Source organism: Dipteris shenzhenensis, chromosome 4, assembly GCF_047967505.1.
Source record: "Dipteris shenzhenensis isolate YYH24624 ecotype China chromosome 4, Dip_SZ_1.0, whole genome shotgun sequence".
Lineage (NCBI taxonomy): Eukaryota > Viridiplantae > Streptophyta > Polypodiopsida > Gleicheniales > Dipteridaceae > Dipteris > Dipteris shenzhenensis.
The window spans coordinates 29,949,523-30,088,509 of NC_141599.1; the positions used below are offsets into that span (position 1 = coordinate 29,949,523).

The 138,987-nt window shown below is 43.0% G+C and overlaps 2 protein-coding genes across 4 annotated transcripts; both read left to right on the forward strand.

Annotated features, from left to right (window-relative positions):
• Positions 1-4,062: 4,062 nt before the first annotated feature.
• LOC147902703 (methionine aminopeptidase 2B-like) lies at positions 4,063-39,295 on the forward strand. The gene is made up of 12 exons (XM_087373706.1): positions 4,063-4,224; positions 4,670-4,829; positions 24,569-24,602; positions 24,715-24,822; positions 27,892-27,991; positions 28,225-28,370; positions 28,473-28,564; positions 28,687-28,781; positions 28,962-29,058; positions 29,197-29,340; positions 29,435-29,652; positions 38,759-39,295. Exons 1-12 carry the CDS (start codon positions 4,102-4,104, stop codon positions 38,867-38,869), a joined length of 1,428 nt encoding a protein of 475 aa, XP_087229832.1. The 5' UTR covers positions 4,063-4,101; the 3' UTR covers positions 38,870-39,295.
• A 16,440-nt stretch (positions 39,296-55,735) lies between these two features.
• Positions 55,736-108,328, forward strand: LOC147902704 (protein TIC 56, chloroplastic-like). Of its 3 annotated transcripts, none has more exons than XM_087374248.1 (6): positions 55,736-56,330; positions 74,778-74,975; positions 101,605-101,893; positions 106,062-106,224; positions 106,346-106,455; positions 108,229-108,328. In XM_087374248.1, the coding sequence occupies exons 1-5, from the start codon at positions 55,763-55,765 to the stop codon at positions 106,448-106,450; spliced, it is 1,323 nt and encodes a 440-aa protein (XP_087230374.1). In that variant the 5' UTR covers positions 55,736-55,762; the 3' UTR covers positions 106,451-106,455; positions 108,229-108,328. The 3 variants fall into 3 exon arrangements, with proteins under 3 accessions (XP_087230374.1, XP_087230372.1, XP_087230373.1); XM_087374246.1 differs by lacking the exon at positions 108,229-108,328 and adding an exon at positions 106,982-107,212; XM_087374247.1 differs by lacking the exon at positions 108,229-108,328 and adding an exon at positions 106,846-106,974.
• The last annotated feature ends 30,659 nt before the right edge of the window (positions 108,329-138,987 follow it).

Here is a 138,987-nt window from a genome sequence, read left to right on the forward strand (position 1 = left end):
ACTTAGAAGATTCACCCTTGGAATATTGGGACATTTCATGCGATAATGACCCTTCTAGTGGCACTCGTAGCACACAACATTGGCACGTTCTCTTGGAGGGCGATTGGATTGATTTTTGATGCTCGCTGAAGATAATTCAGGGCCTTGGCTAGGTCATTAACCCCGAGTTCTTTAGCAGGAGGGGCTAGGGGAGTAGGAAGGAGGGGGTCTCGTGGGCGAGGCTGGGGAAATCTTCTAGGTGGAGGTTGAGGATATACTCCTTGTTGAGGGTAAGCATCTAAGGGAGGACCATACATTTGAGGTGGAGGCGGTGGATACATCCCTGATGAGGGGTGGGGGTATGCCCCTGAGTTAGACCCCCTAGGTTGTTGTAAGAATTGAGGGGGTTGCGAAGGGATAATCGTCTTCTTTGAAGTGGGGTCAGACTGAACTTTATCAAACTTTTGAGCAATCTCATGTGCTAGCACCATAGTTTCTGGATTCTCCCATTTAAGCTTAAGGTGAAATTCGTCACTTGCTCCTGCTACAATGTAGCCTGGCACATGGTGAGTCATTCCAACTCGAAATCCAGCATTGTCCTCCTATGTGGCAATTAAACGGTCCAGAAGCACGGCCGCTTGATCCACATATCGACGCGCCATCTCACCTTCTGATTGCTTCAAGTTTGCCACCTGTAGGTACACATTCTCCGGCTCCTCTTCTTTGCCGAAATACTCAATCATTGCTGCTGTTAACCTTGGCCAGCTTTGGCAAACGTCGTCGGCCTGCTTCTCATACCACACTTGAGCCAAACCCTCTAGAAATGTGGGAAGAACCAACAGCCATCTATCTTTAGTAAGAAAGTTGAGAGAAACACAACGGCGCTTGAAAGGCCACAAGATACTCATTTGGATTTTCTTCAACCCATCCACAGAACATGGGAATGTCAGCCATGCTTGGAAAATGGAAAAGAGAGAGACGAAATGAGGCTTATCTATGGACAAACAATGAAAAGAGGTAGCTTGAACTGAAAATCAAGTGAAGATACATCCACAAAGCACACATAGGCAGGGTAGGGTGTGACTGGTGTATTGTGAAATACTATACGGGAAGAATCTTAAGCACAGAATAGCTCATAGACAATCTTAAAAGGACCAACCCTCATGATATCGCATCCATCTTTACAAGCGAGGGTTAGAGACATGGCACTGCATGAGGTTGTTCATTAAGGCAAACAAGAATGCCATGACAAATGTCAACAGTTGGAGAGCTTACACATCACCTTCAGCTTCTTCCAGTTCTTATAATCGCCATGCTATTTTTTCAAGGGGTGTGCAGTCTGGCATTCTTCTTTCGAGCAATGTCCTTGAGGACCTTTCTGATGATCTTCCGAAGTCGGTAAACTCGTATCAAGTATGCCCAACACTTAGTTTCATGATGACCACAACCTTTGCATTCCTTACAAATGATCAACCTCCTTCGTGGTTTGTGGCTTTGTTGGGGTGGTGCTTCCACTCGTGTCATGCGTGATTGAAGTACAAGCTTCACGTGCCAAGAAATCAGCAACTATATTTTGAGCTCGAGGGATATGCTGAATTTTTACCTCTTCAAATTGTTGGCACAATTCCAATGCTTGTTAATGTCATGGAACCAAGCCTTCGCTCTACACCTTCCACCTTCCACTCAGAGTGAAGATAATCTCCGCCCAAATGGAAGCGAGAGTGTCAGCCTCCGTGCATAAATGGCCCCCAAGGACAAAAGAACCTGCACCTCAAGTTGCTTGATGTGATGCTCTTGTGCATTTTGTAGCCCAAAAATGAGTGCCAAGTACTCAACTTGGTTGCAAGTTCTCGCAGGTGCAGACTTGCTATAACAATACACCTCACCCCCCGGTGAAGTGAGCTTCACACCCACACCAATAGCCTTGGTCGATGGTTTGTATGCTCCGTCAAATTGAAGTAGCCAAGATGTCATCACATCAAGACCAAAATCCGAACATCCCAAGTTTCTCGGTAATCCAAGATAGGTAGAAGGAGAGGGTGGGGAGAATTCAACACTTGAGCAAGACGTTTAGCACTAAATAAACTTGCAATCCTTTGTTAATAGTTTATCTTTAGACAAAAAAGAATTACAACTTGAAGCTCAAAAATGAGGCACAAAGGGTTGATTAGGTACAAAGGGATTCCTTGGTCGAAACATTACTAACCATAGCCAAGCCCTAGAAACCTTTGTAGCGAGATTGAGAAGAGATCATTCAAGACGAGCTTATCCACTGGAATTAATAAGCAGATGTGCCAAATCTCCCCCCAAGCTTGGGGAACATCCCACCCTTCAAAGAATGTCACTCTTTTAATTACCTCCAATGCAGCAAGTAGCTCGATCACCGCACAATGAGTAGAAGTGAAATCAAAGTCCTTCGAGTATATCACCAGTTCTTCATCTTGAATCAACCACGGTGTATCATTCCACCCATCGTCTCCTTGAACAATGCACTGGACAATCAGCTGTTGAAGGTCGACATGAAGATCAAGAAAGAGATCTCGCCAATTGGTAGCCGTAATGAGTAGAGGACCAAGCACCAAATCCTTGAACTCGTCGAGAAGTGACATAAATATCCACCCTCCTCGTGTGGCATGTGTCCAAGGGGTGAACTTGAAAAAGTTTTGAATCTGCGATCTAGTAGGAGATGTGAATAGAGCACATGAAATGAAATACTTTTGCTTTTTACAACAAGAGGAAACTCCCCATGGTTAGAGAGTTACAGTTCCCGAGATTTCAATATATAAGCGAAATCATTACATTTTCATCTCTTCCTATTTGCTGGCCCATTGATAAGTCTTTCTTTTGTGAATGGGGAGGTCTTGGCTTCAATTTCCACTCCTTAATAAAAGGAGAATAGAAGAGAAAGAGAAAGAGAGAGAAGAGGAAGATAGAGATAGAGGAGAGAGGCGCGATGTAAGGATCTGTTACAGTTTTGCAGAAGCTTAGAAAATCTATCGTGACCAGAAGACGCGATCTGTCCGCGGCCAGAAGATGTGCGACACGTGCAGGAATGCACCAATCGCGACAAAGAGATGTGTGGGTGTACCCAGGAGACGTGCGAATGCGCGCACAAGACCCCAGAGGAAGCGCAGATGTTACAGTTTTGCAAATGCGACCGGTTCGACTAGAAGATTCGCCAACCAGAAGATGCATCGGAACTACAGGGAGACTAGAGGTGCAGAAGTAGGGATGCGCAGATGCGCAAAAACTGCGACCAGAAGCAGATTGGAGGTGCAGAAGCTGGCACAAGGAATCCTGCCACCTCATCCTATATTCCCCATTATTTAACTTGCATCCTTGGACTATCTATACCCCCCCCACATGGGCCTATCCTACATGAAGGGAATAATCCAATATAATATCCATCTCCACCTATTTTATATTACTTCTCTCGTGGACTTTAGGCCATATCTCACTAAATGCAGGCATGGGACCGCCTAGGTGGAGGGGTGGTACATGGAGGAACCAACATTTTATAATATTACTACCATGGATTATGTACCTCACACCTTATGGGTCCTCTTACGTGGAAGGGTGGCACATGGTCATGCCCTGCCACGTCAACCCTGGGCCCTATGCACACCATATTTTGTTATACTATTGCCACACATACAAACACACACACATATTTATGCCTTTTTCCTTGGACAAATTTATCCATAATAGTACATATACATATACATATATATACATATATATGTATATATATATATAAATATATATATATGTATATATGTATATACATAATTTCTAGGAAGGGGAGGGAGAGGAAGAAGGGAGAGAGAGGAAGAGGAGGGAGAGGGGAGAGGAGAGGGAGCAAGGAGGAGCGTGGGAGAGGCTGGAGAGGAGTGAGGAGAGGCTGAGCGGAATGAAGCTTAATCGCGAGCGACGAGAGGCTGATTGAAATAATTTGAGCCCTTTGAGCTGAGGTTAATCGCTAGAAGCAGCGAAGCGATTAATTGTCACCTTGAGACCCGGGTCTCTTCTTACCAGGCTAAGTTTCCTAAGTAAACCCTCAGCCTATAAAAGGCATAGGTTCCCATCCCCATTGCATAGATTCATCCATCGTTTGCATTTGAGATGGCGGGGGCAGAAGATAAGCACGCTTCCCACGGCACTTCTCTGGAGGATTCTTTGCAGGAGATCAGCTTCGACGAGGTCAAATTGCAGGAACCTGCTCACGAGAATGGCTCCAATATTCCTGTAAACTCTCCTTGTTTTCATTACTTCCTTACCTTGCTAAGCTCAACCGTGTTCCTTCCCCTTTTGCCTCTCTCTATTCGTCTCATTTTACCCCGTGTTCACCAAAACCCATCGGCTGTATGGATGCTGCTAATTGCTTCAGCTCGTACTTCTATCTGATGATATAGAATCTAAGCCAAGGTTTAGGCTTTCTCTCCAAATCAGATATTTGAAGAGACAGAATATCCCGTCCCTATATCGAATTTCACGATCGCCTTTCGGGAAAACGAGCGTAAAAAACCCGTCCTTTCTGTTGTATAGGCGAAAACGATCGACCGTCACGCTCTGGCTTGATGCTATGCCAATTACTTTGAGGTCAAGCAACTCAATTAGTATACAGCAGAACGATGTCAAGTTTTAAATGGATTCTTCGCAGCAACTTACTAGCTGGACTCTTGATTTGTAGGAAACAGCAGAGACGAAAAAGAAAAAGAAGAAGAAGAAGAAAGTCGTTAACAGCGAAGAAGGGGGTCAAGTAAAATCCACACCAAATGGAGTGTTTGAAAGTAGTGCCCTGATTGAAGATGAAGAGGAGGATGTACAGGAGGATACAGATGCTTTAACAGGTGTGCTGTGGAGGGAATCCATTGTATGGCAAACAATATTGTTTTTGCACCATCTTTTCTTGCTTTGTAGTGGAAATCACTTTCGGTGGAATGAGATTTTGCTACTCCTTAGTTGCGATTTTTTTAACGTCACTCAAAGGTAAATTTTTTTGTTATTCAGAAATTCGCATTTCTAGATGGGGTATTGCCATCTTTTTTGGACCTGCTTTTGTAGCTTGATGGTTGCTCTGTTTTGGGGTTTCCATGTAGGATATAAGGTTCATCGTGATATTGCTCATTGCCATGATGCGTGGAGGGCTTTCATGCAAGCAAACACATGCTTATGGCTAAAATGTTAGCATGATTTTCTCATTCCCAAGGTTGATTGTGATACAAATTTTAGGTCCCGCCCTGCCGTTGGGTAATCAAGTTAGAGTCCTCTAGCTTTATTACCCTTACACATAATGGTGAAGCTAGCAAGCTCTATCTCTTGCCATAGGTTTATTGTTTCATAATATGAGGTAGACCAGTCACTACTGTGACAGCTAGTCGGCTAAAGGTTAGGTCCTCCACTAGGCTTTACTCCCTGCCCAATAGATCCCCAACCCTAAGAAACAAGCGTCTCTTGGATGCCTAGTGCTTTTAGCAAAGTGCTTCCCACAATGGCTTGCTTTGCTTAGATTAGCCTTGCCTTTTTAGGTCAACTCTATCCATAGAATCTAAGGTAGCTCCAGTCTGAACCTTAGATCAATTTAAACCCCTGATTATACTTTGCCCTAATCAATGCAGAGCTTGGTTTATATGACTTTAATCCTAGATGTCATGGTTAAGCCTTGGTTTGTGCGATCAGGGTCCCCCCCCCCCCCCCCTTTGTGTGTGTGCGTGCGTCACAGGGACGTGAATTTCTAATTTTTACGAATTTATTGTTGGAATGGTCACCTACCCATCTGTAAGCCCCCATATGAGGAGAGCATGGGGGGGGTGAACCTAGGCAGAAAAGATAAGGGAGGGGGCTGCCACATGGGCAGCACCTCACAGGGAAAGGACAGCCATAAGGGGCTGCCACATGGGCGGCAAATGAGCTGTCATGTGGGCAGCACAGCAGCCTGTCAGAGGGCTTCAAGGGCTGTTTGTACGGCGTGGAACAGGCCTTGAAAGAGGCACACAGGTGCTGCTGACGTCAGCAAGGGTACGGAACAGGGTACAAGGGTGTGCAGACTGGGACAGGTGGTGCAACTGTACGGAGCAGGGTACGATGCTGTGCGGGGCTGGACGAGGCCTGTTGGAGCAGCAAAGGAGGCTGCCATGAGGCAGGGACCTGTCTTTATATAGGATGGGCCCTTGCCTTGGTTGGAGGGCCAAGGCCCTAGAAGAGTGGGCCCAAGAAGCCCCGGTTTGTGAGCCCTAGTAGGGCTGGACCAGCCTCAGACTGGTCGGCTAGTCTGGTCGGCCAGGTTGGGGCAGGCTGGTCAGTTTTTGCCAGCCCCCTTGGGGGCCTATAAAAGGTGAGGCATTTGGCCTCATAGCACATCACTTGGAGCAGCAGTTGGGGAGCAGACAGCAGCAGCAGCAAGCCTATCCTTGGACCTACACACAGGAGGAGGAGGAGGCTGACATAGGGCTGCAGACTAAGCTCAAGGTGCTGCCCACCTGTTCAAAGAGCTATATTTATTTGGTCAAAGTATTGACTTAGGTCAAAGATACTTAACCCTGGTTAAGTAAGCCTAACCTCGATTCGGAAGACTTGGTTATGACCAAGATGGTTAACCATGGTTTACCAAAGAACCAAAGCGCTAACTTCGGTCAACAAGACTTGGCTTACGAGGGTTAACTTTGGTTAACCAAGATGCGCCAACCTCTGTTGGAGAGACTTGGCCATAACTAAGGCGCTTCGACTGATGGTCAAGCCCTTACGACCAAGAGGATTGACCTCGGTCAACCAAAGAATTTGTTCTATGTTATGTGCACATGTTTGTTTGGTGGGGACGCCTGCAGTGACTAGAATTAGTCTACAGATTATTATTTGCATGCAAAGTGCTAATCATTAAAAGGTGCCATGGTTGTGCGCTTTAGTTAATGATTGCAGGTACCAAGCGGGATTGAAAACCCAAGCGCTATGGAGCTCTAAGCGCAGCCAAAAGGTGTCTATGTGACCAAGGGCTACGAAGACCCTAGAGCTTTGCCCTTTGTGGCACGTAACTAGTTTTTAGTTAGTTATTTTGACAAGTGGCATGTTGCCAAATGAATGAGCCTTGAGCTCTTGTAAATTATGCACGATTTGGAATTTTTGTAAGACAGCTCTACACTGAACTTTGTACTCAGATTCTCTCTTCATGAATAAAGACCTTCAGGGGGGTCCAGCCCGACAATTTGTCCTAGGCCCCAATGTGTTTGCAAAGAGAGAGAGGGGGAGCGTTTCAGAGAGAATGTTTACAGTAAATGTCTACAAGAGAGAGAGCACGTTCATCAACGTTTTGCAATATATGTGGAGCCCTCCCTAATCACCTAGTTTACCTCATGATGGGTGAGGGGGACCGATGGGACCTCCAAGCTGTATTGGAAAGGCAAGAATCTGTCCATGTGGAGTCGAAGGTGTCACGATCTGTGACGTATTCCTTTCTCTATTTCTAGACTTATGGATGGTTTGATGAATGGACACTTGTGGAAGGGTATGCCCTTTCGACGGGACACTTCCTATGAGGCACAACCCTTGCCCTTTCGACGGGACACTTCTTATGAGGCACAACCCTTCACAAGAGACATCCTATTGAAGAGACATTTCTATTGTAATGTACCCTCTCATCAAGGGTCACACCCTTCACAAGGGGTACACACCTCTTCATGCACATACCCTTTGGAGTACACACCTTTTCATGTGTGACTCTTCACTCTCTATATAAGAGAGGCCCAATTGTATGGATGACAGTACATCCACCCTACAGACATTCAAGCAATACAATTATTCCTTGTTCTCCGCTGTCTCTGTCTCCTCTCTGTTCCTTAGCACATTTCTAAATATAGTAAATCTAGGATTTCTTACAGTGGTATCAGAGCAAAATTCGCTCCTGCCTGTAGGAAATGCCCCCCACCTTCTAGCACCTATATGATACATCTTTTTCCGCTAGAAGGATATCCGTGCACATTGTACATGGAAGAGATGGAGAAGATGAGCGTAAAAATTTTTCGCGCCAACCCTGCCTAAAGTCATCTATGGCCTCTCCATCTTCCACACATCACAAGTTGATGTGAATGGACACGACAAAAATCGTGTCTTTTCAGGTGCTTGGGCTGTCCCAAAACCAAGGGACGCACCTTTTCCACCATCGGACACACCTTTTGATGAAGAGTCTTGACTCCTCACGCAAGGGACACACCCCATCGTGGACAAAAGGACACACCTATTCATGTAGGGACATCCCTTTTAAAAATAGGGACACACCCCTTCATGAAATGGTGCACCTATTCCAAGGGTCACACCCCTTCGAATAGGCACACCTTTTAGGCACCAAGCACCTATAAAAGGGTACCTAGAGGGGTTAAAAAGGAAAAAAAAAAACCCAGCCCTTACCCTTAGGTTTACCCTCGCTACCCTAGGGTTAATTAAACCCCCCAATTAATTTTTGGGCAACTACCCAACCTTAGGCAGCCCCCAACAAAAAGAGGCGAACCTCTTTGATGTTCCGTACGAATCTCCACGCAGCAGCAGCCGCCTCAGCCCTCGCCATATCGCAGCCTACCTGCGCAGCCCCTAGCCTCGCCATTTCGCTCAGCCTACCTGCGCAGCCCCTAGCTATTTCGCTGCCCTGCCTGGCCTCGCCATCTCGCTGCCAGCCCGCGTAGATCTGCTGCACGACTTGGCCTCGCCATCTCGCTGCCAGCCCACGCTGCTGCCGCCTTCACGCGCCATCACGCTGCCAGCCGTGCCTCTTCTGCTGCCAGCCCTCGCCTTTTTCGCTGCCAGGTTCCTTGCCTTTGCAGCCCCGCTGGTATTGCAGCCCTGCTCCTTTCCAGTCTGCAACGTGAGCACAACACCAGCCAGCCCTTTGGTCGAAAAACAACCGGCAAATAGATTTTCGCCATGACAGCAGCAGCATGGTGCGCCAGCCTCTATTGCGATCCAGAATCGGGTACCTGCAGCCTGTTGCGCCATTGATAGCCTGCTCTCCTTGCCAGGTGGAGTCTTTCCATTCTGCTTTTAAGGATTCTCTGTCATTCTCACATTACAGCAAATGAAAGAATCTCCCTTAAAGCATGGAAACCCCTGGTAATTGACCCGGCATTTCAAGGACACCTCAAGCATCATCTACCACACAATATCGTGTGCAGATTGCACAACCAGCCCATTTCGGAGCTTTCGCATCGTGGGTCTTCTGTGTCACGTGCCCTCTTAGTGATTTGGACCACATCCTATATCTTCTGCGTGAGGCACCTCAGTTACATTACTTCCTCAGCACAGTACAGGTTGTGTTCCACGAGACACGAAGATACCCAAAACCCGATATTCCTCAAGAGTTTGTTGTCCATCTGTGGAGAGAATTTTACCCCTCACCTTCGGCATCTCCAGGTTACTCTCCACCTCCTTCAGCTCCCAGATATCCTCCTCTACAGGTTGTACCTTCTCCAAGACAGTATTTACACTCCGAAGGCACTCCTTCTCCTGGATATCCTCCACTTCCGACAGCAGCTCCTTATCCCTTCTCAGATCCGTGGACTCTGCAACCTACTCCTGTCCTCTCATGAGCTGTAACACCACTTTCGGCATCACCAGTGTTACCTCAGACAGGACCTCCTTTACCAGATTTCCACGGGTGGTTCCATCTTGCCTCGCCTACCCCCTCCAACATGAGCAACCTCAGGGAGCAGCCCGAATCTTCTTCCAGGAATGGTACAAACTAGAGCGCAAGTTCGCGCTTTTCTCACAGGGATCTCCGATATGTCGCAACGCTCGCGTGAAGCCTCTCCAGAGATCAAAGACTCAAGTCCAAAAAAGACCCCTGAAGTCAACGTACAAGGTGAATCACTATTGCAACTTCAAATTTCCCAGCTTCAGGACAGCATCTCCGACTTGGTCTAGAAAGTTCAACAACTTCAAGATTCTTGCAGTGCCACACATATAGAGGATGACGTGACGCAACCAGACGACTATGCGGATTCATTCCCACCAGAGGTAGAAAACACTGAACTGCGTGCCCTCTACCGTTTACTTCAAGCTTCCAAAACTAAAAGACTTGACATCAAACTCCCGGAAGCCTACATTGGTCAACGCAATCGCCGAACAGTTGACCAATGGCTCGCAAAAATGCGCATGTATTTTGATACTGTTGACCTCACTGAAGGCAAAAGGATCGCCTTGGCAGCCTCCCTCCTCAAGGATACAACTTTTCTATGGTGGCAAAGACGCTTAAAGGACGGCAAAAGTGTGTTAACATGGGAACGTTTTGAACACGTGCTCCGTAAGCAGTTCATACCTGCCAATCCTAGGAAGGGCGCTCTTGCAAGCTCGGACCCCGCCAGGCTCTTGGTTGGTGGGGGTGTGGACAATTGAGGAGCAAGAAAAACGATCCTTGGCCCATGGAATTAATTGCACTGAAGTGTCCTTTATAATTTTAATCAGTTTGAGGCCATGTCAGTCACCATAAATGTTAGAAATGACCCAACAGAGGATACGCACAGCAGAAGACTGATAGTAATGCCCAAGAGCTCACACAGTGTGCGTGTGGGGTGTGGAGTCACAAACTTCTTAACTTACGTGCATAGATGTGCAAGCCAGTAAATAGACAATGCTCATAATCAAATATAGAAGCAACTCTTTATATTTCCATCCATCCACAAAGTAGGATAGGTTACAATACCAAAAGGTTCTACTACTAAATGACAAGCACTTCTAGATCTCTGAGTGGAGCATGATAATCATGATCAATAGATGGTCAACTTGAACTTTGACTTTGGAGTATTTACAGCTTGGTGACGTCCCCTCGGCTTCTATTCAATAAACCTCAATTGAAAAGCTTCCTTGTAAATATCCAAAAGTTGTGGATGATTAGACAACATGTCTTCACCCTGAAAGGGCCTAGCCTTCTTGAACTTCAAATCACCCAACCTCCTTCCTTGAGATCTAACCGTCTCCTATGTTTATCTGAAGCTCTTTTATGCTTTTCTTGAGACACCTCAGTTACATTAGGCTTATCAGAATAGATTGGTCATTTTGGGATCTTGATCTCTGACAATGGACTTAGGCATACCATGGTGCTTAAAGATCTATGCCATGAAAAGCTTAGCCATATGATCTGCCTTCATAGTTTTGTGAATCGGAATGAAATGAGCTTGCTTGCTGAATCTATCAATGATAGTCCAAGTCGTGACTTTGATCTTGGCAAATAAAAATGAAGTCCATTGCAATACTTTCCCACGGTGCTTGAGGCACGGGAAGAGGCATAAATAGACCAAGTGCCTTCCGTCTTATCATATTTCACTTTCTGACAGGTAAGGCATTCTATAACAAACTGATGTATATCTTTCCGCATCGCTGGCCAAAAGAAATACCTCTCTAGTGCTTGAGTTGTTGCTGTAATTCCTCTATGCCCAGCACAAGGAGGTGCATGGCATTCCTCCAAAATCCTCATCTATTGGGTGATGCATAGGCAGTCATCTTTCATTAGATACCCATTTTCAGGGAATAGTGATTGGTGGACTGCCCTTCTTGCACTTGCTGAAAAATCTCACAAAAATCTACATCATTAGCATATTGCTCCCTCATGTCTTCTAGATCCTGATGATAAGCAATAGTCACATTGTTGACCTGGGGTCTTTGAGACAAGGCATCTGCCACTTTGTTCCGAACTCCCGGAGTATGGACAATCTGAAAATGATACATTGACAGCTTGTTTACCCATTTCATGTGCTTCTTGGAGAGCTTTGTCTGAGTCAAAAAGTATCTCAGAGTTTGGTGATCTATTTTAATTTTAAAGTCAGCTCCCAAAAGATAATGCTTCTATGGATGAGTGGGATGAATTACAGGCAGCAACTCTTTCTCATAGATTCCGAGATCTCTTTCTATATCTTGAAGTGTCCTGCTCTCATAGGCCACTGCATGACCATTCTGATGCAATGCAGCCCCAACACATTCCCCACAAGCATCACAATCCACATCAAATGGTTGATACAAATCTGGAACTATCAAAATTGGCTTTGTGGTCAGCTTCTCTTTCAGTGGAATGCTTTCTTCTGTGGAATTTCCCATCTGAAAGCTGCATTTTTCTTAGTAAGGGTATGCTTGTTTGTTTGAGTATGCTTGTGCTTTCTAAGTTAGAAATGTATTTTTGCCTCTTTGTGAGAGAGAGAGAGAGAGAGAGGATATTCCAGTTTTTTGGAAGATTTTGTTTCTTGACTTGCTTGTTTATTTTTGCTTAGTCACCTGCTTCCTTTCTTCTTTATTTCTTGTTTTCTTTCTCTTTTGTTTATTTGACATATTTTAGTAAGCACTGGGTTTGCCCAAGAGACTCCGCGGGTCTTTAGAAACCCAGTATAGCTGCTTATGCTTGGGCACTAATGACGACATAAGTGTTGCTTTGCTTGCTAAGTATGTCTTCCTTTTGTTTACCTTCTCTTTCATTTTCTCTTTTATTTTCTGTCTAGATTTTTTATCTTTAGAACAACAGAAAATCTAAATTTGTACGATTGGACTTATTGTAGTCTTATAAAGGTATATTTTTCATAGTAGGGTCGTGAAGTGGAGTGGCTATATCCGCAAAATGCTTGATAAATCTTTTGTAGTAAGAACACAGGCCTAGGAAACTTTAAACTTCATGCACAGTCTTCAGCTTTGGCCATTCTTGAATATCTTGGATCTTTGTCGGATCCATTCGTATCCCATCTTTGGATATTATATGCCTGAAGTAATAGATCTTTCCCAGGAAAATTAACTCTTCTTGCTATTTGCATAGAACTAGTGATTTCAGAGCTCTTGGAAAACTATAGCAAGATGTTCCTCGTGCTCTTCTTTGGACTTAAAAAAGACAATAATGTCATCGAAGAAGGTATCCATGAGCTATCTGTAGGGTCGGAAGATACAATTCATCATTCTATTGAAAGTAGCCTTCTCCTTTAGTGCTAGCCTTCGTCATGGCTGAGTTTGCCCTTCACCTCCGGAGTGCCGACAAAAACTCAGTACGAAGACTTTGTATAAATGGATGCTCATGTATGTGTGGGTGTGTGGATTTGTATGTATGAGAGCATACTTTTATACTATGGTCTACACCCATTGTTGGGTGCTGATGACGTCAGTGGGGATGTCATAGTAGCTAGTCCCTGCTATGCGTGATGGAGTTTATGGTTTTCAATCTTATGAGTGACTATCATGAGATTGAAACTGCACTATGTTGTGTTTTTAGAGGATGAGTTTGGAAATTCATCTAGGTATATACATGAGTCAATCCAAAAGGCATCACTAGATACTCATACAACCCAAAAGTAGTGCGGAACGCTGACTTATGCGCGTCCTGAGGCTGTATCCTCACTTGGTGATAACCACTCTTTAAGTCTACCCCGTTGAAAAGTAAAGCCGCATTTAATTGATCCAGCACATCATCAATGTGCGGAATAGGGAATCTGTTCTTGATGGTCATTTTGTTTAGTGTGCGGTAATCGACGCACATATGGAATGAACCATTTTTCTTCTGTACAAGCAGTATAGGGAGCAAAAAGGAGAAGAATTGGGCTGAATCAGCCCCTTGGACAGCAAGTCCTGCACTTGGGCCATAATTTATTCTCGCTGAGTGGCACTAACTCTGTAGGGGGGTCTATTAGGTGGCTCACTACCAGGAATGAGTTCTATGCCATGATCTTCAGGTCTCTCAGGGGGTAACTCCCCTGGTAAAGCATCAGAAAACAATCTTTAAAGTTTTCAAGAAACTGAAATTTATTTCGATCTGCCTCACTTATTTCAGCATGCATTTCAACATCTCTCTCTTTTACAAAAACCATGCAAGCTGAAACTGCAGACTTTATTGCTTTTCCAACATATGCGAGTGGATTCACATCTTGGAAAGTGATTCTACTCATTTTCACATCTTTCATGGTTTTCTTATGCTTCTTAGGAAGAGAATCTTCTCTTCTTCTCTTTTTGCCCATCTCCTTCTGGTTTGGTCCAGACTCTAGAGGGAGGCTTTTCTAGCCCTTCCTCAAAGAGAGGTTGTACCATCCTGCGAAACAAAGGGTGGCTTCTTGCCCCTGCTAGCTGAGTAATCAGCTCTCTGGAGTCTGTAAGCATTCTCTTTATCTGTCTGCATACCCTCTGTCTGCGATACCTGATCAGACTCTACCCTCCCCTAATGGGATGATTGGGCATGCTGCTGTGAAGCCATCACTACAACTTGTCTGAGACTTGCAAACTCACACACACAGTGTATTCAACTGATGCGCTCAGCCTTTGCTTTCAAGGAGAAAAATACCTCAACAAGAGGTGTATTGCATTCACAACTTGTGTCGGTAATAGGTTATCAATTTAATGCATAAACCAAAAAGCATAAACCCCTTTTTCTGGTTGCTGCAGAAAGCACTCAGAATGCATCTGTTTCTCCTTTTCTGAGTACAAAGGCATGCATCTCTTTTTCTTTTGCAAATCTCTGATTTCTGATGTTTTTTGCTTAGGAAAATGACTGGCAGATAAGTGAAAAATGATGGTAAAAATTGCCTCTGCAACTGTCTTTTTTTAAGTAACTGGATGAGTAGCCGACTGGTTACACTAACCAGCCTGGCTTTCTCTGGTCTGGTTAGGTGAACATGCCAATTGGTATGTAATTGAACCAAACTAACATCTGGTTAACTGAACCAGTCTGGTCTTGTTAGCTACAGCTCACTAGTTAAACCAACCAGACTGGTTGGCATAACTGTATTCTTAACCAGAGTTGTTTGGTTAACTAGTCTGGTTAGTTGGTCTGATTAACTACCAAGTCAGCATGCACGCGTGTCTGCCACGTCAGCGCCACATCAGTTGCCATGTGTCAAGGCTACGTCATCACACACGTGGACACCATGTCATCAATACAAACACCTGCCACATCAGCACGTGTGCTTGCCTGTGTGCCATGTGTCAAGACCATGTCATCTGCCCTGCTGACTGCCAGGTGTTAGTGCGCCACATCATCTTTGTAGTTTGCATGCCTTTTGCCACAAATCTGTAGGCTCATGGAAGCAAAAGGATGCACAAGAGTGGAGCAAGAACTGGAAGCCATCACATCAACTAGTAGAATGAAAATGAGAGTACAAAGTACTATAAAAGAGAAGCGTAGGACCTAGTGTCCTAGTGGTACCACTAGTACTAGGTGTCATAAGACACTAAAAGTACTAGGTGACCTAAGTGCCAATAACTAAAGCTACATGGCACATACCAGGGCCCAGAGGGCATCAATACGATTGGGAGAAGATGGCCTACAAACCCCCCTCCATGGTATGGGCTGAAGTATTCTAGAAACGTCTCAGAATACCTGGTATTTTCTAGTCATTGTGGCACATGTTCATCCAAAAGGATATAGCCACCTATTAATGTACAAGGTATGTCAGATCATGTAACAAAGGGAACCAAGTGTAAAGCTTGTCGACAGACTTAACTTGGGACGAGGAAGTGCCTTTGTAAACATATCTGCTATGTGGTCCTCTGTGGGAAGGCAGGACAACTCTATGTCTCCTGCTGACAACCGCTTTTCCCCCTAGTGTTATGCACAACTGTCCAAAAACACGCTCCTAGGCGTGTCCGAACAAGTGTATCTAATGGGTGTGACACTTTGCACACATGTCAATATTACCTACATTGAGGCATGTGAAAATTATCATGTCCATCGCATATTCTTTGCATGGTCGATCACATATTGAACACCGTTTTTCTCAGAGTGTGATAGTGAACTTCAATGTGCTTGGTACGCGCATGAAACACTGGATTACGCGCAATGGCCAAAGCACTCTATAGTGGAGGATGTCTGGCAAATACCAAGATTTGTAAGTAACTATCGAAGCCAGACACACTCTACTATAGCGATGAAGGCTGCCCTGTACTCAGCCTCACAGTTGGAACTGTTAGTTGCTTCTTGCTGAGCCAAGAGATACATGAACTGCCAAGCAAAAAATAGTTGCTGGTATGTGACACTCTGGTGTCGGAACAACTTGGCCAGTCGCTACCCGTGTAAGCATGCATGGTAAGTGAAAGGGACAGTAAGTGTGCATGAATTTTAGCATACCATGCCCGGGGTGCCTGCTTCAAACAGGCATACCTTGTTTTTAGAGCCAACAACCTCAAAGCCAGGAGGTTTTGTGTCACATAAACTTCTTCTTGCAGATCCCCATGAAGAAAGGTAGTCTTGATGTCAAGCTGGTGCACTTGCCAATGGTGATGGGCTGCAATGGCAATGACACATCTAATAGTAGTATTCCTGGAGGTGGGAGCAAAGGTCTCCTCAAAGTCAATGCCTTGTTGTTGGGCATACCCTTTTGCAACAAGACGGGCCTTGTGTCGATCTATGCTGCCATCAGATTTCCTTTTTAATTTGTAGACCCACCGGGTACCAATGGCATGCTTGCCGGGAGGGAGATCTACTAATTCCCATGTGTCATTTTTGGCAATAGATTGTAGCTCAGCTCTCATTGCATCCATCCACTCTTTGCTGTCAAAAGCATCTTTATGGCACAAAGGCTCTTCATTGCAAGCTGTAGCAAGGAGTGCAAACTCAAGAAAATGACCATGCATCTGTCTATTCCCTGATCTTGTCCGGGCAGCAAGAGGTTGATCTTGTTTGGTGTCCCTCAATGTGTCAAGAAGCCATCTGGGAACTTGCCTTTGCTGTCTATTGACAACTCTTTCTTCAATCACTGCATCATGAATAGTGGGATCATTTTGTGCTGGAAGAGGAACCTGCAAATCAGCATGGGGTGCTGGCTGATCATTGCTTGTTGGAGGGCTTGTAGGAGGCTCATGTTGCTGGTCAAAGTCCCCCTCTGAGGGAAGCAGAGGTAACCAAGAGTCAAAGGCATCAAACATGTCAACTTTTGGCTTAGCTTTGCAGTCCACAAGAGAAGAAGCCGAATGTTCAACAAAGATTACATCTCTATTGACAATAATCTTCCCAGTATTTGGTTGGCATAACCGATACCCTCTGCTCTCCTAGCTGTAACCAATAAATATGCATTTGATTGCCGTTTCATCAGGCTTATGTCTCAGTTGAGATGGTACATGAACATATGCAAGAGACCCAAAAACTCTCATGTGTGAAAGTGAAGGCTTCCTGCCTCTCCATGCTTTAGAAGTTGTAACAGTCCTCAATGCCCTTGTAGGTGATCTATTTAGCACATAGTTGGCACACATCACTGAATCAAGCCAAAATTTATTGGGCAAGGACTCGGCCTTAAGCATGCATCTGGCCATCTCCATAGTGGACATGTTCTTCCTTTCAGGAACAGGATTATGTTGAGGAGTGTAAGGAGTAGTACATGAGTGAACAATGCCCCGTGAAGACAAAAATGCATCAAACTCCTTTGACATATACTCCCCCCCCCCCATCTATGTTGAGGGTGACAAGCTTGCATCCTGATTCATTCTCAACCATATTCAGCCACCTCTGAAAGCATGAGAACACTTCAGATTTGTCTTTTTAAGCATATACCCAGCAATATCTTGTGAAGTCATCAATTAGAGTCATGAAATATTTGTACCCTCGAATGGCATTTGTCTTGATTGGACCTTAGACATCACTGTGCACTAGCTGCTATTTCCTTTGTGAGAATTTTTTTTCAATTCTTTTGAAAAGGAAACCGATGCATCTTACCCAAAAGACAACCCTCACACACATGTTTGGAAACTATGTGAGTTTGAGGTACATCATTTGCCATGCCCTGTGAATGTAACTTGGCAAGAGCTCTATAATTGAGATGACCCATTCTCTCATGCCAAAGATGAGTTTCATCAAGTTGTGAATTTGAAATAGCAAATGCTTCAATAGAAAGTGCGGTTGAGTGATGATCAAGGTGATAAAGCCCCTTTTGTAAAGTGCCAGTGAGAACTATGGCATTGTCATCACGAAGATCATATACTAGGCATCTGTATCCATAAAAAATCACTCTGAAACTTGAAGTAGCAATTGCTGAAATTGAAATCAAGTTGACTTCAATTCCAGGCACAAAAAGAACATTTGTCAAAGTGATAGGATGGCTTGAAATGGATGTGAGCTGCACATTTTACAGCATAGGAAGCATTATTAGCACATGTGACAGTCCCCCCTTGAGGTGCATTAGCTAAGGAATGAAACAACCGTCTGCAAGAAGTGAAGCACCACTATCAAAATATTAAGACTGAGCATCATTAGCAATAAAGAATGCATCAACTTTGGAGCGATCAAAGGATCAATGGACAGCCCATGCCCAATTATCATGGAGAGCATGTGCATGTGAGGCACTTGTGGGATTCAATTGCATGTGAGGCATTGACTGTCAATCCTGCTTTCTTTTTCTCTCATTTCTCCGAAGCAATGCGCTTCCTGCATTCTGAAATTTCATGCCCTGGCTTGCGACAATAGTTGCATCTTTTCTTCTTTGACTTATTTGCTGTGTTTTGAGATGCATTGGAGGAATCGCCACCGTTAGGCGCATATTTAGGCTTGTCCATAGGCTTGGAAGCTTTACCTTTTCTTGTTTGCTGTGAAGCAAATGCATGATTAGGAATAGTAGCTTGCCTATTAGCACGACTTTGCTCTTCCTGCAAAAGCAAAGTGACTAACTGATCAAAGGAGTAGTGGTTTGGATTACCCATGGGTACTAGTCGAAGGGTTGTAGCAAACCTTTGATATGTATTTGGCAGCCCATTCAATGTGGTACTGACAAGCTGAGAATTTGGCACCACCTCATCAATATTGGCAAGTTGTTCCATGAGGTTCTTGACCTTTGTTAAGTATGCATCAATAGAGTCACCTTCATTCATGCTGACTTCGTGCAATTGCCTTCTTAAATATTCAACACGTGCCTCATTGCGAATCTGATAAAGCGAAGCCAATTTGTCCCAAGCATCCTTTGCTGTCCTGCATGACCAGATGTGTGGAATAATGATTCTCTTGCATGATAAAGTAATACAGGAATGTGCATTTGCATCTCTTGCATCCCATCTTGTTTGTTCCTGAGTTGGAGGAGCAGCAACAGGGGTGCTAGAGGATAAAGCATCAAGAGGAGTACCCTTTGCAGAGGGACCAGCAGTAGGGGCAGCCACTGTAGCATTGGTTGGCCTCAGATCAACCTCAGAAACAATGTTCCAGAAATGCCTTGCAACAAGAATATGTTTCATGAGATAAGACCACATTGGATAGTTGGTGCCATCCAACTTATTATCTTCACGAAGAATGCCAAATAAATCATGATTGCTGCTAGCCATTGCAAATGGGACAAATTTAAAAGCACTGACAAAGTGACCCAAAAGATAGCCTCAAGGCTTGCAACTGCAAAAAATAGGACTTCCTGTCCAAATCTGAAAAAGCCCCAAAATAAGCTGTAATTTGCAAATGTGATCAAATGGCTTGCAATTTCTTGCCAAATTCACTGCAAATTTGAAAGTATTGTGCAATTTGCCTGCAATAGACCCAAAAGCCCCAATTTGTAGAGCAAAACTGAGCCAAAAATGGTGCAAATTCAGGAAAGCCCCAAATTGTCTGCAAATCTGCAATCTACCTGCAAAATCATAGCCCGAATGCAAAAGCCCCAAATGTCATCAAAAAGTTGCAGATCTGCTGCAATGTTTGCTCTGGATGGTACGGAATGTATGGAATGGTACGGTCGGTACGGAACTGTGCGGGTGCCGAAGTATGGAACTATACGGAAATTGACAATGTGCGAAAATATACGGAACTGTACAGAATTCCGTACAAGTGTACGGATATAGATTCTGACACGCTGTATGGACGGCCGAATGGAATCGTACAAAACAATTTAATTATTTTTTTTGGAGGGTGGATAGTTGACGCGCTGTACGGGAATTTGTACGATTGTGCGGAATCGTACGGACAGCAAGCCTCGGGGTCATGTCGGAGCTGTGCGGGACGTCCGGTAGCTGAGTTTGACGATGGAGCTGAAGTGCGGGAGTTGGAGCTGGAAGCAAGAAGCTAGGAGTAGGGAGCAGGTCCGGAAAGGAAGTGCTCTGATACCACTGTAGGCTCATGGAAGCAAAAGGATGCACAAGAGTGGAGCAAGAAGTGGAAGCTGTCACATCAACTAGTAGAATGAAAATGAGAGTATAAAGTACTATAAAAGAGAACCCTAGGACCTAGTGTCCTAATGGTACACTAGTACTAGGTGTCATAAGACACTAAAAGTACTAGGTGACCTAAGCGTCAATAACTAAAGCTACATGGCACATACCAGGGCCCAGAGGGCATCAATACGACCGGGAGAAGATGGCCTACAGAATCGACCATGTCAGCTGGTTGTCGACCCAAATGTTGGTAGACAAACCAAGGTCTGACTAGCGTCGGTAACCAAGTCGGTCATCCCAAACTCATCACGTGCAGCATCGACGGGATCCTGTGCTTGGCTAGCGTCGTGAGATGGCCTTGTCGTGCCCACACCCATGCATTGTTCTGTGCATTCCCTTGAGCATTCCAACCCATGACCTACGCAAGGTTTTATGCCATGATTAGCTCACGGGTGAGGCGTTGCTTTATAAAAGTTGTGCGTCACGTTTAACTAGTGCTTGCGTGAAGGCGTCACTCCGTTTCACGTTGCGTGGTGGCATCATTTCTTTTCCCCACAACTAACAACAACGCTCCATCCGTGTCAGGAAAGAAGAGCGTGCAAAGACCAAGGCCTCCGGGACTGTCAATCGTATGACCCCGCTTCTACTTTCTTTGTCGAGTCTTGCCCAGGGTTGACGTTCACGGAGCCGTTTTCACAAGACCTTGCTCAAATTTGCTAGCTTCATAACCCTGCTAGCCTCTACTACTGGTGCATCTTGCAGACGCCCAAATCGAAACATCGACAGGTGTAATGATCTTTTGATCACTCAGAGATTTCACGTCCTCAAGCCTTCTTGGATTGTCACAGTTTGAGGAAGTTATGAAGCCATGCTCTGATACCAACGCAAAACACTGATGAATGTGCTCTCTCTCTTGTAGACATTTACTGCAAACATTCTCTCTAAAACTCTCTCCCACTCTCTCTCTCTCAGTAAACACACTAGGGCCCAGGACAAAGTGTCGGGCTGCCCCCCCCCCCCGCGAAGGTTATTCATGAAGAGAGAATCTGAGTACAAAGTTTAGTGTAGAGCTGTCTTACAAAAATTCCAAATTGTGCATAATTTACAAGAGCTCAAAGCTCATTTATTTGGAAACATGCCACTTGTCAAAATAACTAACTAAAACTAGTTACATGCCAAAAAGGGCAACGCTCTAGGGTCTTCGTAGCCTCGCTAGCTTCATAAGGCTCAGCTTCCACATATAGGACTTTGGAGTATTTACAACTTGGTGACATATAGGACTTGGTTAGTGCCTCGCTAGCTTTCGGTAAGGCTCAACTTCCACATAGGTTTTTGCTTTCAGATCTTAGAGGAGAGTTTCGTGATTTCCTTGGGCTTTATCTGGATCCATCTACCACATCCTTGAGGGTCTCGATTGGGAAGTTTTAGGGCATCCTCACACCGACTATGTATTGAGTCAAGATGTGTAGGGCATTTCCCGTGAGGGATGGATTTGCATATTGTGCGACATGCAATAGATTGAGTCAGAGGAGCACTTTGCCTTTAGATGCCATGTGTATTATGAGATAGAAGGATGACACCACTATCTATTCAGGGACATATTTCAACCACTCTCAGTTTTCCTGGTCCACCTCGAGCAAAGACACATGTCGACTTTCCTACGAGGCCCAACGATGCAAAGATCGCCTGCTCAGCCCAGACCTAGAGAGTAGGACATGATAGACCCATAGTGTGTTGACACACATATGGGCGTTTGAGTTATCCTCGGATCTAACCCTAGATACAGTCCAAATACAATCAGCAAAACACAATAGAAATCAGCAAGCAGCTCAACTCCTAGCCCCCACTGAGCACGCGAGCTAGAGATCAACCTCCCACAACCCTATGCCCATAACACCAGAACCCGTTCTCAAGGAACCATCGGCATAGCATCTCATGATCTGCCATGTAGTCTAGGCTCAAGATCCAAACTAGACCATCCAATAGTGAGTGCACACTAAATGCCAACACAATAGCCTTGGCCATTCTTATATAGAAGAGCACTCCCAATTTATGGAAAGTGTCGTGGTTAATTGGCACTTTGCTAATGTTCAAGTCATGTAGTCCACGTTCGCATGCTTCCCTTGATCCCACGGCCCCCTAACCTTGCTGGAATAAGTCCACTAATCCGATGATTAGTGTCTGGGTACATAACATTCTTCCCCTCTTTTAAGCATTTACTCTTCAACAAAATTGGGAAAGTTCTTATGCAAACTAGCAATCGACTCCCAAATTGATACCTCCTTAGGCCCATCCTTCCACTTAACTTTGAACTCTCGAATTAACCTAAGTTTCCTTTACTAAAATCGGTAACTTTTTCAAGTTTATGTTTAACATAGGTAAAAACAAGACCTGTCTCTAGCTCCTAGCACCTCTTTCTACATGAAAAACCAATCAAACTTTTACACGTGGAGGCAATTCTAATTTATATGCAATCTCATTAATCTTTTTCAAGATTAAGAAGGGTCGACAAGACCTAGGAGATAGCTTTTCTACCAACCCCATCCGTAGCATCATTGAATCCTTTGGTACTTGCAAATATACTTGGATTCCCTCAAAAAACTCTCCAGCAAACATAGTCTATTAGCATAAAAGAGTGCTCTATCCCTAGCACTACTTGCACATCCTACAAGAAATCCTTAGCTACATCTTGCTGAATACCCTTCAATCCAATCGTTACACCCGGGTTGATATTTGTACATAAGCATAAACAGGCTGAACCCAGTTGCAATATGCTCAGGACTATTATAGGCAAATTCCACCACTGGGATGTACTTTTGCCAATCAGATAGCCTATATGCTCGAAGCATATCTTCTAAGACCTCATTCACCGTTTGTTTATGTTTGCCCATCATGCTCAAGGTGATCAGCAAAACTCACACTAAAAGTGGTTCCTTATTTCTTAAACACTTCCTACTAAAAATACCAAGAGAACGTCGAATTTGGCACTGACATGTCACAACGCAACCCATACAACCTAATCAATTGCTCAATAAGCTGATCAGTCAGCTTAGTAGCCTTTATAGTTGTCTTTGTGGGTAAAACTCTAGCTATATTTGTCAATCTATCTACCACAACCTAAATAGCATCACGCCCTTGCTGGGTTCGCAATGAAATCCATGGACTCTCCTATGTACTTCCAGGGATGTCAAGAGGTGCAACTGCCTCTAGTCCTAAGGGGTTCTGACTTATTTACTTGACACTGTTGGCATTTAATTACAGTCAATAATATTGGACTTCAACTTAGGCCAATAAAACATGTGTTTTACTAAGTCATAGGTTCATTGAATTCGGGAGGTTGGAGCGTCAATATAATTTTTTTCACCTAGCCTCTGCATCATTAGGAACACAAACCTTTCCATTTCGAAATGGCAAGCCATTCTGAATATAGAACTAACCATCCGCCTCCGGAACAAATGGCATGATCCCTAAGTCTTTGTCTATTTATGTGGAGCTCCTTGTCTGAATTCGCTGCGCCAATACCAACTGAAAAGGACTATTGTCCTACATAGCCCTCTAAGGGAACTGTTATCAATCAAGTCATCCGCTCTAATAAGGGGATATCGATTCTTGATTGTAACTTTATTCAACTCGTTATAGTTCACACACACTCTTCAACTTCCGTCCTTGTGCTTCAATAACACTAGAGCATCCCATGGAGAGGGAGACGTGGGGAGTGGTGTGGGAGTGAGGGGAAACCTGCTCTAATACCAAATGTTGGAATGGGAGCGAGCAAATGCAAGAGAATGTAGCTGAAGCAAGCTGGGATGAAATTGAAGCAACACAAAATGAAGTAGTCATAGAGACAAACCCTAGGATGGACCCCAACTCAGGTCAAAAGATATGTGGTAACTAACTCACCCACAAACTCAACCTCTAACTGAGGTGAGGGATAAAAAAGATAACATTGGCCATTGCATTAGGAAATATAAATATTTCTAACATTGTCAGCAGTTTCCCATGCATGTGGATGAATAAAATCTGAGTGTTTCTTCTCTAACTTCTACTTCATTTCTGTGCGTGCGTGCGTGTGTGCATGTGTCACTGTGAGAGAGATAAGCGGGAGGTTCAGTATTGAAGGAGCATTAGGAGGGAAGTTGCCCTGTTTCCTTTGCGAAGGAAATTAGTAGCAATTTAAAAAAAAGTAATTTTCCTGAGTTAGACATTCCATCAGTAGAGAGAAGGGAGGGCGGGTAGTAGTGGATGAAAAGCCCATGGTAAGGGAGAAGGGAGACCTGGAAAAGGCCACGGGTAGACCGGAGGGTTTGGACAGGAGAAATGGGCCATCCCTTGGCCAAGAAGGGGTTGTGTGGAGATAAGGAAGGAACAAAATGCACAGGAAAGTAAAAAAATCTTGAACAGAGAAAAAGAGGGCATAAAAACATTGCCAACTTCTGTTTTTAATTTGGATTCATTTTCACAGAACATGTTATGTTGTAGAACTGCATGAAACAGCAGTTTTTAAGGGTATTAAATGCTTTTTGTACTGTGTATATGCATGCAGATGCAAAGAAGAAGAAAAAGAAGAGCAAGAGCAAGTAAGTACTCATCTCTTTCTGTCTGATTCAGTGTCTACTGTCTTTATGGATTGATCTTGTATGCCATGGACATGTCAGATGAATAAGATGGTATTTGTATTGAACAACGCAGGAAAAAGAAGGAACCTTTGGAGCAGACAGAGCCACCATCTATACCTGTAAAAGATTTGTTCCCGTCAGGGGATTTTCCTGAAGGAGAAATTCAAGAATACAAAGATAAGTACGTAATATCTTTTCCTTCCTCATGCTGCAGTGAGTGCTAATATATCTGTTACGTGTGTGATGCACGGTAACATCTAGTGTGGTATTGGGTTTATTATATACCATGGGGAGCACCTCTTACATGTAGCATCTCTCACCATTAATTGACTCAGCAAAGTAAAGCTGCTCTATGACAGGGCACTGCTTTGCATCTTATTACTGGTAAGGGTTGGCAAACTGCAGTGTGCGACCCAGCTGCCGAAAAAGGAAAAGAAAAAAGAAAAAGAAAATGGAAATTTTGAAAAAAATGAAGTAAAATTATAGTATGGGAGAAACATGCATTGAGTTTTGTAGCACACTATGGATTTAGTTGAAATTCAACCAACAAACTTACCATGATAGGGTGTTATTATATCTTTTGCCAGAAGCCATGTCATTTGTGAGTCCAATGATCTTCTTTCTTACTAAGAGTGCGATTTTTTATAGTTTATTTAAGGTTTTTTGACATGTGATCAGAGTTTGCTATTGTACCATGCGCAATCATGAAGAAGATAAATGTTTGAAATGGGGTCTTTGGTCTATTCCTTCTAGAATTGATGGGGTATAATTCTAACATTGCTTCTGTAAAGCTGAGATCCCACAAGGTTGGGTGTGCTTCCAACACATTTATTACATGCATGTAGAATGTGGTAAGAGGTTATACAAACTTCATCCGTGAAAGGCTCCTCGAGTCTCCTGCCCGACTCCCGCGAGACTACTGTTGGAACATGGTCCCAAACTAACTCACGGGCCACAAGGCAAGCTAGAGTCAGCCTCTCCGCCTGAAAGAGCTGGCTGTAGAAATCCATCATCAGCTCTAAAATCTCCTACGGATCACTGTGCAGGGCATGCGGATCCCATAATCGTTGTAGCTGTGTGCTTGTTGATCGAGGTTTAGTGGTCTGAAAATTTTACTTCGTCATCATATCCCCCTATTGAACCTAGCGGACCCGGGTGAAGTGGTAGGAAAACTCAGCCCGTCGAACCTCCGTGTCCTGGAGCTTAAGGTGCGCACCGTCATATCTATCACTAAGCCACTAGGATCCTGGGTCCTATTCCCTGAGCCTCTATATGGAGGTGAGGTCTCGTCGCAGTGCATGCTCACGCTCTTGAAGAGCCCTCCTTCGTCTCAGGGCGTGAGATTGCAACTCCTCACTACTCCTTTGAATCGCATCTGCCACCCATGAAGCCAAGCGCTTAGAGGAGATTGACTCTGGTTGCTGCCAAATCTCTGCAATACCCAGCTTAATCTCATCCTCTTGCAATAGGTCCTCTGAAATGCGGACCCCCTTTTGGGAAGACCACGGTGAGGTATAATATTACTGGAGAGTGGTCTGACATCGTGGTGCTTGCTAGAATCCCTGTAGAGCCACCTCTGTGGAGTGCCCAATCCGCAACATAGAAGCAATCCATCATGTCGTCTCCGGTCGAATGAGAAGAGAAGGCTGCTAGGGATCTTGCTGAACTCTGGCTCTCTCCTTGGGTCTCTACCAGTGATCATGAAGATGAACTTCTTCCATGTGCTCCGTTGTGCTCTGCTGGCATCTCAGAAAAGGATGCACCCCCTGCTTGTTCTCCCCAACCTCTAGGTTGTTGAAGTCTTCTCCAACGATCTAGGAGTTAACATCTGGAAGACATCCTGTCAGCCTCCTTCAAAAGGCCGGACGGTGCTGTCTGCACGTTGGGGCATACACATTCAGGATCCCAATCCTAGACTCTCCTTCCATCCAAACTACCCACCCTGGGATAAGCTCACCCTAATCGTAGACTTTGCTTGGGAAACCGAGATGCAGACCTCTCCGCTCCGTCCTACAGTAGGAGACACACCTCCGGGCCTCTCCCCAGAAGAAGGTGATGGCGCCGTCGGATGTCGGTGCTAAGAACATGTGCTCCTGTATCAAAAGGAAGTCCACTGCTCGCCCTACCACTGCCCTGTGCAACTCTTGCCAAAGGATTAGGTACTGCGATTGACTACGTGCACGGTTGTGGAGCCGGTACACATTCCAACTCACTATGGTCCAACTCATGAGGACGAGGAAGTAGGAAACAAGGCTCTCCTGTAAGTGGGTGCGTGTTCCAAAAAAATTGCCTTTGGTGACTTTGATGGGGGTTTGGAGAGCGAGTAGTCCCACTGGGGTCCACTTCTCCAATTGTGTGGAGGCGAACTGGAATCACCAAATTGGATGCATCTGGGAGCCCACTACACTGATCGAACCCCCCCTTTTTGGGGCTGCAAGATCATGAGCGTCACCTCCAGTGGCAGAGTGTAAGAGTCTGGGATCTCTAGGTAGTTCTAGGGCCCCAATCTCCAAAAGTCCCTCGAGAGAAGGCGCCCAGGCTGGAGTTTGGGAGCTACTGACCGGGAGGACAAGTCCCTTACCTCTGAATCCTACCCAGAAGGGGAGGGCTAAGAAGGGAGAGGGATAGGGCACTAAGACGAGGAAGAGGAGGGGGACGCGGTCGTGCCCTTGCCTACTGGCAGGGGAGTCCAGGCAGGTCCGATAGGGGGGTAGGAGGGGGGAAGGCTGAAGAAGTTGCTATGGAGGGGGAGGGCTCGACGGAGGGAGGCAAGGGGAGGGGGCTGGGTGATGTTGATGACCATAGCAGTAGTGGCGAGGGGGGAAGGAGGGGGTGGTTATGGAGAGGGGAGGGGATGAATAGGGGTAGTCACAGGCCCTCCCTGCTGATCAGGCGCACTAGATCCCCTTCTCCTCAACCGCTGCCGGGGTGATCTTTTTTCTTACTAAGAGTGTGATTTTTAATAGTTTATTTAAGGTTTTTTGACATGTGATAAGAGTTTGCTATTGTATCATGCGTAGTCATTAAGAAGACAAATGTTTGTAATAGGGTCTTTGGTCTATTCTTTCTAGAGTTGATGTAGTATAATTCTAAAATTGCTTCTGTAAAGCTTAGATCCCACAAGGTTGGGTGTGCTTTTCACAAGTTTATTACATGTATGTGGAATGTGATAAGAGGTTATACCATTCAGAGAATGAGTCTAGTTGAGACTGCTGTGAAAACTTCCCTGATTTTGTTGCAATCTGCACAGCAATGTATGGAGAACAACGTCAGAGGAGAAAAGAGAGCAAGAAAGATTAGAAAAGCCCATGTACAATGCTGTACGGCAGGGTGCAGAAGTGCATAGACAGGTACAATCTTCATCCTTTGAGATACTTATGAGTTGCTTGCTCATACATAAGATGGAGGAACAACGCCATGATGCCTCCTTTGTGCAAAGAGACAGATCATGCAAAAGGGCTTATTTGTAATGGAAACAGAAGACTATACAGATGTGTTGTTCAAGGAACAATTGTGTCTCTTTGTTGCAAGTAGGCTGACTAAAGGAGTAATCAATGTCTAATCGTTGTGTTATTGCTTCAAGGTGAGGAAATTCATGCGAAAGTATGCAAAACCAGGAGTGCTTATGATCGACTTATGTGAAACGCTTGAGAATATGGTGCGCAAGCTTATTGCTGAAAATGGTTTACGGGCAGGCATTGCCTTCCCTACAGGCTGCTCCCTGAATTGGTAATTCAATAATCATGCTTCAGAACATAGAATATGTAGCTAGAATTTTACCCATATTTGAGAGAGGATTGCTGAAGATTGCCGTCTGTGTTATATTGTCAGGGTAGCTGCACACTGGACACCCAATGGTGGTGACAAAACTGTGCTTCAATACGATGATGTTATGAAATTGGATTTTGGAACCCAGGTTGAAGGTATCAGGACAGCTTTGACTGCCTTGTGACAAGTTTCCATTTGTTTTCTAAATTGCAGGTTTTTTTTGTCTCCCTCGATGGTTTGTTTAGAGTTGCTAATGGTGATGAATTGTTTTGGTCAGGTCGCATAATTGATTGTGCTTTCACTGTAGCTTTCAATCCTATGTTTGATCCTCTCTTGGAAGCTTCTAGAGAAGCCACAAATACAGGCATTCGAGTATAGATCTACCCTTGCCTGTCTCTTGAAGTTGTTTGCTTGAAGCCCATTTTTAGCAGCAATAGCTTCAAGCAGGTCTTGAGATGTTATAGAAGCATAAAAGCTGCTCAGATCTGCAAAAGGGACAATGTCACAAGGAAAATCCCTCTTTATAATTGTTGACATGATTTGTGATTCCAGGAAGCAGGTATAGATGTCAGGCTTGGGGATATCGGTGCAGCTATTCAGGAGGTGATGGAGTCATATGAAGTGGAGATAAATGGCAAAACATATCAAGGTGTGTGAGGTAGTAGGGTTTTGTGGTTAATAGTTTCCTTCCTGAGCTGCCAACAATTTAATGTTGCTGTCTGGAAACTCTCTGGTATAGGGTATCCATAAGATGTTTTCTTACAGTCTGTGTATGGAGACTTTGCAGTTAAAAGTGTAAGAAATTTAAATGGACATAGTATTGGGCCATATCAAATCCACGCGGGCAAATCTGTGCCTATTGTTAAAGGTGGTGAACAAACAAAGATGGAGGAGGGAGAGTTCTTTGCCATTGAAACTTTCGCATCCACTGGTTTGTTTCACTCTTTTAACTCAAAAGCTGGGAATCCTTCAACTCTTTTATCATTTGGATTCTGAACTTTACGTGTGGTTTGTTATGTGAGCAGGAAAAGGCTATGTTAGGGAAGACCTGGAGTGCAGCCATTACATGAAAAACTTTGATGTTGGCCATGTACCCTTGAGATTGCCACGGGCTAAGCAGCTTCTAGGAACTATAGACAAGCACTTCTCAACTTTGGCCTTTTGCCGTCGCTACTTAGATCGCCTTGGAGAAACCAAATACTTGATGGCTTTGAAGAATCTATGTGATGCTGGCATTGTTCAGGTCTGTTTTTGCAATTCACGTCATTCTCTGCTACATAGATAATGTTGTACCGTTTGATGCTATACTGTTAGTGTTTGGAGCTACAAACAATGATGTGTTCCTGTTGTATTAGCTGACGTGCAAATTTCACCTTGTAAAGTATTCGTCCATGTGTGGCCTGCTGATATTGCAATAATTTCTTTATATCCTAAGCGTGCATTGCTATCTTTTCTAAGCATTTTATGCATAGAAATGCTTGTTTGAGAGATTAAAATACAATATTGTAGTCTTGACAAGTAGCTGTGGCCTCAATGAAGAGAATGCAGACTACCGTTTGATTAGCCATCTAGGCTTTGTCAGGGCAGAGTCTGCTCTTCACCTCCGGAGTGCTGATAAAAATTCAGGATTAAGACTTTTATAAATGGATGGTCAAGTGCACATGGGTGTGTGGACACTGGATATGTATGTGTGAGAGCCTTTGTTTTATACTATGGTCTACACCCACCATTGGGCATCAATGATATTGGTGGGGATGTCATAGCACGTCGATGCAAACATCATCAAGGGCAAATAAAACCGTATGTAGGCAACCAAGATTGATTGGACTAGCGAAAATGGACATGTGAAGGCCAGGTAGCCAACTTCTATTATTCCAGTTTCTTTTTCAGCTGGTTGAGCACCGAGTCCATATGCTGGCAGCGAGTAACTGTCCAACACAAAGGGTAACTAGTAACCCAAATGACGCACAAGTTGAGAAGGCAAGACAATTTTCCCAGGCTAGGAGCTTAGAATTTTGAAAATTCACTTGCAAGCCAGCTGCCAAACCATATAAAAATAAAGCACCCATGAGGCATGAAAGATCCCTCTATTTTCTGGGGAGTGAAGAAGGAATCATTAGCATAAGCTGGGGCGATCAGCGATCTTCTTCCTTGCATCTGTAACCCATGCAATGCACTTATAGCTACCAAGTGATCCATGTATTGAAGCATCGGATGAGTAGCTATTGCATATGACAGCTCACTAAGAGGGCAGCCTTGATTTACTGAACAAAGATAGAGTTGTAAAATCACCAGCTAGAATGCCAACAGCTTTACTATCTTGATAGAGCCAGTAAATAATATGCTGCAGTTTCCCCCCAAATCCCAGTGATTGCATGGTCTATGAGATGAAATCCCATTATACAGTATCAAAACCTCTAGCAATATCCATCTGCAATATTAGAACATCCTACTTAGTGTACTTCGCATTTTCAATCCCCACATAAGCATTGGCAATATTATCTGTAATATGTCTACGGGGAATGAACCCATACTTTTTAGGGTGTAAACCCGCATGCAAGAAACCTTTGATACAGCTCACTATATCATCTTAGCAAGTAGCTTGTAGGTGACAGGCATGATTCACACAAATGCTTTTTAGGGAATAATTTAATCAATCCTTTTTTCCAACTAGTTGGCATATGTTGACCATCCTAATGCGGAGATTTCCATTTGCCACATGATTTGATGGCATCTTTAGTTCTTTATCCTTGAAAGGAGCTTCAATTTCCATAGCCTAGGAGACAGAATTGAACTAACATATTGAAGAAGTTCCTGTCATGTGGACATTATGTCATGTGTACGTGAAACAACATGCCTACACTGCTCAACATAATGGCTAACACAGGCCTGAGCCAGCTATGCCCGTGAATTGGTCTAGCTGCTATCCACATTTTTAACTCGGCAAATATTGTCACTTTGCCTCTTATAGTGGAAACCTTTTTTAAAATTGGAGGAGCGCCCTTATTAGTAAGAGCCCTCTGCCTGGCCCTGGGTTACCACTTATCAACCTTAAAAATTGTGTAGCTTGACATAGGCAAGTAGAATCAGCATCATATAATTCCTGCAAGTGACTGATTTGAGTCAAGTCCTGACAAGTGCTTTTAGTGTAGTTCTTGCCATACTCACGGATTACGTATTGGTAACAAAGGCAGTCCATGCATATTTAACATCAATGTGACAAGGCTAGTATGTGCGAATGACCAGAAGTAATATCTCCTGGATGCGGAGCTTTATCGAAATCCCTCTAAGGATACCGCTACATAGCTTGCGAGATTAATGCTCTATAGTACAAAGATTGCGGGGCATAAATAGAGGCAAACTCAATTCTCTCTCGTTGCAGAAGACATTGCATGACAATCCATCAAACTTCTCAGTCATTGAAGGCCATAACAGGCTGAAGAACATGTTTTACAAGAACTACCATGCCAGACAACGAGTTGTCATCTGCATGGCAAATATCATATCTTGCAGAGTGTGCCCTGTTCGGCCTGCATAACCATGCTGATTATGCTCATGTAAGGCCAATATATCGGGCTGCTAACCCTTGTACATTGTAAGTCACATTTTATTTGTGTAGACATATTTATAGATATGTTACACACACTTGCATGTCAACCTCATGATCCAAGACATCCCAATGTGACACCACATCTTGTTGACCAAGTAATAACATGGCAACTTCATCGTTTGGGAAAAGGGTACGACTCGCAGTCACTGCAGCCCCTGTAATGCCAAGGCCAGAATTCTCAGCCAGGGTAGTCCACTAGAGGATGCACTAGTCGATGCACGACGTGGAAGGGCCTTCTAACTGAGACCATTTTTCTCGCAGTTTACCAACCTTTTTCCCTTAGCTTTTGCTTGAGCTGCAGAAGGCATAGATCCATTATCATTACTAGCAGGAGTAATCTTGGCCTTTCCTTTGTCCAATGTCCAGGACAACAATAGCTGGTGTCGTCTTTTTGCATTGAGGCAAGCATTGCTTTCAAAGGCATCTCGTGCAAAGCTAGGGGACATTATGAGGCCATATGCCCATATTTCTGGCATTCAGAATAAACACCAGCAAAAAGACCCCATTTAAGCTTATAAAAGCATTGCCAATGGTAACGTTATTCACAGTAACGGAATAAGATTACAGCGTGGGGACATTCGTGTAGGATCCCGTAGGATAGAATAGATGCATCTTGCAAGAGGTGTGAGAGCACAATGAAAGCCATATGGTAGATCTCTATATTGATTGTGAGAGAGAAGACTCTCTTTTATAGAAAGGGGGAGAAGGTAATACCTTCCCTACATAGTGGCTATCAGTCCCTACATCAGTGGGAATCAATCCCTACATCAGTGCGATTCTCTTTGTCTTACATCATCACTTAGGTCACACACTAGACACATCATAGCACTTGATGTGCCTTTACAACACACACAAATACACATGTGACTCCCCTAGATGCACACATGCACCATAGAGCAAGCCCTTGATCATACTTACCCCAACAAACCCCCCTCAAGGGATTGCCTCTTGCAGTGTCAAGGATTCATCTAGTCTCATAGTTTCTCATGCCATCTTATGGTGGTCAAGGATTAATCTATGGCTAGGATCTCATGCTAGCAAGGGTTCCCAAGGGTGTGAGTTTCACAGAAATGGGATAGTCAAAACACATATCACATGGTCTACATCATATGGTGACCAGAGGTGATTTACATAACATATTCTTTTTGGAGTACTACTCCAGGCAGAGAACCTCAAAATTTTGACCAAGTGATGATAAACAAAAAGACAAAGTGCCTAAAAAGCATAGTCTTCATCATGTGGAAACTCATCAAATGAAAGTAGATTGGCAGTTTTTGACTTTGTAGCTTCTTCCTTTTTGGCTCTACAATACTTTTCATGGTGATTGTTTTTGCCACAATGTTTGCATGGATTGATCTTGAAGCAATCTTTTGAGAGGTGATTAGTCTTCCCACAATGTTTGCAAGGTAAAAACTTGCCCTTCTGAATTTTTATGGCATAGGCTGTGTCATTGCCTCTCTGGTAGGTTGTGTCATTGCCTCTCCGGAGGTCCATGTGCCTTTCTTCTTCTTGAAGAGTAGTAATAAGACCTTCAAGATTAGGATTAGGAAGATTTTTCAAAGTGGTAACAACATGGTTATAATCTTCAGGCATACTTTTGAGCAACACTGCCATTGCATCATCTGTAGTAAGTTGAGTCATGAGACTCCGCATAAGATTGACATGGGCAGCCAGAGGAGTGCGACTAACCATCTTCAATTCAAAGAAAGCAATCTTAAGTGACAATTTTGAGATGTGAGAGCTAGCACAAAAAATAATGTCAAGCTTCTGCCAAGCTTCTGAAGGAGACTTTAAGTCAGAGATGTGATGAATATAATCATCTCCTAAGGCAAGAGCAATGATGCCATAGGCTTTCTCCTCTCTAGCAGGATCTCTTGCCGGGCGTGTCGAAGCTGAGGATTCTTCATCATTAGAGGCTGTTGAAGAAGAAGTTGACGCCGGTTTGACAAGCCCCCAGAGGTTTTCCCTCATCAATGCAAACTTAACCTTCATCTGCCATGTGTGAAAGCCTTTACCATTGAACTTATCCATATTCAAGATGGTAGCCATGAGAGGGTCTAACCCAAAATGGGCAGTGTCTACTCTCTTACAAGGCTAGAAAGAGTTGAAGAGCTTCAAAATACAAGCATTTAGAATAGCAAAGGCTTGCAACCAAATTCCATACTACAAAACATAATGGAAATGATGTTTTCACTTGCATGCTTCATAGAGGTGGGTAAATGAAAGCATTCCAAGCAAATCCAGGTGTAGCAACTTGAAGCAAAGCTGTAGCCATAGTTGTACTGAAGCTATTCATCACTTTAAAACATCAGAAATGCTAAAGTAGCATCTAATGTAGCATCAAACTCACAACATTATCAAAACTGTCCAAAACAGAGACCTGAACTTGGAGGGTGCAATTCTCACAGCTCATAGCTCTATTCAAGGGGATTTTTATGCAGGAAGAAGGGCCTTATACCAGAGAAGGGCTACCAGCAGCAAGGAGAGGCGCAATGTTGCGTCAGGTCGCCATAGCCAGTAGCTTGAAAGTCGACTGGTTTTTCGTCATTTTCTCCTCCATCTGTTATCCAAATGAGCTCAGATTTCAGCAACAGCTTGCCCTCAGTGTCGTCCAGCACGGGCTCATAGGAATTTGCAGATAGGTAGGTACAGAGGCGGAATTGTGCGAATGTTCGTCGAGGAGTGTGAGTGTTGGCATTTCACTTACAGTCGAAATTTCAGCAAATGCTTGCAGCTGGAAGTTCGCCCATACAAGAGAAGTTTGCAGCTCAAAGGGTTTGGGCAATGGTCGTTTGTAGGCAGAGAACAGAGCTCTCAAAGATTTGGGGAAGGAGGAAAATGGAGAAGATGAAGAAACTTGTAGTTTATGCTTGAGATAGCATCTAATGCTAGGCTAGGCTAGGCTAGGCTAGATCTAGAACCTAAAGCTCTGATACCATTTGTAGGATCCTGTAGGATAGAATAGATGCATCTTGCAAGAGGTGTGAGAGCACAATGAAAGCAATATGGTAGATCTCTATATTGATTGTGAAAGAGAAGACTCTCTTTTATAGAAAGGGGGAGAAGGTAATACCTTCCCTACATAGTGGCTATCAGTCCCTACATCAGTGGGAATCAATCCCTACATCAGTGGGATTCTCTTTGTCTTACATCATCACCTAGGTCACACACTAGACACATCATAGCACTTGATGTGCCTTTACAACACACATAAACACACATGTGGCTCCCCTAGATGCACACATGCACCATAGAGCAAGCCCTTGATCATACTTACCCCAACAATTCGTGTCCCACAAGATGCAAAATCTGTTAGAATTCCCATTTTATAGTGGTGGACACACACCATCTTGTCCAACAATGCTGCAATCTTTGGCAAAAGTTTCTCCAAACATTGGGGAAATGCACAACTTCTACCCACACGTCCCTAAAGTGCACATAAAAGGCCAAGGCATCCCCATCTGTATCGTATAGTTTTGCTTTATGTGTCTGCATAAAATATGCCTAGTGGGACCCCAAGGAGTAGGAATGGACCGATGCAGTAAACCATAAGAAGAGCCTCCCATTTTGCCACTACACTATTAGGCAGCTTGACTGCCACCAGCTGGGCTGGAATTGTTTGGCCTGTTGTGACCAACCATGGTCCAACAAGACATGGCTCGCACATTCATGTGTCCATAATATCCAACAGATCACTCAAGTCTTGGGTAAAACCCAACAAATATAGTGGCATATAGCTTCTCCTTTTTATTGACGAAAACTTATTTCAGCCAACAATAATTGACAAGGATATTTAATATTTACTTCTGGTTCCTTGGTTAAAATCCACTTTTCTTTCTACCCCTCCTAGCTAGCATTGGGGGACGAGCATTTTCCGAGCGAAATCTTTTGAGCGTCCGAGCGAAGGAAAAAAAAAGCTTCCAACTATGCAAAAATATGACAAAAATGGATCAGAAGAAAACATAGTTTCACTTAGAAATATGAAAAGTATTATAGGAATGCCTATTTTATACACGAATATTTATGTGAATCTTTGGGAATGGTGAGAACATAATGGGATGGCTTTTGAAGAAACCCACATGTAGAGTAGACTTCTCTATGAAAATTACCTTACGATCCTTCTTACAACTTTTTACTTAATAGGGGGTGACATTGAAAAACCTCTCTCACCTATCTTCATGAAAGGGTTTCTCCAAAGAAAACTCATTGAAGCAAGCCATCAAGGTAGTTTCGCCAGCGAAACCCCTTTGAACAAGGTCAGCACTTTTAAAAGTGACATAACTTTCACATCCAATGTCCAAATATAGTCATTCAGCCACTCAAATTGATCGGAAAACCCCATTTGAGCACATCTATGGGGTTATATTTTGGAAAAACTATATTAAATATTACATGTATTTTATGAGAGTGATATATAAGCCCAAGTTAATACTTATTTACAGTAATTTAAACTTCTGTAGAAACATGTCCATAAATATATTGTTATTAATACTATAAAAACACTTGAAAGATATTGCCATATGATATAAATGTGTTTAATAAGTAATTATTTATGTATAATATTATTATGTTAAGAGTGATTATGAGGGACATTTCTTAAATGAATTATTTTTCAATACTTTTTAAGGTAATAACAAGGGTACAAAGGGATGTCTATGAATAAGAAGATTTATGTTATGTAAAAATGAATGAGTGACTAGTTTGTATATTTTTATGATAAAGGGATCTAGTTCTAATGAAAATAAAAGTGTAAAAACCATGTTTCCTAAAGAAATACTATTTTTAAAATCTCTTGAAAAACACGCTCGTATAAACTTGCTCATAGGTTTTTGCTCGTAAAATTGACGCATCCCTAGCATTGGTTCCCATGCTGGATAGCCATGAAGGACAACCGGTTGGACCAAAGTTGTAATCCCTCAAGCCCCATGCCATAAATCGATTTTTTTGCATTTGGTTTGTCGAGCAAAAAAATATTTTGCCCCTAGACCCAGGTTTCAATGCATAGGTTAAATAAGCTTTTAAATTCTCAGGTTTAACTGGAAAACCTTTTCTTGGTGATGAGGGAGGAAGTGTTGATTTGAATCCTGCATTTGAGTGAGTGAGTGAGTGAGTGTGTGTGTGTGATTCATGACGATGGAACCATCCTTTCTTTTCCTTTGGCTGCTGCAAAATTTGGTCTTGGAATGCATTACCATTTCATGTGGCAAACTATTACTGGTATGCTCAAGCTTTTTCAACCTGTTCCGCCATTAAAGCTTGAGGACTGTCTTTAGGATTGAACTCTTTCTTCACAAGGGTCATCTTGCTGTCCTTTGAGGCTGTCACATATTACTGTCTCTTCTTTATATAAAGTACTTCTGCCTCCGCCATGGGTTTCTCAAAAAGCCAATCAGCTTTGGCAAATGAATCGTCCTGCAAATGGTGGTGGAAAAGATTGAGACAGATTTGGAATTTGAAAAATCCCCCCCGACAACAGGTTTTTTTGTGGTGAGTTCTATTGGGGGTTCTTCCATCTGGGCAACTTTTGGCACGTAGAACTATTCCTCCAGCTGTTTGCCATAGGTGTTTGGCTCCGCGGGAGTCTGTGCCTCATCTTCTTTGGCATTGTCCCCATACTTGTGATTTCTTCAGCTTCCTTGGGCAGCGTTGGAGAACTATGCTACCTTTGGGAAGTTCTTCTGGCTTTTTGGGATTCATCCACCCCTACAGGAGTGTGATTTGTTTTCACTTGGGTTCGTTACTGGGCACTATGGACTCTATAGAGCCATGTGGCACATTCTAAGCCGTTAGATCAGCTGGCCTATCATTAGCTACTTTCAATATACTTAGCAGCTGGCCAAGCAATCTAGTTAGTGATCCTACATTTTCCACTTCCTCTTTTTTTAGGCGCTCTTTGCAGCAATCTCTCTTTGATTGTCTGCAAACTGATTATATAGAACATGTGTATACTTGTCATATAGTGAGATTTTCTGTTGACGTAATTTGGCATACCTCCCTTTTTGGGATAGCCAACTAGTAATATAAAGCATCAAAATTTTCACCAAAAAAAAAAGAGAGTGTGTGTGTGTGTGTGTGTGTGTGTTTGTGTGTGTGAGAGAGAGAGAGAGAGAGGGAGAGAGGGAGAGATGTACGTCTGCAAAAGGCCTCATGGGCCTATGAGACAAAGTACACACCCCCAAAAAATGACTTACTACATCTGGATAACCAGAGATTCGGTGATGCTCATAAAGCAGCTCATCCCCGCATTATTAAGCTTACTAAATTCTAGTATTATCATGCAGTGGCCTCAATGACATCAGTTTAGGACCGAGTCCATCCCTATAAACAACCCATTTGCTTTCTTTACGTGCTTCCTTCACTTTGGTGAGTTCAATATGTCTTTGTTTAAGCTGAGTCAGAGTGAGACCTTCAGATACCCAAATTCTTGTACCCCTTAAACTTGTGTGTCTGTTTGAGAGAGAGAGAGAGAGAAAGAGAGAGAGTTCTGCATGACAAGTTTATTTACTCATGGGTTTATATCAGCTAGAGTGCTCGTCTGCAGTGCAAGACCCCTGTGATCCCAGCGGGTGGTTCAAAAGAGTGAAGAGATATTTCAGATGTAGCCTTTGTATATAGCAAGCATGAATCCTCACATATTCATATTTTTGTAGTGTATGGCATGGGCGAGAGAGAGAGAGAGAGAGAGAGAGAGAGAGAGAGAGAGAGAGAGAGATTAACATATACTTAATGGATTGTGCAGCCATATCCTCCATTATGCGATGTGAAGGGAAGCTATGTTGCTCAGTTTGAGCACACTATTTATCTTCGACCAACCTGTAAGGAAGTTTTATCACGTGGGGATGACTTTTGATTACATTCGAAATCCAATTTTTAAGAAGGGAAATATTGAAGAATCTGCTCGGCTTGTTGAGTCAACACCTTCAATGTAGAATGATGACCTTGTCATGGCCGCTGTGTGAGATGCAATCTCGGGGATTATCTGCCACTATGGTGAAGCAAGTATGCACAAGCTATTTTTCACGACTCAGTCTCACGAGTAAAACTGGGTACTTGATCTGTGTTTAACAGAAAGCCTTTGCAGTCTTAGCATTCTGGACTTTAACCGAAGTAAATGTAACATCGAGATTGATGGTTCCTTATTTGTTCTGGACTCCAATGTTTCATAAAGACTGGGCTCTTGAGTGATGCTGCAGTGTATTTAGTGGCCTTTTACAGGTCACACAACAGAGTCTAGATAAGCATGTTATTGTAATTTGTGTCCCTTCTATTTCTTTTGTGGGAGAAGTGGGTTTGGGTGGGGACGAGCACAAGCCTGGAGATGAATATCTTATTCAAGTATCTACATTCAGGCCCAGTTTTGTCATAAAAAGAATAATTAAAAGAAGAGACTTGTGTTAGTCAAAATTTGCCCAAGATTACGAATAGGATTGGTTTGAGTGGTATGCACAAGCCTGAAGATGAATGTCTCAGGTTCACAATTCACATTTTGACAGGTTGATGTTTGCCATTTGACATGACTTACTAATGCTGTGACTTCTGTGACTCTTGCAAATCAAGATATACATCTCAGACCCTGTGGGGGTCGATGCTTTGATCAAGAGTTGAATTTGAAGTCATAAATTGTCAAGTCCATTTTGGTCAATGTGAAATTCTCTCTTTTAAAATAAATCAATTGTCCATGGCAGTGGTCTCATGTCGCGTGCCTCTGTGACTGTACATAACTCCATTTCTTATATTCTGAATGGTTATGGGAGCGGGGACTCTTCAGCTGACCATGTATCAGAGTAGTGCTATGCTTGAGAACTCTGCAGGGGATGATGAAGAGTTGAATTTGAAGTCATAAATTGTCCGGAGTCCATTTTGGTCAATGCGAAATTCTCTCTTTTAAAATATGTTAATTGTCCATGGCAGCAGTCTCATGTCATGGGCCTCTGTGACTGTACATAACTACTCCATTTCTTCTATTCTGAATGGTTATGGGAGGGAGGACTCTTGAGCCGACCATGTATCAGAGTAGTGCTATGCTTGAGAACTCTGCAGGGGTCGATGCTTAGATCAAGAGTTGAATTTGAAGTCATAAATTGTTGAGTCCATTTTGGTCAATGCAAAATTGTCTCTTTCAAAATAATTTAATTGTCCATGGCAGCGTCTCATGTCATGTGCCTTTTTGACTGTACAAAACTCCATTTCTTCTATTCTGAATGGTTATGGGAGAGAGAGAAAGAAGAAATTTTATTAGTGTCTTCGGAAGACCGATGGGTCTATGAGACTGAAAGAAAACCCGATACAAATCACAGTAAGGGTGGAGCTACTGAAACGAGCATCATCACCCATGCTGAATCCTAAGTCTAATCATACATAATCAAATACATTTGGATGTAACAATGAAAAGAAAAGGACTGGAGCAGAGCAGAATCCTCCATATGTCATGTCCCCTTGGTTGGTGCATAGTCGGTGATGGGATGTTGGTGCCCGGCAAGGGGTGTTGTGCATCTCAGTCTCCTGGACGAGGCTCGACGCAAGACCAGAGCCACCGTGACTCCCGTGGGACGTATCTTGGGTCTAAACAATGACAGGAAGTCCCTCAGAGTGATTTGTGTCCCCTCGATGTCTCGTGTGTCGTGGTGCGATCGTTGGGTCGGGGTGTCTGTCACGTCGGCGGCTAGAGATTGGATGATCAATGTCACTTGATGGGAAGAACTATGTGATCCTGCTCTGGGAGGTGTCTGATGATGTGGCCAAGGCCCGTCGCCTGAGTAAGTACTCTATGTTGGATTTCCTCGTGAATGAAGGCTGCGAGGCATCTCTGATCTGGGTAGGCGAGGAATCTGGAAAGGAGTCCGGAGCCGTCTCTGAAGAGGCAGTGGTAGCGACCTCGGATCTTGTAGTACACTGGGCACCTGAAAATAAAATGCTCCTCCGACTCAATCTCCTGATAGTCGCACAATATGCATAAGCGATGCTCCCTAGGAATCCTCTCTGCTCTGTCGTTCTCTATGCGAAGGCGGCGTGATGATACTCGAAACTGTCCGATGGAGATCCGTAGTGAGTGAGGCATATGAAGCTCAGTGTACCCCGGTGGTGTGATGAATCCCTCCTCCAAAGTGCGAAGACAGTAATCTCTGTAGAAACTCAGCTTCATTGGAAGCTCCCTCGGCTCCAACCAAGTCCTAAAGGTGTGTAGTTGCATGAGATTCTCTCGAATGACCTGGTTGGTATGTGGCCCAATCGGGATGGTGGGTGGGAGTACTGGAGAGGCATCTAAACTGTACTGAAAATGAGGTATCTTATCGATGTGGAACCCTAGTCTCACTAACCATTTGTGAGTCAGTGCATACCAGCATCACTCATCTCCCTCTACTGTCAACCTCATGGAGGAATCGAGAGCCAACCATGGCAACCTCTGTCTCCATGATGTGCAGTCCCCATATGATCTAACCCGGTGTAGATATGTGAGGGTCTAAAAGGCTGTATCTAGCTGGAGTGGAGAGGCACCAAACTCGGCTTGAATGATATGATGTGGTATAGACAGTTTCCCCCGGATCATCCGTAAGAGCATGAGGATCTGCAAGCGCTCCACCTGTGTCCACTCTATCTCTAATATGTCAGGCCCCCAACAAGGACTGTCATACATACCGGCTGGTCGAACCAAGGAGTTGAAGAGAAGAGCCTTGGTCCGAGGGTCCTGGAAGTGGGAGTGAAAGCATTGTCTATCTAGCCGAGCTAGTGAGGCGTATCCCCTGCTCAGTCTGGCTTGCATTGCTGATCTCATCGTGAAGATGGGGCCAAAGAAGATGACCCCCAAGTAAGTGTATGAGGATACGATCTCAACTGGTGACCCACCCAAAGTAAAAGTAAACTATTTTCGTTGCATGTTTGCTCGAGAGGTGTTAAAGATCATGACCTTGGTCTTGCCAAGGTTGACCTCCAAATCATGGGGTAAACAAAAAGCCTGCAGTGCATCCAGGTGTCGTTGGAGCCCCTCAGGTGTGGACGGCAAGAGTGCCATGTCATCTGCATAAAGAAGAATCTTGATGATGATCCCAGCAAGTGAGCAACCGGTCCCTCCAAATGTCCCCACGAAAGTCTCAAGCTCATCGATGTAGAGGCTAAACAGGGTCGGTGATAAGGGACAACCGTGTTTGATCCCTATGGTACTCAGGATCTCATCTGTCCAACGTGCGCATGTACGAACTCGGCCTGAGACTCTCTCATATAGTGCCATGACTGCCCAGATGATCTCTTGATCAAATCCTAGTGTTTGTAGGCGTGTGATAAGACGAGCTCAAGGTACTGTGTCAAAGGCTTTGCGGAAATCCACAAAGCAACAGTATACCCTCTTCTTTCGTGATCTGGCCTCCTCAATGACACTCCTGAGTATATGTGATCCACAGTCCCATGGTCTCGCCTAAAATCGGCCTGACCCTCTGCTCTGAGCCCTCTCATCTCTGCGAACAGGGGCTGACCGATGCATCCAATACAGCTGCATAGATCTTGGACATCACATGTCCAATCATGATAGTCCTGTAGTTACTCGGGTCCATGGGATCCCCTACCTTGTGGATGGGGGTGATGGTGTTGCATGTCCAAGTGCGGGGGAAGCCAAGGCAAACATCGTCATTGAATAGCTTTGCTAGGATCGGCGGGGCTAACGTGTCGATCCCATATGCGATAAACTCAGTGCATAGCCCCTCGTGATCCTTAGCTCGGCCATTGTGCAGTTTCAATGTTGCGTCCTTGACTCCCCCTCTGGTGAACAACATGCAAGTGGTGGGACGAGGTGTGTGTATGAGGTCTACAGTGGGCTGGTGTGGGACATCATATAGATGGTGTGCATATGTGTGCCAGACTCTCGTGTCGGTGAGGGGTGATGGGGACCTACGCTCAAGGAATCTCCGCCAAAAATCCTTAGAGTTGCTACTGTACAAGATGTGCAGTAGCTCCTCCTCATTTTGACGAAGAAAAGCCTACTTCTTCCGACGTACGAGACGTCGGTACTTGCGTACCGTGTCTGGTGTGTTCAGGAGGTGACATCTGGTTTCAAGTCGGAGCTGTCGGCGATAAGTCTTGCACTCCGCATCATACCAATTGTTGCAGGGTACAGAACCAAGAGGTGGTGGTCTAGTGGACCGTGTGGTGTGGGAAAAGATTTGGAGGGCAGCCTCGTGGAGTGTGCGACTAATCAGGGCAGCACGGTCCTCTATGAGTGGTATGTGATCGATGTAGGTTAGGAGTCTGTTTAGGCGTCTAGAGTAGGCCAATGACAGGCTATGATCAAAGTGTATGTCGTGGTAGGTGTTGTGCTTCCTATGTGGTGTGTGTGGTGTGGCTAAGCATGGGTTGGCGATAGTGAAGAATAGGTATGTGTGATCAGCTCCTGGAGGGAGTGGTGCTACGGTGAAGTTGGTGATACATGAAGTGAAGGTAGGGGATCCCATGATGTAATCTACTACACTAGTGCCCCTCCGTGTGGGAAGCAAGTAAAACCACCTGAGGAGGGCCATAGGTCGAGCCCGTTGTAGATGATGAGATCATGCATCCTGCCTAAATCAAGGAGCGCGTGTCCATATGGTGTAACAGGCCCGTGTCGATCTGATGAGGTCCTAGTCATACCTGCTCCCCATATGGTGTAACAGGCTCGTGTCGGTCCCATGAGGTCCTAGTCATACCTGCTCCGTCTAGGTCCATGTCTGGAAGCATGATACAGTTGTCTCGGGAGTCTAGGAGTGGTGCCTGTCGCGTACTCGTCCTGGCATTGAAGTCCCCAACAAGGAGAACTTCACCGTGGGCTGAAAGGTCTGGGATATCCTGATGTAAGGGTGCATATGGAGATGTTTCACCCTCTTCTCGTGCCACTCTTACGAAGTGGGATGTGTCTGGTGGGAAGTAGCATATTGCTATGAAAAGGTCACGGGTGTCTGTACGTCGGATTCGGATCCACATGAATCGGGAGTGTGCATCCTTCCTCTCAATGGAGATGGCTCCAACGAGGGAAGACCTGTACAATACTGCGACCTCGCCTGATCCTCGGACTCCTCCTATATCCTTCGTCTCATCCCTGAAGGCTGACTCCCATGTGTAGCCACTGACTATCAATAGTGGACGCTCTGGGCTCTGGTGTGTCTCCATGTAAAAGACTATGTCTCGTCCTGTATAAGACTCCGAGAAGTTTCCTGGGTCTAACCATAAGGTGCCATTACAGTTCCAAATGGTGCAGTCTAGGGTCTCGAAAACCTGAGTCTCATAGGCCCCGTCCCCCTAGGGGGTACGGGTGGGAGCCCGACGGGTGCCAGTCAACAACCTACCATCTCGGACCACGGCCCATTTCCCCTCCTTGCGGGCAACATCCCGTTGCTGTAGAAGAACTCGTCGCTCTTCAATCTCTAGTGGTGTCAAGTCCTCGTCCATGGACAGGGTAGGATGCTCTCGTAGAGAGGCTCGGCGTCGGAGTGTCGCTAGACGAGCATGTGAATCTCTGAAGCGAATGACTAGGGGCTACTCTTGGTTGGGATCTCTCCCAACACGCCCTGCTCCCTCTATGCCATGGTCGAGGACCCCCATGGTGGTGGTCACAAAGGTACTCGGATACATGGTAGAGAACTCTTCAGCTGACCATGTATCCGAGTAATGCTATGCTTTTCTGTTATTAGATAATCTTTAAGCCTGATCTGTTAAGTATATCATTTACCTGGCTCTGTTCTCTTTTGTACCACGAGTGTTTAAATTTGTTCAAGCAATAAACTACTTTTCACCTTGCTTTTGCATGATGTAAGTATGCAAATGCATGTGGATTAGTTTATGGTTCTACATTCTGGAAATTTTGCATAAAATGTGGCTAGGTGCAAATTTTTGGAATTTTGTCAAGGAAATTTGTGGCAGATGGATTAATGTTTTTAGAGGCAACAACTTTTGTGCTCACATAAGATCAATTACAAATTTTGTATTTAATATTGTGTTGGTATGAAATGCAGACGTGTTAGTTGAAGGGTTACAAAGTCTCACAATTTCGATCATATTTGTTTTAGACAACATTTGCAATGAGTAATAACAGAGTATGCCTTCAAATTGTCATTTGAGAGGTTGGTAGCTGGATCATGAAAAGGTGTAGCATCTTAACAATCATTATATGTAATTAAGCGTTGTTGCATTGTTGTTAAGTGGGGGGTAAATATATGTTGGCATACAAATGATTGAGCAACCAAAACTTTGATTGAACCTATTGGTGTAGTTACGATCATCAACATAAAGTACCAGAAAGAGAACTTCTATACTTACACATGAAAAATGAAAACTGAGGGATGTTAGACTGCTTGACCATACAAGGACTTTTGCAATTGCATGTAGCGAACAGAAGGTATCCAATTGTGACTGGAAGGTGAGATCTCCCCCTTGTGCAAATTGCAATGGTAGCAGTAGCTGCAGCAGCAAAGGGTAGAAGGGAATTGCAAGCTTTGCACAAATAGTTAGTAGCAGCAAAGAGACTTGCAAGATTAAAAGAGAATTGCAAGCTTCACGCAAGAATGAACTAGAAACAAGCAAATGTCCCTTGTAAGCTAGAAATGCTAAAGAAAGCTATGAAAAGCAATAAACATCTTTTTGGCATTTATTGTTATATTTAATTATAATTTAAACAATTATGTAACCTAAATCAAATAAGATTAACCTCTACAAGAACGCTTATGATCCTCCTTGTCACCTACTTCTCCCTATTGCCTCTACCACATGTGCTATGCCCATGTTGCCCTTTTTGCTTATAGCCTTCTCTTACTATCCTTTTTGCTTTCGCCTTCTCTAGTTTTGCTCTTATTGGCCTTTTTGCTATTATCCCTTTGCCTTTCCGCTCTCTCACATAGACTCTTCGCTCACACTCAACACTCAGCCCACCCATTTTAATTTTTCACATGCACACACTCAGCCTACCCATTCCACTTCTACGCGCACTTGCCCACTCTTTTACATTCATAGTCACACTCTCTATTCACACTCACATTGAGCCTACCCATTTTACTTCTTTGCTCACACTCACAATCTTTCACATTAAAATTGTCATTCAGTCACACACACACTTTGATCACACTTTTTATTTTAAAAAATATTTTTTGCTCACACTTACACACTCATTCTACTCGCTCTACTTTTGCCACTCTCTCTCTCTCTCTCTCTCTCTCTCTCTCTCTTTATAAAACACACACACCCATGCACTTTTTATAGGGGGCTGAAATCCATTTGGTTTTACATTACAAAAAGCAATCCCCAAGGAGGGGCGTGTTGCTACAACATCAAAAGATCTCATTGTATGACAAATAAGCAGGATGGTCTTTAGCATGTAGATCGAAAAAGACGATTGCCGCAAAAATGTTTGGAGGAAGGGATACTTGGCATGGTGTGGGTCACCAAAGACTCTATGGTTTCTATCCTTACATAGAGTCCATAGTCCATAGTGCCCAATAATGTACCCAAGTAAAGAAAATATCATACCCCTGCTAGATAGGATGAATCCCAATCAACCAAAAAAGATTGTTAAAACAAGCACCAAAGAAGGGTGCTTGATCACCTTGCATGACTGGAGATATCTTGCTTAGCAAACATCATCAAGGGTAGATAAAACTATATATAAGCAACCAAGATTAATTGGACGATTTGAAAACGAACATGTAATGGCTAGGTAGCCAACTTCCAATAATCCTATTTTGTTTTGAGCTTATGATCACCCATACCATTGTCCACCCTAGAGGGCAACCATGATGACGCACCAACTGCATAGGTAAAATATGATTCCAATCTTTCATGTGCAATTGAAGAATCTTTGAAGATATAAAGATAAGCACCCATAAGGCATGAAAGATTCCTCTTAGTATTTTGAGTGAAGAAGGAATCATCAACATAAGCTTGCAAGCAATGACCTTCTTCCGTGTATCGATAACCCATGTAAAGCACATGCAGCTGCTGAAAGATCCATGTATTGAAGCATCAAATGAGTAGTTATGGTATATAGCAAAGCACTAAGAGGGCATACTGAACAAGAAAGAGACCATTCATGAGTAAGATCACTGGATAGAATGCTTGCGGCTTTACTATCTTGGTATAGCAGATAATGCCTAAACCTCCCATACCTTGCCACATCTTCATGGCAGTGTGTAATGATCCCCGCCCACCATGGAGGGAAAAATAGCAACTTGGGCAGTCAGGGGCTTGGTGTGTAAAGGCCCTTAGTAGGGGTATGCACATTAGAGGATGCACCGGTCCATGTACAAGGTGGTAGGGCCCTCCTGGCTAATACAATTGTCTTCGACGTTTGCCAACCTTCATTTGAAAATTTGTCCTTAGCTTTTGCTTGAGATGTAGAAGGCACTCTAAAGTCCCACGGGGATCCTTGTTGTTCCACACTAGGGAGGCATAGCTTTTGGAGGCATCTTGTGTAAAACCAAAGGACATTGTGATGCCATGTGCCCAAATTTTCTACATTCAAAGCAAGCACCTACAAAAAGACTCCATTTGAGTTTATATTGCGCCATTATTCACAAAAATGGAAGAGGATGCCAGCATAGGCACATATGTGTCCCACAGTATGCAAAATCTATTAGAACTTCCATTTTTCCTAGGTTGGCAAACCACCTTATCGAAAGATGTTGCAATTTTTTTAAATAGCTTTGAGCACTGAGGAAAACCCACAACCTCTATCCACACCCAACCAATTATGGATAGTCTTGGTGGGAGACCAAGGCAATACATGAACCATGTGTTGCCTGTATTAAAGAGGATAATGTTCCAAAAGCATTTTCTTATGTTGTTCATCAGCCACCACGATAACATTCTCTTGGCCACATAATGCACTTTTGCACAAAATAACCGCAAAGTGTCTGTATCAGCAGTGAGTTTCCCACATTTTCTACAACAAGCATCTGGCCTATGAAAAAGATAATACAACATTTTAAGTCCCTAACCAGATTAACAATTTCATCAAGCTCAACAAAGATGCCCACCATTGTGGATACGCTCCTTCCAATGTTTCCTGGTATCTTTGAGGCCCTCATGAACCTCGAAGACTAACTGTGCTTCATTAGAGGCATGAACAGGGTCATCTTGACCCATTACATGTTTGTGCTATTTATGTTGAGATTCTCTTTTTATGTATAAATTTTGCCTAACTCATTGGCAGCCACCATCAAGACACCTAAAATACATATAAACACATATCTAAATATAAATAAAAAGAAATAACTATATATATAATGTTCCAAAAGCATTTTCTTATGTTGTTCATTAGCCACCATGATAAGTCTCTGCACTTTTTGCACAAAACAATCGTGAAATGTCTATGTTAGCGAGTTTCCCACATTTGCTACAGCACGCATCTCGCCTCGGAATTTAAAAAATACAATTTTAATTCCTAAACTAGATCAATAATTTCATCAAGCTCAATAGAGATGCCCACCATTGGGATAGGCTCCTTCCAATGTTTCCTAGCATCTTTAAAGCCCTCATGCATAACCTCGAAGACTAACTGTGCAAGTACAAATGTGTCAAGTCCATTAGGTAATCCAAGCTCCGAGGTCAGAGTCCACTTACCCGCCACCATCCATGCAAAATAATGTGTTAGAACATCATAGTTTTGTAAGGATGCCTGTAAACCCTAGTTTGTTATCGCTTATACCACTGAACAAGACACCTATCAAGATTCTCAAATGATTACAAAAGATGGGGCATCCGAATACAATTAACAAGGGGGGATCCCACATCCATACAAGAGATAGTTAGGTTCTTTTCTTTAAAAAAGATACAAGGGGGTTTATTCCACACCCTTAAAAATGAAAGAATTGAAATAATTGTACAATGGGGGGTAGTCTGCACCCATAATGAATAGAACCCTGGGGGGTATTCCACACCTATGATTAGCAATTTCGGTAGAAGGTGGAAAATCTCTTTGTTATCCCCATCTAAAGAGACGGAAGAAACATTATGTCCACTTGTAGTCCACAAGCAATTAAGTGTTTAAGAATTAAAAAAGGCAATTAAGTACATAGATTAGAGTTTTCAAAAAAACATTAATTATAATTTAAAGGAAATAAAGAAGAAAGAAGCAAATAAGAAGGAAACATTTGAGACAATTTAATAAGGAATAAATAAATGAAAATTAGGGCAAAATCCTTAAATGTTAGCCAAAAATAAAAGAATGAACATTTAATATAGTTAAGTGTGTGTGTTTAGATTTAATAATCCCATCAATAAATGAACCATACAATTAATTCAATCATTTGGATAATAAAAAAGATTTAAAATAAAAAAGAGGGGGTTTGAAATGTGAATAGAAAAGTTTAATATACATACCTATATCTTAATTAGATTCAAATAATAAAATTATAAATGGGGACTAGGGGGTTTAGGGTAACACTTAACGCAAAAAAAAGGTTAGTAGGTCAAGAAAAATGAGAGGAAGAGGGGGGGTTTTTTAAATGAAACATTAAAGAGGGATAAGTTAGGGGGGATTAATTGGGGGAAGAAAGGGGTTAGAAAATCAAGGGGGCAAAATGAAAAATACAAAATAAGAAAAGGGGCTTTAAAATAAAAAAGGTTACTATACATATATATATATATATCTTAATTAGAGTTATTTATTAGATTTGTAAAAGGGGACTAGGGGGTTTAGATTAACACTTAAACATTACAAAATGAGTTTAGTAGAGGTAAAGAAATATAAGAAGGGGAGGGGGGGTTGGGGTTTGTAAGACTCAATAAATTGGAAAAAATGGATGTGTGTATGTGTGTGTGTGGGAGTTCAGGAGGGGGCAATTATTGTGAGCTTCAAGAATGTGCATGTATAAGACATGGGAAGTTTCTATGTGTGTGTGTGTGTGTGTGGCCCACCCCCAACCCAGAGGTAAGACCACATGGTAAGGAGTAAGCCCACCATGTGGAATTTACTCCCCACCAAATAGTAATTGCTAGAAAAATGGATTTGTATTATAAGTGTAAAAGTGTTTTAAGAGCACAATGCCATGAGTATATGCATAATCTAGTTTTTGGTAACAATGTTACTGCACAAAACAAATTAGTACACAAAGGAAAGGGACTCAAAATACTTGCAAAGAAAAAGATTTAGCCAAGCTTAAAATTATCATATGATTATGAATTAATTGTATGGTACTAGCCCACCAAAGGCTAGTTGGGAGATTAGTGCATGTGTTTAGATTTAGTAATCCCATCAATAAATGAACCATACAATCAATTGAATCATTTGGATAATAAAAAGTTGCATATAATAAATGGATTGAAATGTTTAAGACAACCAAAATTGACATAATTTAGACCTGAGTAACAGGATTGGCAATAGAATTTTTCTTTATATTAAGGTTGCAAATTTAAGCAAAGAAATAGTACAAATGTGTCGAATCCATCAGGTCAAGGTCCGCTTACCTACCACCATCCATACAAAACAATGTGTTAGAACATCAGAGTTTTGTAAGGGAAGACAGGTAATGCCTATAAACCCCAGCTTGTTATCGCTTATACAACTAAACAAGACACCTATCAAGATTCTTAAATGATTACAAAAGATGGGGCATTCGAATACAATTAACAAGGGGGACATCCATACAAGAGATAGTTAGATTCTTTTCTTTAAAAAAGATACAAGGGAGGTTATTCCACACCCTTAAAAAATGAAAGAATTGAAATTATTGTACAATGGGGGGGTAGTCCGCACCCATAGTGAATAAAACCTTGGGGGGTATTCTGCACCCATGATTAGCAATTTTGGTAGAAGTTGGAAAATCTCTTTGTTATCCCCATCTAAAGAGAAGGAAAAAACATTACATCCACTTGTAGTCCACAAGCAATTAAGTGTTTACAAATTAAAAAAGGCAATTAAATACATAGATTAGAGTTTTCAAAAAAAATCATTAATTATAATTTAAAGGAAATAAAGAAGAAAGAAGGAAATAAGAAGAAAAGATTTGAGACAATTTAATAAGGAATAAATAAATGAAAATTAGGGCAAAATCCTTAAATGTTAGCAAAAAATAGAAGAATAAACATCTAATATAATTAAGTGTGTGTGTTTAGATTTAATAATCCCATCAATAAATGAACCATACAATTAATTCAATCATTTGGATAATAAAAAATATTTAAAATAAAAAATAGGGGGTTTGAAATGTAAATAAAAAAGTTTAATATACATACCTATATCTTAATTAGAGTCAAATAATAAAATTATAAATGGGGACTAGGGGTTTAGGGTAACATTTATGCAAAAAAAAGGTTAGTAAGTAAAGAAAAATGAGAGGAAGAGGGGGGGTTTATAAAATGAAACATTAAAGAGGGATTAGTTAGGGGGGATTAATTGGAGGAAGAAAGGGGGTAGAAAGTCAAGGGGGCAAAAGGGGCTTTAAAATAAAAAAGGTTACTATACATATATATCTCTCTTAATTAGAGTCATTTAATAAATTTATAAAAGGGGACTGGGGGTTTAGGTTAACACTTAAACATCACAAAACTAGTTTGGTAGGTGAAGAAATATGAGAAGGGGAGGGGGGGTTGGGGTTTGTAAGACTTAGTGAATTGGAAAAAGTGGATGTGTGTGTGTGTGTTAGAGTGGGAGTTTAGGAGGGGCAATTTTTGTGGGCATCAAGAGTGTGCATGTATAAGACATCAGAAGTGTGTGTGTGTGTGTGTGTGTGTGTGTGTGTGTGTGTGTGGGTTCATGCTATACTAGATACTTACAATCGGAAGATCACTTTGATGCAGAGGAAAGACTCATGCTTTGGATGTCAAACTCAGGCAAATTTTTATCGATGGTGCAATTTTTTTGCTAGTGTAGTTCAGGCAGTGGCAGGATGCAACACTACCATGACAGGGGGAGGAGTAGTAGTGGGTTTAGCGAACAAGTTTGGGGTCAAGCTTGGTGGCAGTGCATAGGGGGTAGTGAGGGTTAGCTAAGGGCAAGGGCATTACTTACAGACATGCTGAGGGTGAGGAAGAGGCAACTTGAGTGGGGGCTTAGCTGTAATGAAAAAAGGGCGACAAAAGAACAAAGGGAGAGCACAAGCAAAAATTTATGGAAAATTGATGGGAGTATACAAAAATCAATGAAAAATAGAATGTGGGGCACATGAGGGAATGGGGAGTGGGAATTGAGAGAGGGGGAGTGGAGAGGAGAAAGAGATATGAAAGAGATGGGGGGGAATCTACAAAAATAGACAGATTGAGGAATTGGGGCACATGAGGGAATGGGAGTGGAAATGAGAGAGGGGGACCGGAGAGGAGAAAGATATATGAAAGAGGTGGGGGGAGGAAAGAGAAAGGGGGACAGAGGGGAATATAAAGGGTATGGAAGGGGGGGGGAGGATGGATGGAAAGGGGGTTGGTAAAAAATGAGGCGAATAGAAAAGAGTGGGGGAGCGGATGGAAAAGGCAGAGCGACGAAAAGAGAGGGGGGGGATTAGACCAAAACTGGGTAGAATAGAGTAGAGGGGAGAGGGATGGAAAGAGAGGGGGGGAACAGACAAAAGGGGGTGTTGATGGAAAATGGGCGCAATGGAAAAGAGAGGGGGGACAATGGATGAAAGGGGGGGATGATCAAAATTGGGCAAAATGGAAAAGAGAGGGTGATGGAAAGAGACATGATAGAAAGAGACAAGGATCATAGTCTGCTAGAAGCAGCAAAATAAAAACCCTTTTAAACCTCTCAGAGATACAGAAGAGAGCTTAGAGAATAGCAACAAAATCAGTCAAGAGGACAATATGGTGATTGAAGCTGGGTGGTCTTAAGAGTTTGAAGAGGATGTTAACAAAGAGGATGCTATGGAAAAGAGGATGAAACAGAGGAATATCAAGGGAAGGGTACTCCAATAATCTCAGCAAATCAAGAGGACACTAGTCAAGGTAAGGCCTTCACTTTAGTCCAACACAAAAGGAGGCAATCCAAAGCTGCTACAGTCCAAATGAACAATTCCAACCCCAGGGCTAAAAAGGGGCAAATAAAGAATGTCAGATAAAGTTTTTACCTTCTTGACTCTAAATGTTAGAGGGTTGATGGACCCTGGTAGGACTAAGGAGCTAGCTTTCTGGTTGAGAGCTGACTCCTTATCTCCTCTCTTCCTAGCATTACAAGAGATCAAGGCTTGTAGGGATACTCTAGAAAATAGACCAAAAACTGCAGATAAAAGAAGAGCTTGGTATTACACTTCACATGAGGAGGGTAAAGGGGGTACAGCCATTGGAATTTTATATCATTACAAGGATGGTATCTCACAAGTCATTGTAGATGACCACAATAGATGGATAATGCTGAAGTGTTGCATGAAGGAAATTAATTTCTTAGTCATTTCTCTCTATGCCCCTAACTCAGCTTTGGAAAGGAAAGGATTATAAGAATCTTTACAATGTGCAGATGGTAACTGTATTACAATGGGGGATTTCAATATGGTGGAATGCAAGGCGGATAGATGGCTTGGAAAGGGAATATGCATTAGAGGCACTGAGTTACTATCTTGGGAAGAGTGCAAGGAGCACTCGCAGTTAGTGGATGTGGGATCAGCTAGGGATTTCACTTGGTGCAGCAGTCAAATTTGTGAGAATAGAAGGGAGGCTAGATTGGATAGGTTCTATGTCTCTCAGGGTTTACTGAACAGTCGCCTATCCTTAAAAAGAGAAACTTTCTCTTCTTTAAGTTTATCAGACCATATACTTGTCTCACTTGGATGTGATTTTGGTTCTGGTGAGGGAAGCTCTTCTTGGTTTAAAGCTAACCCTAAACTCTTCTTATTGAAGAGTGTTCAAACTCTAATTGGTAAGGCTTGGCATAATGCTTTCTCTAAGCACACTTCAGCCTCAGAAGCTTGGGCATTAGCTGTGCATGATACTCAAATCATCTTAAAAATAGCTAGAACAAAAAGAGCTAAGATTAGGGCTTAGAGAATGGAAAGAATTCAGAGTAATATCAGTATTTTAGAACAAATGGAGATGTGGATGCCCAAATAGAATTGATTAGTGCTAAAAAGCACCTCAGGAAGCAAGAATAGATTAGATGAAATGATTTCAAAATGTACTTCAGGAAGACTGGTGGGCAGGGAAGATAGATAGACCCACTAAGGAAACTTTTAGAATAATCAAAAGAAAGAGATTGCAGGAGGAGACCCCCCTTCTTAAAAGAGTAAATGGCTCCTACTCTGTAACTACAGAAGAGAATGTTGATTTTATTTAGCAACATTTTTAGAATTTACTGTCTAGTATAGTCACCCCAAATGAGGACATCGAGAGAGCTAGACAGTTATGTCAAATTATAAGGGAGAAGGCTGTCAAACGGTTTGATCTACCCTATTTGAAGAGACCCTTTACATTAGAAGAGTTGAATGAAGATGTGTCGGCTATGGTAGATGGTAAGACATCTGGGGAAGATGGGCTATTGAGTTATATAAGTCTTTGGGAAATAGTTGGCCCTTATCTTTTACTGCTATGGCAAGAAAGCTTGGTGAAAGGTGCTCTCCCCCTACACATCAATGGGGGCATTATCAAACTAATCCCTAAAGAGGGCCCCAAAGATGAGCTTAAGAATTGGAGACCCTTAACAATGTTAAACTATATGGAAGGCATGGCAGGAAATCAGAAGAGATTTTTCCCTCACTAACCAAAATCACAGGGATTGGTCATGGGGAGATTGGACTTATGGAAGGGAGAAACTAGTTGGAAAGGAGGTTATGTCCTTTGCTTACATAAAGAATTTAGTTGGGTAGGGTTCTCCTCCTTACTGCCAATACCAACACCTACTATTGACATGGATGATCTCTTTAAAACCCTCAATGCCAGATGGAACGTGAAAGATGATAGAGCTATGTGGTATGCCAAGTTCCACAGAATAAGGGTTAGAATTGTGCTTGAGAAAATGTCTTGCCTTACTTGGCTTATTCTTCATAAAGTAGTTTGGACTAATGCTAGAGGACTCATAATTGGTAAGGGAGATGGCATGTGTCTAAGGTGCCTCGACTCTATGGAGGATGCTTTTCACTTATTTGTTGCTTGCCCTCATGCTAGAAGAGTATGGAAGTTCATTCAGATTGAGTGTGGAGAACTTGCAAATTGGAAAGCTATTTAACTAGGTGATGCGTGCAAAGTAAGGCATTAGCCTTGGTTCCAAATAAGGGCTCAAGCCCTTTGGTTCATATGGATCTCTAGAGATAATTTTCAGTTTAATAATAAAGATTTATGTATTGATGCTTTGTTTGCTTCATGGTGGGACAGGAGAAAAGATGTCTTGACTTCTTCATTAGTGCCGACAATCTTGAACACCAAAGATTGAATGCAGACATTGCAAGACATAAACGCCACTGTTTTATCTTAGATGAACATACCAAGTTGCCTAACTTCGTGTAGAGGAGAACATCAACAGCTGGTCCTTCCACTCAGAGTCCCTCTTTTGCTCTTAGCCCTTCCTCACAGTCTTTTGATGGCCCCCTCTAGGTTCCCTCTGATTTGGCTAGCTCCTCAGCCCAGGTTCCTTCTATTGCTGCTGTTACAGTTACACAGAGCCCCCTCGCTGTTGGTACCTACCTAGGTAGTTCAGAGAGCCCCTTTGCTCGCTCATCAACCTCTGCTGCTGCTACTTATACATAGTTCCCCTCGGCTGTTGTTGGTCCCTCTCTTAATTCTCTCTCATGTGAAGGGAGGCTTAAAGAAAGTCGTAATATATATATATATATTGTGGATGGTATAAATAATAAGGAGACCCAATCTTATTGAGTTGAAGATGGGGTTCTTCTTCAGTAAGAAGAGCGCACCCCCTCCAGATGAGTTTCTGAGGCCCGGTGCCAAGCTAAGAACTTGGCAGGAGCGATTCGACCAATTCGAACGCGAAGAATTGCAGCGCCCCGACTACACCAAACATCCCGCTGTCGATGCCGAGGTCCACCGTCCTCGCTACCTCGCCCACAAGGAGCTCCCCCCCGACGTTCTCGCAGAAGACCGCAAATTCGCCAACGATTTGCTCAACAGTAGCACATTTGACTTCCTCCGTCGTTGCCAACAGAAGCACCGTGAAAAGAACGAGCGGGCTATCAAGCGGAATAGCCGGCCTTACAGGCCCGAAGATGCCGAACTCTGGAAGTCGTTGCCTCACGTCACCGGCCCCGATGGCCTTCCCATGCCTCGTATGGCAATCAAGACGAAGGCGCAGGCTCAGAGAACTTTTTGGGATTTCTTCAAACAGTTCCATTTTGGCTTGTGGGGCTACAGGCAACGGCCCTATCCACCAGAAAAGCCGATGGACATTCAACAAGTGCTGGGCTTTAAGTGGTTGGACAAGCGTTATGCGGACTGTAAGTAACTCACATTCCTTCTAGACTGAAAAGTTAAACATTCAACGGACTATTTCGTAATCGTGTTCGCAATCATGTGGTTTGTGTTTGAATAATTGCTCGAGTGTTTACAGCCAACAAGGTTATACAACCGTTTGACGGTAGGTTTCTATGCAAGAAGGCGCTTCGAACTTCGATAAGATATATTCGCATAGCTTCAAACTTGTTTAAATTCACGTGTCTTCCTTTTGCAAGCCATTTGCAGGTCGCTGTATCCAGGCATTGTATTAGTTTTGTTAACGACGCTCTACGCTCTCTGCGCTATGTCTAAAAGCTACTATTTGGGATCTTGTTTCGAAGGTGCACGCAGTATATTCTGAGGATAATTTTCATGCATTCCTTCTTATGACATTTCCTTTGGGTAAAACAATGCACAAAGACCTGCTATAGGGGCACTTTGGAAATGCTGCAAAGCATATACCTTGCTTTGGGACACCTTGCAGCTCTACAACTTTTCTTTTACAGCCCTTATAGCTTCTCCCTCACGTTCTCTCTCTCTCTCTCTCTCTCTCTCTCTCTCTCTCTCTCTCGCAAAACCAACCCCCTCTTCCCTGCCCTATCCCAACAACGGGTTCTTCATTCCTCTTCCCCCATTGTTTAGTTACGTTATCCTTCTTTAAGAATATGTAGCAAACCGTATCTCATTCATTGCCAATGTGCTTATCACGTTTCTTCTCAACATGCACGTTTAGTGAAAAGGTAGTTTACATTTTGCATGTAGTGAAGCAAGTTGGAAGAAGTATTATGCTTCAGGAAAGCTTCCTAGGTGTAGGTGCACTCCAGCTTTTTCTTCCCGCTTGTAATGCAAAACATTGTATTCAGAGTAGGCATTTGGGGACGTAGAAGCTAGATCTACAGCTGTAATTGTCAATCTGCCTTTGGCAGTTCCTTGATTTTGTTGGATCTCTATTCCGATTGAATGGATTACAAGAGTTAGTCAAATGCTCTCTCTCTGTCTCCCTCTCCCTCCCCCCCCTCTCTCCCCTTCCCCCTCTGCGTGGCATTTTGTGTAAACATCACGCTTACAGTCTTAAGATTGAGCTCCAGTTTTTATGAGAGAGAGAGAGAGAGAGAGAGAGAGAGAGAGAGAGAGAGAGAACCTTGGTGGTGAGAAAGAGCACGAGAAGACCCATTCTGAAGAAGGCACGAAAGAGATATGCATGAAAAGATCTCACCCCTTATACTTCCTAAGATGATGCATCCAGGAAGAGTAAGAAGCCCCGCCATGAGGGCAAGAAAAAGAGGAAAAGGGATGATCATGAAGAAAAGTCTCATTCCAAGAAGGGGAGAACTAAGCATCATCACAAATCCCCAAGTTATTCTTCCTCCTCTTCCAGTTCTACCTCTTCATCTTCATCTACTTCATCTGGGTCACCTGTGCCCAAGGCTCAAAAGAATGGGATGATTAAGAACAAGCGAGCGCCTAAAGAGTTCAAAGAAGGTGGTAAATCTGTGAATTTTGTCACCTTTAACGGCCAATATGGTCACACAGAAAAGGCTATGTAGTTTATTAAGTAGTTTGATCCCACATTTGCTACATAAAACTTTTCTGAGCCTTCCAAATTGTGTACGGTCAGCTTGCATTTGACAGGGACAGCCAGTGCATGGTGGAGTGCCCAAACTACAGATGGTTCAGCTGATCCCACATTTGCTACATAAAACTTTTCTGAGTCTTCCAAATTGCGTACTGTCAGCTTGCATTTGACAGGGACAACCAGTGCATGGTGGAGTGCCCAAACTACAGATGGCGCAGCCCTTCCAAAGAAATGGAAGGGCTTCAAGAGAGCCTTCTATAAACAGTTTATTCCTAAGCAATTTCGAGACTACATCCTCCTTAGTTGGGAGAGCTTGCACAGGGATGCAGGGAACACAGTAGAGGTCTACAACGAGAAGTTTTGGGATACCTATTTGCTGTTTGCTCCTTTTAAAAAGATCTCAAAGAAAACCAACTTAGGAAGTACAGGGCTGGCCTAATGCCAAAGATACAGGATGTGGTTGACATCGAGCGTATAAAGGGCATACATGAGCTTTTGGAGAAGGAATCTATCCTCGTGACTCTTGTGAACTGAACTGCACTTCAAGAGGGGATTCTTGTATTTTCTTAGATCTTAGACTTTCTCAATCTACCATAGGATTAGAGGTTGATATATACGATAAACGTGAACAACCTGAATATAGTGGTTTACACATTATAAAAATGCCTCACATTGACTCAAACATTTCTGATTTGGCAAAATATGGAGTCATTTCTTCCCAATTCCATAGATTTTCCCACCTTTGTACAACTAAGGAGGCTTTTATCACTCAATGTAGTAATTTGATCACTTTACTATTACACAAGAGGTATAATCCAAGGAAAATAATGAAAAAAGTTCGCACATTCTTAGATATGAAGTCTTTTTTCTATGGTGTTTCGGCCTTAGGCTTGTTTAGAATGATTGAACATAAGCTGAAAACAAAAAGCGGGGAGCTGAATAGCCCGTTTTTCTTTTAGTTTCTAAAGAGAGTTTGTTTGAGTATACTTGTGCTTTCTAAGTTAGAAATTTATTTTTGCCTCTTTGCAGAAACGAGACATAAGTGTAAAGTGCCATTTAACTTTTTATGTTTTAAATGAGAGAGAGAGAGAGAGAGAGAGAGAGAGAGAGAGAGAGAGAGAGTTTTTTGGAAGTTTTTGTTTCTTGACTTGCTTGTTTATTTTTGCTTAAGTCACCTGCTTCGTTTCTTCTTTATTTCTTGTTTTCATTCTCTATTGTTTATTTGACGTATTTTAGTAAGCACTGGGTTTGCCCAAGAGACTCCGCGGGTCTTTAGAAACCCAGTATAGCTGCTTATGCTTGGGCACTGATGACGACATAAGTGTTGCTTTGCTTGCTTAGTATGTCTTCCTTTTGCTTTTCATAAAAGTTTTTGTTTACCTCTTTTTTCTTCTCTTTCATTTTCTCTCTCTCGTTTTTTTTTTTTTTTTCCTTTGTAGATTTTTGATCTTTAGAACAACAAAATTTCTAAATTTGTATGATTGGACTTATTCTAGTCTTACAAAGGTATATATATATACATGACATAATGTACTCAGCTTCTGTAGCCAGAGTCTCATGCACATGCAAGACCTTGCCACTGTGCCATCTTTGCAAGCAGTGACTACTGAAAGAAAGGAACCTGGGTCTGAAAAGAAAGAGTTCCCTAAGGCAGAGAAAAAATGACTTCTTCCTCAGAAGCCGAGGGGCACTACATGCCAAGAGCCTATAAGGGCAAGTACCAGTTTACCCCTAGGTAGATTGCTGTTTTTCGCAAAGAGGGGAGTGTTTCCGATGTGGAAATGAGGGGCATGTGGCTGCCTGGTGCCCTTAGAGGCCTTTGTTCTCAAGGGAGTAGGAGAAACCACAAGGATCGCTGAGGCCAGTGGCGAGAAGTCTTGGATGTTTTGGGACAAGTTAGTGACCAGGAAGTGAGAGAGATATGCCTTATTTGGGGAAAGATCAGAGATCAGCATGCACTCACCTTGTTTGATCCATGGGCAATAGATAACTTTATATTAGAGGACTTAGCTCTCAGACTGGGTATCAAGATTGAAGACTTGGGTAGGGCCTTGGATGCCGATCAAATGTTTCATGAGGATCCTGTGCTTGCTACTCCCTTGATTGGGAAACTTCATGTGCATGTACAGAGTTATGTGGATTAGGAAGACCTGTTCATTTCCTATCTCAAGCATCATGATGTATTTCTGGGAATGCCTTGGTTTCATTGCCAGGCAATGAATTTCTCTCTCCGTGAAAGAGTTTTAGATTTTGTACATAGGGGTAAAAGGCAACGGAATAGAGGGGAGACTATTCCCGTTGTATCTGATTTTTCTGCTAGTAAAGCAATGAAATTGCAGTTTCAGCATACATGGTTTTCATAAAGAAAAAGATTTGGAAGTGCATCCTGAAATGAATGATGCTGATAAAGAAAATTCTCAGTTTTTTGTAAGTTTTAAAGTTTGCTCTTCAGATGCCTTACCAAGGGAGCTACCCCTTGAGAGACTAGAGGATCATTAGATAGAGCTTATGCCTAGCAGTGAACCCCCCAATAGACGCCTTACAAAGTTAGTGCCACTCAAAGACGAGATTATGGCTTAGGTTCAAGACTTGTTGGCCACAGGGTTAATTCTGCCCAGCTCCTTTTCTTTCTGCTCCCCTGTACTTTTAGTGAAGAAGGATGGTTCCTTCTGTATGTGGCATGTGCACGGAGTACTGCACATTAAACAAAATGACCATCAACGCACAGATGATGTATTGGAGCAGCTCTGTGGAGCTTCAATTTTCAGCAAGATAGATTTAAAAAGTGGCTTTGACCAAGTCTGCTTACAACCACATGATGTGCACAAGACAACATTCCGCACTACTTTTGGTCTATATGAGTATTTGGTAATGCCATTTGGGTTGACAAATGCCCCTTCTTCCTTTAACCGAATGATGGATCGAATCTTCCGTCCTTAAAGGCACTTCAGGAGTACCTTCTTGATGACATCATAGTCTTTTCAAAGTCGGAAGAAGAGCACAGGGAACTGTCTTTCAAGAGCTGCATAATTATCAGCTCTATGCCAATAGCAAGAGGAGGGAATTCTTAGATCCATTCCCTGGGACATGTCATTTCCAACAATGGAATTCAGATGGATCCTGTTAAGATTCAAGCCATTCAGGAATGGCCCGACCTGAAAAGTGTTCATGGAGTACACTGCTTTTTGAGTCTTTGCTCATACTTGTGAAGGTTTATCAGGCATTTTACCGACATAGTTGCTCCACTTCATGACTGAACCAACAAAAATGCAGCCTTTAGATGGCATGAGCCACAAAGGATAACAAGCAAGCTGACTACAGAACCAATTTTGGTAGTCCGTGATTTGTACAAGCCTTTTGATGTGGATTGTGATGCTTGCAGAGAACGTGTTGAGGCTGCACTTCATTAGAATGGCCATGTAGTGGCTTATGAAAGCCGGAGATGCAGAGAGGTACCTGGGAATCTATGAGAAAGAATTGCTAGCTATGATTCATGCCATTAATATAGGAAAGCACTATCTCTTGGGTGCAGATTTTACTGTAAAGATTGACCACCAAAGTCTGAGATACTTCTTGACATAAACCAAGCTCTCAGAGAAGCACATAAATGGGAAAATATGCTGTCAATGTATCATTTTCAGATTGTCCACAGCGGGAGCCCAGAATAGAGTGGTAGATGCCTCGTCTTGAAGAGCCCAGGTCAATAATGTGACCATTGCCTACAATAGGGATCTCGAAGAGATGAGGGAGCAATATGTCAGTGACCCAGACTTTGGAGAGACAATGCAACAAATGCAGGACGGGCAGTCGACAAGTCTGTTTTCCATGAAAGATGGCTATTTAATGAAGGGTGATTGTCTATGGATCACCCAAGATATGAGGCAAAAGATTTTGCAGGAATGCCATGCATCTCCGTATGCTAGGCAGAGAGGAATTGCAGCTACTACCCAAGCTTTAGAGAGGCATTTTTATTTGCAAGCTATGCGTAACGATATACAGTAGTTGTTACAGAATGTCTCACTTGTCAAAAAGTCAAGTATGATAGATGGAAGGCACCTGGCCTACTGATGCCTCTTCTTGTGCTTCAGGCACCAGGGGAAAGCATAGCAATGGACTTCCATTGTTTATTTGCCACGATCAAATATTGGAAATGATGGGATATGGACCATCATTCCGGGTGCTACTGGTGAAAGTGACGAATCAAGTTGGTGGGGTTTATGGGGATGCAAACCACCCAATTTGTCATGTGCACGGATTGGTATCTGACGTGTACTGGGTACACAAGACTAGCTCAGGTAGCCTGGGGAGGCTTAGAGCTAGGCAGGCTTGATTCTCGGGTTGAGTGGCAAGGGTACGAACTAGTTAGAGGTATTCACTATTTTTGGCGCTTGGGGCCCGAGTCTATAAAAGGGGCCCAGGGGTTCAGTTCTCAGGAGAGCCGATGGGAGCAAGTTTCGTTCCCAGGTGCTAGGTCTGATCTTGGATTGAGTCGCGGACGCGCGCCTGCATCATAGCGTAGCCCAAGGCCCAGTAGCAGATCCGAGGCTTCACAGCGCCACCTGGTGGTATGGGACACCAAGCTGATTAGGATCTGGTTGGGAGTTCGTGCCAGTAGCTCAGCTCATGGCTCGGAGGGGACATCTCCTGATTCGGGATCACATCCCGTAGATGTCATGGTTGGGTGGTGAGTAGCCTGCTCAGTTTTCTCACGTTGTGTGTGTTCTTGCGTTTGCTTGCAGATCAGAGGTTTCAGGATTGCTGGGACGTGTCAGTTGGTATCAGAGCCAACTCCTGAGGTAGGAACTTCTGTTCCAAGAATTCTGGACGATTTGTTCCTCCAGGTATGCCCTAATTTCGAAATTTGTGCTGCAAGTTCTCGTTTGGTTCATTAGTTATGGGAAGTGGTCAGACTTTAGGGAAAAGGTAGGAAGAAGAGAGTGAGGATGAATTCGAGATTGCTGAAGGTTTAGGTAAGAGAGGGTGTGAGGTGTAGCTAGGAGAGAGTGGAGAGGATTGGAGGAGAGGCGTGAGAGGGGCTGTTGGGTAGACAGGAACCCTAGGGGATCCCGTGTTTTGGTCAGGGCTGCGCAAAGGATAGGTGACGCAAGTAGGTGAGGCTGAGGGTGCGCCTAGGGCTGGAGCGTGATTCGGCCAGGCAGGGGGGGTGCGCCGTAGGCTGGAGCAGGGTGCGGCCAGGTTGCTCGGGGAGGCTGATGTGCGAAAAAAGCACCACCCTCCAAGTTGGGAGGGTGGGGCGAGAAAAGCATCGACCCTCCAAGGTTAGGAGGGTGTGCATGCTAAAAAAAGCATCAACCCTCCAAGTTTGGGAGGGTGGGCTTTTCTAGAAAGCATAGCTTCCTAGATTAGCTGCACCGTCTCCTTTATAGCCTGGCGAGATCCCAAGCTCAGCCACAGCCTATGCTAGAGTGCGCCAGAAGACCTCTTCACACCTCTACCAGAATTTCGTCACCTAGGTACGGCTACTGCTGCAGCAGATTTCCGTACAGTACAGCCTGCAGGGGAACCAGCAGGGGGAGTCTCCGGGTTCACCTACTCGAGCTGATCGACAGCTTAGTACCCCTTCTTCTCGGCCAGCTTCTCTTCTTTTGTCACCTCCTCTTGGAACGGTTTTTTTTCTCTACTCCACTCTCCTTCCAGCTTCGATTCCACCAGTCACTTCTCTCAGTTCGCTACTCTTCTCAGATCAGATTTCAGACATGGCTGATTCTGTAAATCCTGAGTTTGTCATGGGTGACCAGGATTTGGACTACCCTGCGGAGGAAGACCAGGGTTTCTACGACGTTCGGATTACGAAGAAAGCCTTCAGTGAATTCACCACTGCTCTTCATGGAAAGTTTGAGCAAGTTAATGCGAATCAAACGGGGTTGACGCAGCAACTCCATGGGATTCAGACTATCCTCACACTTCTGACTAGCATTGTTCAGGCGCTCACGCATGTGGATGCCATGGCTTCAGTGTTAGGTCCGAACATCACTCCAGATCCTTTTCCCGGAGATCAGAAGTCTCGTACCAAGGAGGTTGTTGACACTTGGTTGCACAAGTGGCAAGTACACTTCCAGTTTCACCCGTACCCAGATGACAAGAAAATACAGCTTGCAGCCGGGTTGATGTCAGGAAAGGCTTTATTATGGTGGAAGGAACTCCAATCCAAGCCTACAACATGGATAGATTTCGAAGGGGTCTTCAGGAAGGAGTTTCTGAAGGAGGACGACTATGATATCGTAGGCAAGCTCAAAGCCCTCGATATGTCCAAGCTGGACTTGACTTTTGAGGTTTATCGTCAAAGGTTTCGGGATCTGCAGACCAGAGCTACAAAGATGGATCTAGTGACCTTGTTAGGTTTCTTTGTGGATGGTTTGCCAGACTCGTACAAGTTGCAGATCAAGAACAACAAGTGTACCACGTTGCAAGAGGCCATGAATTACGCGCGTATTTATGATGATACCATGGCCAGTGCAAAGGGCTATTCCAAGAGGGCAGACCTGTAGCTTTCGAGAGTAAGAAGCTAGACGACACCCAATATCGTTGGCCCACACTAGAAAAGGAACTCTATGCTGTAGTGTATGCCCTTAAGGTTTGGAGACACTACTTGTATGGTTCGAAGTTTCTTGTATTGACTGATCATCAGTCAATTAAGTATGTGTGTGATGGGTCTAAATTGAGGGGACGGAAAGCTAGATGGGCAGAATTAATGCAAGATTTTGATTTTGAAATACGTTATCGAAAAGGTTTGTTGAATAGTGTGGCGGATGCCTTAAGTCGAGTCAAGTTTGTAAATGCTATGTCATTTACGGAAATATCCTCAGACCTATTTCAATCCTTGAGAGGACTTTACGCAACTGATAGTCATTTCAGTTCTTATTGGCAGAGAGCCTAGGATGGGAGCTCCATGGTTGACCAGGACTTAGGGATTGTGCCATCTACGATACAGGCGGCGGGAGGTCAGTGGATGATTAGGAACGGCTTGCTGTTCCGGAATGGAAAGATTTGTGTGCCAAATGTTCTGGAACTTAGATCCAAGATTCTCTGGGAGTGTCATGATGCTCCTAGTGCTGGACATCCGGGTATACATCGGACTCTGTCTCTTGTGAAGCATACCTTTTATTGGCCTAAGATGCGTGCATTTATTGAGAACTATGTAGTAGGTTGCCGGGTTTGTCAGGTTACTAAGGCAGAACGCCTTAGAAGCGCGGGTTTATTACAGCCATTACAGATTCCAGGTAATAAATGGGAAAGTATTTCCATGGATTTTATTACTGGTTTGCCTCGAACGTGCAAGGGTCATGACTCCATTTGGGTCATAGTTGACCGTCTGACAAAAATGGCTAGATTCTTACCTACTAGAACAACTATTTCAGTTGTTCAGCTGGCTCACGAGTTTGTGGACCACTTATTTAAGCTGTATGGTTTGCCATCTGACATAGTTAGTGACAGGGACCCAAAGTTTACAAGTAACTTTTGGACACTTGTTTTTGAGAAGTTAGAAACTACTCTAAGTATGAGTTCCTCATATCATGCACAATCCGATGGCAGTACAGAGAAGGTTAACCAATTAGTTGAAGATATGCTTCGGGCATATGTATCTAAGAGACAGTCTTCATGGGAAGATTATCTACCTATGATAGAATTTGCTTATAACAGTGCAAAGCATTCGAGTACTGGTTACAGTCCTTTTATGCTTATGTACGGGTTTCAACCTAAGTCACCAGTTATGGTTGGGTTAAAAGGGATTCAAAATGATGCTGCAAAGAACTTCTTGCAAGACATGCAGGAAACGTTGCAGTTTGCCAAGGGGTCTATTAGAAGTGCCCAAGATCGGGACAGATTTATGCTAATAGACATCGTTCACCTAGAGAGTTCTCTGAAGGAACGATGGTATATTTGCGAATTCTTAAGGAATCCAAGAGCCTAAGTACTGGTTTGGTTCCAAAATTATCCCCCAGATAATGTGGTCCGTTCAAGATCATTAAAAGAATTGGACCAGTTGCATATCGACTAGAATTGCCTCCTGATGTTAAAGTACATCCAGTCTTTCATGTCAGTAGACTGAAAGAAGTCTTGGGTGCGGATGATCAACTTGTTTCTCCTCAAGAGATAATAGAAGTTACAGATTTGACTTTTATTCCACACGAACCTGAGTGTATTCTTGAATTTCGTGACAGACAGATTTGTAATCGATCTATCACGGAATACAAGATCAAGTGGAAGGATCGTGTTGAGGAGGATGCAACATGGGAGACATTACAAAACCTCCAAAGAACATTTTCGGGTTTTTTAGCGAACTCAAGAGTGAGTTCTTAGCGGAGGGGTAGTATGTCATGTGCACGGATTGGTATCTGACGTGTACTGGGTACACAAGACTAGCTCAGGTAGCCTGGGGAGGCTTAGAGCTAGGCAGGCTTGATTCTCAGGTTGAGTGGCAAGGGTACGAACCAATTAGAGGTATTCGCTATATTTGGTGCTTGGGGCCCGAGTCTATAAAAGGGGCCTAGGGGTTCAGTTCTCAGGAGAGCCGATGGGAGCAAGTTTCGTTCCCAGGTGCTAGATCTGATCCTGGATTGAGTCGCGGATGCGCGCCTGCATCATAGCGTAGCCCAAGGCAAATCCGAGGCTTCACAGCGCCACCCGGTGGTATGGGACACTAGGCTGGTTAGGATCTGGTTGGGAGTTCGTGCTAGTAGCTCAGCTCGTGGCTCGGAGGGGACATCTCCTGATTCGGGATCACATCCCGTAGATGTCATGGTTGGGTGGTGAGTAGCCTGCTCAGTTTTCTCATGTTGTGTGTGTTCTTGCATTTGCTTGCAGATCAGAGGTTTCAGGAGTGCTGGGACGTGTCACAATTCTAGCTATTTCCGGAATGAGGGAGGGAATCCCGTGAGTTATCGATAATCAATCTATAGGATTACCGTCTCAGGCGCATATTCACGACATTCTGTGGCATGTAAGCATAAAAGACAACCTGGATTTGGATTCTTTGATGGGAAATTGCAGAAGATAGCAAGGATGCGGGGTATCTCGATAACTGGAAGGGATGTAAGGATAATGAGAATCTGGATGATGCTTCGGAAGATTGGAATTATCCGCGCGGTGATCGTGGTTGTTATCCGAGAGGGGGAGGGGAAACCCCATAATTTTTTGATCGGTAAACATGACAGGGGAAAGAGCGACTCCGTGGGATGTCCCGATGATAGAACTGGCGGGATTGTATGTGGGTATGGTATTGATGAACATATCAATAATTTTGCTACGATGCGGGGACTTTTCAAACAACTTTGAGAATTGAATGCAAAGGATTTGGGGAGTTTGTTAGGCTGTCCCGACAAGTACAACGTGTCATTGGAGGTATGGCAAAAAATTGCACCTAAGAGATGGAGATCGGACATCGAAAATTTATATGAATTCAGAAGCATCGGGGGAAGTTTTCTTGCCGAGCATGAATATGTCTTTCGTGATAGACGAAACGATTATTCTATATATATTGAAATCCCTTTCCTTAGAGATCGAGTCAGAAATATCAATAAACGTCGTAAATACAGTTATTTGTTACATAGTTTTATTGATTCCTCACGAGATGTAGATATACAAAAATTTCCGGCAAGGTGGAATGCGGCGATAAGGGAAACTCGTTTAGGTAATCGTATCAGAGAACTTATTGCAGGGAAGGGAATTTCTCATCCACGAATACTTGATCCAAAAAGTGAGTTGAATCCGAAATCCGATTTGGTGTTGGTAATTCCCGATCCCACGGAAGCAAAGGATGTATACGAAACAAGATCAAAATTTGTACCTGGGACTTCTATTTTGTGTGATAGGGTTCCCGCTACCCCAAATGAAAAATTTCAGAGATTAGGCACGGATTACGGGTTACAGGAAGAAGAGATTGATTCGGATGAAATACTTCTAAGAGAGAGGGGGAGTCACTATTATATTTTTCAATGGAAATGGGAAATAGATAGATTCAGCAAGCAGGCCTATTTCATTCGAGTACGGAAGACAATCAAGGCAAATGATGTGGCTAAAGTTTTCCTGGCTCAAACATTCAAGCACCACAGTATGCCTAAGTCCATTGTTAGTGACCAAGATCCTAGGATGACCAGCTTATTTTGGAGAGCCTTATTTGACGATATGGGGACAAATCTGAACTTTTCTTATTCTTTCCATCCCCAGACAGATGGTCAAAGTGAAGTAGCAAATTCAACAGTGCTAGACCTTTTGAAATGGTACGTGGATGATCAAAATCCAGATTGGAAAGAGTACCTTCAGCTCGTGGAGTTTGCATACGATAATACAGTTTATACCTCCACAAGTAAAGCCCCGTTTGAGGTCATTATGGGAAAGGTGATTCTGCCACCAATATTGAGGACCAAAGATGAGATATTTGCAGCTGATGTATATCAGAGATCTCTAGACAGCATTCAGTCCAGTGCGAACAACAATAGAGAGATCTCAAGAGAACTGCAGATAAGTATAGGAGGCAACTAGACCTCAAGAGAGGGGATTGGGTACTTTTAAATTTGAGAAAGCCAGCCTCCACAAGCTTAAGGGCAAAGAGAAACTGTATTCCAAGTTTCTACCCAGTACTATGGTCCTCTCTGGGTTAGATGATGAGTTAGAGGAGATCCTTTAGCCAAAGTAGATTGTGTAGCATATGGTACACAAGGGACGTGGTCTTTCATAGATACCTTGTCGAGTTTAAAAATTATTTGGCATTGAATGCCAAATGGATGGATGAAGACATGTTGTTTGATTATCCACAAGTTCTGGATATTTACAAAGAGTCTTTTCAGTTAAGGTCAACTGATTAGGGACCCCCAAATTGAAATTGAGGCCCTATTAATGAATTTGTGCGCGGAAGGGGGAGGGCAAATGCCCAATTAACGTAAGCCAGTGGCGTGGCCCGAATTTTGAAATCCATGAATGTAAGGCAGAATTGAAATCGAGCAGCTTCTTGCAGAAGCTTTTACTCTCTCCTGAAGCTTCTGCAGCCTCTTATAAATACCAGGGCAGGCTGCTCTTGTAAATACCAGAGTAGGTTAGAGGAGGAAGAAGGCCTGTGAAAAGGCTTTCCACGAAATAAGAGAAGTGGGATAGAGGGGAGGGAGGGAGAGGGAGAGGCGAGGGCTGAGTGGAGGGAAAGAGTGAGAGAGAGAGAATGGAGGGAGGGGGGGAGAGAGAGAGAGTGCGCAAGCTGAGGGCAAGATAGAGCGGGGGGAATAGGTTAATTGACGATTAATCAACACGAATGAATAGGTTAATGTGAGCTGAGGAGGGCGGGGGAGTGAGAGGAGAAACTAATTAATAGGAGGGAGAGCGGAGAAGCGAATAGGTCAACTGATTAGAAGCCGAGGGGATGTCACCAAGCTGTAAATACTCCAAGTAAAGTACAAAGTTGACCTCTTATTTGGTCATAACTAAAGGGTTTCTCATTTATGATTAATTATGGTCAGGTTGTGCTCTTCTCTCAGAGTAAGAGGATCTTCAGGCGATCGTAAGCCTTTTCTCTCATCATAAGAGAATATCAGGGTATGAAATGATGATAATATCAGTGTTGGAAATAATGAGAATATCAGGATATGTAATGATCACACAATTGTAGCTATCGAGATGAGTGTGAAGTGGGTATAAAATGATTACATGAGCGTAGCTCTCGAGATGAGCGTGAAGTGGGTAAAACAAGGCCCACGATTGGGAATGTATGTTGCCTTTTTCTGAGAGAACAGAGGATCAACCAAGAAATGAAGTATGGGTGTGAGAATACACAAACCTGTCTCTCAAAGATGAGGCGAGTATACACAAACAATGTGTCTTCCCAAGGCTCAATGTGAGGCCCTTGTGCTTATCAAAATGTGCAAAGTGCATCCAAATGGTGAGGCTAAGGGGAAATACTCAATGGCAAGGCTTCATGTGCCTTACGAACACTCAAAACAAATAGAACACTAGACCTTATAATACCTTACTTGCAATATGCCAAAATTTGGTTACCATGGTACCATCTTTGTCTTTCACTCTATCAAAAGGAAGAGATGGACATACTTCCTTTTGATTGACTGAAAAAACATCTTGGAGGGACAGTCCCCCATATATAACCAAAGCTGCCTGCTTTTCACTCGAGCTTACTCTGCCTTAACAAGCTCCTGAACTTGCATAGCATTCTCAACCTTAGTGCACAAGGTGTTAACAAAGGGGTCTCGGGGGGAACTGTCTACTACAGCTAACTTCAGAGCAGCATGTATGTAATATAGAGCATTTTCATACCTTTTTTTAATAGCTCTTTCCCTTGCACACCAAGATCATGTTGGAAGCAGAATGGCACTATCCCACCGGATGCAAGGGACCCGCTCATTGCATACCACCTTTTTCCATGTATTCCGAATTATACAGCAATATTCTTATTTTTCAGAAGCTGATTGTCAAACTTAAAGGGGACGTCGTAAGACCCGTTAACCACACGGGGGAGAGAGAAGGTCCATTCCACTGAAAGATGATCAAATAAACAAGAAGAGGTAAAATATGAGCCACCAAATGGTCATTGAGCCACCAACCTTCTTCCGAAATATAGTATCTATCTAGTTGGGCAGCTCTAAACTCACCACCAGCCCTCCTATTATTCCAAGAAAACCCGCTTAATCTTGACTCATCAAGCTCCGCACAATCTATCAGCCCCCATGACATAACCAAATCATTCCAAGTATCCCTCTTCCCCCCAGAAATGGACTGACCTCCATGGGACCTATCTTTACCTCTCTTAGTCATGTTCCAATCCCCACCTAAGATCCAATTCTAACCCAACAAGGCATTGTTAAGAGTCGGCCAGCACAAGGTTCTTCCCGAGATAGAATTAGGAGCATAAATAGTAGCCACATTGAATTTAAATCTCTCACAAGTGATTTCCCTCTAATAGGACAATTGACAAACATGAGATAACCAAGCTTTCTAAAGGAGAACCACAATGCATCATTCCCTGCATATTTTAACTCCTACAACAATAGAATAATATCTGGACTCCTTTGTTGAACTAGATTGGAACAACCAACTTGCTTTGATTTATTACAAGAATCCCTCAGATTCCACGACCAATTTCATCGACCAGAGAGCCTTACCACAACTATCTCCCCTAGGTATATTGTTGAGACAAGGCAAGGTATGCACCTCTAAAAAAGTTGAACCTGTTTTCCTTACCCCCTATAGCATTTCTGGTCATATCCTTAAGCTTCTTTGACACCCCTTTGGGAATTTTGATGTTGCCCTTGGTAGAATTCTCTTGTGACAATGGCTGATCCTTGATCTTCTCTGCCAACGGCCTCTTTTTATGATAAACTTCTGGAATAATCTCGTTCGAGACAATAGGTTGGTGTTCATCGCATATTTCACTCCATGCAATCTTTGGATTCATAGGCATGTTATTAGATGGACTTTGCTTAACCACTTTCCAAGATGATTTTTTTGGATCTTTTGAGGATTTGGATTGAGATTGTTTGTAGACTTCAGAACCTTTCCACGGCATGTTCTCCTCTTGCATGTCGCATGCATAACCCTTATTCGTACTCCCTAGCACCTGCCGAGTGTCCTGCGAACTTTGAGGCTTCTCATCTTTCGTAGCATCAGATCTTTGGAGCCTAGACGGACAATTCCTTGCGAAATGAGTAGTTTGCTTACAGATGTAAGATGAATCGGGAAAAGCACCGAATCGGGCTTTGATCCGAATTGCAAGCCCATTTGGAAGACAGATCGGCAAAAAGTTCAGCGTATCTTGGCTTCGATCCCACAGAATCCATGCATTCTTGTACCCAAACTCAGACCTAGCCAAAGGAGGAATATGCAACTCACGAACCATAGACGCAACAATCCTCTCAATTGGAGAATCCACGCAAATAGGCAATCCTTGAAGATAAATTCGCCAATACTAAAGGAGAGTAGATCTCCTAGTACATCACATCACACATCACATCTCACACACTCTTTGGCTATGATATCTGCAACACCCCCCTTCAGAGTAAAGAGTGTGAAACCCAACGCGCAAGGAGTAGATTGATCCCCCCTCCACCGCAATATTGAAAAGAGCAAGTCCAACTATCCAACACCTCCAGTGTGATAGTGACTTCTCAGTCAGCTCGTGACCGGCAAGGGCAAACCATCACTCGTCACCCCCCCTTACTCTGAACTGGGTGGTCAATACCAAAGTAAAAGACAGTACATGCATTTTTGGGGGTCAACCTAGGGCAGAGTACCTCTTATTGACTCCAAATACATTCAGTTTAGAGGGACAACTCAAGGCTGAGAACCTTTATTTGACTCAACACAAACAGATAGAGCTAAGCATCATCTACCACCTCAGAGACGGATAGATCATGCAATATAGGAGATAAAGATTGCTCCTCATGTCTAGTAGATGTGTAAATGTTCTCAAGCTTGTCCAGGGTCTCCTTGGCTGAAGTAGTGAGGTCAAGTTGATGAAGGAGTTTGTTAGCCAACCTCACACCAATAAACGCCATTGCTTGATCATTTTGCTCAGGCCTAGTTGAGAGTGGTGCTGATGTGTCTTCACCACCAGGGCGAGCCTCCATAGTATCAATCTGAGGTAGCAAAGCCAGCAAGCTGAAATTGATAACCAGCAAATGAAGAGGCTGGTCTAGGGCTTTGAAATGGATCAGCAGCTTGAGAAATGCTTGAATAAACGTGTTCAGCAGTTGCTGGATGACCTCGGATGCTCCAAAATGCAAACCCTAATGAAAACACAGCAAGAATATTCACTGAGATGTAGAACTGAATCAGAAGAGAAGCTGGAAATGCTGCAGTAGGTCCGAAGTCAGCAAAGAGGTAGATGTAGGTGCTCCAAGTGCAAAGATAGGTCTCAAAATTTGTAAAGCGGCATAGCAAGTCAGCTCCAAGGTGCACCGAGGTGCTGTAGCAGGTGTGTAGGTGTACCAAAGTGCAACAGCAGGTCCGAAATGTAGGAAATGGCTCCCTAGAACAGTTCCGGAGTGCTGTAGCAGGACATCACAGTAAAAATGACTGCTGTAGGCGTGCTAAAGTCCAAAAACACCCCCGAAATATCTCTGTTGAAGGCAGCTATGCAGCAACAGCCTCAGAACAGGTCGGAAATGCAGCAGCAGCCTCTGAATAGGTCGAAAAATCCTTCAGAGACCTCTAACTTCTGCCAAAAATGCGTGCAGGTGGTTGGCTCTGCTGCAGTAGCCTAGGAACCCTAGGTTCGGCGATGAAGAATGGCTTCAGGGAACCACACGTGCAGGTACTTGTAAACCAGGGCAGGTAATAGGGCTGCCTATAGCCTCAAAATGACCCGAATAGAAGCGAAAGGAGGAGGGGAATAGAGGCAGCAGGTTATGGAGGTTGTAGAGAGGCAGAAGCGGAGGTGAAGTGGCTATGGTGGAGGCTGAATCAAGGCAGCAATGGAGGCAGAAATGAGAGAGGGAAGGAAAGAAGAAGATGGGAGGGCATGGGATAGGAGAGGGAAGAGTGGGATGAGGACAAGGGAGAGGGGAGAGGAGTGTGGAGGGAAAATGGGGACGTGGGAAAGGTGGGAGGGGAGGAGAGGAGAATGAGAGATTAGGATAAGGGATTGGGGGCCAATGACAAAGAGAGAAAATTGGGGAGTGAAGGAGGCAGCTAGAGACGAATTAGGATTAGGTCAGGAAGTTGATGACGTGGCAGGGCGCCTAGGGCAGGATTGACCTGCTCTGATACCACGTTAGAAACATTGTGAGAGTGAGAGAGAGATAAGCTAGGCAGTGAAGAAGTGATACACAAATGTGGAAACCATGAAAGGCTTTCATTCATTCATCATCATCACTAAATGAGACAAGTGAAGTACAAACCACCATAGTGACATGTGGCACTCACACATGGCTCACACATGAACTAGTACTAGATCTCCTAGTACGACACATCACACATCACATCTCACACATTCTTTGCCTATGGTATCTCCAACACACACTCCCGCTCCCTTTCCTGCTAACTTTTTTCCTTGACCAAAAACTTAAAACTATAGCGGAAAAAAACAGGAAAAATGTCATTGTCCATGATTGAATAGCAGGAAGAGTGGCAATGATGGGCCGGTGTATTCATGAGAGTGATAGCAATTGCTGAGGATAATTGTATTGATAAATCGAGTTTGCAAGTTTCTGAAAACTAAAGAAGAAAGATACAAAATAAAGATAGACTAGAAAGTTGGAAGAAGATGCCATAATTTCGTCTTTATGTCGCAGACATGCTGTTATGTAGGTTCATATATCCTCTCTAAGTCTTAATTATCTTAAAGATTTGTGTTAGCAAAGTCCGTTAAAGGATTTCATGTCATTGTATTTCCAAGAAGGTTCATATGTGCTCCTGTTAGAGGTTGTTTGAAATTGTAAGTTTGTATGATAAATGATAAAATACATCTCTTCCATTTAGTTTCCAGTGGATGTATTCAAAATTCATTTTTTTTCCCAGAGAAATATTCTAAACATATTATTCAATCTGATTGAGGAAGGATAATACCTTTTAAAAGTGATCAGAATAAATCACCAAATCTCAAACTTGAATTTATTTGGAGCTGAGTATGATAAAGAATAAGAACCTGCCTGATAACAATTTTACTTCTAAACTGTCAGGTGTGTCTTATGTAGTATTTGTCAGTCCATATCAAGTCAATGTTTGGTGGGCTAGTTTCGTGTTGGACTGTACATCAGGGCCTCTATTAGGCCTCTATTAGTTGTTTCGAATAAGGACATTACGGCATGTAATTTGGATGTTCAAGCTTGGGATTTAGCAAAGATTTAAGTTTTGTATAACAAGGTAATGCAATGCTAGTTGTTTGTACTGACTTTGCTCTTGTTCATGTCAACAGTTGTGATGAAATCAGGGGGGTGGTATTATAAGGATCGTTTGGGAAGAAGTAGGGGTCCCATGGAGCTCGTGAATCTCAAAACAGCTTGGGCTGTGGGCATAGTTGATAAAAATACCTTTATTTGGGGAGATGACATGGATGAGTGGGCTCCTATCAGTATGGTCTATGGCCTTGAGCCGTGCATTGCAACACCAGATAGTAAGTTGCATTAGCATTTGTGAAATTAAATGTGTTGTTTGTGCCCATTGAGAATCTATGAGAAATATCACCCGGAGACATAAAATATTCTTTTTGTTTGTATTAATTGTTGGTTGTTGTTGTTGTTGTTTGTGTGTGTGTGAGAGAGAGAGAGAGAGAGAGAAGAAGAAGAAGAAGAAGAAGAAGAATTATCGTCCTCTGAAGACCAAAAATCGGCCTATGGGACCTGAGCAATACAAAATCCTCGTACACAAAGACTCCTCCCTTGGAGGGGAGGGTATTAAGAGAAACTACCTTTATGTCTTAGGTGAGTTCCTGTGCTTGAAAAGCTTATAGACAAACGTTCCTAAAGCTGGGGGTGACCCGCTATGTAGCATATCAGCCAGTCTGTTATGTCCCTCGAGAAGAGAGCTAAATGCTTTCCGGATGTGAGTATAGTAAGGGCATATCATTACCATGTGTTCTTCAGTTTCTGCCATTCCCTGGTCACATAATTGGCATATTCTGCTCTCTTTTGGGATATCTTTCCATTCTCCTATTTCAATATGCAGCTGGTGTGATCGGGTGCGAAGTGAGGCCAAAGCTCTTCGCTTATGTATTGCCATAGGTGTGCAAATGTACTTCTGCGTGGTTGTTTCTCTTCCTGTATAAGTAGCCCAATATTTGGGGTTGATAAATGTACGGTAGTACTCAAACTTATCTCTGTTTTCAGCTGTTTGCCATTTCCTGTGTAGTGCATTCAGCAGGTCATGATGAAAGGCATCCTCATCTACCTCCTCTGGAGAGTAGTCCAAGTACCTCTCTACCTCCCATTTTTGGAACCATTTTTTTAAATCTAGTGCCCATCCAGATGCCAAAATCTTACCCTTATTCGTCTTTTGGGACTTTTGACTTTCTACCCATGCCCTCTTTGGCAGCCTTTCATTATTGATGCGCTTGACCTTTGTGATGTATTTGAGTACTCTCTTCAAGGCATGCAACTCTATGGGTATGCATCCTGTCTCTAGGAGTAGGAGAGAGTAGGGTGTGGTAGCCTTGATGCCAAGGTGTCTTCTAATGAAAGATTTCTGCATTTTTTCTACATCATTCCATTTTGATGATGGTATACTCCCCCCCCACACCTCTACCCCATAGAGCACTGTTTGTACCACATATGCCCCAAAAATCATGTTTCGTACTTGCCACCTTCTTGTGTTGGTATTGCTGCAGTCATTTTCAAATTGATAATACTTTCCCCATCCTGCATCAATTCTCCGTTGCACACAGCTGCTCCATTTGTTATTGGCTGGAATTTCAATGCCTAAGTATTTGAATGAGTGCACTGTATCAAGAAGTTGACCCATATATGAGATTGAAGGGGGATTACTTGGCTGTATAGTCTTGACTATCATGAGTTTAGTTTTGGAAACATTCACAGCCAGCCCACTTTCCGAACAGAACATGCTGAGGATATCCATCATTTGTTGCATCTTACCCTCACTATTAGTGAAAACAACCACATCATCCGCATAAAGAAGCAAGTGAATCTCAAAATCTGCTAGGTAGAGGCTGGACAACCCTCTTTTACCTGCTTCTGTGTCCTGCTTCTGTGTGCATTAGTTCCTCAAGTCTATCAATGCATAAACCAAACAGGGTGGGTGAGAGTGGGCATCCTTGTTTGACCCCCATATTGCTATAAAATTCTTGTGACATCCCATCCTTACATTTTAATTGACATTTTACTTTCTCATAAAGTTTAAAGACAGCAAACCTTATTTCCTGAGGCACTTCTATGCATTCCATTCTCTCCCATAGCACATCCCTAGGCACCGTATCGAATGCCTTCTTAAAATCAATGAAGCAACAAAAGAGTGCCTTCCCCTTAAGGCGGCTGTCCTCCATCAACACTCGGAGAGTAACTAGATGATCCACAGTGGAGTGTTTGGGCCTGAAACCCGCTCGTCCCATTGCCCTCTTCCTTTCTTTCTCTGCCCAAGCACTCAGCTTTGCCTCTACTATTGTACTATATAGCTTGGCTAGAGTAGAGCATACCATAATGGTTCTGTAGTTTGACACTTGATTGCGGTCACCTCCCTTGTAAATTGGCTTGATCCAGTTCTCTTGCCAATCGGTTGGGAAACTATACACGAATGCTTGGTTTAGTGCCATTACTATGTGCCTTTGCGTGTGTTCATTGGACCACTTAATGAGTTCTGCTGTGAGGTGTATAGTGTCTGCTGCCTTCCCATTTGCCATTTTCTTTAGGCCATCTTGCACATCTTCCAATGAGAAAATACCTTGAGTATTACCACTTAGAGACATGCTCGCCATGGGCCGAGCCTTGGGATGCATGTAGAGTTGTTGAACATACTCAAGCATCTCTATTTCTGTAAAATGTCCCATGATGTCATTTGGCTTTTGTTTAACTCCTTTCCATGCTCTTCTAGGGTTCTTGACAAAATCAATTGCATCTGACCATTCCTTTCTCTCAATATAAACACGCCTCTTTTTCGTGTGTGAGCATGGAACTGCTTCTCGGCTGCTCTTCTTTCATCTCCCATTGGAATCCCCTTTAGTGCACTCCTAACTGCCTTGCATTCAGCATCAAACCAGTCATTACATGGCAGCCCTTTCTTACGCTCTTTACTGCTCTTTTTGCACCCTAAAACTGTCTTAGCTGTGGTGAGAATGGCATTCTTCAATTGTACCCAGCCAAATTTCTGTTTTCCCAGCAGACATGCTTCTAAACTTTCAGCATATTCCACCTTTTTTGCCTTGTTCACCTGATAGCCACACTCAGCTGCTTTATGCTCCTCCAAAGTTGCCTTGGCCAGCAATATATTAAGCTCTACATAGAGTGGTATGTGATCTGAATCAAGAGACTTCGGGCCAAGTGAGAAATTGTGTATAAGATTGCAAGCTTCCAAATGAATCAATGCATAGTCAATTACACTAGCCCCCCCACTGGCAGGGAAACAAGTAGGGGAATTAGATTTTGGGAAAAGGGCTGTACCATTTACCACCAACATGTGCATACCATTCATCAAACGCTCCAATGCTGTACCATGTGCATTCACCACTTTATTCTTCGAGCATCTACACCAGCTGGGGTCAATGTCTATCTCATGCTCCTTCATGTATTCTTGCTGTGTGGGATATTGAAATTGTGAGTCTCCTATGCGTGCATTTAGGTCCCCAATAAGCATAACATTTCCTTGTTTGCTGAACATAGCAATATCTAAGCATAGGTCCCCAAATGGTTGGGATGGGTCAATCTCATGCCTCTGGTAGAAGGGGGATTCTCTATGAGGAATGTAGCATCCTGCAATATACAATGGCAAAGGGCTTCCTTTTACCACAACCCATATGTAGCGCTTATGGATGTCATCTTTGACCATAGAGATCTTGTCGTGTATATGGTCTTTGTATATGCATGCTACCCCTCCCAGCCCTCGTAGGCCTGATTGCTTTTGCCAGACGGAGTGCACCAAATAGCCATCCATTTTAGGAATCCTGCGTATATCCCTTTCCCAAGTCTCTGCAAGAAAGATAATGTTTGCATCATGTAACACTTCATTCAGACCAGCTCCTTTATGCCAAGGAAAGCCTCTACAATTCCAAAACATGACTTTCAGCTTCTTCTGGGTCCCATTGGCCTCGCGTTCCGAGAGAGAGAGAGAGAGAGAGAGAGAGAGAGAGAGTCTCCTAGATAATGTGGCATAGATTCTTCCAAGGTTGACATAGGGACAGCGTACCATGGAGGAGTAAGGAGACCGGAAGATCTGCAGGGTCAGTCAGGTTAACCATGTGGAATTTTTGCTGCCATGCAGGCAGGACATGGAGCAGCAGACACCAGTAACAGCTTACACAGACCGCCATGTCAGCCTCAAGGCAGCAGGCAGCAGACAATAAGGTGCCATGTCACCAACCCTGACTAGCCACGTAGGTGCTCAAGTTTGTTCTGGGAGCCGCCAGTTCTGTACCAGTTGGCCCTGGACAGCCCACAGCAGGCGAGAAAGGGGGGGAGGGAGGGCTGGTGTCAGCTGATAAACCTGTTCCTTGATTTGAACATAGCAGCTCAGCATTCAGAGAGCCTTTTGGTCCACTCCAACAAGTGCCTTACGATAGTATACTTGTATTCCAGCCCTGGTGGGCACTGGGTATCGTAGTAGTCTTTGTCCAGTTGGTGATTGCCAAGACCATAAGACAACACAGCAGTAGTATTGAGCATACATGCAAGCCTTTTACTGCCAAATGTAATCCATGTGCACGTGTTTTGCATGGTGGGCCTGTTGTATGTTATTGTGTGTGAGTGCTGCTAGACTCTAGGGAATGAGGGCTTATTTGTGGGTGTGCCCGCTAGACCTTCCTGTAAAGTATGCAGTCAGTTGGGGGCTGTGTCAGGGCATTTAGCTAAGGTATGTAGGCATGGTTTTGGCTGGAAAGAGGGCCGGGTTAGGGGCTGGTAGAGGGCTGATTAAGGCCTGGTAAAGGGCCACATTTGGGCTAGTAACAGCACGTCTGATTGAGGCCACTCAGGCCAGCCAACCACCCAACCAAAGGGTTGGGTCAGGCGATCAGACCAGGTCAGGTTAGCAAACCATCCCTGTCACATGCACCCCTGCACTTGGGTGCAAGGTGACACACTGGCTACATCGACAAGTGTATTATAATTCCCAGATAGGAGATTTTGTCGTATGCTGTGACCCCTTTGTGAGCCCTTGTCCAGGGACAGTCAGGCACAAGCTACATAGGTCAGTCTCTCAGCCTTAGGTCAAGTTAGTAGTCAGTTCTTGTTCACTAGTACCCACTGGAGAATAGTACGTTAAGTGTTTCAGGTTAGGAGTCCCTTTAGGGTCCCCAAAGGCTGGACAGTTAAGCAGGGAAGCAGGCTGCCCAAAAACTCCCCTGGCAAATGAGCCAGGGAGGGCTTTTTATAGGTTGGTTGTAGGCCAGCCAGTCTGTAAAACAGACTGAGTCTGTAAAACAGACTGAGTCAGTTTGTTTACAGACTGGGTTGGCTCAGTCCAGCGCTATAAAAGGGCCCCTTGGCTGCCCTGTTTTCTCATTCAGTTTGCTCCTGCCTTCAGTCCTCCTACAGCTCCACTTCAGCCTCCTGTGCAGCCCCTGAGATCCTCAGATCTGGCCCTGCTCTAGCCTCAGTCCCTTGGCCATCAGTTCAGCCTGATCTGAAGGTGACCACGCAGCACAACAGTCGGAGGTTTGGACACTGTTTCCTCAGCTTTCTCAGCTCTCTTTTACAGTTTACACAGCTCACTCTCAGCTCTATATTTCCGTCATCTCTCAGTTCTCTCATAGGATCTATCACTTCTAGTTTTTCACTCTCTTACTCACGCAGTAACCCTGCATTCCGCTAGACAGCACAAGCCTCTTCCTTGCCTTGCAGAAGCGTCCTGCATCGTCAGTGTGGACAGCATCAAGGTCTCGGTATTGGTCGGTGTTGCCTCTCAGGTCTTTGGGTCTGCTATACGTGTGCACAATGAGCTCTTCAGAAGCGTGTTCCGTGCTCTCTTGAAGAGTGTTCTTTGTATTTCTCAGTTCTCCAAGTATAAAGCAAATTCTCCCCTGATTGGGGGAGGGGGCCCTCAGTGGGTACAGGGACCCAATCGGTTGTCGACTCTACTCTCTCTCTACCCTCATCTCCTTCCTCTCTCTATGGTAAACAACGCTCATTCCTCGCTAAAGGTTTAAAGAAGGTCTTGCTGTGAATTACACGATCAGATAACCGTTGCATGTTACAATCCCAGACCAGGCCGTGTCGAGTCAGCCAGTCTGCTGCCTACCTCCTCTCCTATAAATAGGTCACTCTGGCCCATTGTTTGTATTTTGTAGTGGCGCAGTTTCTGCCACTGTTTATCCATTATGAGGTGCATTTCTACTTTAGTTTGCAGTTTAACATAGGCGCAGTTCCAGCGTGTGTGTGGAGTGTTCCAGGGTGCCCTGGGTTGTAACTTCCAAGTTGTGGTTTTTCTCATCAATAAACAGAAGAGTTTTCCCAGCACATGTAAGTTGCAGTCCTTGCAGTTTGTTGTGCAAATACATTCTCCCTCTAGTCGCACTCCATTCTCTCTCTAGTCTATCTCTCTCCCACTCACGTACAGATGCTGCATACTTTGACATGGTATTAAAGCCCAAGGTAGCCTAAAGCCTTGGACATGGAGAGAGCTCTCAGGGCAGTACATGTTGCTGCTACGACTCTGGCTTTGGGAGGGTCGGCCTTGTCGGGAGGTGCAGTGGGATCTAGGAGAATGGTTCTGGCCATCCTAAGTAGGCCATGCAGAGAGTGGAGGAGGTTCCCTTCTTCTCCTACACGACTCGGATAGGACGACAAATACAGATGGAGGCATCACCTTGGACCCTTCGAGGGAGAGACACTAGGCAGCACAGCAGGTATCTCAGGAGATCCGCTCACGTTTTGGATGAGGCTTCGGTCCAGTCTATGACCGCGGAAGATCTCGTACTTTTTTTGGTTGAGAGCCCATGGGGGCTTACCCATAGGCCCTAGGCTGGAGCAAATGTGGTGGATGGGCGCTGTCACAGCTGCTTGGAGGGTGTGTTGGAGATGATCCTGCAGTGCCTTTGGAGTTGCTTGAGCGCCCAGAGGATTGGCTAGGATCCCTTCGGATCGTAGCCCAAATGCAAAACCTCCACTAGGACTTCACCTTGGGCATGGCAATTTGGTTGACCGAGGGGGGGCCATGCCTTCCACATTGACGAGGTCTCCGTAGCTTACATGATACATAGGCATGATACATAGGCATAGCATTTATCGTATGGAGTTACATGAGGCGACCCCGCCAGCCTGACACTGGCTTCTCTTGGCTTCAGAGGATGGGGTGTGGGAGACAGTGGGCAGCATCAGAGTATGGAACATATGGGTTGCACGCTGCAGCCTAGTGATGGGGGGACATAGGGGGGACCATAGGGGGGACCATCAGCCACTCTAGTCGCTATTTGGTAGGATATCATCTATACGTTGTGTGCCTCTTGGGAGCACGGTGCATCGGATTCAGCGACTGCCGAAAGGCGGGAGTGTCCCTGCAAGGCATGGCTTGCAAGAGTTTTCTACATCATCACGTCACGAGGGATTCGTGGTTATAGAGTCTCCCCCCTGGTTGTTAGCCCCTATCCTTGAGACACCCTAGGCAGTGAGCTAGGTTCTCGGGAGGCAGTCTGGCCTTTGCCAGGCAGGAAGGGGTTTGTCTTTTCTAGTCGGCGCCTTTGAGACAGCCGACTTGCATTGTTTCTGTTTTTCCAAGCATTAATAGAAGCCTCATTTTTTTGTTTAAAAAAAACCTGCGAAGTTTGGAACAATGTGGAAGCACATCAACAAGTTGCAAGCTCTTCAGCAGGAGGTTCTTCAAAGTTGGGAAAGAGATATCATCAGAGGATATGGCCATCACATTGCTGTCCAATCTTTTCTTGCAGTACTCAGCGTTCATTGATTACCAATGGGAGACTCAAGACTCTCATGTGGGAGGAGCTTTTGCCGATGGTTCTGGGGCAGGAGGAGTGGTTCAACAACCCTCCATAGAGGAGAGGATCGGAAGCCTTGGCACCCCAGAGTCCAATGCACAAAGCAACAAGGGTAAAGGAAAGTCTTCAAACAAGAAGTCCGATGTGGATCGTGAGTCGTTGAAGGTGAATGGGAGCTATGATCACTGTGGTGAGAAGGGTCAGTACTGGAGCAAGTGACGTGAGCAGAGCCAAGAGAAGGCTACCCGTTCCTTAGTTGTAGTCGCAACAAGTACACGCGGAGATTATGGACACTGGAGTTCCATCCTCTTCAAGTAGGGAGGCAGTAGGTCACATAGCATGTTAGTTTTGGGAGTGGATTGTGGACAATAGTGCTTGCACATGACTCCTTCCCTAGAGCCGTTCTAGAACATTTGGTGGCAGTTAGGTGATATCTGCAGTGGTGATAAGTCCACGTTACCAGTTCCCGGTGAGGGTAGGTTGAAAATCATTGTTGATGGTTAAGGGGGAAGCATTCCTCCCAGGTTCTTTATGTTCCGACTCTTGGTTTCCACCTATTGTCAGTGCATGAAGTTTGCAAGACTGACAAGCGTGTAGACTTTGAAGGGAAGTTAGTGGCTATCAGGGACAAAGCAAAAGGCTGGGTGGTTTGGGAAGGAGTAGTTGACAATGGGATCTACAATCTCCCTATACTTTCTTCTCTTACAAAAACTCATCTTGGTGACTTGTGGCATTCCTGACATGGTGGAGCGGGAGTGAAGCCTTAAAGTTGGTGCGACGCAGATTGGGGAGGAGATTGAGGCACGAGGAAAGTTACATCAGAGTTCAATTGTACCCATGGATCGGGAGCAATCCCAAGGAGCGGCGAGAAGCGACCAGTTGTGGACGTGTCATAATTTGAGGCCCAAAACCACGTTGCTTGTAGGGCTGCGTACAAGAGGGTGTGGCTACGAACGCAACTTGGTGTGGAAGCAAGTTTGACGAAGGACATGAAGTATCTTTACATGCTCTGTCAACATACCAGCTCCCTAGGTTTGGTTCTACATTTAGGAGTTGAGAGGGTTCTGGGCATCTCTTGTCTGTACTATAGGGAGTGAGGGCTGATTTTGTTGGAAAGGTCACCTCCCCATCTGTAAGCCCCCATATGAGGAGAGCATGGGGGGGGTGAACCTAGGGTTTGAGGGAGTGCCACACGGGCAGCATTCTGGCTGCCATGTGGGTGCTAGTCAGACAACAAAGAGTGAATTACCTGGAGACATCAGCATGGCTGCATCGGAAGACACCTTTGTGAAAGGGAGATGGTGGGGACAGGATGTCTTGGATCTGCCCTGGCAGAAAGGATCTGATGAGGATCATGATTGCGTGGTGATCCAGAAGAAGAGGCGCTTGCATGATGGGGTCCTTGGCGAGGTATATGGGCAGGAGGTTTATGGCCTGCAAGCAGGGCTGGCAGGTGGCGGGGTAAGCAGTCCTAAGGGGCTGGGCCCTGCATGGAACAAAGGACCAGCAAATGGCCCTAAATAGGGCTGGATAGGCAGCCAACCAGCCAACCAACTGGTCGGTTGGTTAGGGCTGCTACAGACTAGCCAGTCGGTCCAATTAGGGCTGGCTGGTCGGTTGGTTCAAGGGGACCTTGAGCCCTATAAGAGGCCCTGGGCCTCATTTCACATCCAACATTCAGCAAGAAAGGGAGCAGACAGGAGCAGCCAGAAGCCACTCCCTTGGGCCTCACACTAGGGGTGAAGGAGAGTGGAAGGTGTGCTGCAGACTGAGTTCCCTAGAGGCTGGACCTTGGCTGTCTTCTAGGGCAGCAAGGTGTTGTGATCATCATATCATCTGGAGTAGTAGAGCCTCAGCAGACTGGAGCAGCAGATCAGTACCTATAGGGCCTACATCCAGGAGGTGTATAGGAGACTGAAGAGCTGCAGACAAGCTGAGTTAGGGCTGCACACCTAGGCTGACATCCAGGGCAGCAAGGTGTAGAGATCAAGTCTGGACAGAAAGGCTACAGACGCTCGACAAGGAGCACGTGGGCTCGAGTCTAGAGATAGCCATCAGATAGGAGAAGTACCTTGTGGTAAGATCAGAGGACCACACCATTGGTGGGACTTTGGATCTATCTCTTTTGTATTGTGTCCATAGTTTTGGACGGAAATATATTATTTTGGTGGTTTCTCTATCTGGCTGGTTCATTGTCTATTGATGAGTCTGCACATCTATTTTATGCACATAAGTTAAGAAGTTTGTGATTCCACATCCCACACGACATTGTGTGAGCTCCTGGGCATTACTATCAGTCTTCCGTTGTGCGTACCCTCTGTTGGGTCATTTCTATCATGGTATCAGAGCCCAAGTAGGAGGCTCACAGGTGTGGGAGCCTGAAGGCAGGGACCTTGTTGAAGGACGACCCTGATTCAGAAGCTCTTGGGAATTGACTTCCACGACTGGAGGATTGTGCCCTTGCGAGAAGAAGGGTGACTCAAGTTCAGCTAGGTGCGTTTAAAGTTCGTAGTCCAGGTTATCTGGAGATGTACTTTTGTTACAGACCTTGCCAAAGGAAGGACGGGTTGAAACAGGCCCTCAGAGCATGGTGCCTGGAAGACTCCAGGTTGTTCACTCATTATGAGGGGGACGATTGGCAGATCATAGAGGCTAGGTTGCTCGAGTTCGAAGGCGGAAACGTGATTGAAGGAGGTGGTACCAGCAGGTGCTACCAGAGATGGACTTGTGTACCAGGATGGTGTGCGGAAGCGGAACCAGACCTGGTGGAGGAGGAGCCATTGGATGGAAAGCCAGGAAGAGAACATCGTCATCGACGTGTTGGCATTGGGCCAAGATGTGTCGGTGAGAGGGGGTGTTGGAAAGGTCACCTCCCCATCTGTAAGCCCCCATATGAGGAGAGCATGGGGGGTTTGAACCTAGGGTTTGAGGGAGTGCCACACAGGCAGCATCCTGGCTGCCATGTGGGTGCTAGTCAGACAACAAAGAGTGAATTACTTGGAGACATCAGCATGGCTGCGTCAGAAGACACCTTTGTGAAAGGGAGATGGCAGGGATAGGATGTCTTGGATCTGCCCTGGCAGAAAGGATCTGATGAGGAGCATGATTGCGTGGTGATCCAGAAGAAGAGGCGCTTGCATGACAGGGTCCTTGGCAAGGTATATGGGCAGGAGGTTTATGGCCTGCAAGCAGGGCTGGTAGGTGGCGGGATAAGCAGTCCTAAGGGGCTGGGCCCTGCATGGAACAAAGGACCAGCAAATGGCCCTAAATAGGGCTGGCCAACTGGTCGGTTGGTTAGGGCTGCTACAGACTAGCCAGTCGGCCCAATTAGGGCTGGCTGGTCGGTTGGTTCAAGGGGGCCTTGAGCCCTATAAAAGGAGAGGCCCTGGGCCTCATTTCACATCCAACATTCAGCAAGAAAGGGAGCAGACAGGAGCAGCCAGAAGCCACTCCCTTGGGCCTCACACTGGGGTGAAGGAGAGTGGAAGGTGTGCTGCAGACTGAGTTCCCTAGAGGCTGGACCTTGGCTGTCTTCTAGGGCAGCAAGGTGTTGTGATCATCATATCATCTGGAGTAGCAGAGCCTCAGCAGACTGGAGCAGCAGATCCTCAGCAGACTGCACACCTAGGCTGACATCCAGGGCAGCAAGGTGTAGAGATCAAGTCTGGATAGAAAGGCTACACACTCGACAAGGAGCACGCGGGCTCGAGTCTAGAGATAGCCAGCAGATAGGAGAAGTACCTTGTGGTAAGATCAGAGGACCACACCATTAGTGGGACTCTGGATCTATCTCTTTTGTATTGTGTCCATAGTTTTGGACGGAAATATATTATTTTGGTTTCTCTATCTGGCTGGTTCATTGTCTATTGATGAGTCTGCACATCTATTTTATGCACATAAGTTAAGAAGTTTGTGATATCACATCCCACACGACACTGTGTGAGCTCCTGGGCATTACTATCAGTCTTCCGCTGTGCGTACCCTCTGTTGGGTAATTTCTAACAGATTTGTGGGTATGCCTGCCCAAATTGTAGTATATTCTTCTTGTAAAATATGCAGTTGGTTGGGAATTGTGCTAGGGCATTTAGCTAGGATATGTAGGCATGGTTAGAGGCTGGAAAGAAGCCCTAGCTAGGGGCTGGCCAGGGCCTGATAAAGGGCCATATTTGGGCCAATAATAATAGGTTTTGTTAGGGCCAGTCAGGCCACCCAACCACCCAACCAAAGGGTCGGGTTTTTAGGTTAGTTGACTTGACAAGGTCCGGTTAGTAGAGCAGCCAATCCAGACTAGGTCGAGTTAAGTCGGCCAATCTGCTGCCTATCCCCCTCCTATAAATAGGACACTTTGGCTGTAATGGCACAATTTCTGCCATTGTTTATTCATTATGAGGTGCATTTCTACTTGAGTTTGTAGTCTAACATAGGTGCAGATTCCAGCATGTGTATGGAGTGTTCCAGGGTGCCTTGGGTTGTATCTTCCAAGTTGTAGTTTTTCATAGTAGTAAAGAATAGAGCTTACCCAGGACTTGCTCATTGCAGTTTGTTGTGCTGAACATTCTCTCTCTTTGCTTGTCTCTTGGACAATGAGAAGGCCCTCCACGATAGTCTCAGGAAGTCGATCTAGCTAAAACACTTGACTCGTTCTGGATAAGTGATGATCTGGAATGTTGAATAAGTAATGATCTGGAATGTTAGCGTCATAAGTAATGATCTGGAAAGGACCTTTAATGTGTCTGGGATCAGCAGCACATCGTTAGCAAAATAAGTCTGAGTGACCGTGCTAGGGTTGATCCTAGACCAAGTGTGTCAACAAAAAGGCCATCTCATCCATATAGAGGCCAGAGAGGATGGGTGAGAGCAGGCATCTCTGCTTCACCCCAATGCTACAGCTCACCTTTCTCCGACAAACTGTGTGTGGTTCTGTATGCCTGTAACTGTCTCATATGAAACTATGACTGTGCATAAAACATCATGTGTATTATCCAATGCTCAAAGTCATGCAATGAGGCAGGGTACAAAATCAAAGGCTTTTTGGAAGTTCGCAAAGCAGAAATAAACTCTGTTTCTGATGATTGGCTTCGTCTATGAGGGTTCTAAGGGTGAAGATGTGATCCGGTGTGGATTGATCTCGTATGAAAACCCGCCTGTCCAATTGTTGGCATGCCCACGCTCCTTGTGCTCACTTTTGTTTGTTGTTGGATATTAAGTAGTGTAGTGTGAACAACTCTTGTGGCAGTTTTAATTGCTAGTTAAGAGGGCTTTCCCCCCTTAATGTTAGGTTAGGGTCATGTTAATTCGTTTGTGGCTTGGCTATTTCGTATCAACTTCATGCACGTGTTTGCCACTCTTCTTCTTCCCAACAAATTGGCATTAGAGCAGGTTCAATCAAAGCCCCCCTTTTGACGAGATCTGGAGTCTCAGGCCTCTAAAGTACATGTGTCACAATCTACCTGTTGTGCACCAGCCATTGCTGTCGTTTGGGCGCCACCTACTACTACTCGTGTGCATTAATTTGCTGTTCGTGGTGCCACTCGCTCTTGGTGGTGCACCACTAGCTGTTGCGTATACGCTACTCTAACAAACAGTTTGTAGTTTGAGCTAGTGGTTGCAATTTGAAGCAAATAGCTCGACATTCAAGCTACCATAATGCCAACAGTGCGCACATTGCTTTTCTTCAATACAACAAGCCGCCTGTTTGTGCGCACAGCCACAAAGTGCAGCGAATGACGAACAGCCAGTGTTCGTCCATGTCGTCAATGATGAGCAACCGTATAGTTTGTTCACACAAATCAATGATGAACAGCCCTCGTTCCATATTTGCAATAGACAGTCCGTTGATACAGTCAGCGATTTATTGCCTTCATTCAGATCTACAAGAGCGGCACAAATACTCGGATAAGAGTCCGTATTGACATGATACGTACTGCTCCATTCCTACTTTGAAATCTGCAGGAAATTTGTGGCATTTTTTGGTTCTGTGCACTCTTTGCAAGTAGTGCGGGAATGTGCTTAGATTGAGGTAGCAAAACACACCCATAATTTGGGCCTTTTGCATTAGAGGTGTAGGTTTAGGTTTTGGCAGTAAGAGTTAGTGATTTCGGAGACTTTCGCACTGAGATTTAGGTGCAATCAGTTCATTCTGTCAATCATTTGGGGCGATCCGCATGTCTTTTGCAGAATTTGGCCTCAGTGTGAGTCAGCCTTTTGGTGCTTTTGCAGGCAGATTCAAGTACTATTTGCAGAGTTATTTTTGGGGAATTCAGATGATTTGGCGTCATTTTGAAATGGCTCAAAATGCAAACGATGTTTCTGGAGTTCTAGAACAGGAGGATAAGTCGGATGGTACCAACTATTCTATGTGGAGCTTTATGGTAAAAAATGTATTTGTGGCCAAAAGCTTGTGGAGTTATGTCAAATATGATGACACAAGGTACAAAACCCTTCCCAAGGAGGTGTAGGACGATGTCGTGGACAACAAGCACAGGTTGACTAGGATCAACCAGAAGCACCTGCTATGGCTACTTCAGATCTGCAGAGATGACATGTCTCTGCTCAAGCTATGTCGGTGATTGCTTTGTCAGCGAAGAGGTTTCCTATCTAGTCAGCAAAAATATCAAAGCAAGTGGGACACGTTAGAGACTATATTCCAGGCAAAAAATGAGGCTAGGATCTCTCATTTGAAGAGACAACTGGATGGCATCAAGATGCTTGAAGGGGAATTGATGTCGGAACACTTGACAAAGATCTAGGATCTTCGTGAGCCAGAAAATCAGTTTATCTCCAAGCGAGAGTTGTACTTGTCTTTTCACATGTCACTCGACTTGTCTATGAGGGCAATCCCAGCACACTTAAATTCCAGGAATCAGTCTATTGTTGCCGCAGGAAGAGCATACATGAAAGTACCCAAATCGAGAGCCAAGTGGAGTGCACAAGAGGCAAAATGCCCAAATTCTAAAGGCAAAGTACCCAAATCAAAAGTCACTACAATTAACAGCAAATCTGGCAAAAGCCCTAAATGTTGAGAGGGCAAATATTCACAAATTTGTAAAAGCCTCAAGATAATCTATAATTTTGTAAATGTGGTTCAATTTCTTGCCAATGTCATAGAAAAACCCTAAATTTCAGATCAAAGCAGCCAAATGTCACTGCAATGAGTGCAAATGTGACAAAAATATGAAAGTATCCTGCAACCTACTAGCAATAGATTAAAAAACTCACGATTTGGAGGTGAAATGGAGTTAGAAGAGGGCAAATACTGCAAAAGTCCCAAAATGTGACCAAAAGGAGCAAATGTCACTACAAAATCTGCAGATGTGACACAAAAGCCCCTATTTCTAGAGCAAAATCACCTCAATGTCATTGCAATGTGTGCAAATGTGACAAAAAGAGGGTGAAAAGCTTCAAATGCAATTGTACTAGGCAGATCTAAGTCAAGAAGGAGCAAATCCAAGCCAAATGTCGCTAGAGCTGGTTGAAGTGTTGGAGCATGATGCAGACACAAGATGATCGAAAAGAGAGTTGTTTATTTAGGAGTAGAAGACCCAAGATATAGGCATCAAGATACATCCAAGTGATCTCATAGATGATGTCAACCAGAAGCCACCTAGCTCCTTCAATTAGATCCTAGAATCTCTTAATCACACCTACTAGAACCTTCTACCACCTAATCTAGTCACACCAACCACACACACACACACACACACACACACACACACACACAATGTGGTCACACACTAACTCAAATGATCACACTCTACCATAGCTATCTTTGACTTTGTAACCCATACAATGATAAATGTCATGGAACATATGTTGTCCCAACAGTCCACCCTATAGATAGATGTTCTAATGCCTAGAGAATGATACATTCTAGACTCCTAGATGCTCACACTATAGGTACATATCTGGATACAATAGGGATTCAAATCTCCTTCGGCATGATACAAATTTGATTGGAAGATGCCTTTCAAATGCCTTTGGTCCTTGATGCAATAGTAGTCTAGAAAACAAAGTTAGCCTCAAGTGAGGCATCTGCTTCTTCTTCAACTTCTTCAAGATTGTCTTCAACTATCAAAGCCTTTGTCTTTTTCTTCAAGTAACAATCCTTTTCCTTATGATTCTTCTTGCCACAAAATCCGCATCCAATAGTGCCTTTGAAGTTCTTGTTGGTGAAGTCCTTGTTGTTCATGCAATGTGCTTCCTCTTCTTTGTAAATGGTGCTGGTGCTCTTTGCTTATTTTCCTCTCCTCTTCCAAAAGAGAAGCTTCAATATCCACCAATTTGGATGTTGGTAGATTGGTAAGAGTGGTAATAATGTTGCCATACTCTTCCTCTTCTTGACTCTTGAGCAAGACTGCAATAGTAATGTCTTCATCCATATTAAACTTGATACTAGCTAATTGTGCTAGCATGCTTTTCATGGTATTCAAATGTGAAGAGACCGATTCTCCCTTTCTCAAATTTATCCCAAAAAACCTAATCAGCAAGCTATACTTAGTACACTTCCCTCGTGCACCAAACACAGTGTCAAGGTGTACCCAAGCTTCATGTGAAGTCTCAATTCCATCAATGTGATGAATGTAGGAGTCACTCAATCCCAAAGCAATAATAGCAAGGGCCTTCTCATCTTTGACCAACCAAGCAGGTTCTCCTTCTTGAGTTGTCGGCTTCTTTTCCTTACCATTAGCAACATTCCATATGCTCTGTCTCATAAGGATGAAGTTCACCTTGGTTTGCCAAGTGTGAAAGCCTTCTCCTTCAAACTTATCAATCTTTTGAGTTGCCATGAGAGGGTCTTACCCACAAGTAGTCAAGTGTCTAATCTCTTACAAAATTGCAAAAAACGGATGAAAAATGCTTGAAATTGACTTTAATCAGTTCACTCAAACTGTTGACAGTGTTGCTCAGCTGTCCGCACAGGTTGGTACTGACCTCCGTACAGCTATAAGGACAAGTTGTACGGTGGGTTTGTCAAGTCGTTTGAAGCTTGCAGCAACTGTGCCTTTCCTAGCTCTGATTTGGACAAAAAATGACAACGTAATGAGGCTGAAATCACCAAAAAAGGTTGTTGGAAGTCGTCGTACTGTGTTGGAGCAGCAAATGGTACATAAGAGAATGCGCAAGGGGAGGCACCAAAAGCAATGAGAGGCTCTGATACCGATGTTGGGTGCGGGGGGCAATGGAAATGCAAATGAAATGCTAGGGAGCAGACAATAAGTGAGAGTACTGGAGTACTTGCAAACAGATAATGAGAAATTACAAGTGTATATGGCCCCAAAGTCAACTGGTTGACCAAGGCAGGACAAAATGTCCCAACGAGCCTACAAGGCCATATTGGGGCTAAGTGATAACAGTACGGTTGGGCAGTCCATTCATTTATTGTCTAGGTCCGCTGGTGCCTCAATTTGGGCTGCATTTATAGCAGGAATCAGGCAGTACAGCCTGCAGATCACCTACAGGGTGAAGAGCATATACATTGCACACTTAGAGTTTGCAAGATCAAGGCTGGTGGAGCACTTAGCCAGGTCTTCATCAGGAAGAAAAGCAACAAGGAGTGTTCAGAAGCACATCACTACGAAGCCCATTGAAGCTCTAGGAGAGGCTGACAGAAACTCAGTACAAAGACTTTGTATAAATGGATGCTCAAGTATGTGTGGGTGTGTGGATTTGTATGTGTATGAGCATATTTTTATACTATGGTCTACACCCACTGTTGGGCGCTGATGACGTCAGTGGGGATGTCATAGTAGCTAGTCCCTGCTATGCGTGATGGAGTTTATGGTTTTCAATCTTATGAGTGACTATCGTGAGATTGAAACTGCACTATGTTGTGTTTTTAGAGGATGAGTTTGGGATTGTTCCTGGATTCATCTAGGTATATAGAGGCTGACAGAGGTTGAAGGTGCTAGGAGGAGGTAGATGACAATTCTGATTGATCAATTGTCAACATCAAGGAAGCACCTTGGCTGCTAGATGGTGGCACATCGAGGACACCACCCTTTTGTATCATGTTTTCTCCATTTGTTAGGAGCAATATATAATACATGATCATGATTTACAGTTCTATTCTACTGGTGCATTGTTAGTGATCCAAGTGCATGTCTATCTCTTTATTCTGACTTCTGTACACATTAAGGAAAAGATTGGATTCGAAATAGCATTGTGTGGCTTTCAGGCTAACATCTTCACACTTTTCAATTGTGGGGAGTGTTGGCTGTAGCAAGCAACCTTCACCTCTATTTTCTAACATTCTGGACTCCATCATGACTCCCAAGCTATGACGTAAGTTTCATTCTCAGCAGTTTTGCAGATCCTAATGCCTCCATGCCAGATTTTCACCGTTGGTTCCATTTTGTTCACCTGCTTCCATACTGTTCGCCTTCCAGGATAGTGTTTTTAGGGAGTAACCGAAACCCTTTGAGCACGATGGTATAGACTAGGCTTACCGCTCTCACTCTTTGTGTCACCACAATGTAAATATCCTAAGTCAAAGTACAGTTGACCATTTATTTGATCATAATTAAAGAGTTTTCATACGTGTTAATTATGGTCAAAGAATTGACTACAGTCAAAGATACTTGACTCTGGTCAAGTAAGCCTGACTTCGGTCGGAAAGACTTGGTTTATTACGGTTAACTAGAGAATCACAGAGCTGACTACAGTCAGAGAGTGTTGACTTGGGTCAACGAGACTTGGCATACGCCAAGAGGGTTAACTACAGACTACAGTTAACCAAGTTGTGCCAGCTTCGGTTGGAGAGATGTGCCAGCTTCGGTTGGAGAGACTTGGCCATAATTAAGGCGCCACGACGGTTGATCAAAGCCCCTTATTTACGACCAAGAGGGTTGACTTTGGTTGACCAAGAATTGTGTTCAATGTTTTGTTCACATGTTTGTCTAGTGGGGATGCCCACCTATGACTAGGATTAGTCCACTGTTTATTATTTGCATGCAAAGCGCTAACAATTAATGGGTACCATAATGGTGCGCTTTAATTAATTGTTGCAGGTACTATGAGGGGCTAAAGACCTAAGCAATTTGGAGCGTAGCAAGTATTTTTCGGAGGCCACCTGCGTGACCAAGTGCTACAAAGACCCTAGAAATTGCCCTTTAGACAAGTGGCATGTTGCCATTCTGGAATGAGCTTGAAGCTCTTGTAAAATTTGATTCACGTTGGAATTTGTATTAGAAAGCTCTACGCTGAAATCTTGTAACAGATTTCTCTCTTCATGAATAAAACCTTTGGGGGGGTCCAGCCCAACGATTGTCCTGGGCCCTAGTATGTTTGTAAAGAGAGAGAGAGAGAGCATAAGCGAGAATATTTGCAGTAATTATATCAAAGAGGTTGCATTGGTATCAGAGCAAGGCTCAAGGCTTTCTCAAGCCTTTGACGATCCAAGCGGATTTCATTGGTATGGTACACATGAGAATTGATGGAGCACTAGGAGAGTCCATGGCTTTTATCAACAGCGTGTGACGAAATGAACGCAGGATGCTGGAATTTGGCATTCACGTCGATTGCGCAAGTCTTTTTGGTGAATGAATGGAGGAGCTACATCCGACGTTAGTGCAGCCCATCGTGTTGGCGTTCGGCAATTAAGCGTAGTTGCAACGCCTAATTATCTTCAATGCAAGCAGAGATTTGGGGGTGCAATTCTGAAGATCGGGTGCAGGCGCACAAGTGTCTTGACGTAGCGATCCGATGAGGTGGAGTTTTACTTGAAACTCGGGCATAAGAGATACGTGAGGCGAAATCTTTCCGTCAAAGCATTTCGCAGAGCAACGTCATTTCTTGTGCAAAGGTTCAGCAGGATGTTGACGTGGAGCGCTTACGTCATTTGTTGGCGTGGCGTTTAGATGACGTGGCAGCAGACAGGCTATCTAGGTGGCTAGTCTGGTTAGTGTAACCAGGCTATCTAGGTGGCTAGTCTGGTTAGTGTAACCAGCCGGTTACCCATCCAGTTAGTGTCTCCCCCCCCCCAAAAAAAAAAAGAAAAAGAAAAAAGAAAGACAGTTGCAGAGATTGTTTCTGCCAGTAGATTTCACCTACCTGCCAGACTTTTACTGTCAGAAAAGCAGCAGAAACACAGTAAAATCAGAGATTTGCAGAAAAGAGAAAATGCATGCCTTTGTGCATAGGAAAGATGAACCAAATGCATTCTGAGTGCTTTTTGCAGCAACCAGGAAAGGGGCAACACGGCCGTTGATGCTTTGGCCACTTTGTGGGTATATGCTTTGAATTGACAGCCCATTACTAGCACAAGTTGTGAATGCAAGACACCTCTTGTTGAGGTACTTTCTCTTGAAAAGCAAAGGCTGAGTGCATCAGTTGCTTACACAATGAGTGTGAGAGAGTTGCAGATCTCAGACAAGTTGCAGAGATAGCTTCACATCAGCATGCCCAATCATCCCATGAGGGAATGGCAGAGTCTAACTAGGTACAGCAGGCTGAGGCTATACAGATAAATAAAGAGAATACAGGTTGATTACTCAGTTGGGAGAGGCAACAAGCGATCCCTTGTTTCGCAGGATGGTACAACTTTTTTTTTAGGGAAAGCCAGAGAAGCCTCCCTCTGGAGCAGATCAGGAAGGAGTGGTGGGCAAAAAGAGAAAAAGAGCAGGTCCTCTTCCCAAGAAGAAAAAGGCATTACAGTTCATCCAGTTCGTCTTCATCTTCTAGCTCTACCTCTTCATCCTTGACATCACCTTCTTCTTCGGGATCTTCAGAGTCAAAGAAGAAGAAGAAGAAGAAGAAGAAGAAGTCCAGCAGGAAGGCCGAGACTAAAGAATTCAAGGATGGTCGGGAAGTCCGTAAGATTTGCCACTTACAATGGCCAAGCTGAAAAGGCTATGCAGTTCATAAGGCAGTTTGATGCTGCCTTCAGTCTGGAAAATTTCAGTGAGTCCTTAAAGCTTCGTATGGTTGGTTTACACTTGACTGGTACAGCCAGTGCATGGTGGATAGCTAAAACAGCCAACTATGTAGCCCCCAAGAAATGGAAGGACTTCAAGAAAGCTTTCTATAAACAGTTTATTCCCAAACAGTTTCGGGATCATGTCCTTCTGGGTTGGGAGAGCATTCATATGGAAGCACAAGGGTAAATGCTTCAGGTGCGGCAAAGAGGGGCATGTGGCTGCCTAGTGCCCAGAAAAGCCTTCAACTTCGAAGGGAAAAGAGGTAGAGAAGCCATGGGGACCACAAAAGCCAATGGCAGGAGGAATTCCTGACATACTGGGTCATGTTTTAAACCCAGAAGAACGAGAATTGCTGCTATCATGGGGCAAAGTCAGAGACCAGCAAGTGCTGATTTTATTTGATCCAGGGGTTACTGATAACTTTATATCAGAGGATCTAGCCGTGAGGTTGGGAACTAAGACGGAGAAGTTGGGCAGGGCTCTGGATGCCGACCAGATGTTCTCTGGGAACCCTGTGCCAGTCACTCCCGTGATAGGGAAGCTCCGTCTTCATGTGCAGAGTTATGTGGATCAGGAAGACTTCTTCATTTCTCCATTGAAACATCATGATGTAGTCTTGGGTATGCCTTGGTTTTATCACAAGGCAGTGAAGTTGACTCTTCCTGAAAGAGTGTTGGAGTTTGTACATAGGGGCAAAGTACATCGTGTGGTTGCTAGGAATAGAGGGGGAACTATTCCCATTGTATCAAATAGTTCTGTTGGAAAAGAAATAAAGTCTGCAGTTTCAGCTTACATGGTTTTTGTAAAAGAGAGAGATGGAAATGCATGCTGAAATAAGTGAGGCAGATCAGAATAAATTTCAGTTTCGTGAAAATTTTAAAGATTGTTTTTCTGACGCTTTGCCAGGGGAGCTACCCCCTGAGAGACATGAGGATCATGGCATAGAACCTATTACTGGCAACGAGCCACCCAATAGGCCCCCATACAGAGTTAGTGCAACTCAGCAAGAAGAGATTATGACTCAGGTGCAGGACTTGTTGTCTAAGGGGCTGAACCAGCCGAGTTCTTTTGCTTTTTGTTCCCCTGTACTGTTAGTACATAAGAAAGATGGCTCATTCCGTATGTGCGTCGATTACTGTGCACTAAAAAAAATGACCATCAAGAATAGATTCCCTATTTCACGCATTGATGATGTGCTGGATCAGTTAAATGGAGCTTTAGTTTTAAGCAGGATAGACTTAAAGAGTGGATATCACCAAGTGAGGATACAACCTCAAGATGTGCATAAGATAGCGTTCCACACTACTTTTGGGTTATATGAATATCTGGTGATGGCTTTTGGATTGACAAATGACCCGGCTACTTTCAATAGGATGATGGATTGTATCTTCTGACCCTATAGACAGTTCACTGGTACCTTCTTCGATGACATAATTGTCTTTTCTAAGTCCGAAGAAGAGCACAAGGAACATCTTGCTATAGTGTTTTAAGAGCTGAGAAATCATCAGCTCTATGCAAACAGCAAGAAAAGTGGATTCTTTCTGGAAGATATCCATTACTTGGGGCATATAATACTCAAAGATGGGATACGGATGGATCCAGCAAAGATCTGTGCCATTCAGGAATGGCCAGAGCTGAGAATTGTGCATGAAGTTCAAAGTTTCCTAGGCCTGTGTTCTTACTACATAAGATTTATCAGGCATTTTGTGGATATAGCCGCTCCACTCCACGATCTTACTAAGAAAAATGCAGGGAATTCCTCAAAAGACAGCATTCATCACACTCAAAGAGAGGCGCTGACAGAACCAATCTTGATAGTTCTAGATTTATATCAGCCATTTGATGTGGATTGTGATGCTTGTGGGGAATGTGTTGGGACTGCATTGCATCAGAATGGTCATGTAGTGGCCTATGAGAGTAGGGGACTCCGGGATACAGAGAGATATCTGGGAATCTATGAGAAAGAGTTATTGGCTGTAATTCATGCCATCCATACATGGAAGCATTATCTTTTGGGTGCAAATTTTACAATTAAAATAGATCACCAAAGTCTGAGATACTTTTTGACTCAGACAAAGCTTTCCGAGAAGCATATGAAATGGGCAAACATGCTGTCAATGTACCATTTTCAGATTGTCCATATTCCAGGAGTTCGGAACAGAGTGGCAGATGCCTTGTCCCGAAGACCCCAAGTCAACAATATGACTATTGCTTATCATTAGGACTTGGAAGACATGAGAGAGCAATATGCTAACGATGCAGATTTTGGTGAGTTTTTACAGCAAATGCAAGAGGGGCAGTCCACCAGTCACTATTTCCTGAAAGATGGGTATCTTATGAAAGACGACTGCTTATGCATCACTCAAGAGATGAGGAAAAAGATTTTGGAGGAATGCCATGCACCTCCCTATGCTGGACATAGAGGAATTACAGCAACAACTTAAGCACTAGAGAGGTATTTCTTTTGGCCAAGTTTGTTACTGAATGCCTTACGTGTCAGAAAGTGAAGTATGATAGACGAAAGGCACCTGGCCTACTTATGCCTCTTCCCGTGCCTGAGGCACTGTGGGAAAGTATTACAATGGACTTCATTTTTTATTTGCCAAGATCAAAGTCAGGGAATGATGGGATTTGGACTATCATTGATAGATTCAGCAAGCAAGCTCATTTCATTCCGGTTTGCAAAACCATAAAGGCAGATCATATGGCTAAGCTTTTCATGGCACAGATCTTTAAGCATCATGGTATGCCTAAGTCCATTGTCAGTGATCGAGATCCCAGAATGACCAGTCTATTCTGGAGAGCTTTATTTGATAATATGGGACGAATCTGAATTTTTCTTCTTCTTTTCCTCCTCAGACAGATGGTCAAAGTGAAGTAGCAAATTCTACAGCATTGGATATGCTAAAATGCTACGCGGGCGACCAAGGTTTAGATTGGGAAAAGTACCTACCATTGGTAAAGTTCGCTTACAATAATACAGTACACAGTTGTACAGGGAAAGCCCCCTTTGAGGTCATCTATGGGAAGGTGATTTTGCCACCTATTCTAAGGACCAAAGATGAAATTTTTGCAGCTGATCAGTTTGTGAGAGACCTCAAGACAGCTTTCAGCCAAGTCCGGACAGCAATTGAAAGGTCTCAAGAGAAGCATAAAAGAGCTGCAGATAAGCATAGGAGATAGTTAAATCTCAAGGGAGGGGATTGGGTACTTTTGAAGTTCGAGAAAGCTAGGCTCTGCAAGTTTAAAGGCAAACAGAAAGTGTATGCAAAGTTATCTTCCAAGTACTACGGCCCTTTCAGGGTTACATAAAGAATAAATGAGGTTGCATACAGGTTGGCATTGCCAGAGCATTGGAGGATTCACAATGCATTCCATGTGAGTCTTCTAGCCTACATAGCCAATATCATAGATCCTTCAAAAGAGCAGATTGTGTATCATACTGTATGCAAATATCAGAGGAGGTCCTTCAGCCAGAGCAGATTGTGTATCATACTGTATGCAAATGCCCTCAGGGCAAGGAGTTTTACATATATCTTGTAAAATTCAAGAATTATACGGCATTGGATGCCAAGTGGATGGATGAAGACATGTTGTCCGATCATCCACAGCTTTTGAATGTTTACAAGGAAGCTTTTCAGTTGAGGTCAACTGAATAGAAGCCGAGGGGATGTCACTGCAATGTAAATATCCTAAGTCAAAGTACAGTTGACCATTTATTTGATCATAAGTAAAGAGTTTTCATATGGGTTAATTATGGTCAAAGAGTTCTTTTAATGGTCAAAGAATTGACTATAGTCAAAGATACTTGACTCTGGTAAAGTAAGCCTAACTTTGGTCGGGGAGACTTGGTTTATTACCAAGAGGGTTAGTTGCGGTTAACCAGAGAATCACAGAGCTGACTACGGTCAGACAGTGTTGACTTCGGTCAACGAGACTTGGGTACCATAGTGGTGCGCTTTAATTAATTGTTGCAGGGACTATGAGGGGCTAAAGACCCAAGCAATTTGGAGTGTAGCAAGTATTTTTCTGAGGCCACCCGCATGACCAAGTGCTACGAAGACCCCATAAATTGCCCTTAGAGGCATGTAATAGGACTTAGTCTAGATTTTAGACAACCATCCTGGAATGAGCTTGAAGCTCTTGTAAAATTTGATTCACGTTGGAATTTGTATAAGACAGCTCTACACTGAACTCTTGTAACAGATTTCTCTTTTCATGAATAAAACCTTCGGGGAGGTCCAGCCCGACGATTGTCTTGGGCCCTAGTGTGTTTGTAGAGAGAGAGAGAGAGAGAGAGAGAGAGAGAGAGAGTTTTTGCAGTAATTATATCAACGAGGTTGCACTTTGATTGGCAATTATATCTTCACCACAACCTCTTGCAGCCCATCCCATTTCTATACACACAGCTTATATGGAGGCATCCAATTCTCCTCTTGACAACTTATAATAAACACACAAACTCTTGAAGCAGCAGGTCTCGCAATATAGGAAAGTATGGCTACCCTATTGGCTCAGTTTAGTAACTCTAGATTTTGAGAGCCAATTCAGTACATGAAAACTACTTTGGATGCTCAAGCTGACACAATTCTCCTAGAGTTAAGAAACAAAAAACTGCATGTCCTCTATTGTCTCTTGCAGACTTGTATTTAAAAAAGAATTTAAATCAAACTTCTGAAACCCTACACTAGATAGAGAAATCAGAGAATTCACAAATAGTGGCTCGCGAAGATGCATTTATACTTTGACACAATTGAGCTTTCCAATAGCAAGAAGATATCTCGTTGCCTGTGTATTGAAAGACAGTGCCTTTCTCTGGTGACAAAGACACCTCAACGATGACAAAGATGTAATCTCATTGGATCGTTTTGAGCGATTTGTGCAGCCAACAGGGACTTCCAAGCATATCAAAACTTGAACAGTTGGAGTAGACTGGCTGGTTGTGCCTATATCAGATATCTCCTAGTTCATCACATTGTTATTGGAGATTGATGGCTTAACTGAGGGTAATAGTCTGCATGCCTTAATGCCTCATAAAATACCGATGTCCTCAAGGCAAGTCTCTTAACCACTTCAAAGGCCATTGCTTATGTCAAGCGATTACTGATTTCCAAGGGTCATTCAGACGTGGTTCTACACAACAACAGAACCCTACCTCAGTCAATACTTCTTGCTCTAAGGATGCCAAAAGATCCCAACAGCTATTCAGAAACCAAGGATCTTGAACTAACTAGGTTCCGACAGCCTTATTCAGGGCAACCATAGAAGCATCCTTCACGATTGCACTTCTTCTTCTTCAAATCGATCCAAACATAGCAATGACCAACCCCGATACTGTAAAGTTGCTGCTATTGGATCAACGAAGAATAATGGAACTTCTTTCAAAGGACTATGTAACCTTTGTATGTCCTGAAAATTGAAACACAATATACTCAAGCTGAAGATACACCTCCTTCACAAGATAAAAAAGGGAAGCCACCTTGAGTAGCCCATACTATATACATGAGCCTCGTCAACAATTCTGGCCACAGTTCTATGCTTACGAGGATCAATCTTGATGATGGTTCTGAGTGACAGTGGCTGCTCCCATAAATTTCTTGCTAGATCTTTGGTCTCAAATTGCACACAGGCCTAAGTCAAGTCGATTATCAAATCAAACTTGCCAATGGGGCTGGCTAACCGAAATATTTTCGGTGTGCTGGAATCAGGTATTCTTATAGAAGTATACGGAATATCTTGCCCTTCCCTTCATTCTTTTGGGTTCCCATTCCCCCATTTTTTGTATTTGAAGAAATTGTGAGTGTAGATATTTGTGCCTAGACCGTATGCACGATAGGGTTGGATCACGTAGGCAGGTTTTCTCATCCCGAGGCTGGGCTGACCCCTTCTTGTGCAACACAAGGGTCAAAGAATTGTCCTTTTGTATGCAACGATACATGGAGAAGCTAGGTTAAAGAATTGTCCTTTCGTATGCAACGATAAAAAGGGTTTTGTCAAATTGGCTAATGCTGAGTTCTCCTAGATGGTTATGAAAATGGCGCTAGCAGCTTGATGAGATTGTATGTTGCTTATTAACAGGGTTGTGCCTGTGCTCTTTCATAATTTAAAACTCAGTCCTGTTGATCCTTCGATATGGTATTGCATTTGATCTTAGTTGCACATGTTTTATTGTTATCTCCTCATGAATGTACTTGGTTTCAAGTTCACTCTGGTCTTACAAAAATATATTCTGTGTACAGTGAAGCTGGCAGCTATAGGATCTGATTTTGTGCACAGGTTGGCAAGAGGAATATCTCTGTGGGGACCAAGAAAAGGGCATGAGAAGAAAAGCTACAAACAGCTACAAGCCGAGGGTCTTGAAAAGAAGGAACGTGAAAAAGCTGTGTTGAGACTCAATAATGATGTATGGCCAGGGGAACGTGCCCCAAGCCATTCTCTCTTTCTTTGGGCAGGTGGGTCAGAGCTTACTACGATCCTAGAGGAAGATGATAAGATTTTGCCGGACAAGTTCATTCCATACCATATACGGTGAGTTTTCTCACATTTGTTCTGGCAAAGCTAATTATGCATGTGACATTGTTGACTCTACGAGTGCATTCATTAGCTTGTCTTGTTAATTTGAGGGAGATTTATGAACTTTGATTACTGGATGTTTTGCACGTTTTTAGCAAAATTTAAGGAGTTTGAAGCAGCCATCAAATTACAGGAAAATGGAAATTGTCATAGTTTGACATTGGGCTTTTCGGAAGTTTGGTCACTCAAATGTGTGAATCTTCATAAGGTTTGTAATTCCGTACAATCTTAGCATATGTGTGAGCATATTTAATAATCATTAAGATGGCTACCAATATCCCCTTGCTAAAAGGTATGAACTATCCTAGCTGTGTACATTTTGGGTCTTGATGTATGCAAGCGGTATTTTCCCAAGATCAATTGCAGGGTTATTGGATGCCTAATCACCTTGGATGACCTTGGATACTACTGCACCATCAATTACACTGCTTTGTCTTCAAAGCGTCATCCACCTTGAGCAATGGTAAGTGATTTTAAGGCTAGGAGGTGTAATGTGCTATGGCAGCTTGTAGTGCATGCTCTATACGGACTTGACAATACAATTTTCTGTATTCAAATGACTTCAATTCTGGAAGGTTGTACTTGCTACTAATTTTATTGGCACACGAATGCATTGTGTACTTCTAACATTACAGATGCCCTCCTTATTCCCGGTCTCCTTTCAAAGTCCTTTATGGTTTTGAAACCCAGTACTGAGGCAGCCTAGAACATGGGGGTTGGATCAATGCAAGGGGCCAAATTGCTCACCCAAATGATTTTAGACCACACTATATAAGCCTCCTTGTCATTGGAGGACATGTCCCTTGGGTGATGAGGCTTTCACAGATGGGGTTTTAGCAGTACTGAATCATACCTCATATGTCCCAGATATTCAGCATACTGTTAATGGAGCTAGCACACGGCATGCCTTACTTTGGCAATGTCTACCAAGTAATGCACAATAACGAATGTGTTTACCTGAGAGTTAGTAAAGTGAGCAAATTGTTGAATTGCTCGTGCAAACACCAATGGCTTTAAGGTATGAATGGAACCATATTACACGGAAATGCTTTTCAGCCCTGCTGAAATGTTGAATAGTTTCATGAAAGAAGGTTTTCATGCATGCATTTCAATGCAAAACAATCAACGTAAAACCTGAGCAAAACTTGCCGTTTCTGCTACTGGAATGTATCCGGCTCTACCTATGACCTTTTTTCTTGCCATTTCTGCCTCCTTTGCTCTCCCTTGCATTTGCTACCGCCTTACCTTGCCCTTTGCATTCCTTGTGCCCTCTTCAGGCCTTCCTTGCCTTCTAGGCTTCTTGGCCCTCCAATCTATCCTCTTCAGCTCGTCATCCCTGGCCACTCTTTCTTTTCCCCTCTCTTTGAAACTTTTCAGCCTGAACCTTGCTAACCTCTTCAGCTCTGCCCACTCTAAGATCATACTTTCTCCTCCCTCTGAAACACTGCAGACTGCAGCAGCCTCTACATCTGTCCCCCTTCTGGTGCTCACATACTACATTCCTCTCCATCCCTCTCTTGCCTCTTGGCTCTCCTTTGCTTCATGTATGACGTAGCATGTATGGATCACAATGATGTTGCATGTATGACGCATATAGAACAGCAACTGTACTATGATGTTACTAGTTAGAACTTAGTCTTTAGGATTTTTATATTATTGGGGTTTCAACTTTTAAGTAATAATTTCAAGTTAACTAGTGTCTAGATAGTTGTAGGTTTGATGTCTCATCAAGTTTGAAAGGTTGAGAGTTCAAACAAGCTACAATGCATATTTTTAACTACTTTTAACTCTCCCTACTTTCTCAACTCTTTAAACACACACTTTTAAATATTTTTGGGTAATACTTATATTACTGCGTGTGGAAACCTCGAAATGAGGTAAAAACCCACCATGAAGTACCAGAAAGAATAGTATGAAATCAATGCTTGTCAAAAGAGATAGGAAGTCAAGATAGAAAGAGAAAAAAGAAGGAAAATATGAAATTACATGCCAGTAGTGGCAACATAAAGATAATAAAAAGTTGATCCCTTTTGAACTAGAAAACCATTGAGCGATGTAACGGTGCCATCAATAAAATGCAATTCTTTTGACCCTTTCGATTCTTCTTAACATAAGCAGGAAGACGAAACCTTTGTGTCACTGGCTCAGATCCTTGTTGCGCATAGGATGCATATCCTCGAGTGAATTTTTTTTTTCAAGTTCATGAGAAGATACCTGATTTCTCTCTCTTAGCTCGAGGTCTGATCCTTAGTACCATCACTAACTATATCCGAAGGAGAGATATCCATCTGCAAGTCTTTTGACTGCAATTGAATAACCCTAGAGGCCGGTTGAGACTCAGAATCAACCAAAAGAGATTGCCGAACTGAAGGGGGCTCCTGAGATCGGAAGCATCAATGTCAGAAGATGTTGAAGCAGTGGAGGATGAAGGAACATCAAGAGGAGCCAACCGAGACATCATTGGTGAGGCGCAAGCATAAGGGTGTCCTTGAAAGCCTGGAAGGGATTAGACAAAGTTACTGAAGGAGACAGTGTCCCAAGCTTTCCCATGAGATTGCACCCGTCTTCATTCTTTGTTATGCTTTGGCTGCTGTAACTTATCTGATTGGAGAGAAGTCGAAGGAATAGGCAAAGTGCCCTTCACATTATTAGATTGTCGTGAGGGTGAAGAGCAGCTTTGAGCAAAGTGACCAATTTGCCTGCACTTGTAACACGCATTCGGGAAGGAAGAAAACTGTAAAGGAATGCGAAATGGACATGCCAAGCCATAATCATGATCCGAACACGAATGTATGGGCTGCTCCATATCCCAGAGAATGCAAATTCTGATGTCCTACTCATGACCAAGTAATCCCACTTGGGAAGATGCAACACTCTCCCTAAAAGAGATGCAAGAGAGGAAATATGCGGAAGAAGAAGTACTGGCAAAGCTTTTAGAGTGACCCGGACAGGACAAAAATCCATGAGGTTCTTGGCTGGATCGAAAAGGGGATCCCACGGCATAGCATATGCAAAATAACCAGCACCATGAACCCTGCCATACTAATCAATTGGTACACAGTGTCCAGTGCAGGGAGCATTGTAAAATCCCTTGCCAAGAAGAACCAAAGATTCAATTTTATCCATACCAACCGCTGTTGTCGACCATGCCCACAACATAGAGACATTCATGATTCTCCCCATGAAATAGAGGCACACCCCATGCTGCTGCGTCTGGCAAATACTACTACGGAGGGACTCAGGAGAAAGAAATTAAGATAACCGCAAACATGAATCCTGAGCTTCCCCCACAAATTCCTCACACAGACGTCGAAGAAGGTCTAATTGAAGAGGTGATGAAGGACAAGTCGAGAAATCGAATCTGGCTGTCTTATCAGGCTGAACGGACGTGGAGTAGTGAGAAGCTCTCTTTTTTCTGCCTGAATCTTTGAAAGGCGAAGTCAGAACTACTTCAACGGTTAAAACGAGTTTTTGGGTAAAAAGATTAGAAGATGCCTTCAGCATCAAAGGAGGTGCTGCTGCCTTCAGCATCAAAGGAGTAGAAGCTGCCTTCGGCATCAAAGGAGGTGCTGCTGCGACAGACTGCAAGGAACAAGAGGCCATGGGGTCCACAGGAACAGAGGATGCCTGCAACAACGAAGGAGAGGGAGATTGGAAGCTACAGTCTGCATGAGGGTCCAACAGGGCAGGGAACGGTACCGACAAAGAAGAAGCTGTACAGGGCCGTGGGGATCCATGAAAACTTGAGATGCCTGTAGCAACGAAGCTGTACTGGAGGGCTGGATATCCAAAGGAGCTGTACATAGGGGTTGAGCACTCGAATGATCGTTTGGAGATGCATGTTTCCTGAAAGCAAGACACAATAATGTGCTGTCGTCTAGTCCTTGAAAACATGCAGTATCATGGATGGAAAGCATAATGAAGCCCCATCTTATTTTGCAGCATACTATATAAGCTACAGAACATACGATATGAACTTATTATTGAGGGAGCATATTATGTTTCGAACTTTCTTATTCTTATACAATAGTTTTGAACCTTCTTATTGGCGGCATATTATAGTGTTAGTTGTTTCGTGCATCTATCGTTGAAGTATGCTTATGTTCTCAATTTGTGTGTCCAGGAAGAGGTTGGCCCAAGAGATTCCTGGGCTCCGTCCATGGGAAGTGCTGGATATAGAGCAGCTAATGGATTTTATGACATACGGTGGGCGATGGTACCGTGGAGACCTGGGCTCTTTTACAACTAGAGCTGATTATGAGAAGGAATGGTTTGAGGATTTCAAGGTATGTTGTGTGGCTTTAGGACCCTGGTATAAGAGAGAAAGAATTGTAAATGAAATCTGGATTTTAGTCATTGTGTTGAATGTATAGCTTCAATTTAATCTTTGTCTGCATTGAATTTCAGGAAAAGTGGGATGGTTTATATGAAGATGTCCAAGATGTCTTTTCAAAGACAGATAAGAAGGCGTTTGCTGAAAATTACCGGAAGTTAACGAAGAAGTACAAATAGGAAAGGTATACTGGATTTGTAGGTTGTAAGCTGATGCTACTTCTGAATTCTCTTCTTAGCTTGCCATTAACAACTGCTTTCTTTAAGTGCTTCTAGTATATGTATGCATTGATGACTTGCATATTAGAAGAGATGTTATTTTTATCATAGAAAACCTTCTCCAATGTTAAATGTTTTTTTGGAGATTTTCTTCTGATTTTCATTGTAGCTTCATTCCTGTCATATGTCTGCTAGACTATGCTTTTTTTTTTAAATTTCCCCCCTAAAAGAGATTAAACCCTTTTGCTTGCCATTAATCCATTGTGCACTTATCCCAGCCTGATCCCACACACAGCATTATTACTTGTGCCACTTAATATTGTGATGAATTTCATGATGGTATTCTTCATAAGCAGAGCTCGTGGCTGAAGTACATTGACGAATACCAACCTCGACTGTGGACACTGCTCATATGATAATGCTTATTATGTTACTGTATCAAATAGTCGGTGTACCAAGGGAGTTAATATGCAAGAAGCTTCTCTTTTATAGGTTCGATGGCTGCTTCTCACTATTGGTCCAAGTCATGGGAGACGGTCTGGAAGAGAATAGCTGCATGCTAATTTACAACTACCTTACAGTGCAAGAAACTGCCAGTGCTCAATTTTTGTACCGAGTTTTAAAATAAGGAATGGATTTCAATTTGCCTCATAAAAATGGCATGACATGAAGACAATCAGCTTCATGAGGCTCCTTATTTGGACTGACAAAATGGCATAAACTGTGAGTATAGTATAGCTTTGCCATAGTCTTCCTCTTGTGAATGCCTGCTTAATTCAACTCGTGGTTGCACTTTGCCATCATAACCCCTCACAGAAGATGCTTGCTGCCTTTAGGTGTGCAGAAAAATGATGCTGAAACGATAAAAAGAGTTTTGAGCTGTTTAAAATCAGACGTGATTTCAGTATATGCTAGTATCACTCTTGTGGCGTCAAACATGGCATATACAGACCCCAACTAAGACATTAAAGAAGGCCTTACATTTATATGAAATAATATAAAAAAATTGGGGCGTCAAACATGGCGCATACAGACCTATCTATTTCCAACTAAGACTTTAAAGAATGCCTTACATTTATGTGAAATATTATAAAGAAATGAGGCCTCTATTTCTCTATGCACAAATGATACCATTGTTCTCAATGGTTCAGGAGTTGGTGATCTGTTATACACTTTTAAACGGCTAGCATTAGATGGGCGCTGGTTTCTGTTGGCCCATCATCCTACTGAGTTGAGCATTGTGTTTTCGGTTTGACAAGGAAAGTGTATCATCACAATGTTAGAATGTGGCTTGCTTACATTTTTGTTCTTCAAAAACATGCTGAGTGTTCTAGTTCTGCCAATTCACCATGGTGTCACTCTTTCTAGTGTTGCACCTCTAGTAGACAAAAAATCTGGTTATTTGCTCGTAGCTTTGATACATGCATTTTGTCTAGGTAAAGTTGATATGTCTATGGGATTTCTTCATATCTGTTGTAGATTGTTACTTGCTTAAAATATGATAAGTGGTGTAGTAAAACACGTTCATTAATTGATTGGTTTATGTTGGAATGGTTTTTATTTTCAAATTTCGAAGTCATTGCATACATGTGGTGTGCTTGTAGGATTTCTCTTTAATCTTAAAAAATAAAATTTTATTGGCTTGGTATGCACATAGGGAGTGCAAATGATCACTTTTCATCTTATTATGAGCTAACACAACAATTTTGCTTTGTTTTCTTGTGTATTGTTTGTAATAGGGATCACACATATTACAATATTGAGAGAAATATGGAGGATCCACAAAAATCAAGAGCCATTGTACTGATTATGTTGAATAATATGCTTTCAAAGCCCATAAAACATAATTCTTGAGTATCTAGCTCACTTTGTCGAAGTATGTGTGCAACCTTGGTAGGTTCTTTGATGACTAAATTTATTTCGTGTTTGAAAATGTCAACCAATTTGTTGCCCATAACAATGCTTTTACAATACCCTTGGACCCTAGAAAATGAATAAAAGTTATTGCACAAGCTCTACACAGGTGGTTAGCTAGAGACGATTTCACAAATTTTAAAAAACACGTGAAGGCCATATTTGAAGACCTTGTGGTTACAAAAGTGATGAAACTACAACTCTCATATTAAAGAAGCTTTGTGTCTAACTAAACAAGGGAATCGTAGCACAACTAGATCTTAGTTAAGTAAAAAAGTTTAACGAAGGACACGACTTTGAATATCAAGGGTTACTAGAAGACTATTCTTTTAAAGGATTCAATAAGTCTTACCTCGTCGTATTTTGTGATGTTGGGGTGGAGGTAGTGAGAAAGTTTAAAAACTAATTTTACATTCTTTCTAAATTAGCATAGTATGATTAAGCAAGTTGTAGGACATAGGTACTCCTCCTATAATAACAAAGAATATATTCCTTCATCAAAATGCGCTTTTGAAAGAATGTGGCTATGAAGAATTCTAGGTGAATTTGGTACAATCTAAGGAAAATCCATATGATCTTTTGTGATAGCATGAGCCAATTTCTTTATCAAAAAATCCAAAAGATCATAGGAAGGTGAAGCATATTGATATTTTTTAGTCCATCCATTTGAATCAAATTGAGGAAGGAGAATTTTGCTCCTTCCACTATTGCTTTGAAGAAAATTTGGCACAACTATTTATCAACGCATCGTCGAGGGGTAAATTTCAAGATTTCAAACAAAATCTACATAGAAATGATACCTTTGCTAAAGGAAAGCATTAGAATAGGTTATTTATATGGACTCATTGTGTACATAGGCTTGTGTGTGGATTATATTACTGATAAAGGGTATGGGGACCAAATCTATCTTATTCGTATGAATAATTTTCTCTCTCTTAATCGAGATATACTTGTAGGTTTTTGGTATATGTACTATCCATCTCTTGTGTGACCTACATTCTCTCTCTCTCTCTCTCTCTCTCTCTCATATCTCATTTTCTATCGAGACATTGCACTTAATCTCTGACGTATGATGAAGCATTTGCAACATTTGTAATGAGCACAATGGAGCATGGGAAGACAACATTCCATGGAGCATGGAAAGAGGACACTCCATGGATGGAAATGCTAGTATGAGAACTATCATATAGCTATGCTCACCAACAAGTGGTTGCTTAGTTATTCCTTCCTTCTTACACTTGAGGGTGTGATATGTTGGATTCTTGGATAAGACTTGTACCGATTGATTATCATAGTATATTGTCGTCGGTTTTGTGTCATCAAAATAATCTATTTTTGACAATAGCCTTACCACACATAGAGCTTCACATGCATCTATTGTGAGTGCTCTATATTATGCTTTTGTTGAAGACAAAAATAATTGGCTATTTGTTTGATAGTGATATAGCACCTTGGCCAAAGAAAAATGTGTATACTTGTGTGGATCTCTTGATCTCATGATCTCCTACATAGTCTTTTTAATAGTATCTATGCAATCTTAGATGACTTCCTCTAGATTTTATTCAAAAACTGGTTTGTACCTATACCTCAAGAATCTCTTGGCTACAATCCAATGAGACTATTTTGGATTTGCCATGATTTGTGCTAGTAAATTTATTGCATAATAAATATCTAGCCTTGAGATAATCGAAAATGTAAGGGATTTGATGAACTGCTAATAGTATTGTCATTGATTTTTAGGAATTTCTAGATCTTTGGTAAGTTCAAACTCCTCTCCATGGGAATGGGTGCAATCTTGCAATCTACCATATGAAGCTTCTTTTGGAGAATATTCACGTATTTTTATTGGCTCATAGAGGTGTGAGTTTCTACAAAACTCAATGCCAAGAAAATAGCAACTAATAAGTCCAAGATCTTTCATGGGAAACTCAATGCCAAGACAATAGTGGATAAGTCCAAGATCTTTCATGCGAAACTCTATAAATAAATTTTTCTTTAGTTTGATTATAATGAATCTCTCACTACTTTCTATCACAATCCGATAATCTACATACAAAAGTGCAATGGTAAGATCTTCCATGTGAACTTTATAGGAGAGAGAATGATCGATCTATCCTAGATCAACCACATCCTTGCTAGTTCTATTGTACCAACTTTTAGAAGCTTGCTTTAAGCCATAGAGACTTTCTTAAGGTGGAAAATTTCATCCCCTTTTCCTAATCAACATACCTTGATAGTTTTTGCATGTAAACTCCGTCTAAGTAACCCTTGAGAAATTTGACATCTTGTTGGTACACAATATGGCCAGAGATATATCTTTTTTTTTTGGAAATCCATCTTTGCTATTGGTGCATAAATCTCATCATAATCTTTAAAAAATTCATAAAATTTGTAGGCATATATTTATCTCGTATAACTTATATGAGAATATATGCATCTCGTATAGATTTGTAGGCATATATTCATCTCATATAATCTAAAAATTTTTATTTTTTTATTTTTTTGGTTTCTACAATGTCTTTGAATTCTCTAAATTTGTCAAAGACTCTAAGTTTAAATTTTAAAAAGTAGGTATCAAACAATATCTGCTATAGCCATCAATGAATAATAAGTGATCCATTCACAGTATTGGTTTGTGCATACCCTCATACATTGGAGTGCACCAAGTTAAGAGTTCCTCTTGCTCTAGTTTGTGCTTCTACCAAAGTTCTTTTTGGCTCACTTTCCAAAACAATACGCTTCACAAAACTTTTCAAGAAAGCCGAGTCTCAAAATTCCACTTGCCATATTCTGACGTTTGAGTTGTGTTGAATTTTGAAGTTGACATATCCATATCCTTTATTCACTAATTTTGAAAGTTGCATTGCTTGGCAATCTATTTTACATTGCATAATGATCTGATATTGATGCTAGTATTTTGAATAATCTACCTTCTTTAATTTCTTTTGCAACGAGTTGATATCCTTTGATTTTGTCTCTGATTAGGCATTGATTTCCATCAAAGATAACCCTATAATTTATTCTTTTCAATTGTCCAACTGACAAGAGATTCTTGCTAAGACTTTGAACATAGGGTACCAAATCTATGAATCCTTTGTGTCTTGTAAAGCTATCCAAGGGAATTTCCTTTTCCTTGCGTAGGAGGTGGTATATTATTAATTGCATAGATCACATTCTTGGATCCTTTCAAACCATTATTTATGTCTTGTCATATGAGATGATTAATCACTACCAATATACCCTTGGTCATGACCAATTTCTTATGCATTGTTTGACATGATGACTACATTTGCCTTTTGATTTTTTTAAAGGATGCATTTTTCCATCCATACTTTTAGTATGTTGACGTTCAATTGTGCACACTCCCCAAGGACTGATAACTTAGTGCTTGGTGACCGATGCGTGCACAGTGCTCAGTAGAAGGATGCTCTCTCTTGCACTTTGATGATTGCTTGGCTAGCGTTCTTACGGATGTAGAACCACATCAGAGAACTGATGGGGTTTGTGTTGCATGGGTGAAATCGTATGAAGAGAGCATGCAAACAACCAATATGAGCATTACTTGATGTGGCAGCAATGGAAGTAGAACTATTGGCAAAAGTTGAGTCTTGACAGTACAAGAACAAGGATAGGAGGCAAGGCAACTGGGGTAGGATCTTGAGCGATCTAGCATTCAAAGGGGACCAAGGAATCTAGCCAGATGCCAAGTGATACCTGGTCATGTACAACTATGGGCCAAAATCTCAATGTGCTTTCCCGTTGAAGACTTGCTAGAGTTGGTGGTCAAACGCTTTGGTGAACACCAATAGTAGACAATACATTGCGTGTTTAGTTGAATAACTAGCAACAACTACTAGCTATGAGTAGTTGTGGGGTATGTTGCCTGCACTCTTCTTGACTCCAATGAACTTTGACAAAAAACAAAAGAAGGGACATTCTAACTTGCAAAAAAACTTTTCCAGAAATGCTATCAAATGCTACATGTTTTGGTGATGTTTAGGAGGAATTGAATATAGTTTCTTGTAAATGGTGATATGAGAAGGGAAAAGTCTCAAGGAAAAATTATGATGATGTTAATGTTACTGCAAATTGGGCACATTTTTTGTGTAAACATGGTCACACCAATGCATTTGGAGTGACCCGAAACCCTCCAAAATTTTGATGCAAAATGTGGATCTTCCAACATCAGCAATGTGTCTGGAGGGCCCTTAAACCCCTAAAACAACTTTTTTTTTTTTTGCCTAGATCAAGCCTAATTTAGGCAAAAAAACCCCTTGAAAATGTCATTTCTCCCTCATTTAGAGTCCGATTTTGGTGATTCAAAAGTTATTTTTGGGGTTTGGAGTCTCTCCGGACGCATTAGCGATATCAAAATATCCAAATTCTACATCAATTTTTTGCTCCATGTTAGGGAAATTTTTTCGAATAACAAGTCATGCTAGCACATGTTCTAGCCTGCAAAAGAACTTTCCCATAAATGCAATGAAATGCTACATGTTTTGGTGTTGTTTAGGAGGAATTGAATGTAGTTGCTTATAGATGGTAATATGAGAAGGGAAAAGTCTCAAGGAAACATTATGATAATGTTGCATGTGATTTTGATAGATAGATTAGTCTTTTAATGATCATTATAATGATCATGTAAATTATTCACATGGCATTCATGGCAAATTTGAATGAAAAGCCTAAAATAAATGAATGGAAAGAAAAATGTTTAAAGTATGAGAGAAATGCACATTCTCATGTTTTGTCCCTCTTTCATGCATTAGACCTTTGTTCAAGCCAAGAAATTTTGCATTCGTTTTCATGCAAAATGAGGAGACAAGCCCCAAAGATAGAGGATGCCCTAAACATTCAATAATTTATGAGACAACTAAGAGTCTTCAAACTCAATGATGGTGATGATGCATGCGTCAACATATTGTTGCTTGTGAATGTAGTCCATCCATTTTTCTTGCTGGTTACAGACCGAGTAGTATGCCAACTCAGATATAGAAGACACTCTTTGCTAGCTTCAAGGATATACCTACTTGGCTACACCTATCAGAGACTTTGCCCAAGTATCCAAGCTATGTAGACATTAACGTGTACACACACAAATCATCCAAGTAAATAGTAATGAACTCAGTCAAGTTGTGTCAAAACATTTCTAACATGAATCTTTGGAAAGTTGATGGCATATTCTACAGTCCAAATGGCATGAACTTCGTGGTATACACATCCCATTTTGTAGTAAATGCAGCCTTTGATGACTGGTCCTTGGTGGCAATAGATATCTGACTATAGCCACTGTAGCCATCCACAAACAAATACATCTCGTGATCGGCAACTTGGTTCAAGATTCCATCTATTAATGAAATTGGGAACGGATGTGGTACAATTTGGGCTTTGAGTTTCCTATAGTCCATAAAAACTTAGAGTTTACCATTCTTCTTGGGTACTGCTATAATAGGAAATAATCAATCACTCATGTCAATGGCATAAATGAAACTTGTTCGAATTAGCTTGTCAAGTTTAGCCTTGACTTGCTTGGCATAATTTGGATTCATGTAGTAACATTGTTGCCTAATCTCTCCCTCCTCCTCCTCCTCCTCTCTCCTCCTCCTCCCTCCTCCTCCTCTCTCCTCTCTCTTCTTTCCCCCATGCTCTTACACCTTCTCTCTCTCCCACTCCTATGCTCCCCCTATACCCTTTGTTCCTCATTCCTTAAACTCCACGATCTATGAGGGAGATGAGTTCTCCACCATGTACTCTACCCTGAACCTTGGAACCTCCTTCTAAACCCTGGAACTCCTTCTAAACCCTGGAACTCCTTCTAAACCCTGGAACCTCCTTCTGGACCCTAGAACCTCCTTTTGAACCCTGGAACCTCCTTCTGAATCCTGGAACCTCCTTCTAAACCATGGAACTCCTTCTAAACCCTGGAACCTCCTTCTAACCTTGGAACTTGCTTCTGAACCCTGGAACCTCCTTCTAACCCTGGAACCTCCTTCTAACCCTTAAACTCCTCCTAAACCCTACAACCCCCAATGAAGGCGAAAGCCTTCATTACCTCAACCATGATGATACACGTTCCTTTTACACATGCATGCACTTTGTTTGCTTACCACACTTAAGCCTACGTCTCTCACCGGAACACGACTTGAGGTCCTAAGTTACATGTATACTACAACGACAACCCCAATATATCTGTAGGTGACAAAAAGCCTCGGAACCCTGCATACTGAGAGAACCCAGCTCTTCCTACGAAAGTAGTAGGAAAGAGCCAACATTTGGCGCCGTTGTCGGGGAGACTAGCGTCTCAAGTAGCGAGTAAACATACGTAGATATGTGTAAACAACAAACTACTTCAAACTTTCACGAACATAACACTCAAGGGCAAGGAGAGTAATTTTTTTTTCCCATTTCTAGCCAACCATATCTGCCCCAAGCATCAACCTTGGGTTAGTACCTTAAGAAATTTTCTTTATTTCTTAAATAGAAGCCACATGATAAACAATCATGCTAGGTATTGTACAGAAATGCGTAGAGCTTGCAATTTCGATCATTTCACCTTTTTGCAGAAAAGCAAACCGAGCTATCCATAAAGAGTTATGGCTCGGGAAGAGTTTGGGGTTAAACCCTAAACCTAAACCCTAAACCTAAACTCAAATCCTATAAAAACCAACTCCACCCCCTCATTGTTCATCTTTCACATTTTGCCTCCATTCTCTTCTTCATTCTGAGCCCTACGCAAGACACTCCTCCCTCTCCATCAACCACCACCTTACTCCCATCCTCACATTGTAAGTGACTTCGAGCCCATCTCACAGCGATAACCTAGCCATCCACCCACCGTCCATTGTTCCTCAACAATCCCATTAGATCGAGAAAGACTTGGAGAGCGTTCAGGTGACCACCTCTCCCTCCCTTTCGATTTTCGTCCGTTAAGTTTTTTATTTCTTCTCTCTCTTTTTCCCCCCCTCCCATTTCCACCTCCCCCTCCCCCTCCCCCCTCCATCTCCCCCTTCCCCCTCCATCTCCAACACCCCCTCCCTCTTTCCCTCCCCCCCCCCCTCTCTCTCTCTCTCTCTTTCCCTCCCCCCTCCATCTCCACCACCCCCTCCCCCTCCCCCTCCCCCCTCCATCTGCACCTCCCCCTCCCCCTCCATCTCCACCTCCCCCTCCCCCTCCCCCCTCCATCCCCACCACCTCCTCCCCCCTCCATCTCCACGTCCCCCTCTCCCTCCCCCCTCCGTTTCCACCACCACCACCCCCTCCCCCCTCCCCCCTCCATCTCCACCACCCCCTCCCTCTTTCTTTCTCTCTCTCTTACACTCTCTCTCTATTTCTCTCTCTCTCTCTCTCTCTTTCTCACTCTCTCACTCTCTCTCTCTTTCTCTCTCTCTCTCTCTCACTCTCTCTCTTTCTCACTCTCTCTCTTTCTCTTACACACTCTCTCTCTCTCTCTCTCTCTCTCTCTCTCTCTCTTACTCTCTTTTCCTCTCTCTCTTGTCTCTCTCTCTACTCTCTCTCTCTCACTCTCTCTCTCATTCTCTCGCCCTCCCCATTCTCCTGGGGCTTATTGGAGAACATGCTCAAAACGCCAACAACAAAATTGATGTCCGGTCTAGTGTTGCATAGATAGATGAGACTGCCGACCAACTTCCTATACCTCCCGATGTCTGCTGGTGGTGAGGCATCCTCCATAGATAGCCTCGCATTTACCTCCATAGGTGTAGCTATCCCCTTGCACTTGGACATACCAAATGCCTTCAAGATCTCCCTTGCATATTTCTGCTGAGAGATGAAGATCTTGCCTGGCTTTTGCCAGACTTCAATCCCCAAACAGTAGTGCATCAAGCCTGTCTGTCATCTCAAACTCTGTACTCAACGCCTTTCTAGTCTGCTGGATCATCTCTTCATAGTCACCTGTAATAAGGAGATCATCCATATATAGAACAATAATAGCGGATTTTCCACCTTTCCTATACACATACAAGTTAGCATATGAGGCACATCTTTTGAAGTTTAATTTATGAAAGAATTTGTCTATCCGTTAGTACCATGCTCTTGGGGCCTACTGTTTCAGCCCATACAAAGCCTTCGTTAGCTTACATACCTTGTTCTTAGAATGGGGGACCTCAAACCCAGGTGACTGAGCCACGTACACCTCCTCCTTGAGGTCACCATTCAAGAATGCTAATTTAACATCCATTTGATAAACTGGCCACTTTTTATGAGTAGCCACCGATAGTACTGTGCGAATAGTCATCATTCTGGCAGTTGGAGCAAAAGATTCCTTAAAATCAAACCCTTCAACCGACAAAAATCCTTGTGCAACCAATCTGGCTTTGTACTTTTGCAAAGTCCCATTGGCCTTGTACTTTACCTTCCAAACCCACTTGGTGCCAATAACCCTTCTATTAGGTGGTCGATCTACCAGCTCCCAAGTTTCATACTTCATGATGCTATCATATTCTATTTGCATAGCATTTTTCCAATCTCAGTCTGCAAGTGCTTCCTCCAAACTCGCAGGCTCCTTTACTTCTGCAATAATCTCAGCCATCAAGGCCATATTGACTATGTGAGCAGAAGCCTTCCTTTGCTCCTCGATTCTCTGAGACTGCCTTGGTCCATCTGCATGCTACTCAATAGACATAGGCATCTAGTTATCATGGTCGTAGAGTTGCCTTCAATGGCTTTTTCGGTGGTGTAACAATAGGTTGGTGACTTATACCTTCATTATCTGATATTTCCTTCTCCTTTATAGCTTTTGGGATAGGTCCATAGTGAATTACCTCTTCGCTTGATGATAAAGTGGAAGAGCTCTTCTCTGCCTCCACTACATGTGGCACACCACATCGTGGCTCGCTATGATCTTCTTTGCCTCTCGGTCATACAACTTATAGGCTTCTTCACAATAGCCTAAAAAGATACATTTGGTGCTTTTTGGTTGTAGCTTGTTTCTCTCTTTGTCTGGTACATGCACAGAGCATTCACACCCAAACGTTCTGAAATGGGAGACAGATGGCTTCTTACCACTGTAAGCCTCATGTGGTGTTTTACCTTTGAGTGCCTTTGTATAGTTGGTGATTAAGGATGTAAACCGCATTATTGACAACCTCAGTCCAAAAGTGGTTTGGCAGTCCAACACCTTTCAACATACACGTCCCCATCTCCACAGTGGTCTGCATTCAACGTTCAACAACCAAATTTTGCTGAGGCATATGTGGTGTCATCGTTTGTCACTTGATCCCTTTGCTCTTGCAAAAATCTCCAAACTCTGTAGAACCAAACTCACCACCATCATCCGATCTAATTTTCTTCACTTTTCTCCCTGTTTCATTTTCAACAAGCTGTAGCCATTCTTTAAATTTACCAAAAGCTTGAGCCTTTTCACGAAGAAAGTACACCCACATCTTTCTACTATAGTCATCGACGATCAATTGAAAATAGGAAGATCCCCCCAACGCCTGTGTAGGCATCTTACTGCACAAGTCAACATGCACCAACTCTAGAGGAGCGTTTGCTCTATTATTGCTTTCTTGTGGGAATGCCTTTCTCTGTTGCTTGCCCATCATGCAAGTTTCACATGGTTCTTTGATTTCTTCTACTGCAGGTAAGTGAGTAACCATACCTTGCTTTTGCATCTCCTTCAGCACTGCAAATCCGATGTGGCCGAATCTTTCATGCCAAAGTCTACTTGTGCCCACTCCAACGGTGGTTGTAAGAGCACTTAGCTCATACAGGTTGTTCCTCCTTACTCATGTGCCAACAAGATTGCCTACACTATCCAGAATTTTTGCTCCTGTCTTGTTGAACCTCACCTCATGGTCAAGGTTAGTTATGGAAGCAACTGATAGAAGATTTCTCTTGATTTGTGGAACATACAGCACATTAGATAGTTTCTTAACATCTCCATTTATAGAAACAAATGAAACTGTACTTGTACCCTCAACATGGCATTTTGCATTATTTCCAACCGTCACGATGATGGGTTCCTATAGAGGCTGCATGGAACAATATAGACCCTTCTTGTAGGTCATGTGATGGGAGGCACCACCATCCAACACCCATGAATCACTTGTGGACGCTTCTTGAACTGAGAAACACTCTTCCTCAATGGGTAGAAATAGATCCAACTCTACTTCCGCTGTGTTAGCTGTCTCTTTCCCCTTATCTGTCTTCTTCAGGGTACCATTCTTTTCATATGCTTTCTTGACCCGGCAATCTGCAATCACATGGCCCTTCTTCTTGCAGTAGAAGCATTCTCCCTGAAACTTCTTCTTGCCGCCCTTCTTTTTGTCACCACTAGTAGAGGACTCACCTTTGGTGGAGGAACCACCTTTGCCTTTTGCAGTGGCAGAGAACGCAACATCCCCATTGCCGCCTCCATCTCGAGCTTCAAGCCTCAATTCCTCCTCCATAAGTAAAGCACAGAACTCCTCAAATGACAATGGTTGGGGTCTCACCTGAGTGTTAAAGCATTGTTACCACTCCATCAATCCTTGGTGGACATATCCAGAGACCCTACCAAGCTAGCTCTTTGCTAGTCTTTTGTATCCCAGCACGAACCATCTGGTCATGCAAATTTTTGATTCGGATTATGAACACCTCCGTTGTCTCTCCTTCATTAAACTTCTCAGCTCTGCGAGCTGATTCTCTAGGTTCTGGATCCTTGTCTGATTCGCGTCTCATACTGACTCTCCAATATGTTCTAGGACACAGTTGCCTTAAATGTATGCTGAATCAAGGTCAAAACACTATCAGTAGTACTTGTAACCAGGGCACACAGAGCATCTACGTTCCTGCATTTCCAAGCTCATAGAAGGTCAGCATTAGGAGGTCTCATACTCCCCAGATTTGCTGGGTCGGGGGTTCCTTGTGGTTCTGGGTCTGGTTCTGGGTCAGCAGTCCCCAATACTGTCTCTAGAAGCTCACATGAATCCAAAATAGCAGTAATTTTAAATTTCCATAGAGTGTAGTTCGTACCATCTAGCTTGCCTTTAGTGAAGGCTGGTGGACGAATCCTCAATGCCTGGATTGTTGGTGAAGCTAGTGCAGCTGCGGCTGCTAAACTCGAGCCGCTTCTTGTTGCCATCACTCTGTATGCTGTTGAAGCCCTTGCCTCTCTTCTAGTCTTCAATCCTTAGAGCCACCTGGGCTCTGATACCATGTTAAATTACACGGCATAGTGGAACAGAACCTGAACAAAGAATAGAGAGTACACAGCAAACTGGAGATGAATAAAATTTTCCTTCAATACTGATGTAGTACAGATGATGGCTCCATCCACCCGTGTGCTCCCACAATGGAGCTTAGATGGCGATCTAGACAGATAATGGGTGAAGAGCTACTAGCTGGAAGATCTCTGCTGGTGCAATGGGCTGGGGAGGTCACCTCTTTATAGCTATGAGGGCGGTGTCGGATCAATGTAGTTGGTGGAACCGACCAGTTAACCTAGTCGGTGAAGCCGACCAGTCAACTTAGTTGGTGGAACCGACTAGTCCATGGAATATTCAAGGAATATTTCCTATATTGTCGCAAGAGGGCTCTCGCCCCCGAACCCCCACCAGGGGGGCTAGTTGGCCCCCAAGCCCCAGCAAGAATAAGGGGCTCCCACACAATCACCTTTCTACCATCAACGGTCTTATTGATAGACCTCATCTAACATGCAAGTCAGGCTTGATCCATCGAGTGTCCCGGGCTCACACATGGCTTCTCCTCATATGGGGGCCTTATAACTTGAGCACCTTGGATCACTGGTGGTTACCAGATGGGTGGGGCATTGAGCATATCTAACATACCTCCACCAAGAAATGAGCAACCAAGCTCATCCACAATGCACATCAGCTCCTAATCCTTAAATAAAAGAAGCTCCATACCCTAATGCAAAAGTGGAGAAGGCTCGATTTCAGGCACTTCAACAATGGGTGCAAAAAGAACAAGCTCAATTCGAGGCTGAGAAGAAAGCACAAGATTCAATCCTTGACCTGGCCCCACCAAGTATCGACACTGTCCTCGAGCCTCTGTTCCAGCAACAAGATGCACAACATATGGTACCGCCATGCCAATGTGAAGGTGCTGCAGTCTCTAGCATTCTAAGTTGCCCAGTGTCCATTCCCATCGGAATCCTCTTACAAAAATGTCCCAATATTTGGGAGAGTTTCAATGGATGGATTGAACTAGCAAATCCCCCTCCCCCTATGGAAGACATCGGATATATCCCTGTGCAGATGGGTGAGAGAGATGACATACACAACATCATTGTGTCTTTGATCCATAAAGCATATGATGAAGTACAAGTTATAGTGGATCATGGAGCGAGTGTGAATGTCCTATCCAAGGAGCTCTATGACGAATGGGGTCTCCCACCAATCCAAAAGGCTAATTTCAACATATGCCTTGCAGATGATTCACATGCAAAGCCGTTGGCAATGGTGAATGGAGTGTCCATAAAAGTTGCAGGAGTCCTCTTTACTCTTCAATTCACAATCTTGGATCTCCCCAATAAATCTTATTAAATCTTGCTTGGACGTCCTTGGTTGCGTGAAGCATCAGTTCTTCATGATTAGGGAATTGATAGATTGACAATCCAAAATTGCAACACCGTAGTAAGAGTCAATGTGAGGATAGGAGAAATAAAACCCATTGTGCCTAGAGCATTGGATGAAACCTCCTCAATGATGATCTCAAGCAAATCAGCCCCCGTGCAACAACATGCCTTAGCAGGAGATACACAAAGCAATGTCAACAATTGGATCCAAGCATTGATGACCATTGACAATTGCCATACACTAGATCCCATCTACTCACAAATTGATGCTAAGGTCATGCAAGTAAAACCTCCACTCGCACATGAAGAACCAATCGATCCAGAAGTGCCATTATTTATGGTTGACCTTGAATGGAATAGTGAACCTGAAGAAACTATTCATGATAATAACAACTAGGATTTTCCTTGGGACCTTGAAATAGAGGCTGAAAATGCACAGTTAGAAGACTATTTCTTTACAATGATTTAGCCATTCTCCATGCCCTAATGGTGATTGAGCTTCCTAAAGTGGTAACTACAAAGCTGAATAATAGCAGAAGATCTTGTAAGAAAACCAAAGGAGGACATCGCCATTGCAAAGCCAAGGCCGATGACTTCAATGAGTTCAAACGAGTCCAAACTAGGATCGTTGAGTTGTATCTTACAAGGCCAGCTCTCCCAAAATCTGAGACACCTCCTCTTGGACATCAAATGAACCATTACTTGGAAATACTTTGCCAGTGGAAAAGTTGCCCCACAGTTCCCGACGTAAAAAGTTTTGAAAGTTTAAGCCACATGTGCAGATGAAGCTTGATAATGAGATAGCAAAAAAAGAAAGTCCACAAGAGCCTCAAAAATTGGTTAATGATCCTACGCCACCTAGTGACCATAGCACATGTCAGGCTAGTTCAACACCATCAGAGGCTGATCTTTGAGAAGTGCCAAAGTACTTCAAGAACTACATAAGTGGTAGTGTCCCCATAGCAATGCCAAGGCCAGTAAGAGAATCTAAAGTGCAAGAGACCGATAACATTGAAGAGACTCCAATGTATGAGGGATTGGCAAAACTCGCACAATAAACCTCGACCTTGAAGGGGAGGAAGAAAAATTGGTATTCATTGGAAAATAGCTCACACAAGAAGAGGAAACAAAGCTGAAACCACTCCTAATGGAATACCAAGACTGCCTAGCATGGTCATACAAGGAAATGAAGGGAATTTCATCAATAGTGGCAGCACACACAATACCTGTTAGGGAAGGTTCCCACCCTAAGGTATGTGGACCATATAGAACAAATCCAAAATATGGCACCATGGTCTATGATGAATTGGAAAAACTCTTAGATGCAGGATTCATCTATGAGATAGAGCACACTGATTGGGTTTCACCCATCATCATCGTGCCTAAATGCAACAAGACGCTAAGAATATGTGTTAACCTAAAGAATGTGAATGTTGCCCCACTATCACAGATCACTATGATCCCCTACCCTTAGCAGAAATAGTGTTGGAAAAGGTGGCTAGATAAGAGATCTACAACTTCTTGGATGGCTTTTGTGTCTATAACCAAGTGAAAATTACCCCTACCGACCAATCAAAAGTAGTATTTGCTACAGAATGGGGCATATTTGCCTATAGAGTCATGCTGTTTGGCCTATGTAATGCCTCGGCCACATTCCAGAGAGTCATGTTCACTGCTTTCAAGTCATTTCTGAATAAATTCCTATAGGTGTTCTTGGATGATTTGTGCATCCACTCGAACAAGAAAGACCACTTAAAATGTCTTGAAGTAGTTTTAATCAAATGTAGGGAGTATTATATCTCACTAAATCCAACAAAATGCCAGTTCATTGGTCACCCACAGAGTTGTTTTGGGACACATTGTTTCTCAACATGGGATTGCAACTGACATGGACAAAATCAAAATCATCATGGAATTGCCTCCTCCTATAATTTCAAAGGTGTACAGGTCTTTATGGGACATGATGGCTACTATAGAAGATTTATCTTGCGGTATGCCATGATAGCCAGACCACTTTACAAACTGGTGGAATTCTTATGGACAGAAGAGTGTGACCAAGCCTTTGAGCTTTTAAAGTGGTGTCTAATCATAGCACCCATCCTTATATCTCCCAATTGGGATATTGATTTTCATGTTCATACTGATGGCTCCAAGTCCTTTTCTGTCATTCTTGTACATTATCTTTGGTATGCAATCTTTGGAACATTTGTAACAACCATTCTTGATCAGCATCCTGAGATGTGTAATGCCACATGAGATCATTCCAATCCTCAATGAAGTCCATGAAGGCATTGTAGGTGGACACTTCTAAGGGGAAGCCACAGCAACAAAAGTCCTCCTCGCAGGCTACTAGTGGCCAACACTTTGGGCAGATGCCTATGAATATGTAAAAAGCTATGATGTATGCCAATGGACTACTAAAGCACATCACAAGGACTTCAATCCCCTAACAACAATTGTTGCACAAAAACCATTTGAAAAATGGGGGATTGATTTTGTAGGTCCCATCCATCTAGTGGCAAAAGGAACACAAGCACACTATATCATTGTGGCCACTGATTACTTTACCAAATGGGCTGAAGCTAGAAAGGCAAATGCTAGAAGCATAGCAAGGTTCTCATACAAGAATGCCCCATTGAAATTGTGTCGGATAGAGACACGAATTTTGTCAATGAGGTTGTCCAAGAACTCTTGTCTAGCTTTATGGTAATCCATAGAAAAAGCACACTTGACTACCCCCAAGGAAATGGACAGTAGGCCGAATCCACCAACAATTCACTAAGGTAGTACAATAATTTGGTAGAGAAACTAAATACAGCCTTATGGGCATACCGAACCACACTCAAGGTAAGTATAGGGACACCTTTTCAATTGCTGTACGGTCTTGAAGATGTGGTCCCATTGGAATTTGTAATACCAAGCCTATGCATAGTAGTACAAGAACACATGGGAGATCATGCACCTCTGAAAGAAAGACTCTATTAATTGGAGAAGTATACACAAACTAGATTAGTTGCCTACCATGCCAGATAGCATAAAAACACAGAAGAAAGGCATGATTTGACAAAAACCTTAAAGCCAAAGACATCAAAGAAGGTGACCTAGTTTTGCTATACAATGCCAAAGTCCACAAGGGTAAACTAAAATTTCTAGGTCAAGGACCTTATAGAGTTAAAAAAATGAATACCATCAGAGCTGTGCTGCTAGAAACATTGGATGGAGTCCAATTCAACAAAACCATAAATGGGAGCCAACTGAAGCGCTACTACATCAACACGCAAGCCATCCCCAACAATAATGAAGATTTGGAAACCCCAAGTATTCAATAGTTGGTGCTAGATTGTTACACACGCACTCACTAGCATATGCACATTTTTGCACATATAGTTTGCACTAGATTGTTACACGCACACTCATTAGCATATGCACGTTTTACACATATAAGTAGACCTAATCAGTTTCCATCTAGGGATGATTGAGTCTTAGTTGCCCTATGAAATCCCACAAACAAGCATATAGTAGTCCTAGCTAGTCGACAGATCACGTGCACTCACACGATTTTGCATAAGTGCATAATAGATTGCATCAATAATAGTATCACACACTTTCATTCCATACTCTCAAAGCATGCATTGAATTCACAAGCAAGACAAGAAGGTATCCAAATCTCAAGATGATTCAAAAAAAGAGTCTACAGCCTCAACAAGGAGATCCCCGCCAAACATCAACTTTTAAAGAGTACCTGAGAGATTTCCTAGAGGTATTTCTAGACGCCCTCTGTGTACATCCTCTGTGTACATTCCACATGGGATGATCACCTTAAATACCTTTGACTGATTTTTAAGGTGTCACCCCTACATGATCTCCCTCAACCATCTCAAATGCCGATTCTAGGTCAATCATGGGGTTATACTAGGACATGTTGTGTCCAAGAATGGAATCTCCACAGGATACAACAAGATCAAGCTCATTGTGGAGCTACCTCCCCACAGTAATGCAAAGGGTTTATAGAGATTTATAGTGCAAACCAGCTATTATCCTAGATTTATCTACAACTATTATCATAGATTTGTATACAACTATGCTAAAATTGCTCACCCTTTGTATAAGCTATTGCTCATTTTCCATTGGATAGAGGATTGCCAAAGCTCCTATGAAACACAAACTTACTCTGGCTTACGCCCCGATCTTGCAAGTGACAAACTAGGATTTACTATTCCATGCTCAAATAGATTCCTTGAAGTTCGCAATTGGGTATGTATTGGCGCAACCAGGTGAGTATAATTTGGATTATCCGATATATTTTGCAAGTCACCAACTAAATGATGTAGAAATGAATTACTCAAAGAAGGCCTTAGGATGGTATATGTTGTAAAGATGTTTTGACAGTACTTGTTGGCAAACATATTTGTGTTCTTTGTTAACCACCATGCCGTCCTCTATCTAGTGAATAAGGCTTGCATGACTAGATGCATTATGCGGTGCATGCTTATTCTTCTAGAGTGTGATTTTATCGTAGCTATATGAAAGGGATGCACCCACTTTATGGTTGACCATTTGTCCCAAATTCCAAATGAAGAACCGACAATAAAAGGGGACAATGATCTTCCTGATGCCCCGTTATTCCTTGTAGGTCTGATTTTGGAGTGGGCTTATGAGATTGTACACTTTTTGGCCAATGGGTTCCCATAATACAAGGCCCTCAATCAGGATAGGCACCAAAGACTCATTAAAGTCATGGAACCATACCAATTGATATCCGGCCAACTCTATCATATGGGTAAGGATGGTAAAATGTGCCACTGCTTTCACAAAAATGAGTTCGTGGAGGTGCTAGATGAAGCCAATTCGGGCATCACATGAGTTCATTTTGTAGGAGATCTTACGGCCCATAAGGTGCTACAAGCAGGTGTATGGTGGCCCACTCTTTCTACAGATTTTAAGCGTATGAACCTTGCTAAAGTGAGCCTCCATACATTTTAAGCAAGATTATATGCCCCTAACTAGAGTTTCGTATGCCGCTCTTAGCCTTGTCTCATCAAGATTTTTGAGCTCTATGAGCTTTCAAGATAGCCTTATTCGATAGTCTATCTCTGACAACAAACTTGAGGCTTGGAACTATGAATTCCATAGGCATGATAGCTTCAACCCCAAACATAATGCTAAAAGGTGTGCATTTATATTAGCGACCTTGTACGCTATCCAATATGCCCAAAGTGCCACGGTGAGCTTTTGCTCCCAATCATTATGACAAACCAAAGCAAAACATTTAAGGCTTGTAAAAATTCGAAAGGCATCCATGGAAGGATTAAACCCCATGGATGATTGCACCGTCCAAGGTACAGCTGGATGATTGCACCGTCCAAGGTACAGCTAGATTTTCAATTGTGAAGGGAGACTTTCTGCTCCATGAAAGCCTTTATGGACCCCAGGGCAACAAGCCACAACCTGATATCCTATAAGGTGTGCATCCAGCTATTGACATTTGAGGTAACGCTTGAACCTGTTCCTATCATGGTATGTGCAGTAAATGGTCAGATCTCACCCACCATTATAGGTTGTGTGGAATTTCCAATAGTAGTAAATAACCATAGCATGGCAAGTAGATGCTATGTGATGCCTGTAGGCCATGGATGAACACGTAATCCTTGGAAGAACTTGGTGCTTGGTAGTCAACTGCCAAATCGATTGGCAGCAATGCACCACAACATTGACAAATGAATGTGTTAATGGGGGTTTGTTGCCACGCTAACTGGTCGAATCGATACAACATTTCTTCTAAACTATAGGTGCAAGGTTGGAAACAAAGCAAGTGGATTGAGTGTTGAAACTTGGGCAGTACAAATTCCAAATGGGTTTCCTGAATCAAACACATCGATATAGTATCTAAAAGAAACACAGCAAGAAAAAACAAAGGAAGACAAGGTTGGAAGCCAAAATGCAAAACTTTGAAGAATACAACGCTCAAGGAACCCCATAGAGTGCCACAGCTCAATCCACGAGCCCTGATGAGCAATATCACTTGTATTTTAGAATTCTAGAATCAAGAACTTACAATAACTTACATGGAGGGGCAAGGTTCCCCTTTTAATGTCTACTCCCGCCAACGATCATCATAAGGTGCTGTGGGATTTGACTTAATTGGCGTATGCTAAACAGCTATGGTTGCACAAGTGATGTAGTAATAACTAGGGGCACCACCACATTGAACAATAGTGGTCTCTCTCTTAACTTCCCCGTAAAGGCCTTATCAAAGCCAAGTATGGGTCTGGAGACTCCAATGGTTGGACCTATTGGTGGTGTTAGAATGCCTACCCAATCGGGGGGGTTGGACCGGTTACCACTTTGGCATCCCCAAGGGAATGGTTTAAAAAACAAGAATCCACAAGGCCTGAGGAGAGGTTAGATGCATTACAAGGGAGCTAAACCTATATCACAACACGACTCAGAAAAATAAGTTACATCAATTTATGGCATGGCCAGGGTTGAGAATTTGAATAATGACTTGGAAGATGCTTGCTGAAGGAGAACTTATGAAGAAGTATTGTGAAGATGTGCCCCGCACTATTCTCCTAATTACTCAAAAGATGATCCTCCATTGCATTTTTCTCCTTTGGGCTACATATCATCGTATGCCCATGAGAGAGAGAAGGAGCTTTTGGCAACACATCATGGCATGTTACTCCGCATCATTTTGGAGCTTGCCAAGGCGTTGAAGGAGCAGGAAAGGCAATTGAAGAGGGCCCAAAGATGAACCAAGAACACGGATCTTCATGGGGGCGAATGGTATCGTCTATATGTCATCGCTGGAGAAATGCAACATCCACTGCATAAAAGACTAGGTGTCATCCAACGATCTCTGATCCCCCATTATTGGCTAGATTTGGGCTATTGGTTGATTAGACTACTAGTGGAGCTATAGAGGGACCTTTTGGCGAGGCACAATGGTTGGAGGATTCGATGCTATTGGTGGGGGGGGGGCAGTGGTGTTGGGTAGGGAAGAGCGGCCCAGTTGCACATGTTTACCTAGGAGAACTTGGAGAGCAATGGATACCACGGGGGTTTCAAAATCCATGACTTTGCCACCAATTGAAAAAGGCACTAGATACCCAAGTAGCTGCTACACTCACTTCTATGGTGTAGAGGGAGGAGCTTTCTTTGCTGGATGGACTAGGGGTGACTCATGGGCTAGGACGTCTTCTGAAGGATCCAAATTTCCTTTGCTTTGTGTCTGTGCTCTTCTCTTCTGGAGGATACTCACGCTTTGCTCGAGCATCTTCATCTACGTCCTGAGCTCATACTCTTGCTCTATCCAACTCTTGGACTGAAGCCCAAAATGTAACTTGTCTGGTCCTTGATGTCATCCCAATGGCGTTGCAAGGCAAGGATGTGTTCTTGAAGGAGCCAGAGTCGAGGGGACTCTACTTCTTCAGCCAATCTGGCAAGGCAGAGGAGTCCATCAATTCGTGGAGGCTCTATCATAAGAGGCTTTTCCCTTGGCAAGGGATAGGGTGGAGGCTCTATCGTAATAAGAGGCTTTTCACTTTGCAAGGGATAGGGTGGACTAGTCGCTTCTAGCTTTTGGAATCTGGCACAGGCATCATCTCTTAGCCATGTATTGAAGGTTGGCCGGTTGGTTCGATGCTGCCTAGTGGTCCTTGTGGTTGGAGAGTGGAAGCACTAGCCACATATGCATCTAGCTTTAACTCATCTTTCCTGAGGATGGCTATTTTCTTGTAGTTGGATGCCAGGAGAGCTGTAGGCACTCAATGTGCTATCTCCACTACTCGGCCTGCTCTACCATGACAAGTACTTAATAGCTTAATCTATGTGGCATTGTCCATGAGGACTACTCTATCCGACTGGTTTTCGGTAGTGCGGAGCTACATATCCAGAGAAGGGCTTAGCCTATCATATCTGCTGGAAGAGGCTCTCTAGAATTTGAACATGCTCCTCCTCAACTTGTAGTTGCATATGCTTGAGGAATTCCACCTCTTATTACAGCTGGGAACCCTACTCCTAATCTTCTATCTTGCAGTAGCCATGCTAGTGCTTGGTCCTACTGTTGTAGCTTGCTATTGGCCTATGTATGCTCCTATCACAACCTCTCTGTTTGGTTGATTTCCAAGTACTCTATGAAGTATTGGGCACAGTGCTAGGCCACCTCAATGCTTCCTAACAGAGGAAAACAAGAAAAATTCCACTGGTCTAGCCAACTGAGTGGGAGGCATGGTAATGGCAAGCTTTGACTGCACCTCCTAATCCGTGTTCATCCCCAAGCATGGTGGCAGACATCTCGATGATAAGGACTTGCTAAGACTTCCTTTTGAACAATGTCTTGATGGGATCGCTAAGCTTGGGGATCACCCTTGTGCTAGGTGTGACAACTGTGGTCACCGAGGGAGGCAGAATAGACACCAAGGTGGGTGGTATGATCAGAACTATGGAAGAGGTAGGCAAGGGTTGCAAGGGTAAGCCAAGGTATTTGAGATAGGGGGAAGGGATACAAGAGAGTTGGGCTCGTCAAGGAAGTTGGTGGGGTTCCCTGAGAGAAGGTCACCATTTTGAGACCCAAAGGCAGCGCGAACGAAGTGATCGGCTCAAAGTCATCATTTGTAGATGCTTTGGAGCCAAGGGTCGGGGATGTTATCCTCCACATCTGTGACTCTTCCTATTGCATTTGGTGTTATTATCTAGCTTGCACTTTGAATGGAGATTTCTTGTCTTCTACGTCTCTGTGAGATTCGTCGCCTCTAACTCTCCGACTGTTGGAGATATTGAGTACAGGAATAGGATGGAATACACCTGACCATGCCGATGTGGTTATGTGCATTGTTTTGCTCAATGAGACAATTCACCTTGTGGAGGAAGTGATCTATGAATAGGTGTGCCCATGCCATGGGCATTTTGTCTTCTACCTACATTAACCACCTTGTTGCAATAGCTGAAATATGAGTAGGCTTTGCTTGCAATCAAATTAACTTAAGAAAAAAATTGCAGTTAGGGATGACAGGAGGTTTGGCATGGTTACTGAGGAGGTATTCTTGAGAAAAAATTGCAGTTAGGGATGACAGTCTCGCGATTTCTCGAGGAAGGGATATGGCAGCATGGAGCCAAAATAAGTCGTAGGGTGTTAGCCATTAACAATCTTTTTGAGATTTTTTCCCTTAAGTATGTCGAGTAAAAATGTGCCATTGTAGAAGCAATGCATGAGCGAGTATGGTCCGGCCCATTGGAACTTTAGCTTGCTTGGGTGGGGGCCCTGTTTGGACTAGAACAACAACATTGCATGTTTCTCTTTGAAGATGCGGTTCTTGGCATGGCAGTCAACACATTACTTCCAAGGAGGTTGCATTATGTCAACAATATTGGCTGCAACAATGAATCTGGTCTCAATGTGTGAGTGACTCGTCTAGGCTTAGTGATGACTGCCATTCCAAGGCTTGGAAACAAGTACTTGATGGGAACCACCGCGTTAATTCCATAGACCATCTTGAAAGGGGTGAGGCTTGTTGCTACCTTACAAGCTGTCTGGAAAGCTCATAGGACCAAAAAAAGTTTTTGGTCCAATCTATGCGGTTCTTGTTGTTGACAATGTAGTAAGAAAAAGAAGGCATCCAGAAGGAGAATTAGCCAGTCAGATAGGACAAGGCATTGGAAGCTATGACTTGTTGTCCGACCTTAAAGAAAAGGAAGCTGAATGGTGAAGGATTGCACTAAAATCCTAAAAATGTTTGCTCATAAGTAGCTACTTGTATAAAAGAGGGGGACACAGTCCTCTTACAATGTGTCTTTCCACACAAAAGAGTGATCATCATGGATGAATCCCATCAAGGGTTAGCTAGTCATTATTTCTCCATTGAGGTCATGGTATGAAAAATCGTAAGTGTAGGATTATGGTGAAGCACTATCTACATAGATGTTGCAAAACATTGCAAAAGCTGTAATGCATGTTAATGAATTGGAATCCAACCTTCCAAGACACGGTGCCATTACAATTGAGCTACCCGTGGGATCCATTCCAAAAATGGATATTGTATTCCATTGGTGAATTCAATATGGCCGCAACAGATTAGGTTGCCAAATGGGATGAAGTAGAATTTCTCAAGAACAACACAGCTCAAAGCACTCCGAGATTCTTGTGCTAGAATATCATTTGTATATTTGGGTGGCCCATTGAAATCATGTTCGACCAAGGGTCCACTTAATCAATTCAATCACATCAATGCCATGATGAAGGAATTCTTGATTTAGCATAAGAAATAACAACACGCTCTCCATTTTTGAATAGTCAAGCTAAAGCAACAAACAAGGGGCTGAAAAGAATTCTCCACAAGATAGTAAATGAGCATGAAATGATTGTGGCCTACCAAATCACATTCAAGGTGACAATCAAGCATACTCTGCTCTAGTTGTCCTTTGGTCTCAAAGCAATTGTATGAGTGGAATCCCTTATGCCAATCCTAAGGGTGGATGTATGACACATAAATGGCCAAGAAGAAGCCATCATGAGTAGACTAGATGAACTATCTAGTCTTAAGTATGGTCTTAAATGGCCTTGATTCCATGGGGAGGATTTAATGATTGGAAGAAATGGAAAGAAAAGGGTGGTGATCTGATAGTTAACAAGCCATTGGGAAGAAAACCCTAGAAGCCCTCATATATAAACCCCTCCAAAGCGAGAGGGCTCACTTTTCTCATTCATGATCTGAGCAGCCAAGACTCCCTTGCCTCCATAACCTCCAAACCCCCACTTGAAGTCTCTAGCCCTCACCCCACAAATCGGATGGCATCAAACCAACCCCAAGAGTGAAAGGGCACAAATACCAAAGGGCTTGCACGGAAATAATCCAAAGCCAAAGAGACTAAGGGACCCAAAAATCAATGCTTCCTCCCATTTCCAATGGCCAATAATCTTACATCAACCATAATTATGAAGGCCACAGCTTAGTTATGGTGCGGTGAGAAACCAAGAGGTCTCAACAGTGCTTGCATCAATGGGAGTTTAGAGGGTTGGTGTCTAGGGACAATCCTAGGCCTAGGTAATAGAATGGAGTACAAAGGCAATGCCTAAAGAGGCATAGAGGTTCTAAGGTCCACATGGGACACTTGCTACTCAAGACCACTCCATGTGGTAAGAATTGGGCTAGGGGGAGGATTCTAGAGCAAGCTTGAAGAAGGGGTCTCACGAAGAAGACCTCACGGAATGCAGAAAGAAAAAAAGGCTAACTTGTCTGGAATCAATGGTGGTTAGGTGGTAATTGGCAAAGATCCCTCTATTGCAGTAGATGTTACACTAGTATCAGATCCAAACATACAAGAGCCGTTCTCTCAAGAAGGTGAATCTTGAGCCACAACAAGCGCTCAGAGAGGAAGGAGATATACACCAAATAGACATAGCCACCAAACCAAACAAGAATTGTGTGGTCGGATTTCTTTTTCGCCCCACAAACTTTAAAGCTACAAATCTCTCCTAAAAATCACACCTGACTCATCAAATGAAGGATCCACTCGGATTGTTAGGCAAGGTACCTGGACTTGGGAGAAGATTGCAATGACTTTTTGCATAGAGAAAAGAGGATGATCTTTCAATGAGCAGCAAAGATTTTGGTTTTTACTATCGGCGTGGTGATGTAAATCATTCGGTTGAAAACTACATAATTCACTAATCCACACAATTTGTCATTGAGTACTCTTGAGTTTACAAGAGAGCTTGAAACTGTGAGCTATGTCAAGCCAAAAGCTCGAGCTATGGGGCTATGATGGAGTGTAGGAGACAAAAGGAAGTTTGAGGTGCTAAAGACAAAACATTGCGAGCAACATCGGTAGACATCAAAGGCCGAGCTCATAGGAGTCAAGGAAGCAATCACCGATAGGAACTTAGGGAGCTTGTAAGGTCATAGCGACAGGCAAGGAGCTTGGAGCAAGAGCCATTTGCTTAACTCGCAGCTCACTGTACAATAGCAAGTGCAATTAAAGAAGAGATAGAAAAGCATGTTGACCTATAGATATCTAGAGAAGAAGACATGGAGCCACATCATCATCTAAGGTTCTTAGACCTTAGTAAAATCCACATCACAATTTCTTTAACACCCCTCTCCCTTCTAAGGGTCATTTTCCACGTCTTTTTTTTTTCAAAGATCCCTCTCTATCCCTCTTTTCCTCCAAGGTGTATTACCCATAAGCTCCAAAACTCTTTAGCCTTGCCATAATCAAAACAAGAGGATTGGAATTCTGGACCAAGCTTAGGGAAGCAAAGAACCAGGATCGAAAGGCGAGAATGAGAATTAAAGAAAAGCGAGATGACTTCGAATCCAAAAATCCAAAACCTCGAATAAATCCCAGGGAAGTGGCCCATCATATTTTTCTCCCAATAAAATCTTTTTTGCTTTATATTATTTGCAAATTTCTCATTTTTAAAATGATGAGCCCAAAAAGAGAGGAGACGAATAGGGAGAGAAAGGAAAGGCGGTTATGGAAGAGGAAATACATGAGGAAGCGCATTAAAGAATTCAAGAGGATAGTACGGAAATGGAGGATGTTCATTACGGGTGATTACAGAATTCCATATTCATAATTCATTAAACATGAAAGTTGAACACAAAATATAGAAAACCACTTAGGGACAATTAATGATACATTAAAAATCCTAACTAAATCGATATCTAAACTATCCAATTCTCAATTGGTAATGCCTGTGGCACAATCATCGACTCCTACTTATCAACTTGAGAGGTCCACCTCTTCGCTTAAAGAAACCTCTAACATTCTTAAGGACTTGAAACCATCAATTTTCAATGGGAAAGAAAACGAACACAACAAGGACATGATAAATATGTTCTTGCAAAAATGGCAAGACTTCCATCGACTCAAGAACACCCCTCCTAAAATTCAAGTCGTGGAAGTGAGTCTTTCCCTTTGAAGTAAGGCTTATAAATGCTGGATGAGCCTCAGGGAAAATAATAGGATCCCTAGGTATTGGGATGAATTTGAACAAGCCTTCTTAAAAGAGTTTTTAACTAAAAAAGAGTTAGAAAGAGCGTGAGAGGTTTGCGACAATTGTACTATGGGTAAGAACACTCTAATCCAATACATAGCAAACTACAAGGAGGTAGTCCTTAAGTTGAAAGGAATTGACAAATTCCAAAAGATAAGGGGTTTTGTGAAAGGTGTGAAAGACACAAGGTTGACGTGAGAAGGAATTCTCCCAAGACCTTTGAACAAGTAATTAAATATGCCCAAATATACGATGACAGGACGGGGAAAATCCAAAGCTGTAACTTCAAAACAAAAAGGTTTTGCTCCTAAGTTCAACAAATTCCCCAATTTGAAAAGGAAGGAGGAAAATCTCCAACACAAAAATATCCTCTCCTGAAGAGAAAGTGCAAGCAAGGAAATCTTTGCTTCAAATGTTTGGGCAATGATCGTGCTACTTGGAACTAACCTAGAAACAAACAAGCAGGATCTATAACCCCAAATAAATTTCCACAAAAACAAGTACACGCAGTGCAGGTGCTGTCTCTTAATGGTACTAAAAAGTACACTGAGGTAGAGTTTTATCATGGGGATAGCATGTTGCCTATCATCGGCAATGTGACAGCCCACCTTTGTTCCTCGTGACTTAATGAGGATGCATGGAAAATTAAGGGGCAAAAGAGTGTTGGTTGGTGATAGTGCCACACACAATTTCTTAAACTAATCGCTAGTTAAGACATTGAAGTTTCCAAAGGATCCAAGTGCCCATAAATATGTGGTCTCTCTAGCAAAGGCCAATGATAAAAAGGTTTGGGACACCATGATTCATGGTCTAGAGGTGGATATCCAAGGTTATCAGGATGCCTTGGATTTCCATATTATGCATCTCAATCGAACAGATGTTGTGCTTGGTGAAGAGTGGTGTATAGTCTTTGGCATAGCTTACAGTGGAGTTATTTAAATAACTCCATTATGTTTGAAAAATATGGTAGAGTCTTTCAGATTCAGGGAGAACATGATGTGCCCAATTGTGCCCTTATTTATTCGATGGAATTGGAGCGACTTCTACAATAACAGTAATGCGAGGTATATCTTTGTGAACTTTCATTTATTGGTGATTTTATTTCTACTACATCTGAAAAGAATAAATTTTCTATTGATGTGATTAAAAAGTATGAATCTTCATTAAGGATTTAATGGTTGAATTTAAAGATGTTTTTCCGAGTGATTTGCTTGATGGTTTACCTCCCGAGCGAGATGTAGATCATAAAATAGACATAATTCCTAGATCTACCCCTATTTTTAAACCACCATACAAACTTACTCAAATGGAATAATGTGATGTTGAAATACAATTAGTTGAATACGTTAGGAAGGACCAAATTCAACCTAGTAATTCACCATGATCATCACCAACTTTACTGATAAAGAAAAAAGATGGTACTGTGCATTTATGCATAAATTACAGAGCCTTAAATAAACTCACAATAAAAAATAAGTATCCTATGCCTCGCATTGATGAGCTCTTTGAATTAGAGAAGAGTATGTCCCTAAGACATCATTTTATACTAGATATGGGCATTATCAGTTCAAAGTAATTCCATTTGGTTTAACTAATGCTCCAACAACTTTTATGACACTTATGAACAATGTCTTGAGGCCATATTTAGGAAAACATGTTATAATATTTTTAGACATATCCTAATCCATAGCAAAACGAGGAAAAAGCATCTAGAACATTTGAGGAAAGTGTTCCAATTACTTAGAGATATTTCTCTTTTTGCAAAATAATCCAAATGTGAATTCTTTGCAAAAGAATTGAAGTACTTGGGACATACTATATCCCAAAATGGGATTTGTATGGATCCCAACAAGGTTAGGACCATTGTGGAATGGCCACATCCTACAAGCCTACAAGAATTACAAACATTCTTAGGTTTGTCTGGATTTTATAGGAGATTCATCCAAGATTATGTAAAGATTGTTGTTCCGATGATGGACCAGCATAAGGGGAAGGGAAGTGCATTCATATGGGATGAACCTCAAACGAATAGTTTTGAGAAGCTAAAAGTGGCTATAGCGCCTGCTCCTATCTTAAAGGTAGTGGATCCCAATGAACCATTCATAATTGTAACAGATGCCAGGGATTTTGTTGTTGGGGTGGTTCTATTACAAAAGGGTCGACCAGGGGCTTTTGAAAGAAAAAAGTAACCAAAAGAATCATTATTGCCTTCTACTAGTTGACTTTTATTAATCACTATAGCAAATACTGTTTGGTCTACTTTATCAAAGAAAACTCCAAAGTCTTTGACAAGTTCAGATAATTCAAAGACATGGTTAAGAACCTACTAAAATGAAAAATCAAAGTCCTCCAATTAGATAAGGAAGAGCATACACATCTTTAGCATTCACGAATTTATGCAAGGATCATGGGATTAGAAAAAGATACTTTACTTGCAGATAGAGTGCAACAAAATGCCATAAAAGAAATAAAGAATAGAACTTTAGCAAACAATGCTAGAGCAATAATCAATGAAAAGAACTTGCCCACTCAATATTGGCCAAAATCCATCAATACATCAAACTACTTATTGAACAAGGTACCAATAAAACAAATACAAGGAATGACTCCTTATAAAGCATTTGCAAGATACAAGCCAATGACTAGTCACCGTAAAGTTTTTGGATGCACAGTATATGGACATATATATGATGATCACAGAAGAAAGCTAGATCTGAAATCTAGGAATTGTATTATGGTTGGAAACATAGCAAAACCTATAAACTATGATGAAATCAACAAAAAAACAATTGTCTATAAGGATGTAGTATTTGATGAAGAGTCAAAATGGAAATCAACAACTTCACAAGCGATAATTGTACCCACAAGCCAAATACCCACTAAAAAATAATTGCTAGAGCCTTTAGAAGTACAAGAACTTAGAAGATCCAACAACGAAAGAAAACCACCATGGATGACATTTCCAAAAGGAAAAGCTCTTCAAGTTGAGAGTACCAATTTCGCTCTCATGAAATAGAAGAGCGAAGTCATCTATTAAGTTCCATACCTAGCAAGAAAATGTACTTCATGAGGATACCACAAAGAGAGAGAGAGAGAGAGAGGGGGGGAGGGGGGGGTGGGGGGGGGGAGAGAGAGAGAGAGAGAGAGAGAGAGAGAGAGAGAGAGAGAGAGAGAGAGAGAGAGCATTTGTGTATGTCTGCACGCATGTAAGCATGTGTGTGTGTGCGCGCACACACGTGCGTGCTACGTGCATGTATGCATGTGTGCGTGCTACGTGTATGTGTGCATGTGTGTGTGCGTGTGCGTGCATGCGCACGTACATGCTACGCACATGTATGCATGTGTGCGTGCTACATGCATGCGTGTGCGCACCGATATCCAATCACCTCAAAAATGAGAAGGAAGGTGGTAGGGCCCTCCTTACAAGACAAACTAGAATTCAAGGTGGATCTAGAGCTTGGGCTTAGATTTTGCCACCTCGAAGGTCTTTCGAGAATAACAACAATATTGATAGTTTTGGTCTTTCTATTTTGCTGATGTGCATGGGCCGAATACCAAATCTTTGAAGAAGAAACAACTCAAAAATGGCCATGCAAAATGGTAAATAGAAGGGCGAATAAGAACAATGAAACTGAAACAACATTAGCCGAGAAATGCAACACTAGGGTCATAAAAAGGGTTGCAAGTATAGATGGTTGTAAACAATGACATTGCCTTATGTTGAGTTGTTGATCATGAAATGGTTTTGAATGTTGAAGGAAGATTGGAGGCAATGCTTCGCTAATCATGTCAATCAGGTTTATACCATATTAATGTTAGTCTTTCCCTTGTGATGTCGAGCAAAATGTTTTACTGCATGATGCATCCAAAATTTAGGTTAATGAAAGCCAATGTTCATCAACTATGTAAACGTGATGCGATTTGCAAAAGGCAAAGTAAGGCTTCCAACATAGATCTTGTTTCACATTTGGCTAGAAAAAAGTAGAGACCAAAAGGACAATGTGAAATATTGAGATCTCATCCACAAAGAACGATATATTCATGCAATACATAGACTGCAATCTTAAAAAGAAGAGAAAAAGATTGAGGAGGATGTGGGTATAGATGAATTTATTGTGGATGAATAACACAGCCACACATGCAAGTTAAAGTAGATGCATAAAATGTAGCAAATGGTATGTCTTTTCATTGCATCCAAGTTTTGTTCACACAAACCCCTATGCCATCATGTCAAAATGTCTAGGATAGATGTGGCCCAATGGCACCCCATCAACCAACAATAACTTATGGAAAATTGTTGGATGCGATGTAGAAACTCTAAATTTGACATTTCTAGATCGTATTTACAGGAGCAAATGGACTCCACTAGTGGTTTGGCCTTGCAACAACGTTTCTCCCATCATGTTCTAGTTCCTTGGATATATGTAAGCCCAATTGGACAACATCGACCCACTCTAGTCTAATCATGTGTGAAAAATTGCTCAGCGCATTGCAAAATGTTCACATTGGATAGTTCTAGGTCATATTCGTGGGACAAAAAAACTCCCATGGGATTTTGCCTTACACAAACCTTCTTTCCATCATGTCCTAGCACCTTCAACGTCTACAACATAACTAGCCCCCTAAATCTAAATTGTATAGTTATAGGTTGTTCTCAATAGTGAAAATGGACTGGTTTGGCATTTCAGAAACCTTTCCCCTAGCATATAAAAGAGCCTTGGGCCTTTATGGCCCAATTGATTCCCTCAAACCAATATACAATGATCATTTATGTAAATTGCTCAAGGTGACATGAAAACGTAAGTTTGATAGTTTGGTAAGGCAAACAAACTCTCAAGGTGGTGTTCTCATGTCGAAGTGCCTTGCACATCCATATCCCAATCGAACCCTTCAACCTTTGGACAATTGCGCTCATCCATATTGCAATTAAATCCCTTAACCTTCTCCACACTAATCACAATGCAATTTCAAAACTAGCAAATTGGAAAGTTCAAGGGTGATGATGATGGCAAGGGACTCCCATGGTAACTTGGCTAGGGAAATCTTTAG

Excerpts from the sequence above, each read along its gene's own strand:
- LOC147902703 (XM_087373706.1), top strand. The coding sequence starts at position 4,102 with ATGGCGGGGGCAGAAGATAAGCACGCTTCCCACGGCACTTCTCTGGAG. Across the intron at positions 4,830-24,568 it reads GGATACAGATGCTTTAACAG|ATGCAAAGAAGAAGAAAAAG; the intron begins GTGTGCTGTGGA and ends ATATGCATGCAG. Across the intron at positions 24,823-27,891 it reads ATTCAAGAATACAAAGATAA|CAATGTATGGAGAACAACGT; the intron begins GTACGTAATATC and ends CAATCTGCACAG.
- LOC147902704 (XM_087374248.1), top strand. The coding sequence starts at position 55,763 with ATGGGGTTCTTCTTCAGTAAGAAGAGCGCACCCCCTCCAGATGAGTTT. Across the intron at positions 74,976-101,604 it reads GTGCATTGCAACACCAGATA|TGAAGCTGGCAGCTATAGGA; the intron begins GTAAGTTGCATT and ends TTCTGTGTACAG. Across the intron at positions 106,225-106,345 it reads AATGGTTTGAGGATTTCAAG|GAAAAGTGGGATGGTTTATA; the intron begins GTATGTTGTGTG and ends ATTGAATTTCAG.